This window comes from Hemitrygon akajei, chromosome 26 (genome assembly GCF_048418815.1).
Source record: "Hemitrygon akajei chromosome 26, sHemAka1.3, whole genome shotgun sequence".
Lineage (NCBI taxonomy): Eukaryota > Metazoa > Chordata > Chondrichthyes > Myliobatiformes > Dasyatidae > Hemitrygon > Hemitrygon akajei.
In genome coordinates, this window is record NC_133149.1 from 41,684,107 (window position 1) to 41,828,285 (window position 144,179).

Consider the following 144,179-nt stretch of genomic DNA (forward strand, 5'->3'; position numbering starts at 1 on the left):
TTTATTTTTACACTACTTATTTAATTGAACTATTTAATAGATATATACATACTGTAATTCATGACTTTTTTCTGTTATTATGTTTTGGATTGTACAGCTGCCACAAAGACAACATATTTCAGGACCTATGTAGGTGATATTAAACCCAATTCTGATTCTTATGCATTGCACAGAGATGAAACATGAGTTAAGTACACATTGGATAGGATAAAGACATCATCTATTGGCAGATTACAGCCAATGCACATCATTGGTTGAAGTTTTTGAGAGCTGACAATTTAATTGGAGCTCTGATTGGATAAAAGTTGTTTCTTGTCAGCATGGTGGGAAAACATTCCGGGAAAGATGGAGAAAGAGTATAGTGGAAGAAGGAACATATGAATAAGATTTTCCTTCAAAGATGTTACCAATGAAACAAAACTGAAATGGCAAAAGCTGTAATCACTAAATTTACTTACAACATAAATTGTGTTTTATTAAGATATTTAAAGTTGCTTACAGAATCTTTATGCTATACAATAATTGTGCTTTTAAGGGAAGCTAGGTAAGTACGTAATGACAAATGTAAGTGAGATATGTTGATAGGTTAGATTGAACCACTTTCAGCAGCACTGTGGTACTATAACCTAGTTAAAGCCTTTAAGGCTAGATTGCAAATATTATATCAGTCAGGAATGAAAATGACATTTTGATGTGCGCATTGTGCAATGTTTTTGCATTTTTACTCTCTACCCTATTGTTGAGTCTGTCACTTACAACTTGCAAACCTCAAACAATTGAAATGTATTTAATATCCATCTCTGGAAACAAGCTGCATTTTGACCAAATGAAAATGGGAGTCATAGTGTTAAATGCTTTTCAGTCTTTGAGTGAATTGATATCAAATATAATTACTACAGAGCCGAAAGATGTCTAATTTAATATGGTACTTTGCAATAGAACCACAGGTTTTTGAAAATGCAATCCACAATATATGTAGTCAGAATTACTCCAATAATCAGTTCTCCCCTGGAAGGAACGCATTCAAATACTGTATTTGTTTTAAAACTTCAAAATGTAGTATGAACAAGAATGTAATTGGATAAAAAGTTGCAGGCATTGCTGTTGATGCTTAGATGGGTGCTGTGTTCATTTTTCTCCCAGTTCTTGTTTCCTGTTCAGCTGACACTTGGCGATAGCATTCAACATTCAAAGATTCAAGCTACATCTATTATCAATGTATGTAGTACACAACCCTGAGATTTGTGTTCTCCACAGACAGTCACGAAACAAAGAAAACCATGGAACCTGCCTAAAGAAAGACATCAAACCAACACCAGCTTTGGAAAAAAAACAAATTGTGCAAATGACAACAAAAAAAGAATGTAAAGCACCACAGAATATAAAACACAAAACCAAAGGAGTCCAGGCATATTCAGTTCAGCTCAGTTTGTTATCTGCAGGCCGTGCTGAGCAAAATCTCCCAAAGTAGCAACAAAAAAAAAGCAGTAACCAGAAACACATCATAACGTGAAGTACAGAGGCCAATCCACAACCTGCATTGATTAAATTTTGCCCAAGACCCAAGATTCTGGCACCATTCTCTGACAGCATCAAGGGGGGGGGGGGGGGGGGGAGAGAGAGAGAGAGATGATTCAAATGCTGGGACCTTCCTTCAGGAGCAGCCAGCAAGAGGGAGAGAGAGACCATCATATGCAGACTCGACTGCTCACCTTGATGTTTTTAATCTTCCTCGACACTTTAATTGGTGAGAAATGGTGTTGATCACGGATTCGCGCCCTGTCTCCAGGCTTCTTGGCCTCGAGGCCGCACACTTCACTCAAAACCTCACCAAACACCTTTGGAGCCAGAAAAGCACCAGATTTCTCAAGCAGTCTGATAACACACCACCAACCACCAGCTACTGGAGGCAGACCGCAAGTGTCACCACACATTCCAGCACCAACACAGCATGCCCACAATGCTCGGCAGAATGACACAGATAACAAGCAACAAAATAAGAGCAAAGCAAGCCCCATTCCTCCCTCCCACCCATGCTCATGCAGTCCTTTAACCCTAGGACAGTCCTCTCACCCCCAGCCTCCAGTAGGCAATGACTTCCCCAGCAGACTTGCAGAGATTCGCAGACTCAGATCCGGTCAATGCGCCTCAACTTCTGGACAACCAATTTGACACCAAGCATCAATCTCGAGGTCACAGCTCAGCACTATCTTGAATCCCCCTTGTGAAAGGTCTTGCAGGACTATTTGAAAAAGAACAGTATTCTTTCTGCTCTCCTGAATCTCAACCAATATCCAAGGTAAATTGATTACGCAGGACAACAAATTGTTTCAAAAATGTTGCTTCCTCAGAACTTCCCCATAAATATAATTTCAGACTATTGGTATCACGTAGCAATTTGGAGATTTAAGAAGTTAACTTTTATTGAATATAATGTGTTTAATTGCATAACAGTGCTGATGTTTTGTAATGGAGTTCAACAAACCAAAAAATGTTTTGTTGATGATTTTCATTTGTACTCAGTGTCTGAGGCCTCTCACTTAAGTCTCCAATAATAATCAGCCAGCATTGATGGGTTCCAGTTGCCCTGATACTGCTTCTCCACGACCCCAATGACCTGGTGAAGCATTTCACTGTGCTTGTTACTGACACCAAGATTTGCAGGGAAGAGGTCTAAATGGGAATGGAGACGATGAATCTTTACTGACATGTTGCACTTCATGGTTTTGTATGCTTGAAGAATGTTGTCAACCAGCTGCACGTAGTTTGATGCTCTGTAGTTGCCAAGAAAATTTCCAACAACATCCTTGAAAGGCTTCCATGTGGTTTTCTCCAGTCCCACTAGAAGTTCTTCAAATTGTCTGTCATTGATGACCCATCATGACAAAATCCGTGTGATCTGTGGACCAACAAAAATATCTTCCTTGATCTTGGCATCAGTTATTCTGACTTAAATTATGAATTGAAATAACAAATGCAGGTGATTTTTACAAAAAGGTGCATGATAGGGAAATTTCATGGTGACTTTCATGATCAGTAGCCCAAAATCCATAAGATGTATCCAGAAGTATTCAGGAAGCAAAATCTTTATCCAGTGTTACCTCATTTTTTACTTCATGGTGTTTGTGGGAAATTGTTATATATAAATTAGCTGTCATACTTCCCACATTAAAGCAATATTACACAAACTATACTGCACAAACTGAACTATGTTTTGAAAAGGACTATATAAATGTAAGCTTTTGTTATTATTGTGTCCAGAAAGATGATAAAATGTCTGACTTTTTATTTTTGTGAATAAATACATCACATTCCCTGGTATCAAATTGGAGAGACCAAAAGATTATAAGATGGCTTATCAAAATAATTTATTTACTGTAAGACAGAAGAATGGGAAAATTTTATGAATTGGCAAAGTGTGATTTTAAAAAATGTAGAGTGAGAAAATATACAATGGGAGTAAACTAGCAGGTAGTGTAAAAAGACTTGGTAAGAGTTTCTATAAATGTATAAAAAGAACATTGGACTCAGCTTGAGTGAGTACACTACTACGACATAAAATGGGAGTAACTAAGGAAAAGTTGTTCCACTAGAGAATGAGAGTGAAGAAGTAATGAGAAGTAAGAAAATAATAGAAATTAGAAAAATATATTTTGCATTGATCTTAACAATAGAACAGGCAATACCTTTAATAGAAAAACAGGAACAAGAGGGGCAGATACTCTTTACACAAGCATTAGCACAAGACAATAAGTCTCAGGCAAGGTGCTGGGCATAAAAGCTGAAGGACACCATAACTGATGGCCTGGGTTGTTGCATATTAAATAGTGGCAGCGATGTTTTAACTGTGATTACCCACAATTCTGTAGCTTTTAGATAGGTCACAGCAGATTTAAAAACCACAAAAGGTTACTGTTACCTTTTCCCACTTCCAGATTTACTTAGTTGATTAAATTTAATTCCTTGGCACCATGCTGGGCAGCTGCTGAATGCATTATAGACACATTATGTGAAGAAAACTCAAGAGTTTGTAAAGGGATTTAATGGATTATGTGAAAGCAAAATTTGACAGTTAGACTATAATGTGGTGGTGAGGGCTGGGAAGTAAATTAATCCATTCCAGTAAGAAGAATTTCACATCAGAATATTCTTTAATTGGAAAGTGATTAAAGATGCCTACTGTGCAGAGCCATCTGGATGTTCTCTTAGATGAAGCCATAGACAAGTATCATGCAGGTACAGCAAATAATTCTGGAAGCAAGTAGGTTAGAGTAGGGGTTAATTTCAATACTGCGAGATTGAATGCAACTGTATGAATGTCTTACTGTTGTGCAATGGTGAGGCCACCTCTAAAGTACTACAGGTTTTTCCTCAGTTATGGAGAGGTATAGTTCCACTGGAGGTAGGTCAATAAATGTTTGCTAAGTTGATTTTTGGAATGAAGGATTTGTCATTCATTCATTTCTGGAATGATTTGAGCAAGTTGGAGACATACTGTATACATCGGATTTTAAATATACGAGGTGATATTTCTTGGAACATAGGATTTCTGATGCATATTGGCATTGTGGATGTTAAGGAGCCGTTTCCTCTCACCGTGAGTCCTAGATCTAGGGGCCTAGTTTCAGAAGAAAGAGCTGCCACTTCAGAAAATGATAATGAATAATTTCTCCTCTCAAAGCCTAGTGAATCTTGAAATTCTCTTCCTCATTAATTGTAATTGAATTATTGAATGTCATTAAGGCTGAAATTTGCAGATTTTTGGAAAGGGGATTAACTAAATGGGAGTTGATCAGAAGATCAGGTCAGCCATGATCTTTCTGAATGATGGAGCAGGCCCAAGGAATAGAACGACACACCGTTGTTCTGATCAGTTATATTCTTGTTCATTTGTGATTACATCAGTGACTACTTCTTTAAAATACTCAACTGAAGAAGTATTTTAGGATTTCCTTTGATGCAAAGATCATTATACCAATGGAATATTTCAGGACTGCATTAAAAGTGGCCCATGTTCTGAGAGGCGTATTGAAGAAAGAGTGAGGGAACTTGGTTTTGCACCCTGATAATGATAGTTCAGAAAGACTGCAGAGAGCGAGAGGTATGACTGCATTATCTTGTGAGATATCAGCTGGAATCATTAGTACTGACTTTCTCCCTCATTACATGTTCTCTCCTTTAATCTGTTGGCAAAGATAGTTGGTAATGGTGAAGGCAAACGAAAGTTACCTTGAAGCGAGGACATTAAACTGAAGTAATTCATCGGCTCTGTTGAATTACCAGGTGTAGAAGGAAATGAATACCACAATACTAATAGATGTACAGGAAACCTTTTGCCTCAGTGACAAGCACTTCTGTTTTTAAAATAAATCAATCAGTATTATGAGGCCTTAGGCATGCCAATACATCAACAGAAGGGCTTAACATGCCTCATTGGGCATCTACCCTGTCGGCATATTAGCTTTCCAGCATTGCTGAACCCTAGTTCCAACGGTCATTTGATGGAACCAGCCTTTCAGATCAGTTAACAATACTACTTCATCATTTAGCTACAGGCACTCTTGAGAATCACAGAAAAGCAGTGCATGGTCCATCCTTGAAAAAGATATTTAGAAAGGACATGGCTGAATCACTGGTACTGTACTTAACTCTTTTCCAGCAAAACTAAAGTGAGCTATTTTTAGATCTGTACATCAAGTTATTCTGAAGCTAAACAAAGCAACCAGAGATTGAGATTAATGAAATAATTGTAGCAAAATGTCAATATATTTAATTTAGAGATACAGCACGGCAACAAGCCCACCCGGCCCGATGATCCCGCGCTGCCCAATTGTATCCATGTGACCATTTAACCTACTAAACCGTACATCTTTGGAATGTGGGAGGAACCGGAGCGCCACGTGGCCACAGGGAGAGCATACAAACTTACAGACAGCCGTGAGATTTGAGCCTGGGCCGCTGGCACTATACTAGCATTACATGAACTACCACATTACCATGCGACCTGCTGAAGCATTTTAACATGGAAACCATGCCACCAGTTTCAGATAGCAGCACAGTTTTCATGTTAAAATTCATCAAATATGTGAATTACACATGGAAGACTCTATGAAGAATGTAAAGATAAGTGAAACCTTTTCAATTTACCTTTCAGGAATAAATTTTTCAGAATGACTACCAAAATGGATAAGCTTCTCAGCACTTCCCCACATGAAACCCCAGAACTGATCATAGGATCTGCATTCAATGAAAGCTCCAGAAACTTGGCAAAAATATTTACAAAGGACCGGGATCTGTCACATCCATGCAGCTATTGCTTATAAAATCCAATGCATGTGCAGATTTCAGCAACATTGATGGCTGTGATTAAAAATAACTCTGGGAAGAAGCAGGGTCCTGGAGAGTGCTGGAGAACAGAGAGACCTAGGGGCACAGGTAGATAGTGGTGACAGGGATAGGCAAGATGGTAAAGAAAGCATGTGGCATTCTCACCTTCATTGGTTGGGGCATTGAATGCAAGAGTTAGAACATCATGTTAGAACTGCACAAGTCAAATCAAGTTTATTGTCACTTAACTACAATCGTGTTTGTATATACAGGTACCTTATGAGCCTGATTGAATTCTTGAAGAAGTAACAAAACACAGTGATGAAGGTAGAGCAGTGGATGTAGTGTATATGGATTTCAATAAGGCATTTGATAAGGTTCCCCATGTAAGACTTATTAAGAAAGTAAAGAGGCATGGGATCCAAGGAGAAATTGCTTTGTGGATCCAGAATTGGCTTGCCCACAGAAGGCAAAGGGTGGCTGTAGATGGGTCATATTCTTCTGTGCAGGTTGATAGTATTGTTAAGAAAGCGTATGGTGTGTTGGCATTCATCAGCCATGGGAATGAGTTCAGGAGTCATGAGGTAATGTTATAACTATATAAGACCTTGTACAGATCCCACGGAGTACTGTCACCTTACTACAGGAAGGATGTGGATACTATAGAGAGAGTGCAGAGGAGATTTACAAGGATGTTGCCTGGATTGGAGGGCGTACCTTATGAGAATAGGTTGAGTGATCTCAGCCTTTTCTCCTTGGAGCGACAGAGGATGAGAGGTGACCTGATAGAGGTGTACAAGATGATGAGAGGCATTGATCATGTGGATAGCCAGCATAGCTAACGCAAGGGGCATAGTTTTAAGGTGCTTGGAAATAGGTACTGAGGGGATGTCGGGTAAGTTTTCCACACAGAGAGTGGTGGGTGCGTGGAATGCACTGCCGGCAGCAGTGGTGGAAGTGAATACAATAGAGTCTTTAAACAGCCTCTTAGATAGGTACATGGAGCTTAGAAAAATAGAGGGCTACGGGAAATTCTAGGCAGTCTCTACAGTAGGTTACATGGTCAGCACAACATTGTGGGCCGAAGGGCCTGTAATATGCTGTAGATTTCTATGTTCTCTGCAGACCTGGGTGTAAAGCATTGTAGTACACATAACACAGATATTGTATAGCATACAATAACTTGGGAAAGTAAGAATAAAATCTACAAATGAATTACACATAAATAAAGTGCATAGATTAAATATTGTAGGTTAACCAGTGACACTTCAAATGTAATTCGGCAGGGATTTCAGAAACCTAATGGCCTGAGGGAAGAAACTGTTTCTAATCCTGACCATTCTTATTTTTTATGCATCACAGTCTCCTGCCTGATGGTAGAAAGTCAAAGAGGATGCTGGATGGATGGGTGGGATCCTTGATAATACTAAGGGCCCTGTGTACACAACGTTCCTGATAAATGTCCCTGATGGATGGTAGGGAGACATCTATGGTCTTCTCAGCCGTGCTCACAGTCCTTTGTACGGACTTTAATGAGACTTGGAATATTGTGTGCAGTTCTGATTACCTTACTATCAGAATAACTGGTTTGTTATCACTGATGTATGTCATGGAATGTATTGTTTTGTGGCAGTATTGTAGTGTAATACATAAAATGGACTCTTGGAAGGATGTCAGTAAGCTAGAAAGCGTTCAAAAATTGCAAGGATTTTCTCCAATTCTTCTAGCTCCTATCAGTCTGGTTATAAAAGCATGACTGAATGGAACCAAGTCCAAACACAAATGATTACATATTTCAGTGCACCAATCAACTATGACATTAGACTTCACTTGCTTCAATTTATTACAGATAATTCAGTTTCAATGGTCAGTGTATATTTCAAGGGAATGACTACTTTGAACTAAAAATATCCAAGTGCTTTTAGCCATCTTCCTATTGATATACTGAAAACCTGCTGCAGCAAGTCCTAAAACAACTCAATAAATTTGCATTAACTTGTTACATTTAACAGGAAATACTGCCAGAGATTTATTGATGTTCATTTTCCATTTATTGAGGAGTTTTCTGAGCAATCACACACTGTTAGTATTGTCAAAATTCAGGATGGTTTCTAATGATAGTTTTGAAAAAAACTGGAGACATAAATCACAAGACGAATAACAAATATGGCAATTAAAAAAACCTCCTCTAACAGGGCTAAACATACCCGGATTGTAGAACTATTTTTAATGTCATCAATCTATCTGTGGGTGAAAATTTTATCATTCAGAGGAAATATTCAAGTTTATTCCTCTCTTGTCAGATCCAATGTGAATTTGTCAGAAAGCTTAAAGTAAAAGTAAATTTATTATCAAAGGACAGAGATAATTTCTCAAAAGAATTGCCTTCCACCCTTCAAATTGATTCCATTTTCCCTTCTGTAAAGACAGTGCCTTTGACAACTCATTGGGTAGGACTTCATGCTTTGCATCACTTGTTTGTCTTTATCAAGAAGTATCTATTTCTAATGTGGCACAATAACCATTTTCAGCACTATGATTGTCCCCACAAGTAGATATGGATGCCTGCACGGAAGTCCCAACTTGGAAAACATTTTGCATACAAAACTTCGTGTTGAAAGTTGAACCAGGATTGGAACAGGGTCAAATTACATCATGTGAAAATATTGAATAAATGGCCTCCAAATCTTTTCAAATTTAATAGAAGGGTCATATACAACACTTCTAATTTTCTCCAAATTTAGACATAACATAGTTTGAGAAAACCAATGAAATATGGTAGGGGGATTAATTTCTTTCCAATTCAACAAAATAGATCTTCTAGCCATTAATGTAAGAAATGCAATCATCCGACAAGCAGAAGAAGATAAATGGATTGATATTTGTTTTTATATTTGTTTTTCCGGTTGTGATTATATATATGTTGAGAGGATCGGAGTTGGGGACACTGATGATTTTGTATTTTTTTAATAGATACTATAAACAGCCCATTTTTTTTCTTTATTAGTTAGTGGTTAGTTTGTTAGATTAGTTTTTCTTAGGGTAATAATATATATTTTTTCTTTTTCTCTTTTCTGTTTTTTTTCAACATGATTTACCTAGTTTTTTTTGTTTCGTTTATATGACATTTGTATCATTCATGATTTGGGAAGACTTAACTATATTGTACTTATTGCTTGTGTATCCTTTTATGTTCATTTTAATTTTGTAAGTTTGTAATCCCATTATCTATGTACTAATCTTATCATGTTTATATTAATAAAAAGATTGAAAAAGAAAGAAAGTTGAACCAGTTTTCTGCAACCTGGTAATTAACTTAAAGTGAATCTGGAACTAAACATCAAGCAGAAAATTGCACCATTTGAGGTGAGTAAGACTGAAGTGTAGTATTTTGTCAAGAATTTACAGTAGTGAGGGAGGCAGGAAAACTCAGAATGGTCTTCAAACACTTGCTTTTCAAGGGAAGAGGTGTTACAGCAAAAGTGACTGGAGATAAAAACCCAATCTCTGACTATGATATAATAGTCAATCTCTTGGTTGCCTGAGCAGAGAATAGCTATTATTAAAATTCATAAAAAAGCATGTATGCATTCTGCATGCCCGAAACTGTATTTGATTGAGCATCTCGAGCCGATTGTACCATTTTCAAAAACAGTGAATGCTGGCCTATTCAGAGTCAAAAGAGCTAGAACCACTTCAGTAAAAACACAGTTGGCTCAAAGAGAAGGCAAGTGAACTCACAAACCCTATTGGCTTTCTTACACACATGTCCAAGTAAAAAGGCTGTTATCAGTCCTAAGATCTACACCCACTAATCTGTGAAGAAGTAACAGAGGTGGTGCCAATTTCCCAGTGATCACCAGCAATCCAGAAAATGTGAAATGGTTAAACTTGCCATTTCTCTTTATTACCAACAAAATGTGAACATCGGTAATTACAGTAGCTTTAAGACCTTCCAAGAGTCTAAGTTTTTGGACCTCTTAATATCACTAAACATTCAGTTGAAGAGTCATATGGGAGACTATCAATTAATGGCAATTGATTCTACAGAAACTGATCCCAAAGGACTGGAGTATTTGTGTTACCTTCCAGTACAGGACTTGATGGTTAATGGCATTAGTTAATAGAAAAAATTGTGTCTGGGAAAAGGGAGAAGTGGAGGATAACAAACTATTCTTAATGTTAATATACTCTTTGCAGAACTTTGCATAATAATAATGTTGAGAAAGGGTATTAATGTGGTTTTATAGATCTTGACTCAGAAATTGAGCTAAGTTCTATATATGTTCATACTGTCTGTGTAGCCTCTGCTCTCAATCCAAGCAACAGTATTGTTATTTAGTCCTTGTCATTTTGCTGTCTGGAAGAATCAAAAACTGTCTGTTGCACCTTCAGAAAGTGAGTTATGGTCAGATGAAGCACTGGATTATTAAAACACAAGAGATTCTGCAGATGTGGGAAATGCAGAGGAACTTGCACAAAATACTGGAGGAACTCAGCACCTCAGTGCATGTTTTGGGCCAATACCCTGAATGAAGGGTTTCGGCCTGAAACGCCAACTCTTTATTCCTTTCCACAGATGCTGCCTGATCTGCTGAGTTCCTCCAGCATTTTGAGTCTGCTACTCTGGCTTATCAAAAAGTACTTCTCCTTTTTGTTGCTATAGTAAGTGACCACACTACTTTACAATTCCACAGAGTTACTGTGCCACCGTAGAAATTTAGAAAGCCATTTTTATTATAAAGTCATGCTACAGAGTCCATTTCTGGTTTTACTTAGTATTTGCAAATATCTTTCAGAAGGAAAATGTGGGTAAGGAAAAGCAGGAATTGGTGGGCTTAGCTCAATAATGCCTCATTAACTCCTGGACACTAACAGTAATTATTAAGTCCATCCTCTCATTGGTCAAAATCAGCTTGTTGATTGAAGTTCTACCAGTGTATTGCTTAGTTGGGCAGCTAACTTCTAATTTAGGGTTACAAGAAGCTGCAAAAAAAAAAACCAGATGGAGAATCAAGCAGCATCTATGGAGGCAAAATGAAGATCCCTTTTACTTCCACAGATGTTGCCTGACATGCCGAGTGTCTCAAGCAGCTTCTTTTTTGCTCTCCATAAACACAAAAGATTGTGCAAATGCTGGAAATCTTGAGTAATGCACAAAATGCTGGAGGAGCTCAGCAGTCAGGCAGCGTCTGTGGAGAGTGATACACAGTGAGTGTTTTAGGCTGCGATCCTCCGTCAGGCTGAGTTGCTCCAGAATGTTGTGTGTGTGTTTTTTTTGCTCTGATTTCTAAGTTTGCTTTCTTCATTGCAGGCAGCGTCTGTGGAGAGTGATACACAGTGAGTGTTTTAGGCTGCGATCCTCCGTCAGGCTGAGTTGCTCCAGAATGTTGTGTGTGTGTTTTTTTTGCTCTGATTTCTAAGTTTGCTTTCTTCATTGCAGGCAGCGTCTGTGGAGAGTGATACACAGTGAGTGTTTTAGGCTGCGATCCTCCGTCAGGCTGAGTTGCTCCAGAATGTTGTGTGTGTGTTTTTTTTGCTCTGATTTCTAAGTTTGCTTTCTTCATTGCAGGCCATTAATCATTTGCAACTGTTCAACATTTGCATTCACACAAAGCATAAGTGATATCACGTTGCTTGTTTTCTTCTCTTTGACATTTTAAATATCTATTAATTTATATAATTGGTTATTCAGTGGCTCTGGCTTAAAAATGTAAACCATATCTGTTCTGCATTCAATTATGAAATTGTGACTGGACTGGATGGACTGCATGTGGGGTGGGGGAGGCGGACAGGAATGTTTGCCTTAGCTGGGTGTCTAGAATGAAGGCTCACAAACTGAGATTACCATCAGAATGCGGATTGCAGTGTTACAGAGGAAGTATAGAGCAGGCAGACAAATATGTTGCAAGGGCTACGATGAGGTGGACTGAGACATTACGACTCCACCTTTATCATATCTAAATCATGGCTGTTTTTTTTATATAGGGCAACAGATTTAGGTGTCAGGTGAGGAAGCATTGAATGTGCCTTTTAACCAACAGATGGCAATGCACAACCTCTTTTTTTAATTATCTGCTCCACAGGTCTCCATCAAGGTTGCATTCCTCCAGTACCCATATTATCTTACCAAATCACTTAAGTAAAGCAAACTGAATTTCTTTTCCACAAGATCTTTATCTTTTCTTCTATCTTAAGCTCCTCTTTAAAACTAACCTCTTTATTCAACCCTTGAGTTACTATTTTAATGTTTCCTCAGGTGGCTGAGTGGCAAATTTTGTACAATAAGGAAACATTGAAGTGACATTGTACCTGCGGCAATGTTTTACTTCCTTTTCAGAATATCCCAATGTTATAAGACTCTTGAATGGACCTCTTATATGATCTGCTCTGCATTTCCTCTGTAATTGTAGCACTATAATCAGGAAAAAGGTAATTGGTAAAAGATGCAGAGATAAAATGAGGAGAAATTTGTACATAATGGCTTTTTGTGATATGGACTGCACTATCTTAAAGCTTGATGGGTCTTATTCTTAGGAGACGGGGTGGCAATACAACTCTACCAAAGGAGAGTTGGACAAGGTGTAGCACCTGCTTAGCCCCTCCCCCCAATCAGAGTTTGTGGAAGGATGAGGTGGGGTGGAGGGAGTGAGGGAGAGGGGGACGGAGGGGGACGGGGGATATATCTATGTCTCTCTATCTATCTGGGGGGAGGGAGAAGAGAGAGATATTCAGTTGTGAACTGCACATACTGAAAATTTGGAATGCTGATCCTCCAGTCTTCTAGTGTTTGCACCTAACTATTGCCATTAACATGACAAGATTCAAGTTTATTTCTCATATGTACATTGAAACATACAGTGAAATGCATCACTTGTGTTATCAACCAACACACCCGGTCTATGGCAGCCTATAGTGCTTGTATTTGCATTCCGTTCTTCCAAGGTTTGATCTCTGAAGATTGCCACGATGCTTAAGGAATTCTTGCTTGCTGCTAACCTTTTATCAAACATCAATCTGTATTTCACAAGCCTGTGGTAAACAATTACTGTCATGCATAGCATTATGCTTTTAATTGCACTTTGCTTTCACAAAATACCTAAATAAGGAAATACTTCCTAAGAAGCTTCACAGAAGCATGGTGCAGATCTATTATAAGGAGATATTAAATCATGTAACCAAATGTTCGATCAAAGAAGTACTTTTAAAAGTCAAATTAAAGAAGGAAAGGGGGAATTTCCGAGTTTAGGATCAAGCAGCTGAATGTTCACCAGCAGAACAGTGACATAAGCTGGTGATGCTTGCTAAAGTTTAAACTGCAGTAATCATATGCTCACTTCACACTGCCAGTACGTCTACTAGAAACATATCCAGGCTCACCCAGACAGAAATTAATGTGGAGTCTCTCTCCATATTAATCGTTCTGATTATGTCAGAAATGAAATATATATTAATTGTCACCAACAACGGGTGACACGCTGGCATAATGGATAGCGTAGCGCCTTACTGCACTAGTCGTAAGATCAGGGTTCAATTCTTGCCGTTGTCTGTAGAGATTGAATGCTCTCCCTCGGCCACGCGGGTTTACTCCAGGTGCCCTGCTTTCCTCCCACGTTCCAAAGGTGTACAGTTCGGGTTCGTGAGTTGTGGGCATGCTACATTGGCGCCAGAAGCGTGGCGACACTTGCAAGCTGCCCCCAGCACATCTCGGACTGTGCTGATCATTGATGCAAAAAATGCATTTTGCTGTTTCAATGTACAAGTGTTAAATAAAGCTAATTTTCAATCGCTGGCTTGAATGGCTTCATTGGAAAAGATTTACAAATGATTAGGTGATGTGCAGACTAGCTTATATTAAGGAATACAGCATTCTTTACCCCTGCAACTTCTTGCATCTTTCTACATCCTCACCCATCCAGCCCATCAATCCATCTTTGGATTCACAGAGCAATGATTCTAATCACTGGAATTCCACTAACTCCAGTCAATGGAATCCCCTTCCAACCTCTGCTCATCTCAAATCAAGTTGAGTTTAATAACATTTGCACAAGTACAGTGAAGTACAGGTAAACTTAAAAACTTGCAGCAGCATCACACGCACATAGATTCAGACAACTCTCAGCATATAACTTATTCATAAATTGTATATGAATTATATGAGACAGTGAACAGAAATAAAGGACTGCAAAACTCGATATGAGTTCAAAATAACACCATCAGGGTCAAGTCTATAGCAGTGCAAGAGGTGGTCTGTAGTGTTCCATTGCTGAGATAGGATTAGACTTGTGCAGGTCAGCTGTAGAGGAACAGTTGTCCCTGAACCTATTGGTGTGGGGTTTCTGTACCACCTGCCTGAAGTAGCAGCAAGTAGTGTGCATGACCTGGATGGTGGAGATCTTTGATGAATGATGCCACCTTTTTGAGGCAGAACTACTCTTTGCTACTTTGGTGATCTTCTCAATAACACGTATTTTCAACCAGGCCTTTAGTTACCCTCTCTGTGGCGTATTGCAGTTTATATGCTGAAGATGGAATACAAGTGAAAGTTTATACTGAAGTGTTAATGCTCTGGAATTAGCAATGCACGTCTGGCTAAAACTGTATCTGGTGTGTCAGACTGTGTTTTTGGCATTGCCCTCAAGACAGATGTACAGTCTTGGCATGGGTGCAGCAGAGTTCCCCAGAAAAGAGTTGTAGTCCAAACACAGTTTCCATACCAACAGGCTGTCAAATCATGAGGGAATGTTACAGCAGCAAGTCTGCAAGGGAATTACAGAACTGTACAGTGACATTGGGAAATGTCTGAGGCATAATTCCTAAGGGAACCAAACCAGCCTGAATGTGATAAGTTGTGAGAGAATTGAAACAGAACTCAAAAACAATTACTTTCCACAAGCAGTAAGGCTGATCAACACCTTCACCCACTAACTCCACCACTACTTTATCATTTCCTGACAGTCACCTTATGTACAGCTTCACAGCACTTTATGGATAATGAATCTATGTATATAAGCTATCTTATGTATTTATATTTATTGTGTTCTTCTTATTATTGTGTTCTTTATCTTCTGCATCTTTTAAGCTGTATCCAATTCAGAGTAACAATTATTTCATTCTCCTTTACACTTGTGTTCAGAAAATGACATTAAACAATCTTAAATCTTGAACCTTGAATATTGAATGGCAAGCAACGAGAGAGGAGAGAAGAATGTCAGGAAACATGAATAAGATGTATTGCAATGGATATAGTAAATAAAAAGAACACTTGAAGTCAATTAGGGAGATGATCTGTGGATAGAGAGAGGAAGCACAGCTTGAAGGGTAAATGAGAACGTTGTATTGACCTTTATCTTGGAAAAGAATGCTGCCTAAATCTCAATGGAAGGGAAAATGGATGAGGTGAATGTTGAAAAGGGCTATTTCTAGAAAGCATGACTATGCCTAAGGTAAAAGGTTGCCAGATTTAAATGATAGATTGCTGAGGGAGGTTGGTGTGGAGCTTGCCTCGAGATACCAGTCCTCTCTGGATATAAGGGCATGATGTCCATAAAGCGATGCAAGGACATGGTAGGCGACAGCAACCCATATTAACCTCAGTTGTGGAGATTTTATAAAATATCCATAGGTGCTTGATGAAGTAACTAAGAGAAAACCAGCACATCATTTTTTAAATGCTGTTGACTAACCAATTCAGTCTTTCGCTGAGATAATCGAGAAAGTTGATGAGGGGAATGTAATGGATGTTGTCTCCATAGTGTTTTGGAAAGCATTTTATAATGCTTTTCCAAATTTCCATTCAATTTCAACATTCGTGAGAGGTATAGAGGGCTGTGGTCTGGATGCAGGGTGATGAGACAAGGCAGATTAATAGTTCAGTATGGACTAGATGGACTGAAAGGTCTGGTTTTTTTTTGCTGCAGTGTTCTATTACTGCATACAGAGAGTACTCTGAGTAATGCATACTGCATTACTACCATACAGAGAGCTGGTTAACAAGATTGAGACTCCTGGAAGCAAACAGTCAATACCAACATGGAGAGGAAACTCAAAGATAGAAAGCAGAAGGTAGTTTTTTTTTAGATTGGCCTGTGGAGGACAGTGATGTTCCCCACCACTGAGAGTCAGTGCTAAGACCATGAGTTTTTTTTTTTAGCACATATTAGTGCTTAAGAAATAGGTAAAAAGGGTAAATTTACCAACTTTGCAGATGACACAAAGCTTGGAAACTTGTTAAACAGTGAGGTAGTTAGTGAGGAAATACTTAGTAACCAACTTGTGGCGGTACTTAGCAGATCAGGCAACATCCGTGGAGCAATATGGTTAAATTGAGGACCCTGCTTGGACCAAATGGTCTCCAGTCTAACCATATAAAAAGAGATTTAATTGAGGTTTACAAGGTGTTAACTAGTTTAGTTGGTTTATAAAAAGGGAAGCTGTTTCCATTAGTTGATGATTGAGGGACCTGGATACATAAATGTAAAAATTTGTGCAAAAGAAATAATGTGAATGTGAGGCCAAACTTTTTTACTTTGTAGATAGTCATATTCCAGAAATCATAGCCTGTGTGATTTATGGAAAGAGAATCAATCAGTGACATTGAAAGGAGATCGGAGATGCACGCAAGCGAGAATAATCACAAGGGTCAAGAGAAAAGGGCACTGAGAAGGACTGGTTAGCATGCCTAAAGAAATTGATAATATAGGCAAGTCTAAACTATTTCCTCTGAAAATCCAGTCCAAGGCAGATTAAATTAGAGATTAAAACAATGCATGCTGGAAACACTCAGAAGATCAAACTTAAATTAACATTTGACTTTTCAGTGTGATACTAGGAATCAAATCTTCACACAAAGAGTGGAAAAATCAGAAAATCTGACACCCACCAAATAAAAATAGTCAAGGCAGGAGGCAAGTTAAAATTTATATGGCAAAATTAATTTTTGTTAGGCAAGGAAATTAGTGCCACTAGAAGCAAGGAAAGTTAATGGAATTTTAGATAAAGTCAATCCTAATCTAATTTAATGGAGGAAAGGACACAGAAAACTGAGTGTGGAAGCTGTAACTGTTATTACTGAGCAGCATTGATCTGGTGATGGCCCAGGAATGAAATTCCCAGATACTGAGCCCAACAGAAGAAAGTCTGCGGATGGTGTACTTTCCCTCTGAGTAGGGCAGAAGCAATTAAACGTAAAAGGCAGAGTACTTTGTCATTCCCTTCCCCAGCCCAATAATACACAATTTTAAAAAAAAATCACTCTACACTATGATGCAGGGGATGATTAGTAGTAGTGTGATCATTAAGTATGATGTTCTCCTTAAAGAGTTGTCTATCGGTGCGTGATTGAATCCAGGATGTTAGGATGGAGAACACCTGTGAGTGACTTGTTTGATGTGAGGAGGCTGATGCACGATCTGCCACCACACGGGCTGTGGTCAGGGTCCAGTGGTATGGAGGGCAAGACAACTGGGGACCTTTCACTGTTGCAGCCTTCACTGCCACTGTGATGCATCATCATCTTCTGCCAGCTCCACCACGGAGGTCTTGGTTGGATGGCTTTTTGGCTGGAACCTCCCCCGTGGGTGACCCAAGCAGGGGCTAAGCTCCAGATGGCACCACTCTAGGGATCTCAGGAATTCACAAGCTTCTCCATCGCGACAAGCCGACGAATAAAGGGAGAATGAAATAGTGAAATACAGCTCTCAAAGAAGTGATAGTCATCAAGCAGAAATCCAACACTGCTTCTGAGAAAAAATAATAAGGTATTCCAACATCGAGATGTAAGTGCATGTTCTATGTGGGCAGTAACATCAATGACAGGATCAGCACATGGAGGATGAGACTCAGCAGTACACAGTGAATTAAACTGCTCTGTTATGACCTGCCACAGCTTGATGACATGTGAATCCTGCAGAGGCAGATTTATTCTGCTTTGAAGTTACCTGAAAAAGGACATTATTTTCAAAAAGGACTGCTGACTTGAGTTAGTGAGCAGGAGGTCAGGCAGAAATAAAGTGCAAGTTTACCCATTAGCTAAAGCAAAGTTATGTGGTGATAACTGTGGACTGCTCCCAGCACAACCTTAGTTGTGTTGACTGTTAAAACAAACCATAAGACAACAAGACCAAAGTGCACAATCAGGCCATTCGGCCCATTGAGTCTCCTCCACCATTTCATCGTGGCTGATTTATTTTCCCTCTCAACCCCATTTCCTGCTTTCTCCCTGTAACCTTTACCACCCCTTACTAATCGAGATCCTATCAGCCTCCGCTTTAAATATACCCAATGACTTGGCCTCCATAGCATCTGTGGCAATGAGTTCCACAGATTTACTATCCACTGGCCAAACAATCCCTGTTCTAAAGGGACGTCCTTCTATTCAGAGGCTGTGCTTTCTGGTCCTAGACATACCCACTACAGGAAAAATCCACGCCCACTCTATCTAGAACTTTCTTTTTTTTAATTAATTTTTTATGAGTTTCTACAATACAACTACAAAAAAAAAACCATCATCTAGAACTTTCAACATTTGATTGGGTTCAATGACATATCCTCTCATTCTTCTAACCTCCAGTGAGTACAGTTCTAGAGCCATTAAATGCTCCTCATGCATTAACATTGAACATAGAAGAGCACAGAGCAGGAGCAGGCCATTCAGCCCACAATGTTGTACCGTCAGCTAAAAAGCAAATTTAAAACACCCAAATACTAATCCTTCCTACCTACACAATGTCCATATCCCTTCATCTTCCTTACATCCATGTGCCTATCCAATTGTCTCTTAAAAGCCCCTAATGTATTTGCCACCTCCGCCATACCAGCCAGTGCCTTCCACACCACTCTCTGAGTAAAAGACTTACCTCTCACATCCCCCTTGAACTCATCCCCCTCACCTTTAATGTATGCCCTCTGGTATTAGACATTTCTACCCTGGGAAACAGATATTCCCTGTCTACTCTCTCTATGCCTCTCATAATCTTATAAACCTCCCCTCAGCCTCCAGTGCTATAGAGAAAATGACCCAAGTTTATTGAGCCTCTCATGATAACACATGCCCTCTAAACCAGGCAGCGTCCTGGTAAACTTCTTCTGCACCCTCTCCAAAGCCTCAACATCCTTCCTACAGTGGGGCAACCAGAACTGTATGCAATACTCCAGATGTGGCCTGACCAGACTTATATGAATTTGCAACATAACCTCCTGACTTTTGAATTCAGTGCCTTGACTAATAAAAGCAAATATTCTATATGCCTTCTTAATCACCTTACCAATCTGTGCAGCCACTTTCAAAGAGTTATGAACTTGGATCTCAAGATCTCTCTGCTCAGTAATACTGTTAAAGATCTTTGCCCTACCGAGGGGCAACACCTCACACTTATCTGGGTTAAACTCTATCTGCCATTTCTCAGCCCATATCTGCAACTGATCCATATTGTGCTGTATTCTTTGCCAGTCTTCAACACTGTTCCACAACTCCACCAATCTTGGTATCATCCGCAAATTTACCAACCCACCCATCTACATTTTCATCCAGGTCACTTATATACATCACAAACAGCAGAAGTCCCAGCACAGACTAATTACAGATCTCCCGCTCAATAAAGTCCCTTCAACTACTACCCTCTGTCTACTATGTGCAAGCCAGTTCCGAATCCAAACAACCATTTTGCTGCAGACCCCTTGCATCTCAGTCTCCTGGATTAGCCTCCCATGAGGGACTTTGTCAAACGCCTTACTGAAATCCATGTAGACAACATTCACTGTCCTACCCTCATCAATCTCTCTCATTACCTTGTCATAAAACTCAATCAAGTTGGTAAGGCACATCTGTCTTGCACAAAGACATGCTGGCTCTGCCTAATTAGGCCAAGGGTTTCCAAATGTCCTACCCCTTAGAATTTTCTCCAGCAATTTCCCTACAATTGACATGAGACTCACCGGTATATAATTCCCAAGGTTTTGCCTTGTTCCCTTCTTAAAGCCTTTCATTCCTGGGAGGTTTTCACTGTATGTTTCAATGTACATGTGATAAATAAATTAATTTGAATCTGAGTTGGCAGCAAATGCTTTAAAATATAGAGAAATTAGTTGACAATATATTTGAGTGAGTGAGTTGGTTATTGAGTCGATTAGCATTGTGGTCCTTAGGCAAGATTCGTTGGGGAAATAATCCAGTCGTTTCCCTTCAGCCTGGATATAGATGAATCAGTATTCAGCTTTTTCTTAACAGATGGCAGTACAGAGAAGCCAAGGTACACGTCAGAGGAAAGACTGGAGAATCTTGTCTTCAGACTAAAGAAATTGAAAACAGAGATAAGACAAATTTGCAACATGATAGAATCCCACAGAATCACCAATCATCTCAATGTTCTTACTCTGACACTTTGTGAAAAGTAAATCACATTGACAACATGAAAACTAGATCTTTTCTATTTTACTTTCCCGCATCCTACCTCAATGTATTGTTGTAGTGAAATGATCTGTATAGATGACTGAGAGCAACCTAGGAATCTTCTATGATGCAGATTAGCCAGACAGTCTGTTTAGGATTGGGTAGAGCTCTGACCTTTCCAATATTTTCCTAGTCATCGACCTACAATGCAGTGGTGTCCAATCATCCTTCAGAGAACTGAGGCCAACTCTTGTTTCCATCCATTGTCAACTCACTGGAAGGTTCTCTGATTTGTCCCTGTGATTTGAAGTAAAAATTTCTATTAAGGATTTTGTCCTTAGGAAATCTTGACAAGTCGCAAGGGTGTACTTGCTTATGTGCCTTCTTGCATGACATTTGAAACTGCATGCAGTTACTGCAGACCAATAAAGGTCTGGCAATGCATCTGCTTAAATGCACAGTCCTTTCCATGTCAGACATGTAAGAATATCCTTTCCCTACTGCCCTAGAGAAAAGCTAGCTCAAGTCCATTACATTATATCACTTTAACATTTATTTCTAGCCACAATAGGATTACTAAATGCAGGGGGAGCCTCTAAGTCCATGTTGAATTTCATTGGACAGGTATAAGAGGCTGAAGATAGGATAATCAAATTCAAAGTTCAAAGTAAGTTTATTATCAAATTTATTATACGTATATGTCACCATATACTACCCCAGATTCATTTTTTGCAGGCATTCACAGTAGAACAAAGAAATGCAATAGAATCTATGAAAAACTACAACCAGTTGTTAAATACCGTTGATAATAATTGCTTGCTCAGAGGATTGCACTGCATATCTCCCTCTGTGCTACTCTCACTTGTCAAACCAAACAACAAAACAATAGTGAATTTTAATCAACAAAGTGACACGTATATGAAGGAAATGTTTGTATTCAAAGTTTGAAGTAAATTTTATTATCAAAGTACATATACGTCACCTTATACAATCCTGAGATTTATTGTCATGCGGGCATACTCAGCAAATCTATAGAATAGTAACTTTAACAGGATCAATGACAGATCATCCAGAGAGCAGAAGACAACTAACGGTGCAAATGAAAAGATAAATAAATAGCAATAAATAAGAACATGAGATAATGAGATAAAGAGTCCTTAAAGTGAGATCATAATAATAAATAAATAAGCAATAAATATTGAAAACATGACATGATGAGTCCTTGGAAGTGAGGTCACTGGTTGTAGGAACTTTTCAATGATGAGGCAAGTGAGTGTAGTTACCCTCTTTTGTTGAAGAGCCTGATGGTTGAGGAGTGGTAACTGTTCTTGAACCTGGCGATGTAAGTCCTGAGGCTCTTATACCTTCAACCTGATGGTATCAGCAAAAAGAGAGCATGACTTGGGTGCTGGGGATCGCTGATGATGGATCCTATGATCCTATGGCAGTGTTTCATGTAGACGTGCTCAATGATGGGGAGGGCTTTACCCATGATGTACTGAGTCAAATCCACTAATTTGTGTAGGATTTTCTGTTCAGAGGCATTGGTGTTTCCATTCCAGGCTGTGATGCAGCCAGTCAATATACTCTCCACTACACATCTATAGAAGTTTGTCAAAGTATTAGACAAACCTAATTTGCCGAACCTCTGCAAAATCCTAAGGAAGTAGAAATGCTGCTGTGCTTTCTTTGCAATTGAATTTATGTGCTGGGCCCAGGACAGATCCTCTGAAATAGTAACACCCAAGAATTTAAAGTTTCTGACCCTCTCCACCTCTGATCCTCTGATGAGGACTGGCTCATGGACCTCTGGTTTCCCTCACCCGAAGTTTATAATCAGTTCCTTTGTCTTCCTGACATTGAGTAAGAGGTTGTTGTTATGACACCACTCAGCTAGATTTTCAATATTTCTCTATATGCTGATTCATCACCACCCTTGATTTGGCCAACGACAGTAGTGTCATTAGCAAACTTGAATATGACATCAGAGCTGTTCTTAGCCAGAACAGTCATAAGTGTAAAATGAGTAGAGCAGGAGGTTAAACACATGGCCTTGTGGTTTACCTGTGCTGAGGGACGTTGTGGAGGAGATGCCATTGCCAATCTGAACTGACTGGGGTCTGCAAGTGAGGAAATCGAGGATCCAGTTGCACAAGGAGGTATTGAGACCAAGGTTTTGGAGCTCATTGATTAGTTTTAGTAAAAGGCATCTTGTTTTTATATTATATAAATTGCAGATCTTCAATTATCAAAATGGGAAGATACAGGTATCTTGTAGTAATATGGAACTAATGGAAAGATCTGCTAAAAGAGGAACCATCATCTATACGCCACTAAAATTGTCAAACGTACCTTTTGGAGTTGAGCATGATGTTTACAAGTTAGACTTCATTATGTTACAAAACTCAGTAATGTCTTGAACTTTCATTCTAGAGACAGTCTGAAATTCCAAGTATTCCAAGTATTGATGGAATATCGCATAGTTAGGATTGCACGGGAAGTTAAATGAGTTCTCCCGCTCCAATATACCAAAAGTATATTGTTACCTGTGTGGTGGGCTGAGCAAACTTCATCTATAGTACAATGAGTATAGGATTCTGACAATTTTCAAATTGAAGGAATGGTAAGTTGGCTGACATCCTCATAAACATCATCAGATCAGATCACCTGCTTAGTATCATGTTGTTCTTTTGTTAGAGGCTGTCGTGTGTAAATTATTTGCTGTGATTTCTGATTCAAAAGAGCCTCACTGACTTCAAATTGCTTCTGAGGTTATGATAGGTGATATATACATTTTATGATAAAGCATCTATCTGATACTGTTAATGGTTCCTGACCTGAGGGTGTCCAAAACTTCCTGTTTTTGTTTCAGATTTGTAGCATCTGCATTTTTAATATTTTTCATTTCCTGAATGAATGTATATTTGGCTTTCTACCAATGGTCTAGTTTGTAGACATTTGCTGTATCCTGCTTTGTTGGGCCTTGCTTTTGTTGGGTCACCCCTCTACGAACACAGAGTGATGTCTCTAAAAAGAAAATCCAATCTTAGGAATATTTCAGCACTCTATATATCTTGAAAGTCCTGATACCTATCCAGACTCACAACCTGTTGTCAAAACTTGCCCAAATGTCTCTAAGTCATAATATTGGCAGCCCTCCTCATCATTCCTCACAGAAAACAACCTATTTCCTGTAGCCTAGTAGTTTTTCATATGATTTCTCCAGACATATTTATTCATTCAACCCATGCCTTTGAGATGCATTATATTACTTTATATTGAAATATTATTATTACATTGAAAATGATTTGTGATGGAGATGATTGAATATTTGACCTTATCGTCATTGTTTACGTTTGAACAAAAGTACAATATCTGAATCAACATTAAAAAACGCAGGAGAAATTCAGTCTGCAGTCTCTCGCGTGTCTAAGAAATCTGCAATTTGCCCAGCAATCCTTCCACCATAACACCTTCCCCACAACTAACCACAGGAGAGATTTCATACCGAATCTGAGAGTAATTGTTTGCCTCAGCGTAAACCTCTTATATAGATCCTCAGCAGACATTTCACTCTACTTATTTCAAAGTTTATCCTCCTTTCTGGAGGGGGTGGTGGTGGAAGGGAATATTGTTATCCCAGTGCCTGTCAGGGAAATACACAGAATATGTATGGACTAAAATGTTAGGGCATAAATTCAATAGGAAATTAATAATTAAAAAATATTACAAGGAAGGTTGGAGAAGCAACACTACTGGATAGTCTCCACCTGTCAGCAGGAACATTGATTTCTGTAACTTCCGGTAATTTCTCCGCCTTCTCTCTTCTCTCTTTTTTCCATTCCTCATTCTGGCAACCCACTTACCTCTTCTCTTCTCCTCACATACCTATCACCTCCCTCTGGTGCCCCTCCTCCTTCCCTTTCTCCCATGGTGCACTCTCCCCTCCTATTAGATTCCTTCTTCTTCAGCCCTTTAGCTCTTGTACCCCCCCCACCCTTCACCCACATACCTTCCCCCTGGCCTCACCTATCACCTGCCAGCCTTTACTCCTTCCCCTCCACCCCTGTTCTTATTCTGGCTTCATCCCCCCTTCCTTTCCAGCCCGGATGAAGGACCTCAGCCTGAAATGGTGACTGCTTATTTAGTTAATGTTTTGATATACTAGCCATCTAAAAGAACGACCTTCAACATTACAGAATGCTCCAAGTACTGTGGGCCTGATATCTGCACAGGTTCCCAATAGCATTCTTTCTTCCAGCCCTTGATTTATGTACATCAAATGCAGTAGGTTATGATAAGGATGGATTTTTTAAAACTAGTTTTATGTTATAGACTTTAAAGACACTTATTTAAATTGTTCAAAGCAAAAATCAATCTAGGTTTTAGTGATGAGAAATAACTTAAAAAGTGCGGCAAAATAATTTGCCATTTCACAGCAGAGATTTGGGGACCTTTTGGGATTAAAGCAACAGGCCTAAACTGAGGCAAATACAAGAGCCCTTGCATGGTAGCAGAAGTGTATTAATGAGATCCATTGGGGCATAATTTAGGAAGCAGAAACTGATGAAGATGTCCATGTGCAGCATGTTTCAGTGTAAAACTAGCGTGAATCAGACATCCTGAAAATTCTTTGGGAAAAATATGTCTTACGTTTACACCCAGGCCATATTTGCACTGAGACTCTTCTTCAAGAGTACTAAAGAAGGGTCTCAGCCTGAAGTGTCAACTGTTTATTCCTCTCCATAGATGCTGTTTGACATACTCAGTTCCTCCAGCATTTTCTGTGTATTGCTCTGGATTTCCAGCATCTGCAGAATTTCTTGTGTTGATAAATGCACCGATCACTTCCAAGAAGTTCAAACTGATATTGCAAACTAAAAGCCTGCAGATGCAGGAAACCTTAATTAAAATTGGATAATTCTGGAAATGATCAACAATTCGGGCAGGATGTGGAGTGAGAAACAGTGTTAATGTTTCAGGTTCATCGCCAATCGTCAGAGCACACTGATGAAAAATTACCAACCTAAACCTCTATTCCTTTTTCCAAAGATGCTAACTGGCCTGTTAAGTATTTCTAATTTTCTTGATTTTAAGTTAAGACAAAAGATCAATCATTAATTTAAAACATTTTATTTTCCAGAAATCATTGTGGTCACCAAAACATTGTGGGGCTTTTACAATTTTCAGATATTCAAGATAATGATACGTCCAAGATGGCGGCGCGACGCAGCTTGCAGCGGCCACTCCAGAGCTGATATCTGTTATTTGTTAAGCGGGGTGCCGTGCACAATCCTAATCTGATGAAAAACGGATGTGGGAGCACGGAGGAACATCTGGAAATCTCCAGGAAGGCCTTCTTCGTTGCTGCTGCTGCTGTGAGGTCCGGGTCTCTGCTGAGAAGAACAGGCCCCCAGTCCTCGGGGTCGCGTTGCCGGTGGCCAGTGGCGGGGGCGTCGTAGTGCGCTCGGCAGAGGATGGTGCTCGGAGAAGCTGTGCCGGAGGGGATGGTTGGAGGCTCAGAGGTTCAACAGACTCGGAGTCCACTGTGGTCAGGGCGCTTTCACTGTGTGCTGTGTCTGCGAGGCTGGGTTGGGCGGCGCCGTGGAAGTCCATAGCGGGGGTATTCCCTTCTGCCGCTGGCGTGGGATGATGAGTCTATCGGGACCCTGAGGACTTGTGGAAACTGTGTGGTGGTTTCTTTTGAACTTATAGTCTTTTAACATCTTTGGACTATTTTTACTGTGCCCATGGTCTGTTTTTTTTAATCAATTATGGTATTGTTTGCACTGTTGTAACTATGTGGTTTTGTGCAGGTCTTGTAGCTTTAGTTTTTGGTCTTGTTGGGTGCTAGAGTTGGTCTCCTGACTTGGTGTGTCTGGGTAGTCTGTTTTGTCTGGTGGGTTTGGAGCTCCTTTCCGGGGAACGCGCTAAGATGGTAGCGCAATATTAATACGCAGCAGCCTCTCTGGACTCTGGTTTGGGGATTGCCAAACATTATGTGGATTTTCTGGTGTAGTCTGTTTTGTCATGTGCTTTTGAGATATCATTCTGGAGGAACGTTGTCTCATATTTTAACTGCATTGCATTTGTGTTTTCTAAATGACAATAAGCTGAAACTGAACTGAACTGAACTGAGATGTCAAGGATAGTTCTTCAGTCACTATGTCCTACCTTTCACATGTGCAGATCTTCATTGGTGTTATTTATCTTCATAAGAGCTTCTTTTTTAAAAATTTGTGTTGAACTAAGAAAGATTAATATTAATAGAACTCTTTTCACAGCACAGATTAAATAACAAAGCTTCACAGTAAATGAAATAATTTTGAAGTATAGTTTCTGTAAGAACAAATAAAATTGGGCAGTTAATTTATACATTATATGGTCCTGCAAATATAATTGTGACAATTGTTTTTTTTATTGAAATGTATTTGGGATGTGTTGAGGCTCAAGTGTGTGGACTATGATGGAATCCGCAATTCCTACAGGACTGCTTTGAATCGGTGGACTGGACTGTATTCAGGGATTCATCTTCCAACCTGGATGAGTACGCTGCAGTTGTTACTGACTTCATTAAAATCTGTGTGGATGAGTGTGCGCCTACAAAGACTTACTGTACATTCCCAAACCAAAAGCCGTGGATGAACTAGGAGGTACGTCATCTGCTGAAGGCTAGATCTGTGGCATTCAAGTCTGGCGACCCAGGCCTGTACCAGAAAACCAGGTATGATTTGTGGAGGGCCAAGGGCCAATAGACAATTTTGAATGAGGTTGGAGGCGATATCAGATGCATGGCAACTCTGGCAGGGTCTGCAAGACATTACTTCCTACAAAGCGAAATCCAATAGTATGAATGGCAGCGATGCTTCACTACCAGATGAACTCAACACCTTCTATACCCGCTTTGAAAGGGAGAACACAACTACAGCTGTGAAGATCCATGCTGCACCTGATGACCCTGTGATCTCTGTCTCAGAGGCCGATGTTAGACTGTCTTTAAAGAGAGTGAACCTTCACAAGGCAGAAGGTCCCGAAGGAATACCTGGTAAGACTCTGAAAACCTGTGCCAACCAACCGGCGGGAGTATTCAAAGACATTTTCAACCTCTCACTGCTATGGGCGGAGGTTCCCACTTGCTTCAAAAAGGCAATAATCATACCAGTGCCTAAGAAGAATAATGTGAAGTTCCTTAATGACTATCGCCCGGTAGCACTCACATCGACAGTGATGAAATGCTTTGAGAGGTTGGTCATGACTAGACTGAACTCCTGCCTCAGCAAGGACCTGGACCCATTGCAATTTGCCTATCGCCACAATAGGTCAACAGCAGACACAATCTCAATGGCTCTTCACACGGCTTTAGACCACCTAGACAACACAAACACCTACGTCAGAATGCTGTTCATCGACTATAGCTCAGCATTTAATACCACCATTCCCACAATCCTGATTGACAAGTTACAGAACCTGGGCCTCTGTACCTCCCTCTGCAATTGGATCCTCAACTTGCTAACCGGAAGACCTCAATCTGTACAGATTGGTGATAACATATCCTCCTTGCTGACGATCAACACTGGTGCACCTCAGGGGTGTGTGCTTAGTCCACTGCTCTACTCTCTGTATACACATGACTGTGTGGCTAGGCATAGCTCAAATACCATCTACAAATTTGCTGACGATATAACCATTGTTGGTAGAATCTCAGATGGAGACGAGAAGGTGTACAGGAGTGAGATATGCCAACTAGTGGAATGGTGCCACAGCAACAACCTGGCACTCAACGTCAGTAAGATGAAAGAGCTGATTGTGGACTTCAGGAAGGGTAAGACAAAGGAACACATACCAATCCTCATAGAGGGATCAGAAGTGGAGAGAGTGAGCAGCTTCAAGCTCCTAGGTAACAAGATCTCTGAGGATCTAACCTGGTCCCAATACATCGATGCAATTATAAAGAAGACAAGACAGTGACTATACTTTATTAGGAGTTTGAAGAGGTTTGGCATGTCAGCAAATACACTCAAAAACTTCTATAGTTGTACCGTGGAGAGCATTCTGACAGGCTGCATCACTGTCTGGTATGGAGGGGTTACTGCACAGGACCAAAAGAAGCTGCAGAAGGTTGTAAATCTAGTCAGCTCCATCTTGGGTACTAGCCTACAAAGTACCCAGGACATCTTCACGGAGCGGTGTCTCAGAAAGGCAGTGTCCATTATTAAGGACCTCCAGCACCCAGGGCATGCCCTTTTCTCACTGTTACCATCAGGTAGGAGGTACAGAAGCCTGAATGCACACACTCAGTGATTCAGGAACAGCTTCTTCCCCTTTGCCATCCGACATTGGACATTGAATCTTTGAACACTACCTCACTTTTTTTAATATACAGTATTCCTGTTTTTGCACATTTAAAAAAAATCTATTCAATATATGTAATTGATTTACTTGTTTATTTATTATTATGTTTTATTTTTTTTGTCTCTCTCTGTTAGTTTAGGCATTGTGTTGAACTGCTGCTGCTAAGTTAAATTTCACGTCACATGCTGGTGATAATAAACCTGATTCTGATTCTGATTATAAGACTCTGAAGCTAGAGTGCCAGCCACTATGTCACAGCTGGAACATGGATTGAATATTTTTGTATCGATAGGTTCGGGTATGCTGACAGTGAGATAAAACAAAATGAGCAAGCATAGCTCATTTATTTATTATTTGTTAGAATATGTGTGCTGCTTGAAAGGCAATTCAGTTGGCAAACACTCAGCCCTTCAAGATGATACATGATCTTGAGAAAATAAAATGAATTAATATGTAGAAATTCCTAGCAGTCAATCAACGTTCCTTTTCTCCCTTCCTCAGAACCAAATAATATTTGCAGAGACTGAAAATTATGAATTGCAGAAGCTGAGTTTGTTGTCAGAGATGGATAGCAATGATGAGTATGTATTTGTTCTCTAGAAACAGAGTAGTTGTCACATGACACAAAGGTCCATGGCCGGGTGCATAGAAACATATGGTTTGCACCAACCTATCTTTTGAGGTCCAAGGTTTTGGATCACAAAGGAATATTGTAATTAACTCTACCTCATGGCAGTGTTGAATTAAGTGTGGCCATGCTTAGGTGGAGTAAAGATGCTAAACACGAGAGAGAAAAATATTAACCCAAAAAAAGTTGGAGAACAGTAAAAACATTAAAAAAAGAAATTAAAATCACATATTAGGGAAATAAAGGAAAATAGTTAGGAAGAAACGGGATCACCATAAAGTAGCTGTCTTGAGTGATAATTTACAATTGATAGTTGGTTTTGATCATTCCTGGGAGATGATGCTGAAAAACATGGTTAAACACGATCAAACCTGTTAGGTTTAGAATCTAACAGGTAGAATGATCTTGCAGAATTTTTCTGCTCTGAATGAGGGTAGTGCTGGTAGGTCAGTTGTCCGTTAGTGGTATTGCTCAAGCTTCTACAGGTAAATGCAGTGTGTTGAGTAATTTGAAGGACAAGAAGAGCCAACTTCTTGTGGGCTATACTTGAGTATGGGGCAGCAGGATCTTTAGTCTAAATGATATTAGGGATGGCTTTATTTAGTAACATATATCTGATGGTTTAATGATAGGGTTTGAGTTGGCATTACTTGAAATGTTAGTCCATTATTGTAACTACTGAACAGCCATACCTCTTTAAATGGAACCTAAGAATGAAACCTCTTCACTCAGAGAGTGGTGAGAGTGTGGAACGAGCTGCCAGTGTTAACGCTGGTGAGTATGGCCTGTGTGCAAAGAGAGAGAAATGTGAGTTTTTCAAGAATGAAATCTCATACTGTGGACATGTCATTGACAAGCAGGGCCTACGTAAGTCCCAAGAGAAGATTGAAGCAGTGCTACAGGCAACCAAACTGGAAAATGTGTCACAACTCGGGTCATACTTGGGCCTTGTAAGCTACTACTACATCGATTTCTCCCAAGCATTGTTACAGTGCTGCATCCATTGACAGACAGGAGCAAAGTGGGAAGGGTCAGAAAGATGTGAAAGAGCATTCAAGGAAAGAAAGAGACTGATAATATCTGATGAACTGCCTGCCCATTATGACCCATCCCTGCCCATCAGTCTGGTGTGCGATGTATCCCCTTATTTCATTGGAGCTCTTTTGTCATACACTATGAAAGATGGATCTGAACATCCGATTGCACTTGCTTCAAGATCACTCATGAGTGCAGAATGAAACCACACACTGATCAACAAAGAGGCCCTTCATCTAGTACGGGGAATAAAGAAATTCCATCACTACTTCTATAGACAAAAGTTTACACTAGTGACAGATTACCAACCCTTTGTGTCTATTGTCAATCCTAGGAAGGGACCCGGTTACAATGTTGGGCATTATTCCTAGGAGCCCACTCTTACGATATGGAGTTCAAGGGTACCAAAAACACAGCAACACTGATGGCTTGTCATATCTTCCATTTTTTGGCAACTGAATAAGAAAAGTCATCATACTGTGACCCAGCAGAAGTGTTCCACACCGCATTGGTGGACCAGTTGCCAGTAACAATTTCCAAAATACAAAGGGAAACAAGAAATGACCCGACATTGTCAAAAGTCTATGACATCACCATGCAAGGATGGCCAGCTCATGGTAATCCTATGTTTCCAAAGATCTCAGTGAGATGAGACCAACTGTCTGTATGTCAAAGAATTTGATGTGTTGCGGTTCCCTCTAAACTGGGCACCAGAGTGTTCAAGAATCTGCATGAAGGACACCTGGGTATGGTCAAGATGAAGAGTCTCGCACGGAGCTACGTGTGGTGGCCAGGAATAGATAGACATATTGAAGACTTGACCAAAAGCTCTCCGGGATGCCAAGAAGTTCAAAATGCACCCCCACAAGCACTGCTACACTCATGGGGTTGGCATTCGTCACCATGGTAAAGAGTACATATTGGCTTCGCTGGGCAATTCATGGACTCTATATTCCTGATTGCTCATTCAAAGTGGTCAGAGTTTATACAAATGAAGTCAACCACCTCAGCAAAGACTGTCTCCACCCTGAGGACTATCTTCACCAGAAATGGCTTTCCAGAACAAATTGTGAGTGACAATGGACCACATTACGCATCAGAAGAATTCCAACTGTTCATGAAGTTAAATGGAATCAGACTTTTCAAGTCAGCTCCTTGCCACCCAGCAATGAATAGGTTAGCTGAAAGGTTTATCCAAAACTTCAAGGTGTCCATTAAAGATGTGGACAAGGAGGACATTTTTCTACAGCAGAAGGTGGACAACTTCCTTTTTGTGTATTGAACTCCGTTCATGCAATGACAAATCAAACACCTGCAATGGCTTTCATGAACAGGAATCTGAGATCTCGCACAGACCTCCTGAAACTGGATCTACGGAGAGAAGTGCAGTATAAACAGTTCAGCCTGTTGCCAAGGGAAGCAGCAAGGAGCTTCAAGATTGGACAGGAAGTCCTAGTGCATGACTACCGAGAAGACATAGTGGATGTTGGAGATCAGACATGGAGACATGAGGTGGACCAGATACTGGATGCTCAAATGAAGAACACACCTGAGTCGACTGCATCCATCAAGATGGACACATTACAGCTACTGGACTTACCTCTCAGTGATGATGTCACTCACAGCAATCTTACACCAGAAACTGAGAATGTTGTCTTGGACAGGACACCTACCAAACCTGATGCCACTCCACATGCCCAGAGGTGCTATCCTGAAAGAAACAAAGCGTTACGCAAAAGACTGAATCTTTAGAACTGTGAAGTTAGTTATGGACTGTTATTGAGCAAGCATGTTTACTTGGAATATATGGGTTTATGAAAGGGAATTTAAATGGTTTGTACATATACAGTTTGATGCACCATCAATAACTCTCGGAGACGGGAGGTGAACGATAGGCTTTTATTAGCTGCAAGAGACCACGATTAGTAGCAAGAGACCACCACACAACATCCTGGAGACTGAGGAGGGAGCAGTGCCTCCAATCGCCTTTATACAGGGGTCTGTGGGAGGAGCCACAGGAGCAGTCAGCAGAGGGGCGTGTCCAGACAGGTATATGTAGTTCACCACACAGTTTATGTCGCATTAATCCAAAGCCGGAGAAAGTGTAATGTATGGTTCTATTTCTTTTAGAGCAATGATCCCCCCAGCACTATGTACTGATCTGTTGCCTGTGCATGCACTGTTCTCTGTGTGTGCTTATTTCTCTCCCTTGCTCTCTCTTGCTACAATGTGAATACACCAGTTCAAGTCTTCTCCCACGTGTGCGGTTTTGTTTAATTGATATGTAGTTGTGCACAGATACAACAAACACGATAATATTAACAAATAATAAAAACAGAAAAAATATTCTGTCGATGTACAAGTTGACATAGAGTGCATTTATGAGATATAGTTCAATATACAACAGTATAATGCTACTGGTGCTGTGTACCTGGTGGTAGCAGGGTGTTCTGAAGTCTCACAGCCTGGGGGATGAAACTGATACCCAGCCTAACTGTCCTCATTCTTATACTGTGGTACCTTTGCCTGATGGTAGGAGGTCAAAGAAATTATTGGATGGATGTGATGGGTCCTTGACAATGCTGAGGGCTCTATGAACCTCTGGTATGCGTCCTGGCTGGTGGGGGGGTGGGGGGTTGCAGAAGAGACCCCAGTGATAATGCTTAATGTTCTAGACTTTACTCTCCTAGGTGTTTTTTTATTACTCTAAACTAATTTTTATCTTCATAGTGCCCGAATTGAAACCTTTAAGCTGTATCTGCTTGCAAAGACTGTCAATTACCTAGACTCAGCCTCGATTTAAGTGTTAAATTACGCTATTTGAGAAGGAGCAGATGTTAAACTGGAAGTTGACGAAATCCCAGGCCAATTTTTAATTCTGTCTTTCAAGAGCTGGATAGATTATAAGTTGTCACAGTCTACGGCATCCCTTCTCACATTTAAAATCACAAACAATGCAATTTATCAAACAAAACTCCTGTTCTTTCTCTGTGAGGCAAATTGATGAAAATTAAACCTTTATGAAATAGTCTCATTTTGTCTTTATCCAGCATGAGTATAAAACTGGTTTCCCCATGGCTCAGATTGGTTTAAGATTGCAGTCAGATTCAATGGCTTCATAACCCCTGATATACAGACTGGGTTATAATCAGGATTGATGTGAAGTTGGTGAGAAATTAAGGGGGACGTAATGATTAAGTTACAAGTGCACTTTAGCAACCCTCTTGCTGGTTTCTAACTAACAATTGGATTAAAATTGTCTTCTATGTTTAAGAGTTTACGATAAATTATTATGTTCCTATGGTTTTATAAGGTAGCGTTTAGAAACTGGGCCTAAAAATGAACCATCACAGAATGCAGTCTGCAAGTCAATGGCTTAATGACAATTTATCCTATCCCTTGGCTGACAGAAATAGTGAATGGTGGAAGATGAAATACAACAGAAAGTACTGTCAATACACAACAGCTCAGGCAGCACCTGTGCTCTGATAGAAGACAGTGACCGGAAATGTTAACTGCTTTCCCTCTATAGATGCTGCTTGGCCTGATCATTACATCAAGCATTTCCTATTTCTAATTACATGACACATATGCATAATTTAACCTCAATTTAAATGAGTTTATTGGATGGATATGGGAAAACTATTCCTTCTGCTGCATGGGAAGGACTGAGGCTTAAATATAAAGCTGCAGTCTTAAATGTTTGGTCTGGGAAGTAGAAGTCAAATGGCCCTCCTTCACACCATTGAAGTTCCTCTTCAAACCATTGAAGCTTGAAGCCAGAGTTTAATTTAAAACTGTGATTGATGCATTTTTGTTCGGTAAAGATTCCAAGAGCTTCAGGACCGAGACAATTTAATGGTACTAAGATGCAAATAAACCATGTTCCAGTTGAATGGTCTTACTATATTGACATCCGTCCTTGTATTTCACTGTTCTACTGGGAATGCCAGAAAGAAAGTGAATTTCAAGTTAGTAGATGGTGACATATATGTACTATCATAATAAATTGACTTTGAATTTTGAACTTTGAATTTGGGAGTATAGTCAGTGTGGTGACAAGGAGTCAAATTCCATTCTCAAAATGCAGATGTCAAAATGCTTTCTCCAAACCTGCATGGGTAAAATCTTAGGCCACGATCTTCCTACAGTTCTTTGTTTTTTAACAGCTTCCTGGACCCATCCAATGAAACTCATTCCTTCTTCTCTGTGCTTCACTTGTAATTTCTGATAATCTGACAAACATAGAACATGCTTTGGATTTATGTACTAATAATCAGGTAAATGACTGTTCTCATAAGACCATAAGTCATAGGAACAGAATTAGTCCATTATGGCTGATTTATTATCTCTCTCAACCCCATTCTCCTGCATTCTTCTCCCCGTAACCTTTACCACCCTTACTAATCAAGAACCTGTCAACCTTCACTCATGAAACGTTGATCTCATTTCCCTCTCCACAGATGCTGCCTAACTAGCTGACTACCCCCAGCTTTTTCTGCTTTCCTTATGGATCATATTAAATGTCAAAGTGGCCTCAGGGTATTGCATTGATCTATCCCTGCATCTGTTCCTTACATTCTTATTTTTTTTTATCGTAGGATGTAGGTGAGACCCCATTGATTCTAGAAAGGAACTGTTGCAGTCTCTAGTGGAAAGAGACATCAGTAATTTGAAGAGAATATTCAGAAAAATGCATGTTGCACTGAACTATGTGGAAGACCACACTTTGACTGGAGATCTGGAGTTTGTGTAGCTTGTAATGAAGTGCAGAAGGCTTTGTAAATGCTCAAATATCCAGAGGGGCCACACCACCGATACTGACCGCACAAAATAGCTTTGTGGAGCGGGTGCATACTCTTAATCTAGGAGGGAATGGACGAAGAGTGGGAATGGGACCTGCTGTCAGAGCCTCATGACAGGCTGCTTTTTGATATCCCAAAGACGCGGCTTGGAAGACTAGCGTGCCTTCAGGGTGCCGGATTTTCGTGGCTCTGGAGACGGGCTGATTCAAGGCAGGTGCCCCTGACTGAGGCGTCGCGGGAGAACACGGAACATCGAGAGCTGTGTGTCCAGAGACCTGAGCCTTTCCGGGGCCGATTCTCCGGGCACAGAGCTCGGAAAAAGCAACTCAATAGACTTTTGACATCATAAATCAGTGAGTTGTTTGTTATTTTTCCCCTCTTGCTGTGAAACGGGGACACCTCTTTTTCCCTTATTAGGGAGAGAGAGCCTGTGGTATGTTGAATACTGGGTGAATGAGTAATCTTTGGGGTACTGCAAGTCTGTGTCTTTGCTGATGCTTGAGTGCTCGGTGGGGGGTGCTGTTGTTTTTTCTGGTGGGGGAGAGGGTCAATGCCTTGCTGATGCTTGTGTGTGAGAGGGGGAACCGAGGGGTTCTAACATATGACGGTCATTCATTCTTTGGGGCACTCCTCTGTTTTCGTAGATGTTTGTGAAGAAAAAGAATTTCAGGATGTATATTGTGCATTTCTCTGACATTAAATGTACCTTTGAAACCTATAAATGGACATCTTTGCACTTGGCCTCTCAAAATGGCGACAACGACATTGCCTGATTGCTTTTGGACAAAGATGCCCACATCAATGTAAAAGAGGGTGATGGGTGAATGCCTCTTCAAGTGGCATCTCAGAAGGGCCATGAGAACGTAATCTTCATGCTCTTCATTTGGTTCGCCAACGTCAATTTACAGGAGATGAACTGCCTCGCGCTCCTCCACCGCGCCACGTATTACGGTCACTGCGACATCATGAAGCTGCTGATTGGTCAAGGAGCTGATCTAAGTGAAGCACAGATTAGCCTCAAGACACCACTGCATCTAGTATGTGTTGGGGGGGTGTTTCTGAGTGGCGAGGTTGCTGGTGAGCAGTGGATCTGATATCAATTGTGTAGACCACTCTCATTACACTCCTCTGCACTTGTCAGCACTGAATGGCCATACAGGTATCTGCAGGCATCTCCTGATGCATGGGGCGAATGTCAATCAAATGTCCTGCTCCACCATTCCATTATGGCTGATTTATTATCTCTCTTAACCCCCTTCTCCTGACAACAAGTCCAGTAAATCTTTTCGGTCAAGATGGCGGCTGCGTACAACACTCCTTTGGTCGACATCTCCTGGATAGATCAAGAAACCATCTTTTTCACTTCTTTTATGTCCTTTACGTTTTTTTCTCTTCTTGGATGTGATTCTGGAACTGCTGGAGACCGTGTTTTGCCGTTTGTAGATCAGTTGGGTGCTTCAGTGCTCCGCCTTCTCCGAGTGGATTCTGTGAGGCAGAGGAAGTGTGAGCGAACCTCGTGGTGAGAAGGTCGCAGGACGGGACGCGAGCCAATGTTCAACCCCATTTTACCGATTAAAGCTCCCATTGTTTATTGATTAAAGCAACGAGGGTGATTGAAGCATCGAAGAGAGTGCAGAGGGCGAGCACCAGTTGCCTGAGAGGGAGGGCCTGCTGCTGCAGAGAGTGTTGCTCAGGTTTTTTCTGCATTTTGAATGCGGATTTAAACTACAAAATCGTTTTTTCAGTCTTATAGTTTTTATATTTTGTGTTTTTTGGCTTGGTTTTTTTTGTGCAGGGAGGGGGATTCGGGGGGTCGTTGTGCCTGATCTGTTCTGTTCATTTTTTTTATGCGGGGGAGGGACTTGGGGGTCATTGAGCCTGATCCATTTTGCTGGGTTTTTGTGCGGGAGGAAGGATTTGGTGGTTGAAATGCCTGATCCGTTTTGCTTGGTTTTTGTGTGGGAGGGGGGACTTGGGGGTCGATGATTGCTCCGCCTTTCTTTTCTTTCTTGGTTTCATGGCAACCTGAAGAATTGAAGCATCTCAGAGTTGTATACTTTGATAATAAATTGATCCTTTGAACCTTTGAAGTCCTTACACAACTGGATGCCACTACTTTGCTGCTTTGAAAGGTCAAATGACAGCTGTATGACTCCTGATTGATAGCTTATCTGACCTGAATTTCAGTGGGGCACTGAGTGGACTCCTTTGCGCCTGGCATCCTGCCACAACCGAGAGGGAGGTGTCACTGAGCTCCTGGAAAGACGTGCTGACCCTAATGCCACTGAAGAATCTAGATGGACACTTGCTGTCCATAATGGCAAACTCCGCTGTCTTGTGAATTTGCTTGACCACAAAGCTAATGTTAATGCTGTCAGTCGAATTGGGTAGACATCACTGCAACTGGCAGCTGTGAGTGGCTGTGTAAACACTGACTGGATGCTGATTGGTCATGGCACTGACTTGAAGACTAGGGATGAGAATCAGAACACTCCCCTTCAGTTGGCTGCGAAGTGTCAGAAACACAGGGTGTTCAGTGTGCTCATAACTGAACAATTGACAATCGCTAATTTATAACTTACCTTGTTATGTGGCTGTTCTCAAACTCAAAAGACTTTGAGGTTAATAACCAACATGTTGGGGATATTAACTTTATTAGAGGACAGATCTTCCATATCAAGAATCTCGGCTTGAATCCAGAGTGCTAAATTAATCTTCCTCATGATGCCAGGGTTCCTAATGTTCGGACCTTACCGACATTCCCGATGCACTTTGCAATCTAATGCTGAGTTCATTATTTAAATTTTAAAAATTTTACACAGAGTGATTGTGAAATCATTCCTGTTCCAGATTTCAGGGCAATCCCGCTAAAGCAGGGGTTTCCAACCTTTTTAATGCCATGGATCCTTACCATTAACCCAGGGGTCTGTTGACCCAAATTGGAAAGCCCTGCATTAATACCATTCCCCCACTTATTATCCAATTTCCTCCTCACACAGTCATTAAATCCACCCCCTGAATCTTCCGTTAGTCATCCATACTGAGGATAGTTTACAGTTGCCAGTTAACCTATAAAACATTACACCTTTGGGATGTATGAGTAAACTGGAACACTGGGGTGGGTGCAGAGTTGATGCAAGTTTCATATAGAGTGCGTCTGAGGTCAGAATCAAACCTATGTCACTAGAGCTGTCCCACATTCTGTTACAGACAAACCAGTAACGGTCGGAGCAACTTTGTTCACAGGCCTTTGAAAATTCACCCTTTCTTTATCTTCAGACTCTCTGTGCTGCTGCACTCTATTCTCTCTCTGAACATCCTCTCTGGGCAGCATAGTGGCAAAGTTGGATGAACCATTGTATCTCAGCACCAGAGAGCTAGGTTCAGTCCTGACCTTGGCCGCTGTCTGAGTGGAGTTTGCATGTTTTCCCTGTGTTTCCTCTGAGAGCTCCAGTTTCTTCCAATATTCCAAAGGCATGCAGGCAGGTAGGTAGGTAAGTTGCCCCTGCTGTGTGGGTGAGGGGTGGGATTTAGAGTGAATTGATGGCAATGTGAGGAGATGGAAGTATGGGATTGATGATCTGTGAGGTCTCATGGACTGAAGGGCCTGTTTCTGTACTGGACCTCTCTCTCCCCTGATGACCAACACACAGTGTAAAGAACAGTCTTATCATTAAAAAAGTTTCAATTATTGGGTTGAGTTGTTCTCCGATCTTGGCAATTTACTTGCAGATGTTTTGTCCCCATACAAGGAGACATCCAAGATCCATGTAAATTGCCAAGATTGGAGAACAACTCAACCAAATCCTTGACCACTCGAGCTACACATTTTCTGAATTATTTCCAACAACTTCAATTATCTAGACACCTTTTGGGGCTGGGGCGGTGAGGGGGGAGGATGAATTTCATAAAATCAGATCTCCTCCTAAAATTGTACCTGCATTGATTATGTCATCATGCCTATTGTAACACATCTACTCTTTTCTGGCAGAATCAGCATTGACAAACTTAACTCACATATTCTTACATTCACAAAGAACTCAACTAATTTCATTAGTATTTAGTAATTTATTTTGCCTTTCTGATAACGACCCTCTTCTTCTTGTTCTGCTTAGAGTAACATCTGGTGCCTTTTTGGGTAGTGTAGCATCCACAGGCGTTCACAGGGGTGTTATCAAACAAGGCTTGATACTGAGTCTCATGTTGTAGCTTTTGGGGATTTGTTAGTGAGGGAAGAGGTAATGTAAGTGAGTTCCGTGGTTGAGAGCCTCAGCAGCTGAATTTACAGCCATCACTCATAGAACAATACAAGTTAGTGAGTGCACTGGACTGGAACCAAAGTAATAACACAAGATTAATTTTTCACCTACATATTCTTAGAATGTATGATTCAACCAAGGGTTTCCTTGTACAGTACTGTGCAAAAGTCTTAGGCACATGCATATAGTTAGGATGCCTAAACATTTGCATAGTATTATATTTGTCAATGTGGAGCGGAGAGCAAGTTTGTAAACCTGGTGGGAAGGAAGGATGTTGGGAATGGTGAGAATGGAGTGCCACGGGAGGGGTATGGGACAGGTAGCAAAGAGGAAGTGCCAGGGCAGGGGGTAGGGGCTGGCGCAGGTGTAGACACACTCAGCCCCAAGACACCAGGCAAGGTAATCTGATTCCAAACAATTAGTTTATTGATCATTACAGAATGTCTTTTTGGTGCCTCCCGCTCTCTCCCCTCTCTCTTCCCCTTTTCCCAACCATGATTCCCCTCTCCTTGCCCCCCTCCCATTCCACAATAGAGACCCATATCAGAATCAGGTTTATCATCACTTACATATATCATGAAATTTGTTTTTTTTGTGTGGCAGCGGTACATAAAATTACTACAGTATTGTGCAAACTACATGTGCTCAACTGTAGTTAATGGCCTAGGCAGCAGCTGTCTTTCAAGAACATGGCAATTTGAAAGACAGCACTTAGTTTGCAAGCTCTTGTATCTTTGCAGCAAGATCTATCACTGCAGCAATCCAAATTGAAGTGAAATGTAAACTAAAAAAGATCATTTTTATTTTATCTTCAATACTGCTTTGAACAATTCTAGGCAAACCGGTTTGAGAACCACTCATAAACAAGAGAAAATCTGCATATGCTGGAGGAACTCAGCAGGCCAGGCAGCATCGATGGAGAAGAGTAAACTGTCGACATTTTGAGCTGAAACCCTTCATCTGGACAGGAAAAATAGAAGAGAAGGTGGGGGTAGGGGGAGGAAGAAGCGCAAGGTTATAGGTGATAGGTGAAACTGAGAGAGGGGGAGGGTTGAAGTAAAGAGCTGGGAAGTTGATTGGAGAAAGAGATACAGGGCTGGAGAAGGGGGAATCTGATAGGAGAGGGCAGAAGATCATGGAAGAAAGAAAAGGGGAGAAGCCCCAGAAGGAGGTGATGTGCAGGTGAGGAGATAAGGTGAGAGAGAGAAACAGGAATGGGGAATGGTGAAGGAGAGGGGGGACAATTACCGGAAGTTCAAGTTTGAGAACCGTTCATCTTATTTTACAAATTTGACTCAAAACAGGGGCAGGTTGTCAAACAATGGATTGAGTCTCAAAGTCAGACTGTTATAGAGCATGGAAACAGGCTCATCTGCCAGCTTATCATGCCAACCAGAAATTAATCAGGATTAAAGAAATTTGTAAAACGATGCTACCCAGATTGGTACACTTAGACCAAAATAGCTGTAAATATCTGATTTAATGAGGAGAAACCTCTTTTTACAACAGTTACTGACACAACGTTCACACAGGCTGTAAAAAGTCCTCTGACGTTCCATCTGGGAAAAACATTTTCTGGAGAAAAAACAATTGATGGTCCACACTCGGTGAGTCTGATGCAACAATTATCATTAACCTTCCTTGCACAGGGTATAATTTCACATAGGGTCGTAAAGTCTGATATCCAGAGACAGTGAAGATATAAAACCATCAGGTCTGCTGCTTTCTGCTTCTAGGCAAAACATGCTTCTTGTTGTTTCAGAAGATTGCAGAATGTTTTCTAAGAGATAGAGTTGTCCTATCCATAAGAAAGAGAAAAAGTTACAGGATCAAACTGATAATCATTTAGGCACAAAGGAACAAGTATAACTCTTAGCTACACGAGTGAATCTGCAGATGCTGGAAATAAATAAAAACACAAAATGCTGGCAGAACTCAGCAGGCCAGACAGCATCTATGGGAGGAGGTAGTAACTCTTAGCTACATCTTATAGGAAATAGGATCAGGAATGGGTTTTCTTCCTATTCAGATATTAAACAATATTATTGCGTTTTTAAACTGTCCATTCCACTTTCCTGCATGTTTCCATAGCCATTGATAATCCTACAGTCTAAAAATCTATGCCCTGAGGATATTTCAGGGCAACTTCTGAGGGTGGAGAAACTGGGGAATTATTGTCACAGAATGTGGTGGCGGCCAATTCAATATGTGTATTTAAGGCAGAAGTTGACAGGCGCTTGATTGGCAAGTGGATTAGTGGTGAAAGGAAGAATGGGTTTGAAAAAATATCAGTCTTGATTAAATAGTGGAGCAGACTTGATGGGCCAAATTGCCTAATTCTACCTGTATATCTATGGAGGAATACTGGCCAAACAGGGGATAGTGTATGTTAAGCAGGTATGAATGGACCTATCATGGTGTGCTACAAAGAAGGCCACCATTCAGCGTCTCTTCCTAAAAGGTTGTTCTACCTGAATTTGGACAAAGTACCCACGTTTCTCTGAACAACATTTAACGATCTCATACCGGGCAAATAATATGCTTTTCTATGAAAGTGGATAATGCGCTTTACCTGGTTATACCACATTCGCCAGCTTTGTGCCTATTCAGTTATCCCTTTGCAAACCTGCCTCTTTCCCTTAACTTACTTTTTCATCATTTTTGTACTATTGGTAAGTTTGGGGATGTAGAATTCTGCGTACAATATCATTGATACATTGATGGTTAAGTTATGGTTTAATTAGTAGTGGCATAATTGCTCAGTTTGAGGTATACACTGCATGAACATATTAATTATGTAATATAATAACACTGTTATCATTTATGCAAATTTGATGCTCATTCAGTAAGCAGTGTTTAGTATAATGTGGTAGTGTTAATATAATAATCAACAAAGTTGTTGTGGATTCCAATTAAATATAAACCAAACAAGGCTTGACTGAAATGCAACCTGTTTTTATTTAAAGCACACTAGAGAGGCTATGATGGGTTTAGTTATACAAAAAAAGAACAAACTCTAAACTCTGGGATTTATTCCCTGTTGTGCTTGTGTCTCTTTCACCATTTGACTCTCCTTCATCATCAGTGCTTTTGACAATCTGCCTTAATAGTCCAAGGTCTGTTCAACACACACAAAATGCTGGAGGAACTCAGCAGACCAGGCAGCATCTATGGAAAAGTGTACAGTTGACGTTTTGGGCCAAAACCCTTCAGCAGGACTGGAGGAAAAAGCTGAGGAGGAGATTTTAAAAGGTGGAGGGGGGAGGGGAGAGAGAAACACAAGGTGATAGGTGAAACCTGGGGAAGATGAAGTAAAGAGCTGGGAAGTTGATTGGTGAAAGAGACAGAAGGCCATGGAAGAAAGAAAAATGGGGGGAGGAGCACCAGAGGAAGGTGATGGGCAGGCAAGGAGATAAAGTGAGAGAGGGAAAAGGGGATGGGAAATGGTGAAGGACAGGTGGGTAGTGTTTAAGAAATTGAAAGTTGGCACTACATGATGAGTGCCAACAAAATTTGCATGTGCCATCTTGGGCACCCATGCCATAGGTTCACCACCCTGTTTTAAGCTGACAAGTTACAGTTATACCAGGTTTTGTCAAGTCCAATGAGTATTACTGTAATGCCCTGGTTCATATTTTTACTGTTATGCTGTATGTATTTCACTTAGAAGTTCTGTAAGAGCAGTCTGTTCTGTTTTCAGCCTGTTTGGGTTATTGTTGAAAAGAGATGAGGAGAAATGTCTGACATCCAATTAGGATGGTCGAATCAAGAGGAGCTTTCTCTGGTGAGGGACACTAAGGCTGGGCTTGGGGCTTTTGTTTATGAGGAGATGAAAGGGAAGACGCAGGAGAGAAGAGGCCATAGGATTTGACCCAGAGTGGGACCGTGATTCAATGAGGCCAGGGGTGAGATTGATTGAGGATCGGTGACTATGGAGGAACCGTGAAAATAAAACATCAAATCAAAAGAGCCCAGGCATGTTCAGCTTAGCTCAGTTCTAGTTCAATCTAGTGTTGCATTGTTCATTATCTGCAGGCTACCCTGATCAAAATCGCACAAAATAGCAACAATAAAAAGGAGCAACTAGAAGCACATCATAACGTGAAAAACTACAGATTCCAACCCACAACTTGAGCACATTTGACTGTTTTCAATAAAAAGGGCCCTTTTCTTTTCTTTGTTCTTTTCTTTACTAACCCTTTAGTCAAATTAAAGTTCATAATGCGGTGTACTGTCTGTTATTTCGAGGCACTAATTTGTAACAGGGTTGCAAATTACACAGCATCCACACAAACAGGGGTTTGGGGTGGGAGAGCTGTCTCGATCTTACGAGATTAGCGGGGTCAGAGGTTGTCTTCCCTAGACTTACGTAGCCAAGGAAACCAGGGGTATCACTACCTTGTAAGTGTGGATGTGTTAACTAATGGGGATTGCATGAGAAAACTGATGTTGCTCACGTGGCTAGACAGAGAATAAGATTAGATATAACTGAATTTATCTTTCGGTTAATGGAGGATACAATTTAATATACTGTCCATTTATTCTGTAGGAATGTGTTCCTTACCTCAATAACGCTGTATATCCATTCTCGGAGCTCTGAAATCTTTGTATAAACTCCTGGGTGATTGGCTTTGGCGCATCCGATCCCCCAGCTCACCATGCCGGTCAAATGCCAGGCACTAATTCCCTCACATACCAAAGGGCCACCACTGTCACCCTGCAATGCATATCCACGTTTGTCATACAGTATCTTATGCATCGGGATAACCGCATCAAACTGTCCACAGCTTAAGTATTGGACCCAACATCGCTGACCTCACCTGGCATGCGTCAGCTTTGCCCTCCCTGTATCCAGCGCACAGCATTCTGGGAGTAATGGCACCATTGTACATGCAGCTGCTGTTACATCTCTCGGTGCTGATGAGAGGGACAGAAGCCTCCTTTAAAACATTTTCTGTAACGTCTGAAAGATGAAAAGTCTGAATAAAACACATCCACGCATCCCCCTGTTGCATAAACTCCCTCAAACCCACTGTGCCTAATACTCACCGGCATCTGCACTTGTTTGTCCCCAGCCTGTTATCCAGCACTTTTTACCTGGCATGATCTGCTGGTTGTACTTTGGCAGACAGATTGCCTCCACAGTATCTGTAACAAAAGCAATGACATGACGATCCTCACAAGTGATGAAGATGTGAAATAACGCGAAGGAAGGAGCAGACTGCAATGTGATATTATCAGTGAATTAAAAGGCAGCTCAGTGTCTGCGGACCTGCAGCCTGGACAATGATCTGTCTTGTTTTAATAGATGCAGACAGCTCTTCTACACTCAATGCACTGATTGTTTGTTCGATGTCTTCTGCTGCTGTAACCCATCCAATTCAAGGCACAACATGTTGTGCATTCAGAGATGTTCTTCTGCACACCACTGTTGTAACATGTGGTTACTTGAGTTACTGTCACCTTCCTGTCAGCTTGAACCAGTCTGGCCATTCTCCTCTGACCTCTCTCATTAACAAGGTATTTTTCCCACAGAACTGTCACTCACTGGGTGTTATTTTTGTTTTTTGCACCGTTCTCTGTAAACTCTAGAGACGGTTGTGTGTGAAAATACCAGGCGATCAGCAGTTTCTGAGATACTCAAACTACCCCATCTGACACCAACAATCATTCCACAGTCAAAGTCGCTTAGATCATATTTCTCCCCCATTCTGATATTTAGTCTGAACAACAACTGAACCTCTTCACCATGTCTGCATGCTTTTATGCACTGATTAGATATCTGTATTAACGAGAAAGTTTGCAGGTATAGTGGCTACTGAATGTATGTACTCGTATCATTTTCTGTTCTTTTTTATGAAAGAAGTTTGTACTGAAGTTGTTTCAGTGACTTTACATTTGATCCACGTTTATGAAATTGGTTGAAAAAGGCATCACACAGAAAATGCTGGAGGAACTCAATAGGTTAGGCAGCATCTATGGAGAGGAACAAAGTATCAATGTTCATGGTGAGGGCCTTCATCAGTCCTGATGAAGGCTCAGTTCTGATAACGAGTCTTGGCCTGAAATTTCCAACTCTTTATTCCCCTCTATAGATGTTGCCTGACTTGCTGAATTCCTCTAGAATTTTGTGCCTGTGACTCAAGAATTCCACCGTCTGCAGAAACTCTCGTGTTTGAGAAAGGCATGTTGTCCAGGTCCTGCTACTGTTGGCGCCTGTGACCTACGTTTTGGTGGTGTGTTTTTAGGCTGATTGAGCGATCTGGTGCTTGGCTGTCTCTGAAAGAGTTTGTTGAGTCTTTTGAGTGAAGTATGTGGCCTAGAGGCCAAGAAGTTTGGAGATGGGGCGCAAGTCCATGATCGACTTTATTTCTCACCAATCTCACTGATTAAAGCATCAGGGAAGACTGAAATCATCGAGGCAAGAATGGAAAATGAACGGGTGAAAGGTGTCTGCATGTGACATGTTTCACATTATGATGTGCTTCTAGTTGCTCCTTTTTATTGTTGCTATTTTGTGCTATTTTGATCAGGGTAGCCTGCAGATAATGAACAATGCAACACTAGATTGAACTAGAACTGAGCTAAGCTGAACATGCCTGGGCTCTTTTGATTTGATGTTTTATTTTCTGTGTTTTTCGCTCATTCTTTTGCCATTTGCGCAATTTGTTGTTTTTATTTGCGCGTTGGGGGTTTGATGTTTTTCTTTGAACAGATTCCATGGTGTTTCTATCTACGTGAAGACAAATCTCAGGGGTTGTATACTGCATAAATACTTTGATCATAAATGTACTTTGAATCTTCGATATGTTGCTCCTGTGAAAGACAGGATGGATATGTTTCAAAGGAAAACAGCAAAGAGCATCTGAGGCCATTTACTTTGAAAATGGCCATTTAGCGCCTCAGATTTAAGATCCTCGACATAAAGCATTAGCTCTATTGCACCCTGACCTCGATGAGTGCTCCCAGCACTTCCTATTTTTGTTGCAGGGTTCTAGCATCTGCAATGTTTTGCTCTATGCATCCCAACTCTGTTGTTTCAACCCTTCCTCCACCACCCCACCACCCAAACTCTTCATACAACAACTTCAGTTAGTAAAATTTTAATAAATTCCCATTGTCATTACCTCCCTTGTGGAGGTGGGGGGAGGGAGAGGGAAAGAAATTTGTCAAATAGGCGTTCATAAAATAATCTTGGAAGTACAAGTATGGGTCCTTTACTTCTGGTGTGATTGAGGAAGTCAGCATTGGAAAGGCCATCGTTTGACCTCCTGTCTGTGCTGAGATGGACAACACAAGACAACAGAATTGGTTCATGCATCTGATGGAAAAGTAATAATCAAGCATCAGAAAATTCATTCTAGAAGCCAGGCATCTATGTTTTCCAAGAATGAACCGGCTCAAACATTTCTGTGGTGTGTTCTATTGTTAAACAACTTGTCGATGATAACGACGCAGTTGAATATTTGATGCATGTGCACAGCCCGCACATACGAACGAGTGTTTGGGAGATTCGCAGGTGGCTTTGCTGGCCACTGTGGGGCTGCAGGCACCTTCTGTTGTGTGGGAACCCAGTTTGTGGCAATGTCGTGGCATCTCGAAGAGAAATCTGAACAGTTGAGTTAAATGCCCTGGTTTAACTCTACATTGCCATTGCTTAACCAATATTTTCATTTAAATATATTGCTGAAGGAGCTTATTTCCAGCTTGCAAACTGTTTGGGTTATGAACTACTGTCAGGAATGGAATCTTGTGGTAACCTGGGGAGGATGTTTACACTTCAGGCACACGCTCAAACTAAAGTTCATACCAGTAAATGTAATTGGTTTCCTCAGCTTCATGAGTGCAATGTCATAGTCGTGAGTGTCATCATTATAGTCATTGTGGTAGATAATTTTGTCGACCACGTAGGTGGGAATGCTGGTGAATAGAATGATCTGTCTGTCCACAATCCCAGCATACACGCGCCAGTTGTGAGCAATTGATAACCTACAATGGAGAGAGGCCATTAGCAATGTAACAAATAATATCAGAAATAGGATCACTGAGCTCAGAGGTACACTGTACAATAATAAGGCCTTAAAATATAGGAGCAGAATTAGGCCATGTGGCCCATCGAGTCTGCTCCATCATTTCATCATGCCTGATCCAATTTTCCTCTCAGCCCCAGTCTCCTGCCTTCTTCCCATATCCCTTCCTGCCCTGACCAATCAAGAATCTATCAACCTCTGCCTTAAATATACACAAAGACTTGGCCTCCACAGCTGCCTGTGGCAAAAAATTCCACAGATTCACCACTCTCTGGCTCAAGAAATTCCTCCTCATCTCTGTTTTAAAAGGACGCCCCTCTATTTTGAGGCTGCGTCCTCTGGTCTTAGACCCTCCCACCATAGGAAACATCCTCTCCACATCCACTCTACCAAAACCTTTCACTATTCAATAGGTTTCAATGAGGTCACCCCTCATTCTTCTGAATTCCAATGAATAATGTATCCTGTACCTCTCGATCCTACAACTCCCCACTCCCAAGTATCCACTGATTCTTAAATCTTTCGGTATCAGCCTTGAATCTTAAATGGCATGGTAGTGTAATGCTTCTACAGACCAGTGACCATGTTTGAATTCTGCCACTGCCTGCAAGGGTCTAACTATGAAGATTTAGTCTTCTTCATTTTTTCCTTAGTCACCTTGACTGAGATTTCGCTTTCCATTACTCTGTGGAAAATGAAGTGCTGATCTTCAAAAAACACAGCCCTTAAAGTGGCGGGGTAGCTTAACGCTGTTCCAGAATCAGTAACTTGGATTCAATTCTCTGCTGGTTGTAGGGAGTTCCTATGTTCTCTCAGGTGATTGTGTGAGTTTCCTCTGGGTTCCCTGGTTTCCTCCCACATTCCTCATGTGTACAGGTTAGTAGGTTAATTGGTCATATGGGTGTATTTAGGTGTTGCAGGCTTGTTGGCCCAGGATGGCTTGTTACTATACTGCATCTCTGAATTAAAATATATGCAGTATTTGTACCATCATTGGTAGAGAATTCTGAAAATTTGTAACTCTCTTCATAAAAATATTTGTACTATATAATTGATCTCTTTTCTTGAGGCCCTGCAGTTGGAAGACCACCTAGTCTGTTAATCACTTTCAGAATCTTATGAAACTCTAATTTTTCTAAGCTTCAAAGTGGAAGAGTTAAGAACTTTGTGAATCTAAAAGTCTGTCGTGTTGCCTGTGAACAGATTCTTATTCTAGTGGTATGTAATTCTAGGAACTTAATCAGTAATTGTGAACTGCTGAAATATGTATTTGTTTTTTTCTTCCACTCTCCAAGTATTCTGCATCTATTTGTCACATCTCCTCACTCATTTATCCTCTAATGGGTGGGAGCAAAAATGTTTCTAAACCATATCTCTTAATGAGGTTAAATAATAATAAAATTAATGATAATTCTCTCAGATCAGGAAGTGTCTTTGGAATAAATTTCTTTCTGGCTTCGTGACTCTCATTTAGGACAATTAGGATGCCCGAGTGTATAATATGGAAATGTGAATTTGTGCACTAAAGTTAAGGTACATTGTTGAAGTAACCAAGTATTAGGCTGCTAAAGCGAAAGATTTGGCACTGAAACTGAGTGACTAAGATACTTTTTTCTCAGTACTCAGGTATCTTTCATTGAAGAGGAAAATAATGTTAAAGTAAATAAATAATATCTGCCAACATCTGTCAGATAGATAATTGACTCTGATTGCTTTTTCTAGCAGGGCTCCATGGTTTAGGCTTCACATTCACCATCCCTCACTGCTTCTCCTCAATAGCTGGTTCCACTAAAGCCATTGGAACTGAATAATGGAAAACCAATGAAGTGCACAACCTGGTTACCACCAAAGACCAAAGACAAATATTTACAATGTGCTGCAGGAACTCAGACAGCATCTATGGATTGGAATAAACAGCCGACATTTCAGACCAAGACCTTTCACCGGGATTCATCGGGTCCTGGTGAAGAGGTTTGGGCCGAAATTTTGACTGTTTATTCCCATTCGTAGATATTGTCTCTCCAGCATGTTGTGTGTATTGTTCCAGATTTCCAGCATCTGCAGAATCTCTTGTGTCTAGGCAAATACTGACATTGTAGTCTATTGATACTACAGTATCAACTGATGTTCTCATAGTGAGAAATGAATTCACAGCAAGCAATCTATACAGCAGGATCAGATTCAGAATCAGCTTTATAATCACTGAACGTCATGACATTTGTTTTGCGGCAGCAGTACAGTGCAATGCGTAAAATACGATAGGTTACAATAAGAAATATAAAATAAATAGTGTAAAAGGAGCACAAAATAGTGAGGTAGTCTTCTGATGGCAGAGGAGAAGTAGTTGGTCCTAAAATGGGCAAATGATGCCTGCTAACTCACTAAACAGGACACTACAGCTAACAGTCTACAGAGCCTCACTAAGATGCAAAACCATAACATATTGGAGTCCTGATGTACATCAGGTAAAAGTAAAATGATTTTATCAGAAAAATGCAGATTATAGAATAGCTACAGGTGCATAAAGTCAATCCTCAGTCACCAACAGTGCTGTGACCTCCAGACGTGAACGATGAAGCCAGGAATTCTTTCTGTCATCGGCTCATCCGGGGATCAATACCAAAGGTTGATCAGAAGTCTGGAAGTCAAAGACCAGTGGCTGAAGCCTGGATGCTGGAGACTGGAGGCTCAGCGGCCTGTCCTTGTTCTGCTGAACATTGTGGACATACTATGTTGGCGCCAGAATGTGTGACGACACCTGCAAGCTGCCCCCAGCATATCCTTAGGTGTGTTGGTTGTTAATGCAAGTAACACACTTCATTATGTTTTCATGTACCCGTGATAGATAAATCTGAAATTGATGTGAAAACCTATTGAAATTTCATGGAGTTACTTGTTTGTTGGATTTTGATGTTTGAATCAAAGTTTCTTTCAGAAGTCAGGAAAGAGGCACAAAATTGTTGCTTCATGATGGTTTTAAGTGTTGATAGAACAAAGGAAAGTTGGACAGACAGCGATGGAGATCTACTAAGCAAAGAGAGAGACAAAGGGACTAAGAAGATATTGAGATTAAGATGGCATTGCTTTGTGTTTAGCTATTTTATACCCACAGATAAAGAAATTTCCATTCAAATCTATAGGTTAGAATTAACCAATGAGAAAGACATTATTCATCTTATGTGTCCAATGACATTACCTAATGATTTTCCATCTCTTTATGCATTTCTAATGATGGTCTATGTGCTTCTTTATTCCATGCATATTAGAATAGATTTGATTTTTTTTGTCCGATTTTGGCACCTTACCCAAAAGGTCAGGTTTTTCTGAGCTGTGCTGGATTTTAATGTTTTAATCCAATGTTCTTTCAGAAGTCAGGAAAGAGACACAAAACTTGTTGCTTCATGATGGGTTTATTAAATGTTGATAGAACATGTTAAAGGAAAATTGAACAGACAACAATAGATGTCTACAAAGTAAAGAGAGAGACAAAGGGACTAAAATTTTGCCTAGCCTAGAAGAGTTATTTTTATATCACAAAAGAAAATTCAGTTCAAATTTATAGATTGGAATTAACCAATTACAAAGCTACTATTCAATACTGCAGTACCAAGCTAACCAATGAGAAAGCACTTATTCAAATAACGCAGAACAAAGACTTCCAGAATTATATTTAGCATAGCTACTAGAGGCACATTAAACTGTTACATACTGTATATATAAGAACTATTTAAAATACAAGCAGATAATTAATTGTTAAACTGCAAAGAAAATTAACAATTAAACAGTCTAATCTAAGAACTAAACTGTTGGATCCAATGTGTCAAAACATTAAACTAACAGACATGCTCTGGAATTTGTAAGAAGAGTGATGCTCATGCAGAGAACATCAGTCTCATGGATCAAGGGTTGACTTACCTGTGCACACAGTGAGCTGCAGTAATGAGCCAGTATTCATCGAGGATGGACCCCCCACACGTGTGCTGGTAGTTATAGTACAGTGTGACCTGCCAGGGCCAACTCCCCAGTGTGGCATCCTGTCCTCCAACAATCATGGAAAAGTCATGCCTCTCCCCGCATGCTTCATAATGAGGAAGACAGTAGAGGTACAAGTTAGAGACTGAGTAAACATACTGTATGTTTGACTTAAACTGCAGGTGGACGCGATGAGAGACAAGTGCTCTGGGTGTTGGTTGTCTACGGTGGAGATCATGGGAACATTGCTCATTACTCTTGCTTCACAAAGAAACCAATATCGCCCCAGTACCTTAATGAACACAACATTACTGCTTCTACGTCCTTTCTTAATGGGGGAATGAGATTTTCTGCAGTTGTGATACCAAGTCATGATGCATCTGAATATGATGCTTTCTATGGTGTATCAATAAAAATTGTGATGGTCAAAGAGGACATGTCAGATATCTGTGGCTTCCTGAGGAAGTAGAGGCACTGGTGAGCTGTCTTGACCATGGTATTCATATGATTGGATCAGGACAGGCCATTGGTGATGCTCCCTCCTAAGAACTTGAAGCTCTCTGCCCTCTCGACCTTAGCACCATCGCCCTGCCCCCCCACCTCCTTCATGAAGTCAATAACCAGCTCTTTTGTTTTGCTGGTATTGAAGGAAAGTTCATTGTCATGACACCATGTCACTAGGCTCTCTGTCTCCTTCTTGTACTCTGACTCATCATTATTTGAGACACAGTCCACTATGATCACCTGCAAACTTGTAGATGGAGATAGATCAGAATTTGGCCCCACAGTTGTGAGTGTACTGGAAGTGGAGTATGGAGCTGAGGACACTGTGTTGAGGATAGTCATGGTGAAGGTGTTCCTGCCTATCCTTACAGATTGCAGTGTGCTTATTGTCGTGGGATGGTAGAGGCAGGTTTGTATTTGTGAGTCTTCAGTAAAAATGTGAAATGTGGAGCTTAAACAATGAATGTGTTTATGCCGGCATATCTGCAATGTGTAACAAGGAGACAAGCTTGAGCAAGTACAGACACCAAATTCTAAACCATCCCTGATAATTTTTTTCACTGGTTCTAAAATGGAGGTGACACAAGTTGAAAGTTTCTCATTTGTGCTGACCAAACTTATTTCAGTAAAGACGGAACATTATGTGATGGAAAATTTAGAAAATTATCGGGGCAATGAATGCAGCCCTTCCCAGTAGAGCCAGTCTGCACTGAGATTAGGTATGTCGTGGGTCCGTTGGTTCAGATGCTGGTCTGCATGACATCATGTAGAGTTTAAAATGGAGACATTACAAGATTTTGCGGCAGCCAGTTTTTAAGAAGATCCATAATTATTTTAGTTTTGTCTCTGATCAATTTTAAATTTGTTTGCTGATCCTATCAAAGTATTAAGAAGTCTGTCTGCCTGTATTAGATCTCCTATTTATCTGTTCAATGTTAACAACAATCCCAGATGTGTTCCAGCTTCATATAGGTAGGGGTGAATCGTTTGAAAGATCAGGACAGTAATAAACATGATTTTAGTTCTGAATCCTTTTTTAAAATATATAGGAAGCTGCTGTCACTATGGAACACACACAAAATGCTGGAGGAACTCAGCTGGCCAGGTAGCATCTGTGGAAAAGAGTACAGCTGACGTTTCAGGTCGAGACCCTTCATCAGGACTGGAGAAAAAAGATGAGGAGTAGAGTTAAAAGGCGAGGGGCGATGGGCAGGCAAGGAGACTAGGTGAGAGCGGGAAAAGAGGATGGGGAATGGTGAAGGGGTCGGGGTGGGGTCATTACCAGAAGTTCGAGAAACCGATGATCATGCCATCAGGTTGGAGGCTACCCAGATGGAATGTAAGGTGTTGTTCCTTCAACCTGAGTGTGGCCTCATTGCAACAGTAGAGGAGGTCATGGATAGACATGTCGGAATGGGACTAGGAAATGGAATTAAAATATGTGGCCACTGGGAGATCCCGCTTTTTCTATGCTCCATCCACCAGGTGCTTGGTGAAGCTTTCGCGATGTGGCCACACTCAGGTTGGAGGAAGAACACCTTATATTCCGTCTGGGTAGCCTCCAACCTAATGGCATGAACATTGATTTCTCAAACTTCCAGTAATGGCCCCCCACTCTCCTTCACTATTCCCCATCCTCTTTGCCCTCTCTCACCCTCTCACCTTCTATCTTTGCTTGCCCATTGCCTCCTTCTGGTGCTCCTCTCCCCTTTTCTTTCTTCCATCGTCTTCTATTCTCTCCTATCAGATCCCTCCTTCTCCATCCCTGTATCTCTTTCACCAATCAACTTCCCAGCTCTTTACTTCATCCCCCCTCTCCTGGTTTCAGCTATCACCTTGTGTTTCTCCCTCCCTTTCCCCGCCTTTTAACTCTACTCTTCATCTTCTTTTCTCCAGTCCTATTGAAGGGTCTCGACCCAAAACGTTGACTGTACACTTTTCCATAGATGCTGCCTGGCCTGCTGAGTTCCTTCAGCATTTTATGTGTATTGCTCGGATTTCCAGCATCTGGAGATTTTCTCTTCTTCGTTTGCAGACTCACTCTGCCACCAAGTGGGGAGAGTCAGTATAACACTTAAGGCTTCGCAATTGGAACCAATTGGAATCTTCAACAACTTTCTGGAATGTTCAAATAGTTAAATATGCAGGGTAGAGTGAAGAAAGGAGGAATGTTGATTATGTGGGGTATTAACAATGGCACTGAACAGTTATCTCTGCTGTAAATTCTGCCTTATTCCATCCATGTATCTATTTTCTAAAAGCCCATTTCCTATGTGAGGAACATTTCACAATAGATCTAGGATGTGCAGAAATCAACCAGTGGTGTAATGTAACTTGGAAGCACTTTTCTTCAAAATCTAATTTCTTAGTGATCAGCATTATTCTTCTGTATCTGAAAGTACTTGTACCAGTTCATGCTGATATGGGGTTCCTAATGAGTCTCTAAAGCTAACCTCTTCCTCTTGTGAGTGATACTGAGATACATCCTAGTTTGCAGTGGCACACATCATCAGTGATGTAATCAGGGCTCATCGGGTGTTTTGGGTCTTTAAACGTCAGACGCTCTTGCTGAGGCGACCCAGCCAGGGTTGATCAGGCCCTGGTTTCTGTCCCAGCAGCACTGGTCCATGGGTCACACCTCTTGATCTACAGCTATCTGGAGACTCCCTCAGCAGCCTCTGTGATGGTCCTGAGGGCTCTTTTCTTTGCAGCCTCCGTAATGCCAAGGAGTGAGTAGGTTCTGCAGAGTGAGCAGCCAGCAAAACCTCTACACCCCACCTCTATAGGCTCGCATTGTACCCTCCACCCCTCTCTCTGACACTGCTCTACCTGCTCCTGGAACCTGTCTTTCTTACACTCAAATGCCTCCTTGATCCTATTTTCCTAAGGTACTGTCAGTTAGACCATGACCACCTGCTTTGAGGTTTCTGAGAGAATGACCATGTCAGGCCTCAGGGATGATGATGCAATGAATAGACAATAGACAATAGGTGCAGAAGTAGACCATTCGGCCCTTTGAGCCTGTACCGCCATTTTGAGATCATGGCTGATCAACTACTATCAATACCCGGTTCCTGCCTTGTCCCCATATCCCTTGATTCCCCTATCCATAAGATACCTATCTAGCTCCTTCTTGAAAGCATCCAGAGAATTGGCCTCCACTACCTTCCGAGGCAGTGCATTCCAGACCCCCACAACTCTGGGAGAAGAAGTTTTTCCTTAACTCTGTCCTAAATGACCTACCCCTTATTCTCAAACCATGCCCTCTGGTACTGGACTCTCCCAGCATCTGGAACATATTTCCTGCCTCTATCTTGTCCAATCCCTTAATAATCTTATATGTTTCAATCAGATCCCCTCTCAATCTCCTTAATTCCAGCGTGTACAAGCCCAGTCTCTCTAACCTCTCTGCGTAAGACAGTCCAGACATCCCAGGAATTAACCTCGTGAATCTATGCTGCACTTCCTCTACAGCCAGGATGTCCTTCCTTAACCCTGGAGACCAAAACTGTACACAATACTCCAGGTGTGGTCTCACCAGGGCTCTGTACAAATGCAAGAGGATTTCCTTGCTCTTGTACTCAATTCCCTTTGTAATAAAGGCCAACATTCCATTAGCCTTCTTCACTGCCTGCTGCACTTGCTCATTCACCTTCAGTGACTGATGAACAAGGACTCCTAGAACTCTTTGTATTTCTCCCTTACCCAACTCTACACAGTTCAGATAATAATCTGCCTTCCTGTTCTTACTCCCAAAGTGGATAACCTCACACTTATTCACATTAAACGCCATCTGCCAAGTATCTGCCCACTCACCCAGCCTATCCAAGTCACCCTGAATTCTCCTAACATCCTCATCACATGTCACACTGCCACCCAGCTTAGTATCATCAGCAAATTTGCTGATGTTATTTTCTATGCCTTCATCCAAATCGTTAACATAAATGGTAAACAGCTGTGGTCCCAATACCGAGCCCTGTGGCACCCCACTAGTCACCACCTGCCATTCCGAGAAACAGCCATTCACCGCTACCCTTTGCTTTCTATCTGCCAACCAGTTTTCTATCCATGTCAATGCCTTCCCCCCGATGCCCTGACCTTTGATTTTACCCACCAATCTTCTATGTGGGACCTTATCAAATGCCTTCTGAAAATCGAGATACACTACATCCACTGGATCTCTCCCATCTAACTTCCTGGTTACATCCTCGAAAAACTCCAACAGATTAGTCAAGCATGATTTACCCTTGGTAAATCCATGCTGGCTTGGCCCAATCCTATCACTGCTATCTAGATATGCCACTATTTCATCCTTAATAATGGACTCTAGCATCTTCCCCACCACCGATGTCAGGCTGACAGGTCGATAGTTCTCTGTTTTCTCCCTCCCTCCTTTCTTAAAAAGTGGGATAACATTAGCCATTCTCCAATCCTCAGGAACTGATCCTGAATCTAAGGAACACTGGAAAATGATTACCAATGCATCTGCAATTTCCAGGGCCACCTCCTTTAGTACCCTAGGGTGCAGACCATCTGGACCTGGGGATTTGTCAGCCTTCAGTCCCATCAGTCTTCTCATCACCGTTTCCTTCCTAATGTCAATCTGTTTCATTTCCTCTGTTACCCTATGTCCTTGGCCCATCCATACATCTGGGAGATTGCTTGTGTCTTCCTTAGTGAAAACAGATCTAAAGTACTCATTAAATTCTTCTGCCATTTCTCTGTTTCCCATAACAATTTCACCCAATTCATTCTTCAAGGGCCCAACATTGTTCTTAACTATCTTCTTTCTCTTCACATACCTAAAAAAGCTTTTGCTATCTTCCTTTATATTCCTGGCTAGCTTGCGTTCGTACCTCATTTTTTCTCCCCGTATTGTCTTTTTAGTTAAGTTCTGTTGTTCCTTAAAAACTTCCCAATCATCTGTCCTCCCACTCACCTTAGCTCTGTCATACTTCCTTTTTTTTTAATGCTATGCAATCTCTGACTTCCTTTGTCAACCACTGTGGCCCCTTTCCCCCCTTTGAATCCTTCCTTCTCTGGGGGATGAACTGATTTTGCACCTTGTGCATTATTCCCAAGAATACCTGCCATTGCTGTTCCACTGTCTTTTCTGCTAGGCTATCCGTCCAGTCAACTTTAGCTAGCTCCTCCCTCATGGCTCCATAGTTTCCCCTGTTCATCTGCAACACTGACACCTCCGAGCTGCCCTTATCCTTCTCAAATTGCAGATAAAAACTTATCATATTATGATCACTACCTCCTAATGGCTCCTTTACTGCGAGATCGCTTATCAAATCCTGTTCATTACATAACACTAAATCCAGAATAGTCTTGTCCCTGGTCGGCTCTCGTACAAGTTGTTCCAAGAATGCATCCTGTAGGCACTCTACAAACTCCCTATCCTGTGGTCCAGCACCAACCTGATTCTCCCAGTTCACCTGCATGTTGAAATCCCCCATAACTACTGCGACATTACCTTTGCCACATGCCAATGTTAACTCCCTATTCAACTTGCACCCAATATCCATGCTACTGTTTGGTGGCCTGTAGACAACACCCATTTGGGTCCTTTTGCCCTTACTGTTCCTCAGTTCTATCCACACAGACTCTACTTCTCCTGACCCTATGTCCCCCCTTGCAAAGGACTGAATCTCTTTCCTCACCAACAGGAAACTTTAATTGCTTGCTAAGATCAACTTTCAGTTGCCACTCAGATGCTGTAGTGAGTAAGCCTGCTAGTGATCTGGGCTAAGGCTGTGGTTAGTCTCCAGCTTTGACAGAGGCTATGGGTTTTTTGGGTTGACGAGGTGATTAATGGCCGAGGAGATACTTTCTGCCACTACCTTCAGCACCTAGTCATAATGCCAGTGGTAGCGGCCTTCTCCCAGAGCTTTTGGGCAGCTGCTGAGGATTTGTTCCAGAGTCCCTCTGCCAGTGCAGGGAGGACATGATGGTGCCTCACTTTTGCCCCAAGCACAAAGTTTCACTGGACCAGGCAGTGCAATTAATAGATGCAGAGTTGTGAGGGAGTTAGAATATAGGGTCACTTTAGTGTATTGGGAGAATACAATGGTACAGTATACGTAGCTCTGTAGATGATAGTTGAACAAGTGAAACAGTACCTGTCTTACAGCTGCTCTATGTTCCTTAGTTTAAGTTTACCGATTGGAAAACAGTGATTTTAAAATGTTCTATTTTAAGCAGATGTACTTACCAGAGCACTTCAGTTTTACTACTTTTCCAGATGTACAGTTAGTCCTGGCAAGAAAGAGAAGAAGAAACTATATTCACTGAGATGCCAGGAGGATCGGAAATACCTTGCACCAAAAGAAAACTATTGACTAAGTTGATGGTAGGTGGATTTTCTAATTGTTTTGGTGATTTGCAAGAAAGACAGTTTCTTAAGAAGGACAATCAGTTCTAAAGTGCTTCCGCAGATCTGTGCCTTCCCAAGCTGCTTGACAATTAGACAATTTTGATGGATAGTCTCTATTGTAATGAAGCAGCACAGACACAGTGCTGTGTTAATAACCTGATAAATCTATTTTAGTGAAGATGTTTAGGGAATAAGGATATAGGAGAGAACTCTATTGCTCCTCTCACATTCAATTGCGTAGGATATTTTATCTTTGTCTGAGAAAGCAGATGAGCCTCAGTCTAGCATCTTATTCAAATAACAACACTGTGCCCCTCACGAGAGCACTGATTAACTCCATGGGAAGTGACGAATTGGCTGATGAGTATAGCTGACAGGCGTTTCTACAGGGACAGGTTTGCTTCAGGCGTGCAAGAAGAGCTTTTGTAGGTAACTGTTCCAGACTCCATGTTGAAAGCTCTTATTTATGCTGTTGGTTGAAGGAGTCAAAGAAGTTGGTGGATACAGCCCAGCCCATCACAGGCAAAGCCCTCCCCACCATTGAGCACATCTACAAGGAGCGCTGCCACATGAGGGCAGGATCCATCGTTAAGGACCCCCACCATCCAGGCCATCTCTCTTCTCACTACTACCATCGGGCAGGAACTACAGGAACCTTAGGTCCCTTACCACCAGGTTCAGGGTCAGTAATGACCCTTCAACCATCAGGCTCTTGAACCAGTGTAGATAACCTCATTCACATTAATGCTGAACTGATTCCACAACCTACAGGCTCACTTTCAAGGACTCCACAATTGAGTATTATTTATTTGCTGTTTTTTAATTATTTGCACTATTTGTCTGACATTGGTCGTTTGTCAGTCTTTATTTATAGTTTTTCATAAATTCTATTTTATTTCTTTATTTTCCTGTAAATGCCAGCAACAAATTACCAGATAGTATATGGTGACAAATACATAGTTTGATAATAAATTTACTTTGAACTTTTTAAACCTTGAATATATAGTACTTACTTAATATGCAAATGACTAATATGAGTGTCAGTCATTAGCAAACTTTATTCTGATTTCACTTGAGAATTCTGGTAAGTAGACATGTATTTATTAAAGGACTTCATCACAACCTCTATCTACAGTGACATGTATCACTGTGTTTAAAGCACATGTGATTATGTTGAACCTTTGTGCTGTCAGTTAAAAGGAGGAACTAGAATTTTTAGGAACAACAAGACAGCCTGTTTTAAAAGGTTGAGTCCAATATTTTGGCATTCTAACCCTGCCATGTGATTATACATTGTATAAGTCAAAGGAAATGTGGCAAACCTGTAGCCCCAGATGTTTTCCAAATTACTGTCCTGCCCATTAGTAATCTCAGCGAATCCCTGTGCATAATTGCGTTCAATCTCACTCACACTAACTACATTGGAACTCAGGTATCTGTGGGATAAAACACATGATAAGATTCACATTTCACTGTCTGCACTTTGACAGTCTATAATCACTTGCAGACATAACTACTACTTCTCCTGTTTGTTTAATGTGCATCGCTGCCACAAAATAAGCCTTCCTTTCCAATTCAATGCATTTGATTCTTAGAAAGTGACGTTGTTAGAAGATCCTCTAGTGAACATTTGAGATTGGGAGATTGATGTAGCTGGCTGAATAATGTCACAAACATAAGAGATTCTGCAGATGCTGGAAATCCAGAGAAACACTCATAAAATGCTGGAGGAACTCAGCAGTTCAGGCAGCAGCTATGGAGAAGAATAAGCAGTTGACATTTCAGGCCAAGCCAAAACCTTTCTTCAGGACTGGAAAGGAAGGGAGAAGAAGCTTCTTCCTTTCTGCATAGTGCCCCTTATTCTTCCCTTTCTTCCATGGCCCACTCTCCTCTCGTATTCGATTTTTCTTCTTCAGCATCTTACTTCATTTCCCCCTCCCTCACCTACTGATCTTCTCCCTCACCTGACTTCACCTATCACCTGCCAGCTTGTATTCCCTCCCCTCCTCCACCTCCTTATTCTGGCTTCTTAGCCCCCTCCTTTCCCATCCTGGTGAAAGGTCTCAGTCCAAAATGTCAACTGTTTATTCCTCTCCATAGATGCTCGCTGACCTGCTGAGTTCCTCCACCATTTTGTGTGTGTTAATCTGAGTAACTTCATTCATTAATTTCATTATTTATACATCACGGGCAAGTATAGCATTTAACTGTCCTCAGGAAGGTAATGGTGGCAACTGCTACAATTATTAGAGTGAAGGACGTTTCATAGTGTTGCTGGGTAGGATGTTTCAGGATGATGAATTTTTAAAAAAACATTGTTTCTCTCCATGCCATGTAGCGCATTAGGCAGCAATTGCCATTTCTTAAGCATATTTATCATTTTTTAAACGAGGCTGAGTTTCTACCTCGATGCTTCACCCAGCATGGATGGAAAGCGTGCAAGGAGTCGGCTGGATTCGAACCTGGCACCACTTGCTTCAAGGACCAGTGCGGCATAATGGATGATGAATGGATGTTGATATATTTCCAGGACTGATGGGGATTTTATTTGGAAGGGAAACTGTTGATAATGACATCTTCATGCAACTTTTAGGTGCCTGTAGGGAGTTTGTATGTTCTCCCTGTGACCGCGTGGGTTTCCTCTGGGTGCTGTGGTTTCCTGCCACAGTCCAAAGATGTACTGGCTGGTAGGTGAATTGGTCATTGTAAATTGTCCTGTGATTTGGCTAGGGTTAAATCGAGAGATTGCTGGGTGGTATGGCTCGAAGGGTTGAAAGGGCCTGTTCTGTGCTGTATCCCAATCAATAAAAAATTAAATGCTCCTGAATATGATACCCTATGATGGATACTGCTCTCTGTGTAACATACATAATTTCCCTTTTATCATACTCTGTTACTGAATGTTGTCCTACAAGTTGCAGATTTATGTAGTTTTCTTTATGCTACAGCAATTGGCATCAACAAGGCTGCTGAGGTGTAGATGGATTGAATTCTGTCTGGAGGCAGCTTTGTTTAGCCTCTCCTTGATCTTTATAAGATCACTGCCATGTGCCAGTGTAAGGTGAGGGATCACTGGAGGTCAGTTCGGGGTCCAAACACACCACTGTGATAGAGGGGCCAGCTGTAAATGGACAGACTGCAGGACTGGGAATGTGAACAGCTCCAAGGAAAAACGCAACAGTATTTATAAAAAAAAAGCTTGCAAACTGTTCTTACAAGCAGGTGGAGGAGATACTAGTTTAGTTATTTCAGTAATGGTGGTGGATTCTATGTGGGCAAGAACATAAGTCTGAGCCATATACTCCCTCTCTTTTACCCCTCAGGTGCCACTTTTCCGAGCATTAATGCTCATAGGTCCAATGATGTCTTTGGAGCCACATCTACAGTTCATGTGCACTCTGCGAAAGAGGATGCACAAGATGATAAGAGGCAAAAATGAAGTGGACAACCAGAGACTTTCTCAGGGCGGAAAGGGACAGTTTTAAAGTGATTAGAGAGAAGTATCGGGGAGATGTCAGAGGTAGGTGTTCTACGCAGAGTGATAGGTGCACTGCTGGGGGTGCCGGTAAAGGAAGAAACATTAGGGACATTTAAGAAGTGCTTTGATAGGCACATTGATGATAGAAAAATATGGGCTATGTGGGAGGGAAGGGTTAGTTTGATCTTAGAGTAGGTTAAAAGGTCAGCACAACACCGTGAGCCTAAGGACCTGTACTGTGATGTTCTATGTTAACTGAGGAGCCTTCCCCAAATCCCGTGAATGGGGAAAGCGGGAGTGGAATTGCAGGTGGGTAGACCACAGCAGTATAACAGTGCTTAGCTGTTTGGATTTTGAGGGCCTTTTACAGCATTTTAATATTAACAATCTAAATATAGAGGATGAGAGGGATCTAGGGAAGCAGATTCAGAAACCATGCAAAGATGATCAAATTTGACAAGATAAATGAATAGGGATTTAATTAATATCAGAGCTTTAAGTAATAAGATCACAGTTCATACTAAAATATCCACCCTACCTTAACTAATATAACAGCAACTCAAGTTAGAAAACCAACATGTCCAAAACAAACCCTGGGGTTCATTTCTAAAGAGACAGGACTGAAAAGCTAAACAGTTATGTTAACAATTGGTTAGACCTCCTAGGATAATTGTGAATTACACAGTTGATAGAACAGAGAATATATAATCAATAGAAAGACGGAGAGGCCTAGGACATTTGGGGGTCTTTAAAATTATGCAAGGTTTTAATAGATGATCTTAACTGGCTTCTGACATGGCCTAGCAAACCAGTTAGCTTAAAGGTGATTTAGCATTATATCCTTGAATAAACAAGAAAGGATACAGGTAAGCAGGTCTGAAAAGAGGATAATATAGCAGATATAAACACTAACAGAGAATGGTTGGACAAAAAGGCTAGCTTCTGTGCTGCATTTTTCCTGTTTTTTTCCAATGAATTGGTACCAAGACATTGTGAAAAAAGGTTTAACTCCCAGATGATTCAATAAAAAAATTCTCAGTGATAATTGAGTCTGGAAACACAGCATACTTGATATGTCCCATGTATCTGCACATCAGTTCACCCAGAGAGGAATTCCACTTGGTGCCACATACAGGAAGCCAGCCTTGCCATGAATGGTTATGTATCTCCAATAGCAAGTTCTCAGAATTAACTCTGAAAGAAACTAAATACAAAGTACAGGTCATTACAAATCAATCAGACATCACATTCTCAGCTAGGATGCGAGTTTCTCTGTTTCATCCCCTCCCTCAAATGGGGCATTGAAGAACATTCTCAGAACACATCATCTCCAGGCGCAGACTACCACAGATCAATACCAGATATATTATCTCTTGGGCAAACTGACTACAGGAAAGATTAACTCTGGGACAAGCTAGAATTGAAAACCAGTTCCAGAAGAAGATTAACACAAGTAATGTAACTGCAGGAACAGACAAATATCTGGAGTTTTACTTCTAGGACCACTCTATTGTGGTGTGAAGATCAAACTAATACTAAGTGTAAATTTGGCAGTAGAACGGTGTGACAACAGGAATTGACCAAAGATAGAAATAGTACTGATGAAGAATTGCAGCCTGAAATGTCGACTGTTTACTCTTTTCCATAGATGCTGCCTGGCTGTTGAGTTTCTCCAGCACCTTCTGTGTGTTGCTCTCATGTTAATGATAGAAATATGCTTCGTGTGGAAACACCAGTGCCCAAGAACGGAAAAACATATTTATGTATGTATGTTTGTATGCATGTATTTGCACATTCATTGCTTGTCAGTCTTTGTGTGTAGTTTTTCATGGATTCTATTGTACTCTTTTGTTCTACTGTGAATGGCTGCAAGAATATGAATCTCAGGGTAGTACATGGTAACATGTATGCTCTTTGATAATAAATTTACTTTGAACTTTAAACTTTGACGTTAGCTGCAGAAGTTGATTAAGTTTAGTATGTGATTAACGCCAGGAGTTATCCAACTGCAGAAGCAAACTAACCTCTACCTTCTTGAGATCACAGTAGCTCAAGCTTTGTTCAAGCAATGGCGCTTTGCAAATTGGCCTAGTACTTCCAAAGAGCTGTACAATATATCACCAACCTGTGATTGGAGCTGTGCTGCTGAACTCTCGGTCAGTTGCATTGCAGTTGGTTGTGGGAGGATTGCCTCCCGTTGGAATCAGGTTTTTCTTTTCAATGGGCCTCTCCAAGTGCCTCACTAATGCAAAACATAAAATTGAAGTGAAAAAGGCTTTTATTAACGGCTCATCAGGTGAGGATCTCCAGCTCTCTCATCATGCACATGGGCATTGTTGGAAAATGGAGAGTACAACATGTACACGATGACATTCCAAAATCATCAATACGACACTTAGTATTCCTATCTGCAGTCACTCTCAGAAAAGCTACCATTAGCTGAAAACTAGAGCCTTCTGATCTACCACTGGAACTACAATGAAGAAATTACAACCTTCATGGAAGTTTAGGAGTGATATACATATAATAGTTTGTGTGTAATACATACATATTATGTATTTCTTGTAATATTTCACACATTAAGAATTGCATTGAGGTATGTTGGGTTGCCCACAACCCAGCCTGTACAGTAATTTAAACTAGCCCAAGCTCTGAATTGGATTCAACCAAAACCCCAAAGCATAAACGGAACACAAAATTATCCCGAGCCAAACATTCCCAAACATAATTATCTCAGACCCAATCTTAACACTGACAATACTTCTTTTTTCCCAGATCCCAACTCCTAATCCAGTTCCTCATTCTAAAGCCAAGTTAATTAAACAGGGCAAAATACTGTATAATCATAATGATGGCCGGTTCTTCACTTGTGAAGATCAGGAGGGAAGAAGAGTCCTCAGGAGCAATGGCACGATTGTTGGTGACTGTAGAGGCCAATTCTGGATCTGCAGTAACAGCTGGGATAGTAGGATCTTTCCTTGTGTTTCCTCTTCTCTTCAGCAGTCGCTCTTCTAGACTCCCAAAATACTTGGCTGCTCCATGGATCAGCGTTGTCCAGTGGTTTCTGTCACAAGCCTGCTGCTGCCATTCATTGACCTTGACATTTGCCTGTGAGAGCTGCTGCTTAAGTTGGTCTTTGTACCTCTTGCACAGGGCACCACAATCTCTCTTTCACCGAGAGAGTTCTCCGTAGAGTACTGCTTTTGGTAGCCTGGAGTTGTCCGTGTGAGACACGTGGCCTGGCCAGTGGAGCTGCCTGAGCTTCAATGCTTGGAGGCTGAGCCCTCTCCAGGACCTTACGGTACAAGTCTCAGGCTTCAGAGCCGTATGGCAGTGTTGTGATCCAGTGTACGCCTGGATTTTGTGGACAGATGCAGCTGGTGGTTCTTCCACACATGTTTCTGGTGGTAACCAAAGGCACTGCTGGCTTTGGCGAGTTGATTGTCAACATCTCTTACTACCGTGGCTTCTTTGGAGATGAGGCTGCCCAGGTAGGTGAACTGCTCAGCTGTGGTGAGAGGGTGGTCATCAAATGATGACCACTGTATATGCATAATTCAGAATGATATAACATTGTGGATCTGGACCAATCCCATGATACTATGTCCAAATGTTTACAGAGTAACGGGACAAGATCTAATGAGAGGAGTGTAGTCTAGCTGTGGTTGGCTCCAGATATAGGAAAATCTATCAGTGCAAGGGAATATGACCATTGCACTTACATCTACATGTCCAAGAATTGAATCCATGTATCCTGTGTGTTTAATACAAACTTTGTTGCTTGACGCTAGAGGTGTACTACTATCTGTTGATATAAATCCCATAAATACAGAGTCAATTAGATTAATAAGCAAGTATGCATTTATGCAGCATTATTCAAAACATCAGGAAGTTCTAAAGAGTTAAATAAAGAACTTGTCCTCAGCAGTGACTGTAACAAATACAAAATCCATTAACCATTTGAATTGAATGGATTGCCACAAATAAGAATGTCAAACCAGTTAACTGGCTAGAAAATTCAGCCCCATTAGTTGTACTAAATGTAATATTAAATAGCATTGATACGTTCACATAATGAAAAGGATTTCAGAAGTGAAGTACAATAAACTATTGATAGCAGAAATTATGGGTGACGAGCTTCCAGCTAAATCTACATTGATGATGTTTGCTGAGATGTAATTAATCAGAATCAGGTTTAATATCACTGGCATATGTTGTGAAATTTGTAATCTTAGCAGCAGCAGTACAATGCAATACATGATAAATGTAGGAAAAAACTGTGAAATGCATTAAGTATATAATATACAAAATAGTTAAATAAATGGTGCAAAAATCGAAATAAAAAAAGTGGTGAGGTAGTGTTAATGGGTTGAATGTTCATTTATAATGGCAAGATACTAAGGACTTTGTTACTTTTTAAGTAGGGCTAGAGGATTCTGGAAATCCAGCTGGGGCCTTGGTCAGAGATTAAGGCCACTTTCCAGCTCCACCCTGGCAGTTTATGATTCAGGATGATTGCTCTTAATGCTCAGGGTGAATATATAAGGATAAAATATCAGGGTAGTATATGTCTTTGATAACCTCCTGCTGGAAAGTATACATTTAACTGTTGGGTAAGAATGATTGATTCAAAAGTGTTAATTCTTGAATTGTACCCACTGAGAAATTCTGGATAAAAGAACTTTTTTGATTGGAATCCCTTCCATGTTCAGTGCCATCACTACATAGTGGCTCGGTATTCCATCTGAAAAATTCGCTGTAGGAACTTGACAACCCTTGCTCAATAATACCTCCCCAACTAATATATCATCCATATCAGGAGCAGCAGGCACTTGGGAAGACCACTATCTCCAAGTTCCCTTTGAGGTCACACAACGTCTTAAGTTATGAATGTAAAGCCATTACTGTATAGTCATTGGCTTACAAGTCTTGGTGAGTTGGTAAATTGGTTTATTGTCACATGTACCGAGGTATAGTGAAAAACTTGTCTTGCATGTTGTCAACAGTTCATTGAAGTAGTACAAGGGAAAACAATAATAGAGAGCTGAATAAAGTGTTACAGAGAAAGTGCAGTGCAGACAGACAATAAGATGAAGACCATATGAGGTAGATTGCAAGGTCAAGAGTTCTTCTTATCTTTGATGGCTCTGGAGCATTTGGGGGGGGGGGGAACCTCATTGAAACCTATCGAATATTGAAATGCCTAGATAGAGTGGAGGTGGAGAGGATTTTCCTGTAGTGAAGGAGTCTGCAACCAGAGGCCACTGAAAAGAAGGACGTCCATTTAGAACAGAGATGAGGAAGAATTTCTTTTTCCAGAGGGTGGTGAATCTATGGAATTCATTGCCATGGATGACTGTGCAGGCCATATCATTGGGTACGTTTAAAGCGGAAATTGATAGGTTCTTGTTTAATCAGGTGTCAAAGGTTATGAGAAGAAGGCAGGAGAGTGGGGTTGAGGGGGATAATAAATCAGCCATGATGGAATGGCGGAGCAGACTCGATAGGTTGAATGGCCCAATTCTGCTCCTATGTCTTATGATCTTATGGACTTATTGTACAAAAAGACCAATCAATAGTCTTATAATGCCAGAATAGAAGCTTCCTTTGAGCCTATGGTATTTTCTTTCAGGCTTTTGTATCTTCTGCCAAACGGAAGAGAGGAGAAGAGCGAATATCTGAAGTGAGTAGGATCTTTGATTATGTTAGTTGCTCTCAACCCTCTAAAAATGAGAACTCTTGATGTAAGCAGGAGTGTCTGCACCCCCTTCCTGAAGTCAATGACCAACTCTTTTGTTGTGCTGACATTGAGGGACAGGTTTCTACCATGGCACCATATCTCGAGGCTCTCTATCTCCCTGAACTCTACTCAGGTCTTGACCTCTACTCAACAGTGTTGCCCACGATAATAGAAAATGGCTTCTCTCTAATTTGCTAGGAGCAGTTGAAGACAGACAATAATTGCTGTCCTTTTCAATGATACTAAAGACTAAAGTGCATGCTAAATATTAAGTAAACCAACATGACCACATATCTGAGTTTAAGATAGACTGTTACACAATGACTATTTTTACCTATTCTCCTCCCTGACATTACTCATCTAATGAAAAGAGACATGATAAATAGAATTTCACTGAGTTGGCATTTTGGTTACGTTACTAAAGGGTGGAATATGTGATTGCTTTGTCAGTCACTTGTGAAATATTGAACTTGGGCGTTCTTGAATTAGATAACTGAAGGCTTTTGCTGAATGATATTTTTTAATTGAATGGATATTACTTGAACTCAGTGTGATCTAAGACTACACTTGAAACAATTTAATTCTGATGTGAGTAATTCTAAAAACGACATTCTGGGAATCATATTCCTTTTGGAAGTAAAGACATTCTTTTGCCAGTAGCACTTACAATGGATTTCCATCTATTTACTTTTCACCTCAAACCCAGACTTCACTTTGCCGAGTGTCACTACTTTCAAGTCAAAAGTTATGGATTCCTGTCCTTGTCCATTATTCAGAGTGACTGACGGTGCCCTGTCTTTTAGAGTTCCAGTGTGCTGGGTGAGATGTTAAACTGATGCCTTAGCTGACCTGCTTCCCTGTCTCTAATTCAAGAGGCCAAGTAATTTCTCAAGTTCAAACCTCTCTAAATTATACAGATTTTGCCCCAATGTGGCACAGTAAAAATGGGCACAGGAAGCAGACAGTGTTTGCGAATGAGCCACAGAACGTTTTCTTTTAATACAAGAATGATTTCTTGTATTAGGGGAATATCATTCACCTCATGATTTGTACAATTATCCTTCTGTGCTTATCTGGACAATAATGGTCATTGAACTTCAGGCTAATTGTAAATGGAGTGCTTTGAGCTAGTTGAGGGCTATCTTAAGTAGATTAAGAATTTTTTTCAGTTGTCTTTTCATTCCAAATTTCTTTCAGTGCTTTAAATCCCCAAAGCAATCAATCAATGATAATCATTTGTGCCTTATTTGAGACCTGGAACATGTTTTCTCTCCTATAAAAAAGACTGTAAAGATACTGTACAGCTTAATATCTGAAAACTGGTTTAACCAGTTTACTAAAATTATGTATAATAAATTTCATATATGGTTGCAACCCATTTGTGTAAGTTAAGTAAATTCCTTTCCTCTCTGCCCATATATCAGTAGTCACTTTATTAGGTACACCTGTACTCTTGCTTGTTAATGCAAATATCTAATCAGCCAATCACGTGGCAGCAACTCAATGGATAAACACGTGTAGACATGATCAAAAGGTTCAGTTGTTGTTCAGACCAAACATCAGAATGGGGAAGTATTGTGATGTAAGTGACTTTGAATGCAGAATGATTTTTGGTACCAGATGGGGTGGTTTGATTATCTCAGAAACTAAGGATCTCCTGAGATTTTCACACACAGCAGTCTCTAGAGTTTACAAAGAATGGTGTGAAATTAATAAAATAAAACATCCAGTGAGCAACAGTTCTGTGGGTGAAAACACTTTGTTAATGAGAGAGGTCAGAGGAGAATGGCCAGATTGGTTGAAGCTGACAGGAAGGTGACAGTAACTCAAATAACCACACGGTACAACAGTGGTGTGCAGAAGACCATCTCTGAATGCACAGCATGTTGAACTTTGAAGAAGATGGGCTACAGCAGCAGAAGAACACAAACGTACACTCAGTGGCCATTTTGTTCGGTACAGGAAGTGTCGAATAAAATGGCCACTGAGTTTATATTAACAATTCCCTTTTTATAAAAGTCCTAACTTGTACACCTAGACTGAGATTTTAACTTCCTTTCCGAACTTTGCTTGTAATGAGCAATAACTCAACCACAGGCAGTATGTGGAGTAGTATCAAACATCAAGGTGTGGTATGGTTAATAAATAACTTGTGAGTTATCCATGCTTTGTTACCGTGGAAACAAAGGGAGGAAGAAATTAATGTACCAGCTACCTTTTTAAATGGCTTAAAATGAACAAGTTTAGAGGTTGGGTCATCTAGACTTGATATTTAAAGGTTTGGAGCTTGTTCTGAATTTGTGGTGCCTTTTTTGTGACCATGCTTCAGAAAGAACCTGGGAATGAGACTGAAGGGATTGCTCCACCAACAGCCAGCCTAAAATCAATGGGCTGAATGGTCTCTTGGCAGTGCCTAAATAAATACATCAAATTATTTTGTTGATTTAAAGTTCCTTGGGATATCTTGAGGTTGTGAATAATACTCAAAATATTTTTTCATGCTCCCGCTTATAGAATTTAAATTGATTTTATTAGTTCTCTTGTGGGAACTAAGGAGTGGTTCCTATCAGCAGGTTTATCTTCTAGTCCTCATCCAGCATGAGATAGTTCTCTCCCAAATGAGTCAGTACAATTATTGGTAGTTTTTGGGAGGACTGATAAGAGGTCAGATTAAATTGAATCACCCTTCCCAACCTGAATCTTCACACTAGTAAATCAACAATTGTAAAGCTGTTTTTCATGATTTGTTCATTGGGTATGGGTTTTGGATCTCACTGAATTAGAGAACAGGCTTAAGTATCACAAGAGATTCTGCAGATGTTTGAAATCAAGAACAACACACACACAATGCTGGAGAAACTCAGCAGGTCAGGCTGCATTTATGGAGTGGAATAAACAGTTGACATTTTGGGCCGAGACCCTTCATCAGGACTGGAAAGGAAGGGGGAAGAAGCCAGAATAAGAAGGAAATAGGGGAAAGAGTACAAGCGGACAGGTGATCGGTGAAGTCAGGTGTGGCATAATATTGTGGGCAGGGGAGGTGGGTGTGATGAAGTGAGAAGCTGGGAGGTGATAGGTGGACAAGTGAAGAAGGAATCTGATAGGAGTGGAGAGTGGACCATGGGAGAAAGGGAAGGAGGAGGGGACCCAGAGGGAGTTGATGGGCAGGTGAGGAGAAGGGAAGGGGTAAGAGCAGAGCCAGAATGGCAATGGAAAAATAAAGAAGGGGGAAGGGGGATACATCATGGAAATTAGAAAAATCAATGTTTATGCTGTCAGGTTGGAGGCTACCCAGAGAGAATATGAGGTGTTGTGCCTTCAATCTGAGAGTGGCCTCACCGTGGCAGTAGAGGAGCCCCTGGACTGACATGTCGCAATGGGAATGGGAAGTAGAATTAAAATGTGTGACCACTGGGAAATCGTGCCTGTTGTGGTGGATGGAGTGAAAGTGCTCAGCGAAGTGGTCCCCCAGTCTATATTGGGTTTTATTGATGTAGAGAGGGCTGCATCAAAGGCACCGGATACAGTAGATCACTCTGACAGACTTGCAGGTTGCCTGACCTGGAAGGACAGTTTGTGACCCTGAGTGGTGGTGACAGAGGAGGTGAAGGGGCAGGTGTAACATTTGTCCCACTTTCAGGGATAAATGCCAGAAGGGATATTGGTGAGGAGGGACATGTGGACAGGTAGAACAGCCTTAAGCACCTCTACATACTTCTGTTTACAGGAGGACCTCTTCCCATATTCTTATGCATAATTAATTTCTGACCATTAAAGGCAAAGCTAGACACAAATGTAAAGGGCATATCTTGTCCTGCTTTATCTGTTGCTTTGTGATTCCAGACAAGAATCCAAAGGTTTGGACTACTGATCTGGAGACGAGCCTGAATCCTAACACAGCGGCTTAAAACCAAAATTAGTTGATAAAAAGGATCACCCATTCCTAGCTACCACCTTGTGGGGCAATCCTGTCAAATCTTGTCAATTGTTCCTCTTATGTGCTTACCCAGTTCCGTTTTGAAGTCACTGATTGACTCTGTTTCCATTTTGCCTCATGGAAATGCATAAAATATTTACAGAGCTGGAGTGCATTAGTGAAGGGGGGTGAGGTTGGGGTGATATTTCATCAAAATGGGTGTCCGAAACCATTCTCAAAACTAGGGATTGGCTCTTCTGAACTTAGATGAGAGGAAATTGCTTCACACGGAGAGAACTGAATTTTTACAACTGTCTTCCCATGAGAATATGAAGGTGCAGCCAGAGTATGTTCAATACTGACATCAATTGATACTTGGATATTGGGAAAATCAGGGGTTAGAGGATAAGAGGGCAATAGCACTGAGATAAAAGACAGGCACGGTATTGATAGATAGAACAAGTGTAATTAGCCAAATGCCCTACTCTTGCTTTCATTTCTCATGCATTTTAATGACAATTAGCCTTAATAGTATCGAAATCCAGATCCTAACTACATGGTGAACCCCAAACTAAACATGATCATGGGAGTGATTTCACTCTATCTAGCATACGTAGAACAGCTGCAATAACTTTCCTATCAATCTCCTTTGGCAAAAAGCAAACAGTCTAGTTTCTCCTTTCTAATGCACATAAATAATATATAAATAAAATGATGTCATTAAATCCACCTGATTCACTGATGTTTGAAAGGAAAAGTTATCTACTCACCTTACAGCATCTAGCCTAAAAATCTCTAACACTGCCACAAACTTTATTTCCCTTTCTCACTCTCAACTTGAACTAATGTTATCACGCTTATTTTGTCTTGTTAGTTGCTGGAGTTCTGGGTCTTGGGGAAGGTTTAATGGAAGTGGTTTGTGGATGGGACTCTGTAGGTTACGTTGTGATGTGCTTCTGCTTTCTGGCCACTCCTTTTCTTGTTGCTATTTTGTGCGGTTTCGATTGGGCCAAACTGGCTCTGCAGCCTGCAGTCAATGAACAACACAACGCTAGAATGAACTAAATTGAGCTGAATTAAATAGGCCTGGACTTTTTTGATGGATTTGTGGTTTGATGTTTTATATTCTGTGGTTTTTGTGCTTTTTTCCCATTTGCATGATTTTTTTTGTGTGTGTGTTGAGGGTTTGATGTTTTTCTCTGAACAGGTTCCTTGGTATTCTTTGTTTCATGGCTTTCTCTGGGGAAGACAAATCTCGGGGTAGAATACCACATACATAGTTCACAGCGAGACATACATCAGCCTCGCTGTCCTCTTTTGGAAGAGGACAGCGAGGCTGAGAAGAAGTGCGGCGGCGGCCATTTTCAAATTGCTTCTCAGATCGGAGTTCTGAGAGGCGGGACTGCGCAGGCGCGTGAAGGAGGCCTGGGAAGGAGGGAAGATATAAAAAGAACGCAGCCTTAAGCAGCGGGCAGCTTCGTTTGCGGGCAGCGGAGTGAGTCGGGAGCAGAGTGTAGGGCTTGGGCTCAGAGGGCTTAGGTGGAAGAGGGCACAGTAGGCTTATCTTTTAGTTCTTGTTATTTTTCAGTTATTCGGGAGGTATGAGTGTGAGGGCAGCTTGTTGTTCTCGGTGTCGGATGTGGGAGATCCTGGAGTCTCCGAGCCTCCCGGACGTCCACATCTGCGCCAGGTGCGCCGAACTGCAGCTCCTGAGGGACCGAATTAGGGAACTGGAGCTGCAGCTCGATGACCTTCGCCTGGTCAGGGAGAGTGAGGAGGTGATAGAGAGGAGTTACAGGCAGGTGGTCACTCCGGGGCCACGGGAGGCAGATAGGTGGGTCACGATCAGGAAGGGGAAGGGGCAGGTACTAGAGAGTACCCCAGTGGCTGTACCCCTTGACAATAAGTACTCATGTTTGAGTACTGTTGGGGGGGACAGCCTACCTGGAGGAAGTGACAGTGGCCGGGCCTCCGGCACAGAGGACGGCCCTGTAGCTCAGAAGGGTAGGGATAGAAGAAAGAGGACCATAGTAATAGGGGACTCGATAGTCAGGGGTTCAGACAGGCGGTTCTGTGGAGGTGATCGGGAGTCCCGGATGGTTGTTTGCCTCCCTGGTGCCAGGGTCCGGGACGTTTCTGATCGCGTCCAAGATATCCTGAAGTGGGAGGGTGAGGAGCCAGAGGTCGTGGTACATGTAGGTACCAATGACATAGGTAGGAAAGGGGAAGAGGTCCTGAAACGAGAGTATAGGGAGTTAGGAAGGCAGTTAAGAAGAAGGACCGCAAAGGTAGTAATCTCGGGATTACTGCCTGTACCACGCGACAGTGAGAGTAGGAATGAAATTAGGTGGAGGATGAATGCGTGGTTGAGGGATTGGAGCAGGGGGCAGGGATTCAAGTTTCTGGATCATTGGGACCTCTTCTGGGGCAGGCGTGACCTGTTCAAGAAGGACGGGTTACACTTGAATCCTGGGGGGACCAATATCCTAGCGGGGAGGTTTGCTAGGGCTACGGGGCAGACTTTAAACTAGTAAGATGGGGGGGCGGAAATCAATTTGAGGAAACTATGGGAGAGGAGGTTAGTTCACCAGTAGAGCAAGTAAGTAGACCGTGTGTGAGGGAGGACAGGCAGGTGATGGAGCAGGTATGCGCTCAGCCCGAAGTTGTAGGGGAGAAGAAAGAAAAGGATAATAAATTTGAATGCATTGCTAGGGATGAAAAGAGAGGAGGAGGTGGAGAGTATCTTAAATGTATCTATTTTAATGCTAGGAGCATTGTAAGAAAGGTGGATGAGCTTAAAGTGTGGATTGATACATGGAATTATGATGTTGTAGCTATTAGTGAAACATGGTTGCAGGAAGGGTGTGATTGGCAACTAAATATTCCTGGATTTAGTTGCTTCAGGTGTGATAGAGTAGGAGGGGCCAGAGGAGGAGGTGTTGCATTGCTTGTCCGAGAAAATCTTATGGCGGTGCTTTGGAAGGATAGATTACAGAGCTCCTCTAGGGAGGCTATTTGGGTGGAATTGAGGAATGGGAAAGGTGTAGTAACACTGATAGGAGTGTATTATAGGCCACCTAATGGGGAGCGTGAGTTGGAAGAGCAAATGTGTAAGGAGATAGCAGATATTTGTAGTAAACACAAGGTGGTGATTGTGGGAGATTTTAATTTTCCACACATAGATTGGGAAGCTCATTCTGTAAAAGGGCTGGATGGTTTAGAGTTTGTGAAATGTGTGCAGGATAGCTTTTTGCAACAATACATAGAAGTACCGACTAGAGATGGGGCAGTGTTGGATCTCCTGTTAGGGAATGCGATAGGTCAGCTGACAGATGTATGTGTTGGGGAGCACTTCGGGTCCAGTGATCACAATAGCATTAGCTTCAATATAATTATGGAGAAGGACAGGACTGGACCTAGAGTTGAGATTTTTGATTGGAGAAAGGCTAACTTTGAGGAGATGCGCAGGGATTTAGAGAGAGTGGAATGGGTCAAGTTGTTTTATGGGAAGGATGTAATAGAGAAATGGAGGTCATTTAAGGGTGAAATTATGAGGGTACAGAATCTTTATGTTCCTGTTCGGTTGAAAGGAAAGATTAAAGGTTTGAAAGCGCCATGGTTTTCAAGGGATATTAGAAACTTGGTTCGAAAAAAGAGGGATGTCTACAATAGATATAGGCAGCATGGAGTAAAGGAATTGCTCGAGGAATATAAAGAATGTAAAAGGAAACTTAAGAAAGAGATTAGAAAAGCTAAAAGAAGTTACGAGTTTGGTTTGGCAAATAAGGTGGAAGTAAATCCGAAAGGCTTCTACAGTTATATTAAAAGCAAGAGGATAGTGAGGGATAAAATTGGTCCCTTAGAGAATCAGGGTGGTCAGCTATGTGTGGAGCCGAGGGAGATGGGAGAGATTTTGAACAATTTCTTCTCTTCGGTATTCACTAAGGAGAAGGATATCGAATGGTGTAAGGTGTGGGAAACAAGTAAGGAAGTTATGGAACCTATGACAATTAAAGAGGTGGAAGTACTGGCGCTTTTAAGAAATTTAAAAGTGGATAAATCTCCGGGTCCTGACCGGATATTCCCCAGGACCTTGAGGGAAGTTTGTGTAGAGATAGCAGGAGCTCTGACGGAGATCTTTCAGATGTCATTAGAAACGGGGATTGTGCCGGAGGATTGGCGTATTGCTCATGTGGTTCCATTGTTTAAAAAGGGTTCTAGAAGTAAGCCTGGCAATTATAGACCTGTCAGTTTGACATCAGTGGTGGGTAAATTAATGGAAAGTATTCTTAGAGATAGTATTTATAATTATCTGGATAGACAGGATCTGATTAGGAGTAGCCAGCATGGATTTGTGCGTGGAAGGTCATGTTTGACAAACCTTATTGAATTTTTTGAAGTAGTTACGAGGAATGTTGACGAGGGTAAGGCAGTGGATGTAGTCTATATGGACTTCAGCAAGGCCTTTGACAAAGTTCCACATGGAAGGTTAGTTAAGAAGGTTCAGTCGTTAGGTATTAGTGCTGGAGTAATAAAATGGATTCAACAGTGGCTAGATGGGAGATGCCAGAGAGTAGTGGTGGATAATTGTTTATCGGGATGGAGGCCGGTGACTAGCGGGGTGCCTCAGGGATCTGTTTTGGGCCCAATGTTGTTTGTAATATACATAAATGATCTGGATGATGGGGTGGTAAATTGGATTAGTAAGTATGCTGATGATACTAAGGTAGGAGGTGTTGTGGATAATGAGGTGGGTTTTCAAAGCTTGCAGGGAGATTTATGCCGGTTAGAAGAATGGGCTGAACGTTGGCAGATGGAGTTTAATGCTGAGAAGTGTGAGGTTCTACATTTTGGCAGGAATAATCCAAATAGAACATACAGGGTAAATGGTAGGGCATTGAGGAATGCAGTGGAACAGAGAGATCTAGGAATAACAGTGCATAGTTCCCTGAAGGTGGAGTCTCATGTAGATAGGGTGGTGAAGAAGGCTTTTGGAACGCTGGCCTTTATAAATCAGAGCATTGAGTACAGAAGTTGGGATGTAATGTTAAAATTGTACAAGGCATTGGTAAGGCCAAATTTGGAATATTGTGTACAGTTCTGGTCACCGAATTATAGGAAAGATATCAATAAATTAGAGAGAGTGCAGAGACGATTTACTAGGATGTTACCAGGGTTTCAGCACTTAAGTTACAGAGAAAGGTTGAACAAGTTAGGTCTCTATTCATTGGAGCGTAGAAGGTTGAGGGGGGATTTGATCGAGGTATTTAAAATGTTGAGAGGGATAGATAGAGTTGACGTGAATAGGCTGTTTCCATTGAGAGTAGGGGAGATTCAAACGAGAGGACATGATTTGAGAGTTAGGGGGCAAAAGTTTAAGGGAAACACGAGGGGGTATTTCTTTACTCAGAGAGTGATAGCTGTGTGGAATGAGCTTCCTGTAGAAGTAGTAGAGGCCAGATCAGTTGTGTCATTTAAGGTAAAATTGGATAGGTATATGGATAGGAAAGGAGTGGAGGGTTATGGGCTGAGTGCGGGTAGGTGGGACTAGGTGAGATTAAGAGTTCGGCACGGACTAGGAGGGCCGGAATGGCCTGTTTCCGTGCTGTGATTGTTATATGGTTATATGGTTATAGTTAGATAATTAGAAACTTGAATCAATGTTATTTTAAGTTCATGTTAACTTAAGCATGTCATGTTTGTAATTACTGTGTTGCTGTATATACAAAAAGCTAACATTTATACCCTGTGTACGTATGCTTCACTGAACTTGACTTTGAGTCACAGGAAGATGCAGCAGAGAAACAGGCCCTTCAGCCCATCAAGTCCATGCCAACCACCAACTACCCTTTTTTATTCTCTCCCTCCCCCATTCTCCCCTGATTCTACACAGTAGGGACAAGTTATAGTGACAAATTAACCCACAAATCTTTTTGTATTGTGTGAGGAAGCTGGAGCACTCAGTCATAGGGAGAACTTGCAAACTCCACACCTGCAGCAGCAGAGGTCAGGTTTGAACATGGGACAGCACTTCCACTAACAGTGGCCATAGAAGGCACCAAATTTACACCAATATGGCCAGGCAGCATCAATGGAAAAAAGTACAGTCGATATCTCGGGCTGAAACTCTTCGGCTGGACTGGAGGAAAAAAAGCTGAGAAGTAAACTTGAAAGATGGCGGGAGGGCAGAGAGAAATACCAGGTGATAGGTGAAACTTGGAGGGCGAGGGATGAAGCAAAGTGCTAGTGAGTTGATTGGTGAAAGAGACAAACAGCCGTGGAAGAAAGAAGAAAAATTGCTTCGCCGAGCATCTACGCTCTTTCCACCTGAACAAGCAGGATCTCCCAGTGGCCACCCATTTTAATTCCACTTCCCATTCCCATTCTGATATGTCCATCCATGGCCTCCCCCACTGCCGGGATAAGGTTGGAGGAACAACACCTTATATTCCGTTTGAGTAGTCTCCAATCTGATGTCATGAACATCGATTTCTCAAACTTCCAGTAATGTCTCTACACCCCCCTTCACCATTTCCCATTTTCTTGTCTCACTCTCATGTTATCTCCTTGCCCACCCATTGCCTCCCTCTGGTGTTCCCACCCCTCTTTCTTCTTTCTTCCATGGCCTTCTGTCTCTTTCCTCAATCAACTAGCTCTTTGCTTCATCCCTCCCCCTCCGAGTTTCACCTATTGCCTGGCATTTCTCCCTCCCCTCCCCCCACATTTTAAATCTACTCCTCAGATTTTTTTTCTCCAGTCCTGCTGAAGGGTTTCAGCCCGAAACGTTGACTGAACTTTTTTCCATAGATGCTGCCTGGCCTGTTGAGCTCCTCCAGCATTTTGTGTGTGTTGCTCGTATTTCCAGCATCTGCAGATTTTCTCTTGTTAGTGATTTGATTACATCAATAAGGTTACCTCTGAATGGGGCAATATTGGATGCAGGATAAATACTGGCTGAGATCATGTTATCTGCATTCCATGAATGAACAGGCAAAAACAAATAAGCTAGGCCCTTACTTATAGTGATGCCATGCTCATATGCCAGCTCTTGTGGCGGTACTTTTTCCAAGCTGGGTTCTAGCACAAGCTCACATAGAGTCATAGAGCACTACACAAGCCCTTTGGCCCATCTGGTCCATGCCAGCCAGGTTTTCTCCCCAAATCCATCTACCTGCACCCAGTCTATAGCCTTCCATACCTCTCATCTCTCCCAACCTGAGGGGAAAAAGCCTACATGCATTTGCCCTTTCTATACCCCTCATAATTTTGTATACCTCTACCAAATCTCCCCTCATTCCCCTTCTCTCCAGTGAATAGAATCTTAACCTATTCAACCTATCACTCTAACTCCGGTCCTCAAGTCACAACAACATCTGTGTAAACTTTCTCTGCACTCTTTCAAACTTATTCAGGTCTTTACTGTAGGCCAGTGACCAGAAATGCATCAAATACTCACCTATAATAGTACATTTTGGCATTGACTTAACTCCGAATGTCATGCTTAATGTAAGTGTTCTGCCAAAGAGAGATCTTTGAAAGTTAGGGCATGAGAAGAAGCTTTGCTCATGTGGCTGACTCCAAACATGAGATTATAAAAACAAGAAGTCAGCAGCACATTGAATAACAATTCAGGAGGGTCCTCTCTACCAGGTTATGACTGGAATGTGCAATTCACTACTAGGGGCAGTTGAGCAATAAGGATTTGATGCAGTTAAGAGGATGCTGGATACGGAAATGCAGGATGTGCTGAAGGGGTTAAATGAATGAGGGAACAATCAGGTTCCTTGGGGACCTGCGTGAGGAGTAGATCTGTTGGGGTGGAAGAATTGTTCTTGCGCTCAGCTGCAATTATAGAGCTAACACACGCCCGTGTGTGGATGCACTTAGCCAGTAAGGCAGGTGTTTGTGACCAAAGGCTGCAACCGCATTTAGGGTGTGTAAACATCACCTGATATGTTAATCCCTGCCCTTGGGTGGTTTCTGGGAGGACTGAATGCTATGAAAAGATTTAAGTGTATGCTTCACATCCAACGTTCTCAAGCTAAATCCAGGGAATAATTTCATAATTTAGGTGGGAAGGAAGACAAGATTAGAACCCAACCCTAATAAGATCAAGATTCCAGCATCCACGGTTTCTTGTGTCTCCAAACGGAATTAATATACAGTATTTGATATTGAACTCACTGAAATCAGACTCAGGCTTGTCACCACCGACATAAGTCATGGAATTTGTTGTTTTGTGGCAGCAGTGAATATTTTAAAAAGATAGTGCAAACAGTGAGAATGTAGTGGCGTAGTGTTCATGGGTTCATGCACCATTCAGAAATCTAATGGTGGAGGGGAAGAAGCTGAGTGTGCGTCTTCAGGCGCCTGAACCTCCTCACTGATAGTAGTAACGAGAGGAGGCGTGTCCTTGATGGTAAGGGTCCTTAATGATGGATGGCACCTTCTTGAGGCCATTCCTTTGGAAGGTGTCCTCGACGTTGGGGAGGTATGTGAGGACACGAGGAACCCTATCCTTGGTGTGGCAGGAGGATGCCGTGAGCATAGATATGTGCAAATCAGTCAAAGTTCCTGTTTCTGTCAAACTGAGCCACTGCTGAAAATGCTTTCTACTGAATAGTAAATTCCCAAATTGGTCCCCGGATGCCACAGAGGTAAGCGACCCCAATTATGTAGGCAACAGTGGTGGGGAGGACAGGTTGAAGGCACACCGCAACCAACTTTCATCCTGGTCTGGCTTAGGGAGGGGAAATAAATTCAGCAACAGTCTACAGTACTGTTTAGCTATACCTACTCCTATCTGGAGGAACGACATTCAAGAACACAGGCCATTTATGGGAGCTGTAATCCATCACTTCAAGAGAGCAGGAAAATGCTATTCATCTGTTCATTTATTGCTTTATACTGAGGATCAATGACTAACCCTTTAATATGTTTTTGACCAACACGAGTAAAGTGCTGGAGGAACTCGGCAAGTCAGACAGCATCTATGAAGGGGAGTAAATAGTCAATGGTCTGGGCTGAGACCCTTCATCAGGACTGGAAAGGAAATGGGCAGAAGCCCATTTAAGAAAATGGAAGGGGGTGAAGTAAGAAGATGGGAGGTGATAGGCCGAAGAGGTAAAGGGCTGAAGGAGAAGAAATATGATAGGAGAGGAGAGTGGACCATGGGATGAGGGGAAGGAGGAGGGGCACCTGAGGGAGGTGAGGAAAAGAGAAGGGTGAGAGGGGAAGTAGAATGGAGAATGGAAAAAGAGAGAAGGAGGAGAGGAAACAAGTTACCAGAAGTTAGAGAAATCCATGTTCATGCCAACAGGTTGACGGCTACTCAGATGGATTATGAGGTGTTGCTTTTGGCATGAATATTCTGGTTTCTGGCCCTTTCCTTTGTAGGCCCAAAATAGATGCTGCCTGACTTGCTGATTTCCTCCAACATTTTGTGTACGTTGCTTATAGATTTCCAGCATCTGCAGAATCTCTTGTGAGTCTGTTTTTGACAAATGTTTTGGGAACCATATTGATGGTTGACATAGGAGATGAGTGCATTAGTGACTCAGCTTATTCTGCAACATTTCACAGAACTGCATCCTTTGCTGCACCTGCATTTCCTACTGCTGTGTGAAAACATGTAATGCTGTTGTGGTGTGTGTGATGCACGAGATGGACAGTCACTTGGAGGAAGGAATGCCTATTGTGGAATAAGTGTAAGAATTCACAACTGATTAGTTGTTGAATCAAAATTCGAGATGAACCCTTCAAAACTTTCCACAGTTATTTTATGTTCTTCAGAGCAGTATTTTAGGAGTCTTACCAATGAAGTAAATTCCAACTGCAATCATAGCAAGGATGGTCACTAAACACAGGATTGCTAGGATTTTCTTGGTTGCACGTGGTGGCCTTCTACGGGGTCCTGTAGGGCAGGAGCACAAATGGATTTACCGTTACCTTCAGCCGATCAATAATTCTTGGTATGTACAACAAAAAGCTGCCTTTATATAGCACCTTCTCGTCATAAAGCAGCACGAAGTGTACTCTGTGAGCGTTATCAGACTAAATTAGGCATCCATCCACTAAGGAGATATTAGGTTGTGACCAAATGCTTAGTCAAAGAGGCAGGCTTTAGGGAGAGTGTTAAAACAAGAGGGTGAAATAGAGAGGCCAAGAGGTTTTGAGTGAAATTGAGGAGCTCACGGTCTTTGGATAAAGACATGGCCACCAACACTTGAGCAGTTAAGAAGTTATGATAGATGGTAGGTGTAGTGGTTTGAGAAAGCACTGTTAATTTGGACTTAGTTCCAAAGACATTCTACTCTTTGATATTTCTTTATCTTCTGTCTGAAACTGTGTAGATTCCATTATGAATAAACTCTTCTCGGGCCTCCAGCTGAGTACAGGTATCGATTTTAAATGACATTTTGATGACAAACTCTGCCATCTTCATCAGGGATAATACCTAGGGATGTCTAGTGTGGTGGTATTTATACCCCCGATGTCCTTCCCTCCTGATTGGTTAGTCCTCATCCAACCAGTTTTCCACCTATCCCACCTTATTTACAATCAAATTTCAATTCTTACTTAGATCGAGACCTCTGTCTCTGTTAAAGTTCTTTAGATTTCATTTCAATGGCCTCCTTCACCAGGCAGTCCCAAAACCCATTGGCATGGCACAATAGTTTTGTGCCATCAAAGTCAATCCTATGACCATTGTGAATGCAATGTTCTGCTACCACCGATTTCTCCAAGTAACCCAAACGGATTACACCTCCTGTGCTCCTTTATAATGGTTTCCACTGTGCATCCCATCTGGCTGATATACACTGCTCCGTGTTCACAGGGAATTCTGTAAATGCCAGCCATCTCGAGTCCAAGGTCATCTTTGACCCGCATAAGCTGTGATTTGAGCTTTGGAAACTACCACTGGATACCACAGAGGAGATAAGATTGAGGTTTGCATGGCCCTCAAAAGGGCTGTTTTGCTGAAACCAAACATTACAAAAGGAGAGTGACTGGCCTTCCAGGCACTATGGTGAAACCCAGACATCATTATTTTACCAGCGGACAAAGGAAATGTGACTGTCCTGATGTCCTCGGAGGAATAGCACAGGAAAGTCCAACAGATTCTGGAGAATCCCGTTTATAGAGTTGTATAGCAGGATCCCATGGATTCAATTGTGAGGATGACCTTCGCTTACTGAAGAAATCTGAACTGCCAGCAGATATATGCAAGACACTTCTACCTCAGGCGCCACTATCACCAAGACTTTACGGGCTCCCTAAGATACACAAGGAGGGTTCTCCCTGAGGCCTGTCATCAGTGCGATTGATTCTCTGAGTTATTACCTCGCTAAGCATTTAATGACCATACTGTCTTCCTTTGTTGGGGGCTGTAAGGATCACGTCACAAATTTGACCGATTTTGTAAAAATGATAACCAACATCCAGCTGAATGCGGTTGACATAATGGTCAGTTTTGATGCGGTATCCCTTGTTGTGAGTGTTCCCATTAAGGACAGCTTGGTCCTCCTGCAGTCAAGGTTTGATGACGGTACCATTGACCTTTTTGAACACACCCTTACATCGACGTACTTCCTCTATGAAGGAAACTACAATGGACAACGGATGGAGTGGCTGTGGGATTGCCCTTGTCATCAGCTATTGTTAATTTCTACATGGAGTACTTTGAGGAGCAGGTGCTGAGTTCATCGCCTTTATGCCCAAATACTTCTTCATGATTAATGATTAACCATGTGAAAACTATTTTGGACCTGGAGAATCTCCCAGAAGAAATAAGATGATTACACACAATGTTCCTACAGAATGGCTACAAGATGAAGGAAATCAATCGGGCCCTTGGAAGGGACAAGGGAAAAGCCAGGAAACCTGACAACGAGGAGGAACATGTCAGCGGCGGTTATTTAAAAAGGGAGTTTTGAAAGCATTTGTCCACTGTACGTGGCCTATCAGTGGCTATAACGAGAGCACCAATCGTGAGTTAAGTAGCAGGGAAGGTTCAGCCATAAGAGCAGTCATCGACGGAGTGATCTGAGGCAGAGGGGTAGGGCTTTGGCTCAGTTGGGCTTCAGCAATAACGGGTCGAGGCAAGGTAAGTTACCCGTGAGGAATAGAAACAGGAAGTATGCGTGTGAGGCCGGTGTTCTGTACTGGGCGTCAGATGCGGGATGTCCGGGAGACTCCCAGCCTCCCGGACGGCCATATCTGCGCCAGGTGCGTTGAGCTGTAACTCCTTAGAGACAGTGTTAGGGAACTGGAGATGCAGCTCGATGACCTTCATCTGGTCAGGGAAAGAGAGGAGGTGATAGAGAGGAGCTATAGGCAGGTAGTCACACCAAGGCCTCGGGAGACAGATCAGTGGGTCACAGTCAGGAGAGGGAAGGGCAAGAGTCAGAGGCTAGAGAGTACCCCTGTGGCTGTACCCCTTTACAATAAGTACTCCTATTTGAGTACTATAGTGGGGGGCGGCTGACCTGGGGGAAGTAACAGTGGCCGTGCCTCTGGCACAGAGTCCGGCCCTGTGGCTCAGAAGGATAAGGAAGAGAAGAGGATGGCAGCAGTAATAAGGGACTCTATAGTTAGGGGGTCAGACAGGCGATTCTGTGGATGCAGGAAAGAAGCACAGATGGTAGTTGCCAGTTGCCAGATCCCAGTTGCCAGGGTCTGGGATGTTTCTGATTGCGTCCATGATATCCTGAAGTGGGAAGGAGAACAGCCAGAGGTCATGGTACATATTGGTACCAACGACATAGGGAAGAGGTCCTGAAAACAGACTACAGGGAGCTAGGAAGGAAGTTGAGAAGCAGGACCTCAAAGGCAGTAATCTCGAGATTACTGCCTGTGCCACACGACAGTGAGCATAAGAATAGAGTGAAGTGGAGGATAAATATGTGGCTGAGGTATTGGAGCAGAGGGCAGGGATTCAGATTTCTGGATCATTGGGACCACTTTTGGGGCAGGTGCGACCTGTACAAAAAGGACAGTATCCTGGCTGGGAGGTTTGCTAAGGCTATTGGGGAGAGTTAAAACTAGCAAACACGAGGAAATCTGCAGATGCTGGAAATTCAAGCAACACACACAAAATGCTGGTGGAACACAGCAGGCCAGGCAGTATCTATAGGGAGAAGCACTGTTGACATTTCGGGCCAAAACTAGAATTGCTGGGGGGTGGAACTGAATTGAAGAGACGGAGGAAGGAGCTGTTGGCTCACAAATAGAGAAAGCTTATAGACAGTGCGAGAGGGAGGATAGGCAGGTGATAGGGAAGAGATGCGCTCAGACCGATGGTTTGAGATGTGTCTATTTTAATGCAAGAAGCATCACGAACAAAGCGGATGAGCTTAGAGCGTGGATCAGTACTTGGAGCTACAATGTTGTGGCCATTACAGAGACTTGGATGGTGCAGGGGCAGGAATGGTTACTTCAAGTGTCAGGCTTTAGATGTTACGGAATTGACAGGGAGGGAGGCAAAAGAGGTGGGGGCATGGCACTGCTGATCAGAGATCATGTCACGGCTGCAGAAAAGGAGGAAGTCGTGGAGGGATTGTCTGCGGAGTCTCTTTGGGTGGAAGTTAGAAACAGGAAGGGGTCAATAACTCTACTGGGTGTTTTTTATAGACCACCCAATAGTAACAGGGACATCGAGGAGCAGATAGGGAGACAGATTCTGGGAAGATGTAATAATAACAGGGTTGTCATGGTGGGAGATTTTAATTTCCCCAATATTGATTGGCATCTCCCTGAAGCAAGGGGTTTAGATGGGGTGGAGTTGTTAGATGTGTTCAGGAAGGTTTCTTGACACAATATGCAGATAAGCCTACAAGAGAAGAGACTGTACTGGATCTGGTATTGGGAAATGAACCTGGTCAGGTGTCAGATCTCTCAGTGAGAGAGCATTTTGGAGATAATGATCACAATCCTATCTCCTTTACCATAGTATTGGAGAGGGATAGGAGCAGACAAGTTAGGAAAGTGTTTAATTGGAGTAAGGGGAAATATGAAATTATCAGGCTGGAACTTGGAAACATAAATTAGGAGCGGATGTTCTCAGGGAAATGTATGGCAGAAATTTGGCAAATGTTCAGGGAATATTTGCATGGCGTTCTGCATAGGTACGTTCCAATGAGACAGGGAAGTTATGATAGGGTACAGGAACCGTGGAGTACAAAGGCTGTTGTAAATCTAGTCCAGAAAAAAAGAAAAGCTTATGAAATGTTCAAAAACTAGGTAATGATGTGGCTCATCTTGGTAGGTCAAATATGATGGCAGAATATAGTATTAATGGTAAGACTCTTGGCAGTGTGGAGGATCAGAGGGATCTTGGGGTCAGAGTCCATCGGACACTCAAAGCTGCTGCGCAGGTTGACTCTGGTTAAGAAGGCATATGGTGCATTTGGCCTTCATCACCCGTGGGATTGAGTTTAAGAGTCGAGAGTAATGTTGCAGCTATATAGGACCGTGGTCAGACCCTACTTGGAGTACTGTACTCAGTTCTGGTTGCCTCACTACAGGAAGGATGTGGAAACCATAGAAAGGGTGCAGAGGAGATTTACAAGGATGTTGCCTGGATTGGGGAGCATGCCTTATGAGAATAGGTTGAGTGAACTTGTCCTTTTCTCCTTGGAGTGGAGCGACGGAGGATGAGAGGTGACCTTTTAGAGGTGTATAAGAAGATGAGAGGCATTGATCATGTGGATAGTCAGAGGCTTTTTCCCAGGACTGAAATGGCTAGCACAAGAGGGCACAGTGTTAAGGTGCTAAGGAGTAGGTACCGAGGAAATGTCAGGGGTAAGATTTTTACGCAGAGGGTGGTGAGTGCGTGGAATGGGCTGCTGGCGATGGTGGTGGAGGCGGAAACGATAGAGTCTTTTAAGAGTCTCCTGGATAGGTGCATGGAGCTTAGAAAAATAGAGGGCTATGGGTAATCCTAGGTAATTTCTAAGTACATGTTCAGCATGGCATTGTGGGCCGAAGGGCCTGTATTGTGCTGTAGGTTTTCTATGTTTTGTGTTTCTACGTTGCTTCTGCCTGTTTTCTCCATATTTCCATGGTTTCTGAAAGGATCACCAGGGTCCTGAAGAAATACTGGATTAATACCATCCATAAACCTGTAAAGAAGCTCAGATCACAGCCTATGCAGGTCAAAGATGGCCTGTGTCTCAGGACAGCTGGCGTGTACAGGATATCTTGTGAATGAAGAACAGTGTATATCCTCCAGGTGAGACGCACAGTGGAAACCCGCATCAAAGAGCACAGGAGGTGTATCCGTTTGGGTTACCTGGAGAAACTAATGGTCACTTAACGTTGCATTTGCAATGGCCATAGGATTGATTTCGACGGCACAAAACTACAGTGCTGTGCCAATGGGACTGCCTCGTAAAGGAAACCATTGAAATAAAACTAAAGAAAAGAATTTTCACAAAGACGAAGGTCTTGCTCTGAGTAAGAACTGGAATATGAAAGTAAACAAGGTGGGACAGCAGAAACGTGATTGGATAAGGTCTAACCAATCAGGACGGAAAGACGACAGGAGTGTATATACTGCTGGACTGGACTTGCCTGGGCATCATCCTTGATGAAGATGGCAGAGTTTATCATTGAACCGTTGGTTAAGATTGATACCTGCACCTGGCTGGAATGCTCAGAAGAGTATATTTTTCACATAACGCCGGGAAAGCACTAGATCCTTTTTCAGATTCTATTATCATTATGCCAGAAATTGGCTAGGAAGGGTGATATATTCAATGGGGTTGTCCAATACTTTGCATCCATTCCATAGAGTATGGAAACATTTTGTTTTGTTTTAGTTTAATTTAGTTTAGATAAATAGCAGAGTAATAGGTCTTCTGGCCCAACAAGGCTGCACCGCCCAATTACACCCATGTGACCAATTAATCAACTGACCTGGATGTCTTGGGAATGTGGGAGAATACTGGAGCATCCAGACGAAACCCACATGGTCATGGGGAGAATATACAAATTCCTTCCAGACAGCAGTGGGAATTGAACCCCGATGTCTGGTGGTTTAAAGCATTACACTAACCTCAACACTACCATGCTCTCTTGGTTGTTAATCTTAATCAAGAGAGTAGACATAAGTACTGTATAACGGGGAGAGGATGCTCTTCAGGTTTGTAACCTGTGGCAGAATTATCAACCCATTAGAATAAAGGACTCCAGGAACCCTGTGGCCCATCAGCTGGTGTGTGCAATACAAACACAAGATTGGTTTTTCTATACTTACTGTATCGATGGCGCCAGCGTCTACGGCGGACTGATTCTGAAGGACCTATGGATGTTGCTACTGGTAGCACTTCAGAAACTGTTGTCTCTAACAACGGCACTTCCACCTCCTTGGGCTCGTTGGGTTTGATGGTACAAACAACATCATTCTTTGAATCTGATAAGTTTGGTTCAGAATCCTGGGTGCTGTTTTCAGAGCAAGTTTTGGGTGGTGCTTCTAAACTTGTCCCTTCTAACGTGGGCAGTCCCAGCTCTTGTATCTCAGTGGGATTGGCAACTTGGGGAGATTCATCTTTTGAATGCACCGGTACTGATTCAGAACTGTAGCTGGGATCTGCGGAAGACTGTGCAGATGGTGCATCAGTTTTCATTAGCTCTATTAAAGGTACATCCTCTTGCTGTTTTTCCACAGGTCTTGATGTTCCAGAGGACTCTAGGTTCAAATCCTGCAGTGGTAATTCAAAATTTTAGAAATTCAGAGATCAAAGTAAATTAATTATCAAAGTACATATATGTCACCATATACAATGCTGAGATTCATCTTATTATTTAGTTATTTTGCTTATTGAGGTATAGGGTGGAATAGATCTTTCTGGCCCTTTGAGCTGTACATGCCCTGATGTATCCCTATATTTAATACGGGAAATTTACAATGATCAATTAACCTGTCTCTTTGGACTGTGGGAGGAGAGAAAACCAACGTGGAGAATCACGGGGAGAACGTACAAACTCTGTACAGGCAGCTGTGGGAATTGACTCCAAGTCATTGGTACTTTAAAGCATTGTGCTAACCACTACTCTACTGTGCCACCCCAGTTTTCTTGTGGGCATACTCAGTAAGTCCAAGAAACTTACTGAGTGTGTGTTATATGTACTATAGTGCTTTACACCCTGGTTCAAAGAAACATTTTTGACGGTATACATGTATATAGTTAAAATGACAATAAACTTGACTTGACTTGAAATAAACAAATAAGCAATAATTATCGAGAACATGAGACAAAAAGTCCTTGAAAAAGAGTCCATAGGTTGTGGGAACATTTCAAAAATGGAGCGAGTGTGTCACGGTCCCGACCGTTAATTCCCCACATTCTCTTAATTTCCTTTGATTGCAGCACGCCTGACTCTCATCTAGACCTGCAGCGTAAATACCCCGGCTTTGCACCCACTCATCACCAGCTTGTTCTTTCAGCCAGTGTGGTAATTCATGTTCCCAGCCGCTTAGGATTGTGTATTCTAAGTTTTACTTCAGTACTGAGGTTTACCCGTGTAACTCCGAGTCAAGATAAGTATTGCCTGCCGTTTGTCTTTCCATTTGCCGCTCCGTGTCAAGATAAGTTTTGCCTGCCGCTTGTCTCCTGTTTGCCGTTCAGCTCCAGCAACGCCCTGTGTCAAGAAAAGTTTTGCCTGCCTCCTGCTTTTCTGTTCACCCTCCTGTTTGTCGTTCAGCTCCCGCCACGCTCGCGTCCTCGGCTGCACCCTAACTCTATCTCCGTGCCGGTGTCCTGCGTTTGGGTTCGCCCGTTCTTTGCAACAGAGTGAAGTTGTCCCCTCTGGTTTAAGAGCCTGATGGTTGAGGGGTAATAACTGTTCCTGAACCTGGTGGTGTGGGTCCTGAGGCTCCTGTACCTCCTTCCCAATGACAGCGGTGAGAAGAGAGCATATCCTGCGTGATGGGGGTCCCTGATGATGGATGCTGCTTTCCCGGAACAGTGCTCCATGGTGGGGGAGGGCTTACCCATGATGGACTGGGCCATAATCACTACTTCTTGTAGGATTTTCCGTTTGAGGACATTGGTGTTTCCATGCTAGGCTGTGATGCAGCCAGTCAATATACTCTCCACCACACATCCATAGTAGTTCGACAAAGTTTTAGATGTCATGTTGAATCATCGCAAACACCTCTGGAAGTAGAGGTGCTGCTGCGATTTCTTCGTAATTGCACTTGTATGCTGGGCCCACGATAGATCCTCTGAAATAATAACATCAAGGAATTTAAAGTTGCTGATCCTTTCCTCCTTTGACCCTCTGATGAGGATGATATGGTGATAGACCACCAGTTTCCTTCTCCTGCAGTCAATAATCAGCTCCTTGGTCTTGTTGACGTTGAGTAAGAGGTTGTTGTAGCACCATTCAGCCAGATTTTCAATCTCCCTTCTATATGCTGATCTGTCATTATCTTTAATTCAGCCACGGGAGAGTTTCTTTCTCTGACTTCTTATATTTTTTCCAGTCCTTTTGAGGGGTCTCGGTCCGAAACGTTGACTGTTTACTCTTTTCCACAGATGCTGCCCGACCTACTTGGACTTTATTGATTAGTTTTGAGGGGATGATAGTGTTGAATGCTGAGCTGTAGTTGATGAAGTGCATCCTGATGTATGCATGCATCTTCCCTGTCCAGATGTCTAAATTAGTAAGTACTTTCAACTTTGCCAAATCTTTGGACAACAAGGATTTTGTTTCCTGAATATTTTTGGGTGTATCTTTTGGACTTTGGGCAGCTGATCATGAAAATCCCCATGAGATTTCCCTGTCATGCACCACTTATTTCAATTCATAGTTCAAGTCAGAATAACTGATGCCAAGATTAAGGAAGGCATTTTTGTTGGTCCACAAATCAAACAGGTTATCAATGACAGGTAATTCGAAGAACTTCTAGTGGGACTGGAAAAAAGTCACATCGAAGCCATTCAAAGATGCTGTTGAAGTTTTTTGGGGGAACTACAGAGCACCAGACTACATACAGCAGGTTGACAATATGCTTCTAGCATACAAAACCATGAAGTGCAACATGTCACTAAAGATTCATTTTCTATATTCACATTTAGATTTCTTCCCTGCAAATCTTGGCGCTGTCAGTGCCGAGCATGGGAAAAGGTTTCACCAGGATATTGCGGTCATGGAGAAACAGTATCAGGGCAACTGGAATCCATCAATGCTGGCTGATTATTGTTGGAAACTTAAGCAAGACCCTTCAAACACTGAGTAGAAATAAAAATAAACAAAGCATTTTTAGCTTAGCTGAATTGTTGCAAAGCATCAGCACAATTATGCAATTAAATGCATTATATTCAATAGAAGTTAATTTCTTGTTTCTCCAAATTCCTACATAATACAAATAGCCTGAAATTATATTTGTGTTCAGCTTCAAGTGGTCTTTTTCGACGAAGAATTTTTGACAAAGCAGTACTTTCGAAAAATTTGTTGTCCAGCGATATATATTGTATTTCAACACCAATTTGCAATCAATAGTTTGTAAAACGGTAAAGTGTTCCAAGATATTTAAAAACAGGCAAACAGTCACAGAGTTAGACAACACTTTTGGGGCCCAAGTCCATGCTGGTGATCAAGTCAGCCTATTTATCAGCACTTCCTTTGTTGAATGTGTCCAGATACTTCTGAAATACTTGTTTCCATCTCTTCATGCAGTACATTCCAAATTCCATCTGTCCTCTGGGTGAAAAATGTTTCCTCAGATCCCCTCGAAACCAATTAACCCTTGTCCTCTTGCTTACAAACAAGAGAATATCTGCAGATGCTGGAAATCTGAGCAACATGCACAGAATTGCTGAAGGAACTCAGCAAGCCTTGTAGCATCTATGGAAAAGAGAACAGTTGAGATTTCAGATGTCTTGCCAAAGGGTTTCGGCCCGAAACATCGACTGTACTCTTTTCCATAGATGCTGGCTGGCCTGCTGACTTTCTCCAGCAGTTTGTGTGTGTTCCTGTAGTTTAGTTATCTTTGCTATTGATAGATGTTTTTTATTCTCCACTTATCTATAGTATGTCCAATATGAGGTTCCCACTCAATTTTCTCCACCCCAAAGGAAGCAAATAGTGTTTCTACAGTCTCTCCTCATTTCATTCCAGGCATCATCCTGATGAACCTCCTCAACACTCTCTCCACTGTAATCACTTCCTTTCCATAGTTTGGTGACACAGTTCTCCAGCTATGCCCTGATCAAATGTACCATTACCTCCTTGCTCTTATGTTCCATGACCTGCCTAATGAAAACAAGTATCTCATAAGCATTCATCACCTATGCTACTAATCTTCAGGGATCCTTAGACTTGCACACCAAGGTCCCTTTAAAACATAGAAACATAGAAAACCAAGAGCTCAATACAGGCCCTTCGGCCCAAAATGCTGTGCCAAACATGTACTTTAGAAATTACCTAGGCTTACCCATAGCCCTCTATTTTTCTAAGCTCTATGTACCTATCCAGGAGTCTCTTAAAAGATCTTATCGTATCTGCCTCCACCACTGTCACTGGACCTCACCACTCTCTGCGTAAAAAAAACTTACCCCTGACATCTCCTCTGTACCTACTTCAAAACTGTGCCCTCTTGTGGTAGCTATTTCAGCCCTGGGAAAAATCTTATCCACACGATTAGTGCCTCTCTTATACACCTTAATCAGGTTACCTCTCATCCTCCATCGCTCCACTCCAAGGGGAAAAGGCCAAGTTCACTCAACCTATTCTCATAAGGCATGCTTCCCAATATCCAGGCAACATCCTTGTAAATCTCCTCTGCACCTTTTCTATGGTTTCCACGTCCTTCCTGTAGTGAGGTGACCAGAATCGAGCACAGTACTCCAAGTGGGGTCTGACCAGGGTCCTATATAGCTGTAACATTACCTCTCGGCTCTTAAACTCAATCCCATGGTTGATGAAGGCCAATACACTGTATGCCTTCTTAACCACAGAGTCAACCTGCGCAGCAGCTTTAAGTGTCCTATGGACTCAGACCCCAAGATCCCTCTGATCCTCCACACTGCCAAGAGTCTTACCATTAATCCTATATTCTGTCATCATATTTGACCTACCAAAATGCACCACCTCACACTTATATAGGTTGAACTCTATCTGCCACTTCTCAGCCCAGTTTTGCATCCTATTGATGTCCCGCTGTAACCTCTGACAACCCTCCACACTATCCACAACACCCCCAACCTTTGTGTCATCAGCAAACTTACTAACCCATCCCTCCACTTCCTCATCCAGATCATTTATAAAAATCACGAAGAGAAAGGGTCCCAGAACAGATCCCTGAGGCACACCACTGGTCACCGACTTCCATGCAGAATATCACCCATCTACAACCACTCTTTGCCTTCTGTGAGCAAGCCAATTCTGGATTCACAAAGCAAGGTCCCCTTGGATCTCATGCCTCCTTACTTTCTCAATAAGCCTTGCATGGGGTACCTTAACAAATGCCTTGCTGAAATCCATATACAACACATCTACTGCTCTACCTTCATCAATGTGTTTAGTCACATCCTCAAAAAATTCAATCAGACTCGTAAGGCACGACCTGCCTTTGACAAAGCCATGCTGACTATTCCTAATCATATTATGCCTCTCCAAATGTTCATAAATCCTGCCTCTCAAGATCTTTTCCATCAACATACTAACCACTGAAGTAAGACTCACTGGTCTTGGACTATCTCTACTCCCTTTCTTAAATAAGGGAACAACATCTGCAACCCTCCAATCCTCCGGAACCTCTCCCGTTCCCATTGATGATGCAAAGATCATCACCAGAGGCTCAGCAATCTCCTCCCTCGCCTCCCACAGTAGCCTGGGGTACATCTCATCCGGTCCCAGAGACTTATCCAACTTCATGCTTTCCAAAAGCTCCAGCACATCCTTTTTCTTAATGTATATATGCTCAAGCTTTTCAATCTGCTGTAAATCGTCCCTACAATCACCAAGATCCTTTTCCGTAGTGAATACTGAAGCAAAGTATTCATTAAAAGTATTCATCTGTCATCTCCTCCAGTTCCATACACACTTTTCATTGTCTCACTTGATTGGTCCTATTCTCTCACGTCTTATCCTCTTGCTCCTCACATACTTGTAGAATGCCTTGGGGTTTCCCTTAATCCTGTTTGCCAAGGCCTTCTCATGGCCCCTTCTGGGTCTCCTAATTTCATTCTTAAACTCCTGCCTGCTAGCCTTATAATCTTCTAGATCTCTATCATTACTTAGTTTTTTTGAACATTACGTACGCTTTTCTTTTCTTCTTGACGAGATTTTCAACAGCTTTTGTACACCATGGTTCCTGTACCCTACCATCCTTTCCCTGTCTCATTGAAACGTACTTATGCAGAACACCATGCAAATATCCCCTGAACATTTGCCACATTTCAGCTGTACATTTCCCCGAGAATATCTGTTCCCAATTAATGCTTCCAAGTTCCTGCCTGTAGGCTTCATATTTCCCCTTACTCCAATTAAACACTTTCCTAACTTGTCTGTTCCTATCGCTCTCCAATGCTATGGTAAAGGAGATAGAATTGTGATCACTATCTCCAAAATGCTCTTCCACTGAGAGACCTGACACCTGACCATGTTCATTTCCCAATACCAGATCAAGTACAGCCTCCTCTCTTGCTGGCTTATCTACATATAGATAAAGGGTGGAGGCGAGGTAAGTTACCTGTGTAGAATAGAAACAGGAAGTATATGTGTGAGGCTGTTTTTCTGCGCTCGGTGTCAGATGTGGGAGGTCCGGGAGACTCCCAGCCTCCCAAAAGGCCACATCTGCACCAGATGTGTTGAGCTTCAGTTCCTTAGGGACCATGTTAGGGAACTGGAGATGCAATTCAATGAGGTGATAGATAGGAGCTATAGGCAAGTAGTCACACTGGGGCCTCAGAAGACAGTTAAGTGGGTCACAGTCAGGAGAGGGAAGGGCAAGAGTCAGATATTAGAGAGTACCCCTGTGGCTGTCCCCCTTAAAAATAAATACTCCTGTTTGAGTACTGTTAGGGGACGACAGCCTACCTGTGGGAAGCAACAGTGGTCGTGCCTCTGGCACAGAGTCTGGCCCTGTGGCTCAGAAGGGTAGGGAAAGGAAGAGGATGACAGCTGTGATAGAGATATAATTAGGGGGTCAGACAGGCGATTCTGTGGATGCAGGAAAGAAACACAGATGGTAGTTTGCCTCTCAGGTGCCAGGGTCTGAGATGCTTCTGATCATGTCCACGATATCCTGAAGTGGGAGGGTGAACAGCCAGAGGTTGTGGTACAAATTGGTACCAACGACATAGGTAGGAAAAGGGAGGAGGTCCTGAAAACAGACTACAGTGAGTTAGGAAGGAAGTTGAGATGCAGGACCTCAAAGGCCGTAATCTCAGGATTACTGCCTGTGCCATGTGACAGTGAGTATAGAAATGGAGTGAGGTGGAGGATAAATGACTTCACTGGGTAGTTTTTATAGACTGCCCAATAGTAACAGGGACATCGAGGAGCAGATAGGGAGACAGATTCTGGAAAGGTGTAATAATAACGGGGTTGTCGTGGTTGGAGATTTTAATTTCCCCAATTTTGATTGGCATCTCCCTAAAGCAAGGGGTTTAGATGGGGTGGAGTTTGTTAGGTGTGTTCAGGAAGGTTTCCTGACACAAAATCTCTTTGTTCCTCATTACTCCACAGGACCTTCCATTTATTATGAATGCCCTACCTTTATTCATCTTCCCAAAGTACATCGTCTCACCAACATTCACACCTGGCCTCAGAAGCTATGTTAAGATTGGTGCCGAAAAGCTAAACATTAACCTCAGTCTGCATTGAAAATAGGGATTTTAAATATTGACTCAGATAGATTATAAATCAAATCTTAAAATGCACATGACAATGTGAGCTACATAAGCCTCCCAGGTTGTGGCTTTGAAGGCTTAATATTTTAGATGATTCCAGTCCTTGTTTCAGAGATAAACTCTGCACCCTGAGGAAGTGCTGTTTTACTGCATCATAGAGGCCAAATTTAGGCCAGCATGTCGGTTTGAGCTGAGCTTCGGCATTGGCTATGTACACTGCTGCCTACTCAAGGCAGCTTTATCTACTGTAAACTGCAATGTCAATCTTAAATTAAAATAGAAAATGCTTGAAATCCTCAGCAGCTCAGGTGGCCTTTGAGAGAGAAATTGAATTAACACTTGAGATTCTGCATATGCTGGAAATCCAAAGCAACACACATAAAATGCTGGAGGAACTCAACAGGTCAGGCAGCATCTATGCTTTCCCACCACCAGGCATATCTTTACCACCCTCCCACTTCCGCTTTCTGCAGGGAATGCTCCCTCTGTCCATTTTGTAATCCCCATTAATCTCCCTCCCGACACTTATCCCTTCAAGCAGCCAAAGTGCCACACCTGCCCACTCACCTCCTCCATCACCTCCACTCAGGGCCCCAAACAGTCCTTCCAGGTGAGGCAACACCTCACCTGCAAATCTGCTGGGGTCGTCTATTGTTTCCGGTGACCCCCGACGCGGCCTCCTCTACACTGGTGAGACCCAACATAAATTGGGGGACTGCTTTGTCAAGCATATCCGCTCCATCTGCCAAAAGAGGTACTTCCCGGTGGCCAAACATTTTAATTCTGATTCCCATTCCAGTTCTGACATGTCAGTCCATGATGAGACCACCCTCAGAGTGGAGATTATATTCTATCCAGGTAGCCTCCAACCTAATGGCATGAATACTGATTTCTCCTTCCAGTAAAACCAATTTCTTCCCCCCCCCCGGTTCTTTTCCCCACTCTAGCCTCTTACCTCTTCTCAGTTGCCTACTCCCAGCTTAAAGAAGGCAAACGTAAAAGTGGCGGGCAACAGAAGAGATTCAAAGACGTCTTAAAAGCCGACATGAAGAAATGTAACATCGACATCAACAATTGGGAACCCAATGCCAAGGACAGGAAACTCTGGCAAACTATCATCTGAGAAGCAACAGCAACTTTTGAAGACAACAGTTGTGCAGAATTAGAAGAAAAGAGAAGAAAATGGAAAGAGAGGCAGCAACAACCAAAGCCCGATCTGCCGTCTGGAACTACCTGTCCTGAATGCGGAAGAACTTTCAAAGCCAAGATTGAACTCATAAGCCACTTGAGAGCCTATAAATAGATCAATGGAATAAAGGCCATCATCCTCGACCTGGAGGGATAGCCACAATGACAACGACCTGCCTATCACCTCTGCCTGGGTCCCCTCCTTCCCTTTCTCCTATGGTTCACTCTCCTCTCCTATCAGAATCCTTCCTCTCCAGCTCTTAACCTATCCCACCCATCTGGCTTCACCTATCACCTTCTTGCGACCCTCCTTCCCTTCCCCCAACCTTTTTATCCTGGCATCTTCCCCTTCTGTTCTAATCCTGATGAAGGGTCTCGGCCCAAAACATCAACTGTTTATTAATTTCCAGAAATACTGCCTGACCTGCTGAATTCATCCAGCATTTTGTGTGTGTTGAATTGAACTAACATTTCATTAGAACCAAGATGATAAATCATAAATTTAAAATGATATACTGTCTCTCTTCCCACAGATAGTGCCCGATGTCTGAGTTACACTCAGCCGTCCCTATCCTGATCTCAGTTTTCAGTTTTGCTTTTCAGTGATGATCTTATTTGTTTACCTCTATTCCATACCATCGAGGTCAACTATTAACACTGTTAACTATTGCCTGAATACATCTTAATGCAAATATATACAAATAATTCATTATTTATGGAAATATACCTGCTTTTGGACTTTAATTAATAATAATAACTTACTGAGAGCACATTTCTTGCAGACAATATAGTTCGAAGTGTTTTAGAATGGGATAAAGTGTAAACATAAAAATAAAAGACAAAATGACGTTAGTTAAAAGCAACATTAAATAAATAGGTTTTGATTCGGCATTTAAAAGGGTCAACTGTATCTGCTTCCCTTATTGTTTTAGGTATTGAACTCCGTAGTTTAGGACTTAGGATTTAGGATCTGGACAGCATGATGCTACTTCATGAAATCCACTCAGCGCCCACTTTATTAGGTGCACCTGCTCGTTAATGCAAATATCAAATCAGCCAATCACGTGGCAGCAACTCAATGCATAAAAGTATGCAGGCATGGTCAAGAGGTTCAGTTGTTGTTCAGACCAGACATCAGAATGGGGAAGAAATGTGATCTACGTGACCTTGACTACGGAAAGATTGTTGGTACCAGAAGGGGGTATCTTGAGTATCTCTGAAACTGCTGATCTCCTGGGATTTTCACTCAGAACAGTCTTTAGTGTTAATAGAGAACTATGTGCAAAACAAAAGAAAAACATCCAGTGGCAGCTCTGTGGGTGAAAACACTGTGTTAATGAGAGAGGTCAGACTGGTTCAAGCGGACAGGAAGGTGACAGTAACTCAAATAATCACACGTTACAACAGTGGTGTGCAGAAGAGCATCTCTGAATGCACAACATGTCGAACCGTGAAGTGGATGGGCTACAGCAGCAAAAGACCACGAGCATACAGAAGTACACACAGTGGCCATTTTATTAGGTACAGATCTGTTTCTGTTAAACAAGCTTGATACACATTAATGCGTTGAATTATTTTAGCTCTCACAATTACTTCTCTAAAACTTTACAACCCACAAATTCAAATAGGGTAAATCAACTAAATATGTTCAAGTCTTGAATATATTTCAAGATTCAAGTACATTTATTGCCAAAGAATGTATAAATTATACAACCTTGAGATTTGTTTGCTCACGGGTAGCCACAAAGCAAGAAACCCGAAAGAAGCAAATTAAAGAAAAAGAAGAATAAAATTTAAAATAAAAGACCAACACTCGATGCGCAAAAGAAAGAAAAAATATAAATCATGCAAACTATTGAAGCAAACACCAACTTCATAAAATATATAAGACTATAAAATATGCAGTCTTATGTAGGGAAGATGTCTGAATCAGTGAGGTGACAGAGGTGGAAGACGAAGCAGGGTGTGGGAGAATGGGTTTGGAGCGAGAAAAGGGCTGTTGGAAAGGAGGGATTGAGAGTGTTTGCATAGGGAATAGAAGGACAAAATGATGGGTGGATGGGAGAGAATGAAATGGGAAACAGAAGTAAGGTTGGGAGAGGTGAACAAGTGGAAAAACATGGCTGAGAAGGGATGGACCAGAGAGATGGAGGAACCAAGGAGTGTTAGAGAAATAGTGGTGAATTGAGAAGGATGGAGAGCACTCTGGACATTCCTACTGTAAAGTCATAGAGCCATATAGGAAGGGATTAGATCTGTCCAACCTATCCATGCTGAACAAGGTGAACCATCTCATATGCCAGTGTTTAGCCCATATGCCTCTAACCAATTCTTATACATGTGCCTGTAGAAATGTCTCTTAAATGTTATATTTGTTTCTAATTCTACCTCTTCATCTGGAAGCTCGTTCCACATCCCTACTATTTTCTGTGTTAAGAACCTGCCCCTCACTTGCCCCTTTCACTTGAAGTGTATGACTACTGTTTTTATACTCTCCTAGCCTGGTACAAAGACTGTGACCATTCACTTTATCTATACCCTCATGATTTTATAGATCTCCATAACATCACCCCTCATCTGTGTTTGACAGAAAACAGGCCCAGCCTATGCAGCCTCTCTTCATATTTCAATCACTCCAGTCCCAGCAACATCAATATGACTCCTTAAAGCAGCCGTTCCAACTTAATGACATTTAGTCATAAAATTTCACAACATATGCTGGTGATATTAAACCTGATTCTGATTAATGAAGGCTTTCGTATAGCTGGGTGAGCAGAACTGCATACATGTTCCAATTTTGAGCGAAGCTATTTATCATAGTGTGTGCTGAATATTCACCAGTCATTTTATTAATTTCTGCTCTGAATCTCTGTTCACAGATCTCTGCTCATTCATCATCCCTCATCCTGGTGGGCCACACGTCCCAATTATTTCCAGCCTCACCCATTCATTCATACTCCCACTTGCTGCACGCCTTCTCCAGTTTCATTCATTCTCTGGTTTCTGCAGCTGGCTGCAGCACTAAATGGCATATTGAAGTGAGATGGATTGGCTCCTTTGCTTCAAGCAAGTGATATTTGCAAATAGGGAGTGCCTGTTAGTTAAGTTAAATTTTTCCCTGTTGCTCTACAATATACAGTACAAGATTAGAAATCCTGAACATCAGAAATCAAGACATTCTAAATACCTTTAACTCGTGCTCAACAAGGACCTTTATTTATTTAACATCTTTAACGTAGTGGGACATCCCAAGTTATTTTTTGCACTTTCTACAATGTTCAAATCACACAGGCTTTTGTATGATTGCTTATACTAGGACATTCTATCTTGTTGAACGATGTTGGAGTTAAAACTTTACGTAATCCTTCTGCCACACCTTCCCTCATTACACTCTACCAACTCACCCTCTCATGTGCCTTGTCTAGCTTCCCATTAAATGCATTGATACTGTTCCCTAAGTTTACCCTGTGCATTTACCCACAAGTCCTACAGGGTTACCATTAGCTGACAGTTGCAGTAGCTTATAGCAGAAGTAAAAGTCATATTAGAAAATATTGTATTAGACTGAATGTCTCCACATTTTAAATTACAAACTATTTAACCATATTTGGACTGTATGCAAATAAATCCATTAGATGTTGCTGCTTTGGGAGTGCATGGAAATTGCCAACAAAATTCAACAGGGCTGATTCTTCTGCTCAAAAAGTGTCAGAATTCTATAATATCATGTATAGTAAAACCCACGTGCTCACGGGGAGAAAATACAAACTCCTTAGATGCAGTGGTAGGAGTTGAACCCAGGTCACTGACACTGTAAAGTGTTGTGCTAACCACTGCGCTACCATGCTGCCCCAAATTGATGTGTGTTATAGAAGCAAATTCCATTTATAGAGCACCATTCATGATCTCAGTACTAACAGAAACATAGAAACATAGAAAACCTACAGCACAATACAGGCCCATCGGCCCTCAAAGTTGTGCTGAACATTACCTTAGAAGTTATTAGGCTTACCCATAGCCCTCTATTTTTCTAAGCTCCATGTACCTATCTAGCAGTCTCTTAAAATGCCCTATCGTATCTGCCTCCACCACCGTTGCTGCCAGCCCATTCCACACACTCACTACTCTGAGTAAAAAACTTACCCCTGACATCTCTTCTGTACCTACTCCCCAGCACCTTAAACCTATATCCTCCTGTGGCAACCATTTCAGCCCTGGGAAAAAGCCTCTGACTATCCACACAATCAATGCCTCTCATCATCTTATACACCTCTATCAGGTCACCTCTGTATGCATCAAATTGATTTAATGACAATGAAGTACTTTTATACTTATTGTTGCACTGTTGGACACAGAGAAATCCAGATAATCTAATTCAGTAACAGAGGTTGTGGAAGAAATGTTGGCCGAGGTACTTTTTCAAATGAGGTAATTTAAGGACACTCACATTTACAGAACAAAAGGAAGCTTGGTTTAAAATTTTATCGGTATGATTCACACAATATTGCATGAAAGCCGTTTAGTTTAGATTTTGTCCTTAACTTTGGGGGGGGGGCTAAAGGCTTGAGCCCACAACTTCTGACAGATAAGGGAAAGATTATTCACTGTAACCAAAATGTTTTGACTTGAAGCAAGATCACTCTACAATATTGGAAGTACAAAATAGATTGAGAGGCACTCAACAGGGCAGCTTAACACTATGAAACACCATTCAAAACGGGGGATAGCACCTGATTGAAGAGATGGCTTGTCCAGACTCTTTCAAGAATTATTCTGCAAATCCAGCATTTCATATTTAAGCCATTGCAAAGGAAAGTACTTTTGTAAAGTATTGTAATTAACCGCGGAGTAACACGCCAGTTAGTATTCTTATTTTAAATGCTTACCATTATAGGTTTCAGTACACGCAATTCATGGCTGTCAGCTGTTCTTGTGTGGAAGTTCTGAACGTATTTTGGTTTGCGATTACAAAGCAAGCGTCTATTCCTGTGTCATTCTGAGAGATAATAATATTATCATTACAATACAGGATGGGTTTTGTTTTCAAAGAGAAACTCAAGAGTTACTCAGCTGGTAAAACTAGTTTTCAAATATCAAGCTGCAGACGCAAGCATAGCTCAGCTTCTGCTCGGCAACCACTTCATTTAACTTCAAGTTTTCTAAATGATTCAAAATATTAATTTAAAAGAAGAGTTGACCTAGTTATAAAGACCAAAGAGACTGGTAGAAAACCCAGAATATTCCAATTTTTATATCTTAGTCGCTGATCTCTCCCACAGACATTTGCAGGATGACAGAACACTCTGAAGCACTTGACTCCTAAGGATATGCAGCACATATGAAATGTAAGGTGAAATGATTGGCCTTTGACTATGGCAACAAGATTTGGGTGCTGGTTGCAATCTACAGTTCAGGATCAGAATCAGAATCAGGTTTATTATCACCAGCATGTGACGTGAAATTTGTTAACTTAGCAGCAGCAGTTCACAGATATATTCATGTAATCTGCCTGAAGTCACAGTGAATAGTCTATACAACAGACCAGATTCAACATCGTTAAGAGAAGGATCCGTTGCAATATGCAGGAAAAACATATCCATTGAGTTGCCAACTAGAATTTGCTACACAATGTTGTGTTTTGGAAATAAATTGTATATTCTTTTCTGGAGGGAATAGGCCAATGCTCAGAATCAGAATCAGAAATCTATATATGTTAAATTAGACCAAAAATAATGAGGTGGTGTTCATGGGTTGGATCATTGTCCGTTCAGAAATCTGATGGCAGAGGGGAAGAAACTGTTCATAAAACATTGAGTGTGTGTACTTAGGTTCCTGCACCTCTGCTCTGCTCTGATGGTACTAATAAGAAGAGAGCATGTCCTGCATGCTGGGGGTCCTTACTGACATATGCTACCTTTTTGAGGTATTACCCTTTGAAGATGTCCTCAATGCTGAGGAGACTAGTGCCCATGATGGAGCTGGTGGTGTTTGTAACTTTCTGCAGCTTTTTCTGACACTGGATGAAATGGTAGAGATGTAGGGGAATAGTAATAGATGATGAGGTGGAGGAGAGGGTATTAGCTGTTTCAGGAAACCAGCCTGACAGAATCAATGGCCTACTTCCACGGTGTATCATTAACAGACCACCGTAGGAGCCCAGCTACTCTAATATCACAACAGGGGAGGAAGTAATTGCCAAGAAAATGATTGAAGAAGTTAGAACTGCTGCTTGGTTATGAGAAACGCTAATAAGTGTGAACACTGTGAGGGTGAAGTGACTGGATGTTTGAACAGTGCTCTGTGTAGCCCAGCTGCTGAAGGCAAGAACATGGTGTTCCTGATCACCAAGAGTCGTGGTATCAATGACTTTGGCAGTGTTTCAAAATCAAAGACATAATAAATTTATTATCAAAGTATGTATATGTTTTGATATTCTATTTTGAGATTCATTTTCTTGTAGGATTCACAAGGGAAATAAAGAAATACAAAGAAATTTATGAAAAACTATATATAAACAAAGACTAACAATGTGCAAAAGAAGAAGAATTGTGCAAATAAAAAATAAATGAATAAATAAAAAAAATACTGAGAACATGAGTTGTAGAGACCTTGAAAGTGAGTCCATAGGGTGTGGAATCAGTTATGCGTTGAGGTGAGTGAAGTTATCCACGCTGGTTCAGGAGCCTGATGGCTGAAGGGTAATAACTGTCCCTGAAGCTGGTGGTGTGGGACCTGAGGCTCCTGTAGCTCCTGCCCGATGGCAGTAGTGAGAAGAGAACATGGCCTGGATGGTGGGGGGGGGGGGGGGGTGTCCCTGATGATAGATGCTGCTTTTCTTGTGGCAGTACCCCATGTAAATGTGCCCAATGGTGGGAGGGCTATTCCCACCCACCCCCGCCTTTAGTAAACATGCTAACAGACATTTCTCAGAAAAGAAACTTTATTTCAAGGAATTACATATTAGGAATAAACAATAGGGCATTTGACAATAGTTCAGCAGTGAATGTATATATTGTACTATAGATATACTACGTTGTATGGCATCAGCTTTTAAAAAAACTATTAATGGGATAGTACTATTAATAGCAAGGGGAGTACTCATTATGAACAATCCCTCATTACTTGTGAAATGGCACTGATGAATTACCACACTGAACACGCAGTCTGTATGGTGTATTTACTCCAACTCTGCGTTCCTGAATTCAGCCTAGCGGTAGGTCAACTGCTTTGTGAGTTCTGTTTCCATTTGTGTTAGCACTTCGCAGTAAAAAGCAGCTTTAAAGTGGACCTTATACAATAAATCTCTGGAGGAAAAAAGCATTTAGGAAGAATTTGACATGCACTATCCTCCTTCACTCAGTGTTACTAGCAGCCAATCCCAAATCAAGTGGAACAGAATGAGGTAAATTCCAAAAAGTAATTTCACTCTGCCCCAGCTTTAGCGTTGAGATTATTGTCTAGTTATCTTTTCTTTCTCACACAGGGCTCTCTAACTGAAATTGGCAACTTAATGGCAGTTACAAGAGAGGAGTAAATATGGACTTTGAACAAAAATTTAGGAAGTGAAGTTATTTCCATAGCTCTAAGAGCTAACGCTCGTGTTTAACCCTTGCAATCAATGGAACTCTCAGCCAATTTATTGCACTGAAGTTACCTTGTCAGGAGTAAGTTCATTATCAATGGGTAATCGATAATGTACTCCAAATACTGATAATTGCTTCAAAACCATGAGAGATCCTGCAGATAGTGGAGATCTTCAACAACACACACAGAATGTGAGAGAAACGCAGCAAGTCAGGCAGCATCTATGAAGAGGAATAAACAGTCGACGTTTTGGGCTGCGACTCTTCATCAGGACTGGAAAAAAAGGGGAAAGAAGCCAGAATATGAAGGTAGGGATAGGGAGAGGAGCTGGGAGGTGATAGGTGAGACCAAGTAAGGGGGAAGGTGGGTGGGCGGGAATGAAGTAAGAAGCTTTGAATGACAGTTGGAAGAGGTAAAAGGCTGAAGAAGCAGGAATCTAATAGAAGAGGACAGTAAACTATGGAATAAAGGGAAGGAGGTGGGAAACCAGAGAGAGGTGATGGACAGGTGAGAAGAGAAAGGGTGAGAGGGTAACCAAAATGGGGAATGGAAAAAGAAGGCTGGAGGGAGTCGTTACCAGAAGTTAGAGAAATCAATGTTCATGCTTTAGGTTGAAGGCGACCCAGACAGAATTTGAGGTGTTGTTCCTCCAACCTGAGTTTGGCCCAATCGTGTGCTCGTCCATTATACCTACAAAATAATATCTGAAAGTCTGTTTGTATTCTAGTTCTGTTCTCATCTGTTTGTCTGAAGTAAGCTGCAAGGAATAAAAAAATTGTCTTCATGTATTCAGTGAAAGCCGGATCCATAGCTTGAAGCCCCTGCTAATAATATTTAATTGTGACCATAAGGATGTATAGCACATTTATATAATAAGTATTATATTCCAAATTAAATCATTTTTGGAAACATTTAACAAAATACAATTCTCAATGGATACTTTCTAATCTATTATTTAAACCAGCAGGATATTGACTAGATATCGATTGAAGAATTAATGTAAATAGGGAAACACAATTAAAATTCTAATTGAAGGGATTAAATCTCTCTCTTTCCTCTGGATATTTCTTCAGTCTGTGTGTATACTCTCTCTCCACTGGGTATTTTTGCGGTTTGAGATCCACCCTCTCCACTGGACCTCTCTGCAGTCTGACATTCCACATCCTTTATCCCTGCTTAGAATTAAACAGTTAGCCTCTAGTAGGGATTGATTCTGAAATCTTCCATCTTCAACTCATCCTGTGTGCGTGGGGTAAGCTTGAAGCCTTTGTCTTTATTGGAGGCACTAGGCAAATGCCAACTTTCCAAGATTATCCCAGATTTAAGAAACATAAAGTTTCATGGAAATTGTTCTTGCCTAGTCCTGAAAAGAAAATTATTTAATAAGTGCCTTTTTCTTTTTTTCTTCTTTATTTAGAACTATATTGCAGATAGCTGGGGAGAAAAGGTCCCTGGACTCAATTTATGAATTATCCAATCATGTAAAATTGAATCTATTTTGTAATTGTTGGAAGAAGTAAAGCATTGTTAGAGGGTCATTTGATGAACCCTTTGAGTAAGTTTACCCTACAGACCCTTTTAAAATTGTCATCTTACTTTGGTCAGAGAGGACTCTTGGGATCTTTCCAGGTGAATTGATATGTGGAAAGATTGGATAAGTTAGAGTTTCTCTGGGATGGTAGCAACTGAGTGGTGACTAACTTGAGATGTATAAGATTGGGAGAAGAAGAGATACAGAAAAAAACGTAAAGCCTGTTTCTTTCAACAATGGATCAAAAACTAAAAGGCAGAAGTAATGTAATTGATAGGCAGATGAGTCAAGAAAAAAGTAAATGTCTTTTCATCCACAGGGTGGTCAGGGTCTTGAAGTCACTTCCCGAAAGAGTGATACTGACAGAACTTGTCAAGCTTAAACCAACTGTGATCTTCAGGCTAGAACCAAATGCAGGGAGGTGGCATTGAGTTGGGAAAGCTTTCTTGCACCAACACAGACACAATAGACCAATTTCCTTACAGTCTTGCCTGTTTTGAGGTGACCCCTCCATATTTGCTGAACATAGTATGATGGATTCTGCAATGCCACATACTATTATTTGCAATCAATAGTGTTTTAGTTATTTCTGTCTAATTTCCTCTTAAAAGAATAATTCTACAGATGGGTTGCTAAAATTGTAATAGATTGAGATAAGCATTGAAAACCATTGGGAAAATGCCCTGTGGTATTTTCTATACATAATTTGATGGGTTTTTTTTTGCTTTCACTAAGAAGGCTGCCATTTATTACCCATCAAATGATCTGATCCCTGTAGATCTGCATTTACTTGTCCAAGTCTCATTGGAAAGGCAGTTCTAGGATTTTGATCGAGGCTTGAAGTGGTTGATGTATGCCTGAATTGGGATGACATAATTTGAAAGGGATTTGGAGGTGGTGTTTCCTTGCTACTCTTGTCACTTGCGGCAGGCGTTGTCACAGATACTGCCACGTCATTGCCATCAACGTTCGATTTATGCATGAATATTTCTTTCTATCAGTGTCAAACTTATTTTTTCCATTTATTATTGATGCACCATCAATAACTCACTCTGAGACGTAAGAAACGAGGTATCGGCTTTTATTGACTGGAAGAATGAACAACACTACATCCTGGAGAATGAGGCCGGGCTCAGGCCTCAATCGCCTTTATACAGGGGTCTGTGGGAGGAGCCACAGGAGCAGTCAGCAGGGGTCTGTGGGAGGAGCCACAGGAGCAGTCAGCAGGGGTCTGTGGGAGGAGCCACAGAAGCAGTGGGTCTGTGGGAGGAGCCACAGGAGCAGTCAGCAGGGGTCTGTGGGAGGAGCCACAGGAGCAGTCAGCAGGGGTCTGTGGGAGGAGCCACAGGAGCAGTCAGCAGGGGTCTGTGGGAGGAGCCACAGGAGCAGTCAGCAGGGGTCTGTGGGAGGAGCCACAGGAGCAGTCCAGACAGGTAGATGTAGTTCACCACAATTGTTGTGATGGATATTCACTTCCCAGGGCACAAAAGGCTTATTGGCACCACAGTATGATCTTTTCAAAATTCTTTTGCTACCCTTCTTGTTGTAAACAAGTAAACAGTGAGGTCTTGTAGGCCCATTTTTAATGAATGTAAGATAGTGGGGTTAAGTTAATTGGCCTGCATCAAACCAGACAACATTAGCTAAACTATTTGTGCTATTGTGACTGAATTCAAGTAAGCTTGCAGTCCAGGCTGATTCTGTCACTTAGTATATCAAAAATGGTCACAGGTATACTAGATCAATCAATAATTGTGATATTTATGTACTCATATATTCAGCATTAACTTTGTGTGTTTGGGATTTCTGTCCCATGAAGCTTTTAGACCATCTGTGTGAATTATTTTGTCCCAGCAATGGTATCTGGAAAACATCACATGCAGATGGTGTCAACTATTAGTAGGGCAGTATAAATGTTAGAAAGCTTTGGGGATTGTTAGGAATGCCAAGGAGAATGACAGAAAGAATGAGGTGACAGAAAGAAGAACTGAAATTCATTCCTCAGCCTTCGGTTTCTGTGACGGATAACTCGTCTGTCTGCAATTCGTTGGTATGTTCTTTTAATTCATAAGAATTGTGTCTGTGTTAGGAAATCCTTTGTAGTTTATAAATCTTCTGTAATTTGGAAATCTTTTATAGATCAGAGATCCTCTGTGAGATTTAAATATGTATAAAACACTATTTGTCTAAATTTAAACATGTATCATTAATAAACTGTGTTTAACCTATTTCATTAGCTGGAAGTATCTCCTCCTTGGTGAGGAGGGGAAACACATCACTCAAATAGAGGGTATAGCACTAGACCTTGCCACTGATTCTAGACCGGGAAATAAGCTAGTCTCTGAAGAGTAAGTTAATACAGTATAATCTCCCTATAGTGAAAATACCTGTAGATACCTATATTGGATAAGGCTTAAAATCTCCTTTTGAGTTAGGGATTTGCGGATAGGAAACTCAATCCCATCTTTGGAGATTTTAAGCTCTATCTGATATAGTTATCTACAGATATCCTCGCTATGGGCAGGTTTTACCTGCTGAATTTCTCCAGCATTTCTGTGTGTTACTATTACATTGTGACAGTATTGTTAGCAAGTGTGGGAGTACTGAGCAATGATTGAAGAGAGACCCCTCTAGTCTTCCTATGAAGAATGCTTGCCCTGGATTTTGGAAAAATGCAGTTCTTAAGCAAGATTGACAATTGACTATACAATTTGCAAAGGGAATGAAGTGAGAGCAAAGCTATCAATAGTCCAGTGGGATAAGTTGATTTTTTCCCTCAGGAATGATTGAAGCATCTATTTTCATCTTTGGTACAAATACTTAGTTTTGATGGATTATAATGATGATAAATGTGATGGTGTGTTGACTCTGCAGCTGCAGAAGTTGTTTCTATGGAAGGAAGCCAGAGATCCCTTTGTCAGGAGATTGCTTTAAGTGTAAGCAGAGGGGATTAGTTTAGATGACCATTTGATTACTAGTTTATTTTGTTCAGCACAACGTTGTGGGCTGAATGGCTTGTTCCTGTGCTGTACTGTTCTAAGATACTCTCTATCCCATCTTCAAGGTTTGGCAACCATTCCATCAATACTGCGTCAAAGCACTGGAATGACATAGCAAACTATAGGAGAGCCTTTAGTATTGTGATCCTGTGATTCTAGGCTACCTTTAATATTCCAAAAATTATGGCGAATAGAGTTTCCTAGTGTATCTGATTTCTATCATTTTAATTTTAATTCCTATCATTTTAATTTTAATTCTGTATTACAGTTATACTGTGATCTTTCTATCCTAAGCCTTCCACACAATCTCACCTATTGTAAGGTCCATTTGTCTTCTGATATAAAAATTAAATTCAACATTGGCAATTAATTCTTTTCTAGAACCATTACTTATTTTTCCCTTCACAAAACTGTTAGTATTTTATCTGCCAGTATTGCCATTTACTACCTCCTCTCCTTAAAACTTTACTTTTAACTAGAAGATGATAGTTTGTTGACTTGAAGCATTACCTCATTTTCTTTCTCCATCAATGCCACCTGAGATATTGAGTATTTCCACCAATTTTAGTCTTTTATTTATTTTGCAGTTTAATAACTGAATGTGGCAGTGTTCGGAGGAGATCAGAAAGAAAATTTTCAGTTACCTTTCACAGATACACTGATATGCATAAGTGGTACAGAAACTGGAGCCTAAAAACCTTTGTTAATTGCCCAAAGCTTATAATTAATTGAAAATAACTGTGATACTGACATATTTAAACTTTAGACCTGGATATGAAACTTAGATCTTTAGAAATTTCATATAGACAGCACAATAAACCAAACTATTTACATTGAAAGCCTTAGCAACATCCAGACAATGCTTACTTTGTTATGTAGGTAACAAGAGACACAATGTTTGCATATCTAAATTCCATTTTCTTCAAGTTGTTACCTTTTCATGTTGGAGGGTTCAGATCTTGTAGGGCATTGTTTGTAGAAATTAGTATTGCTCTCCAGACACCCAAATATATGTTTGAAAAGTTAATTAAATTTAAAATCTTGAAGTGATTCTCAGTTAAACAGAATTCTACCCTGTGCGGACTCCCTGGACTATAATCTGTTTCTTTGGTCAAGTGTCTAGTGTCATAAGTCATGACAGATAATTCATTGACATGAAAACATCAGAAAAGAACAGTTGATTGTGGTTATGCTCATCCAATCATCAGGCACAATACAGAGTTAATTGCATTAGCTCAACGAATGGCCAATGTCCCCTAGGCAGGCTGCAGCTTCCCTCCTTTGAACTATGAATTAATTAACTTTGTGCTTTTTCAATGCTAACTCAAAATATTAATATGTCTACATCATTTTTCATGAAGGCTCTGGCTAATAAGCTTAAAATTCTATAGTTAGAGTAAACAACAACTTCTCTGCAGCACGGAGATGCCTTCTGACCAATTCAGTCCACCTGGTGTTTACGTCACGTAGAAGTCTCCTTACCATTAAGGTCCATCAGTAATCCTATTCATCTCTCTACTTTGATTTAAAGACATCCACCCACTTCGGCTATTATTTCACACAATGCAAATTCCAATTTCTACCTGCTTTCTGGGAAATGAAGCTTCCTATTATAGAGTGTCTTCGATCTAGATGTGTAGTGGAGAGTATCCTGACTGACTGCATCGAGCCTGGTGTGGAAACACCACTGCCTAAGAATCAAAAAGCCTACAAAAGTGGACACAGCCCAGTTCATCACAAGCATGCCCCTTCTACCACTGGGCTCCTGAACCAGTGTGAATAACTTCACTCACCTCAACTTGAACTGATTCCACAGCCTATCGACTCATTTTAAAGAACTCTGCAGCTCATGTTTTCAGTATTATTTATTTATTAGTAGTATCTTTTCTGTATTTGCATTTTGTCTGCTTTTGCACATTGATTGCTTGTCAGTCTTGCTTGTGTGTAGTTTTTCTTTGATTCTGTCATAGTTCTCTGCTCTACTGTGACTGCCTGCAAGAAATGAATCTCGGGGTTGAAAATGGTGACATATACATACTTCGATAATAAATTTACTTTGAACTTTTAACTTTTTGAGTGAAAACTTCCTCACAGGAATTTCTCTTCATCCTTGCTTACAGTTGCACGATGTTAAAAATGGTTTTATATCTATTTTTATACTTTTTTATATTTTCTGGAGAAGAAAGCCTTGGTCTTCTCAGGCAGTTACAACCTCCCATTCCTGTTAACAACATTCACTTGTATATATTTTCTTTTTCTACTGTGAATACTGGAACTGGGAAAAGGGAAAGTGCAAGTAGAGAGGCCACAGTGGTGAAGTTGGCTATTTTTTTCCAACATCAGAGACCCTAAAACCAATTACTGCATTGTTTTAAAGACCTAATAATAATTTGTGGATCTTTCCTTATTTTCAATAAATTAGCAGACACATAACAATGCATAGATAAATGGAAAATAATGGAAACACTCAGCAGGTTAGACAGTATCTGTGGAAGGAGAAATAGAATTAATATCTTGTCTGAACCCTCTGTCAGACATTCTAATGAAGAGTTTTCCTACTGAAATATTAGCTCTATTTCTCTTTCTGCACATACTGCCTGACCTGCTGAGTGTTTCAGTTTTAATTTTAGATTTCCAGCATTAGCAATTTGCTTTTTCATTTAGTAAGGATGCACATGTTTTCCTTGACATGTGCAAAAGCTCAAAATAGTTTTGAGAAAGCTGGTCTATTACTACATGCTAGCAATTCACAACATAACATTGAAATCAGATAATTCGAACTGCTGACTCGGCTAAGGCAAATCAAGGAGGCATGTGCTTTATAGTCAAATCTTGCTGCTGCTCCAACGTGGTGGTATCTTGAACTACACTCACTTATCTTTCAATTCAGATGTTTCGGCAACCAATGATCGCACTTTAAGGACTCTTTATCTTGTTATTTCATGTTTTCGTTACTTATTGCTATTTATTTATGTTTGCGTTTGCACCATTTGTTGTCTTCTGCACTCTGGTTGATCTTTCATTGATCCTGTTATAGTTACAATTCTATAGATTTGCTGAGTATGCCCACAGGAAAATGAATCTCAAGGTTGTATATGGTGACATAAATGTACTTTGATAATAAAATTTACTTTGAACTTTACGGCAGATAATAGATAAATATTTGGAAGATCAAGTCATTGAGAGGTATGGGGAACTGGCACAGAAGAGCTGAGGCCAGCACAAATCTGCAAGTGGCACGCATATTTTGGCATCAACTTACATGTCCACCATGTTCACAAAACACACAAGCAACAACATTTATAATGCTTCATTCACTGTCTAACTTTTTGATGCTGCTGTAATTTAGAAGCAATAGCTGTTTCTAGTCAAAGCAATGTTAAAGAAGACAATAGTTACTCTATCATAAAGAAAGATGGGATGACTTACAATGTTGACCTGATCTGGTCTCTCCCCCCAAAGATCTCATCCACTCTGGCATGCAGACGGCTGATGGCACAAAGACGAAGTAGATTGTGATTGAAGCCTTGCATCTGGGACTCACATCATCATTTGGCAGTGGAGTCACCATCTGCATGCATGTATACTTTTGATTTGGATTGACCTACATGTAATTGGACTGCTAAAGATTGTGAAGGGCATTTACAAAATCCGCAAGTTCTTTGCTGGTGATATAAACCTGATTTCATGCAGGTTTAATATTTAACCTTGGAGGTATTTATTTTTGCTAGACTCCTTGTGGCTAAACTTCAGTATTACTTCTAATTAATCAGAAAGTAATCTGTAAAATGCTACACTTTAGCAACACCTTTGTTTACACTGCACTGTTTGTCTCAGATCCCCTGGTAACAACACATTCCATACATTCAGCCACTCAGCAGCTCATAACATGTCACAGTTTTATACCGGCAAGTCTCCAGTTGTCAAGAAGACCCTCAGTTCGGCGATCATCTCTTTTCAAATGCATTTTAATTTGTCCCTTTCAGTGTGTTTAGATAGAACTTGAATCAGCAGCTGATTACAAGCATGCATTGGCAAAACTGCATGGTACTGTCTGTTACCAAGGAACAGCCTATCCCAATGCATTTCAGATTATAGTCGGTGACTTTAACCAGGCCTGTTTGAAAAAAACCTTGCCCAATAATCACCAGCACATAACCTATTGCACCAGAGGTCCCAACACACTAGGCCACTGCTACACTACAATAAGGAATGCATATCATTCCTTCCCAAGACCGCATTTTGGCAAGTTGGGTCATTTGGCTGTACTCCTACTACCTGCATCCAGACGGAGCCTAAAGAGCAAGGCTCCAGAGATCAAGACAACTAAGAGGTGGTCATGGGAGGCTGAGGAACAGTTACAGAATTGCCTTGAGTCAGTGGACTGGACCGTGTTCAAGACTCACCTGAGGTCCTGTATGACTCCACCAGGGTTGTTACAGACTTTATTAAAACAGCTGTGGATGAGTAGAGACAAAATTGTTCAGGGTTTTCCCCAATCAGAAGCCCTGAATGAATAGTGAAATCCAGAATTTGTTGAGAGCCAGATCAGAGGCTTCCAAGTCCAGAGATCAAGAATACTACAAGAGGTGCAGGTATGATCTCTGGAAGGCCATCTCTTGGACAACGTGGAGATTCTGGGCTAGACTGGAATCAATGAAGGATGCTCAACAGCTGTGGCAGGGTTTGAACACCATAACCTCCTACAAAGCTAAAACCTGCGATTATGGGGGACAGCAGAGCTTAGCTTCCAGATGAATTCAATGCCTCCTATGCTCGCTTTGACACAAGAACAGGGAGGAACCATTGCGCACCCCCATGTCTCCCAATGATCCTTTGGTCTCAGTATCTGAAGATGATGTGCAGGCTGCCTTCAAGAGAGTGAATCAAAGGAAAGCATCTGGTCCAGACGAGTACCTGGCCGAGTGCTGAAGACCTGTGCCAGCCAGCTGCCTGGTGTATTCACCAATATCTTCAAACTCTCGCTCTGGCAGTGTGTGGCACCCAATCGTACCGGTGCCCCAGAAGAGCATGGTAACCAGTCTCAATGACTATCGCCCAATGGCATTTACATCATCAGTGATGAAGTGTTTTGAGAGGCTGGTGTTGAAGCATATCAGCTCCTGTCTGAGTGGTGACTAGGATCCACTCCAGTTCACCTACCGAAGCAAAAGGTCCACAGCAGATGCTATCTTGTTGGCTTTTCACACAACCCTGGAACATCTGGACAGCAAAGATGCATTCATCAGGATGCTCTTTGCCGATTACAGCTTGGCATTTAACATCATCAACCCATCAAACCAGTAAACTCCCAAGACCTGGGCCTCAATATCCCCTTGTGCAAATGGATCCTGGATTTCTTCACTTGTAGACCCCAAGTCTGTTCAGATGGGCAAAAACATCTCCTCCACAACCTCCATCAGCACAGGAGCACCGCTGGGATGTGTGCTTAGCCCCCATGTTTACTCGCTTTACACCTAGGACTGGGTGGCTAAGTACAGATCCATCACCAGCCTCCATGTCCAGCACATAATTCTCTCAAACTTCCACCATCTCCAATGGGATCCCACCACCAAGCACATCTTCCCTGCCCCCCCACTTTCTGCTTTCAGCAGGGATCGCTCCCTATGTGACTCCCTTGTCCATTCGTCCGTCCCCACTGATCTCCCTCCTGGCACTTATCCTCACAAGCGGAACAAGTGCTACACCTGCCCTTACACCTCCCTCCTCGCTACTGTTCAGGGCCTTAAACAGTCCTTCCAGGTGAGGTGACACTACACCTGTGAGTCTGTTGGAGTCGTATACTGTGTTTGATGCACTCGGTGTGGCCTCCTGTAGACATGACGTAGATTGGGAGATCACTTTGCCAAGCATCTACACTCCGTCTGCCAGAAAAAGCAGGATCTCCCAGTGGCCACTCATTTTAATTCCACTCCCCATTCCCATTCCGATATGTCTATTCATGGCCTTTTCCACCAAGGCCACACTTAGGTTGGAGGAACAACATCTTATATTCCATTTGGGTAGCCTCTAACCTGATGGCATGAACATCGATTTCTGGAACATCCAATAATGCCCCCCCCACCCTCCTCTCCTTCACCATTCCCCATCCCCTTTTCCCTCTCTCACCTCATCTCCTTGCCTACCCATCGACTCCTTCTAGTGCTCCTCCCCCTTTTCTTTCTTGCATTGCCATCTGTCTCTTTCACCAATCAGCTTCCCAGCTCTTTACTTCATCCCTCCCCTTCCAGGTTTCACCTATCACCCTGTGTTTCTCTTTCCCCTCCCCCCACCCTTTAAATCTACTCCTCAGCTTTTTTCTGCAGTTCTGCCGAAGGGCTTCAACCCAAAACATTGACTGTACTCTTTTCCTAGATGCTGCCTGGCCTGCTGAGTTCCTCCAGCATTTTGTGCACGTTGCTCAGATTTCCAGCATCTGCGGATTTTCTCTTGCTTGTGAGTGGATTCAGCCCAGTACATCACGGGTAAAACCCTACCAACCATTGAGCACATCTACATGAAACGTTGCCGTAGAAAAGCATCGTCCATCATCAAAGATCCTCACCACCCAGGCCATGCTCTCTTCTCATTGCTGCCATCAGGTAGAAGGTGCAGGAGCCTCAGGACTCACACCACCAGGTTCAGGAAAAGTTACTACCCCTCAACCATCAGGCCCTTGATAAAAAGGGGATAACTACACTCATTTACTGTGAAGACTGTTACCTTATTATTTTATGCTCAGTATTTATTGTTATGTATTTATTATCTGCATATGCAGTTTGTTTACAGTTTACAGATCCTGTTTACAGTTACTATTCTATAGATTTGGTTTGTATGCAGTGACATGTATGTACTCTGATAATAAATTTTACTTTGAATTTTGAACCCAGACTCTGAATTACTGTTGGATTTTGAAAGCAAGATGCAGAAGGAAATCGATGGCAGAATCTGTGGAGGGAAATGGACATTCAACATTTTAAGTTTGGACCCTTCATCTGGATTGAAGGACAGAGGGGATAAAGTCAGTATAAAAAGGTGAACTAGCAAGAGCTAGCAAGTGATAGTTATATTCAGGTAAGGAGGGATGGTAGGCAGATGGAGGAGGGGAGAGAGAAAGCAGTGACACAGGTTAGGAAGTAATAATTGGAGGTGACAAATAACTCCCTCTATCTTTCAGCCCACACAAAGAGGCTTGTCCCATTTCCCTCCACAGTTGCTACTTGGTGAATTCCTCCACATCTCGTGTGTTGCATCTGAGTTCTCTCGTCTCTCCATTTGAAAATGAGTTGACCACTCTGAACAATTGTGAGCATGTGTTGCCAGCTTAATGGAAGGTTAGATAGATAGATAGATAGATAGATAGATAGATAGATAGATAGATAGATACTTTATTCATCCCCATGGGGAAATTCAACTTTTTTTTTTCCAATGTCCCATACACTTGTTGTAGCAAAACTAATTACATACAATACTTAACTCAGTAAAAAAATATGATATGCATCTAAATCACCGTCTCAAAAAGCATTAATAATAGCTTTTAAAAAGTTCTTAAGTCCTGGCGGTAGAATTGTAAAGCCTAATGGCATTGGGGAGTATTGACCTCTTCATCCTGTCTGAGGAGCATTGCATCGATAGTAACCTGTCACTGAAACTGCTTCTCTGTCTCTGGATGGTGCTATGTAGAGGATGTTCAGAGTTATCCATAATTGACCGTAGCCTACTCAGCGCCCTTCGCTCAGCTACCGATGTTAAACTCTCCAGTACTTTGCCCACGACAGAGCCCGCCTTCCTTACCAGCTTATTAAGACGTGAGGCGTCCCTCTTCTTAATGCTTCCTCCCCAACACGCCACCACAAAGAAGAGGGCGCTCTCCACAACTGACCTATAGAACATCTTCAGCATCTCACTACAGACATTGAATGACGCCAACCTTCTTAGGAAGTACATTCGACTCTGTGCCTTCCTGCACAAGGCATCTGTGTTGGCAGTCCAGTCAAGCTTCTCGTCTAACTGTACTCCCAGATACTTGTAGGTCTTAACCTGCTCCACACGTTCTCCATTAATGATCACTGGCTCCATATGGGGCCTAGATCTCCTAAAGTCCACCACCATCTCCTTGGTCTTGGTGATATTGAGACGCAGGTAGTTTGAGTTGCACCATATCGCAAAGTCCTGTATCAGTTTCCTATACTCCTCCTCCTGTCCATTCCTGACACACCCCACTATGGCCGTGTCATCAGCGAACTTCTGCACATGGCAGGACTCTGAGTTATATTGGAAGTCTGATGTGTACAGGGTGAACAGGACCGGAGAGAGTACGGTTCCCTGCGGCGCCCCTGTGCTGCTGACCACCGTGTCAGACCTACAGTCTCCCAACCGCACATACTGAGGTCTATCTGTCAAGTAGTCCACTATCCAATCCACCATGTGAGAGTCTACTCCCATCTCCGTTAGTTTGTGCCTTAAGATCTTGGGCTGGATGGTGTTAAAGGCACTAGAGAAGTCAAGGAATGTAATCCTCACAGCACAACTGACCCCCTCTAGGTGAGAGAGTGATTTGTGTAGCAAATATGTGATAGCATCCTCCACTCCCACCTTCTCCTTATAGGTTGTACTGCTAATACATTTCTCCCTGGAAAGGTGAATGTTGATTGCCCACCTTCAGCTTCCCCTGAGAAGACAGCAATGAGCTTATTTGTTGAACTGATTACCTAGTGGTACTCTGGGAGAACCACGACTATTTTGATTCCATCTACCTGGTAATTGCAGTTCAATAACACTGCTCAGTAATGAATTCCAGAATTTTGACCTCATGCTGTAATGTCTAAGAGGAAGACAGCAGATCCAAGACTGCAGTATCCAAGACAGCAGATCCAAGACTGCATGTCTGTTGTTGGTTTTGCTAATGATTTTGTCTGATTGTGCACCTGTGAAATATGGTGAAGTTTCACTAAATTTAAGCTGCTTTATGAGCACAAGTTGTTGACTATTTGTTCCTGAAGGTTGTTATAGCCAGGGTAGTCATGGGAATAAGCTCTCACTACCGAGTAAATGCTCCCAATGGCGTGCACCTCAAATAGCCTGACAACCACATCCAGCTTCTGGCGTTCATGCGTGGCTTAGCTACAAAGTCTGGTGGAACCGTTTCTACTGACAGGAGCCTTAAAACCAGTCACTTTGGGCAGATGGGGCTCATCAGCCGTGGTTGGCAGCTCATTTAGGAGAAGGAAAACTCTGATCTCAAAGCTCCTCCGCCTTGCTACTGTACCCACTCATGGGGAAGGCTTCGGGAGTGAACCCTGAGGGGAAATTCCAGAGCCGGAGTCCTTAAGGCAGTCCTACATTGAGTTCAAAGCTGATTGATAACCCCTGCGACGCTGCTGGTACCGAACAACATCAGTCTCTGACGTTCCTTTGGGTTCATCAGATGTGTGGAGAGGGGGAGCTTGTTACAAGGGCAACATTTGCTCTCCAAATCGTACAGCCCAGGCTTCTGCACCTAGACAGCTAGAACACAACATCCACGGTCGACCCTGACCGACGAAGGCCTCATCTCATCTGTTAACTAAATGCCGTCAGGTCATTTCCTATTTTTTAGGCATATTGAAGGAAAACTACAATGAAGTTTCTTTGCTGTGCTGGTTCTGTCACCTTTGCTCGAGTTATATTCAATAGAGTTTATTGAGTACTTATATATCACTGCTGGCAAAGCATAAACTGGCAACACACAGCAGCAGTGTTATTAATGTTGGAAGTGGACTGATCGTTTTACATTCAGTATGGTTCAATGTTATAGTGCGTGTGTCCACTGATAGAATGACAATAAAGGAGAGGAACTAGGATCATAAGGAACCAGTAAAGCCCTTGATTATGTTCAATGGCATAATTACGATCCCTGCAAGTCAACATTTCTTTTTTCCAACCATTTAACAAAGATAACTTTTTATTTACTTAATGGTGTGTTACAGTCTAGAATATACAGTCTGAAATAGTTGTGGAAGCAGGTGTAATAGCACCTTCCGAGTGAGAAATGAGTAAATATTTGAAGGAAGAAATGTTACAAATTGCAGGGCTGCTTGGGAAAAAGCAAGATCTAATTGGCTCCTTTAATAAGCCAGTACAGGCACCAAAGTTCGAATGGTCTCCTTTGTGTATGTACTTCTGTGCTTCAGTTCCTGGAGCACAGCAGCGCAGAAAACACATCAAAAAGCTTGCTGCTTGTTAGCTTCCTTAACAATGTATTAAATAACTTGAGCTAATCATTGCTTCATTTTAGCAGCCCTGTGAGGCTGCAATCATCAATTATTTCAGTGTGACCTCTGAACACTTCACTGAAATGTGGTGTCCTAATAAATCAGTGACTTGCCCCATACCCACAGAATGTTCATTATGTATCTGCTTGTTCCTGCAGTTAGATGTCCAGGCAGTTTTTCACAAGCCCTGCCGGTGAAACAGTGTGTGTAATGATCTCTACCTGACATTTAATTTGTCTTCTTCTAGCAGTTGTATGGCTAATTCAGTGTTTGGTGGTTAAAATTAGCTTAGCCTCCTGAGAAGGCATGGCCCTACAGTCACGTTCATTGCATCAGAATCGTCACACTTGCAGCCTGTCATGCTGAGGCAGCATGCAGGATATGTCAGGCAGAAAACTGAATGCAAACAGACATGCACTTACATTGTACCATACATTTGCAATCCTGCAAATTGCAAAGTACTTTACAATTCAGGAAGTACTTCTGATGTGTAATCATGTTTGTGGTGTAAGAATTTAGAGTCATAACACAGAAACAGGTCTTTGACCCAATTGGTCCATACTAACCAAGATGCCCATCCAAGAAAGTCCCATTTGCCCATGTTGTGCCCAGACCTTTCCTATCCATGTACCTATCCAACTGCCTTTAAAAAGTTATTTTAGTAGCTGCCTCATTCCCTTCCTTTGGCAGCTTATTCCATATACATGTGAAATACCCTGCTTTCCTTGGCTGCGTAAGTCTAGGGAGGACAATCTCCGGCCCCGCCACTCATGAGATTGAGGCGCGCTCGATCCCACCCCTAACCTCGGTTTGTGTGGATGCTGTGTCATTGCTACCCTGTTAGAAATTAATGCCACAAAGTAACAGACAGTACACTGCATACAATTAAAGGAATTATATGTATGAATCTTAACTAAAGGGTTGGTGAAGAATAACAAAGAGAAAAGGGCCCATTCTAATGAAACTGTCCAATGGGCCCAAGTTGGAGCTCATCTTGAACTCTGTCACTCACGCACTGGGCCCTCGGTCAACGTGAAAGAACACCACCTTCCGAATATTGCTCACAATCCATCTCTAACAAACGGGTCTCCCACCAGGTTATATGCTATGACTGGTTCCAAAGGTATACAGGTTGGCATTATTAAGTTGTGGGCATGTTAAGCTGGCACTGGAGGAATGGCGAAACTTGTGAAATTGTGTTGGTCATCGACACAGAGTGATGCATCTCACTGTATATTTCGATGTGCATGTGGTCTATATAAGCTCTCCCTCTCCTTCCCACCCTCCTTCTCCCCTTCCCCCTCCCTGTGCCCCTCCCTTTCCTTCTCCCAATCCCCCTCTCCGTTTCCCTCTCTTCCTCGCCATCTCCCACATCTTTTCTATAGGGTAAACAAAAGTGTACACAGTACTCCAAATGCAGCCTCGTGCAACTGCAATATCTCAGTTGTTATACTCAGTGCCATGAGTGATGGCCAGCACACTAAATGCCTTTTACCCTGTCTATCTGTGATATCGCTGTTACAACGTGTATACTTGGACTCCCAAGTCCCTTTGTTCTTTAACACTCCCTAGTGCCTTACCATTCATAGAATAAGTCCTTTGCTGGTTTGATTTCCCAAAATGCTCCTCCTCACACTTATCTCTAATCTATAATAGCCTTCTGTATTATCAACAATGCCTCGCAATTTCCCGTCATCCACAAACTTTTATTGAGCAATGTGCATTCACATCCAAATCGTTTATATGAATATTGAATAACAAGGATCCTAATACTGACTCCTGTGGCACATCACCAGTCACTGGCCTCTGTTCCAGGGGAACAAAAGCAATCAGTCACCACACTTTGCTTCCTACATCAGAGCCAGTTTTGAATCCACCTAAAAACTCTTCCTGCATTCAATGGGCCTTCAAGATCAGTCTACCATGCAGGACTTTGTTGAGGGCCTTGCCAAAGTCCACATAGACACCATCTACTACCCTACCGTCATCTGCCTTTTTAGTTTCTTCAAAGAACTCTTAAATGAATTATAAAAGGCTTTCATCCTTCTTGCATGTGGATTTTCTTTGAATGTAATTAATATAAATTATATTAATAATGAATGAAATTAACCTCCGCATATAAACCCTTGTTGTACATGAGTGTTGACAACTTGGCAGCACTGTATGCTTCCCATATGCCATCTCTGGGTCTGTTGTGGAATCATTCAGAGAGATTGATGGTTTATAATTAACAACATTTCATTATCAATGCCTCAAGCAATTACAGGATGAGAGGACATAAACCAAATGAGCATGTTTCATTGTCTTGAGGTTTTAATGATGTTAACACACCTACATCACTGAACGGGCAGCAATTTGAGTTTTGATTTAGTTTCAGTTTTACCATTACTTGCGCATGGAGATAACTCTTGAAATATTTTCTGTATGCTCTGACAAGTGAGATATTTTCCACATTTTGCCAAATGTTATGAATTTATCTTCTTGCCCGTTCTCCACTCCTCAGTTTATTTCTTACCCCATGGCACAGATTGTACACTGTACTGGAAGATGATTTGTTTAATGTGTCCACTCCATACTATGCTGTAAAATTCCTTTTATTCTCTCTGGTGGGAGAGGGCGGGGGACGGAGAGAGATGTATTTTAGCCAGCATGGACATCATTGACTGAATCTATTCTTCTGTGCCATGAAACAAAGTCTGTTGAATTTTCCATTAATACTGTATATGTGACTCAAAAATGCTGTGTCCTTCATGCTACAGTGTACCTCACTCTGCAATCTAAAATTCACACCTCAGTGCACCAATAGAAAACTCACATGCTCTGCCCCTATCATTCTTTTAATTTACTGCATTACTGTGTTACACTTCTCCAGGCCTGGCTTGATAAGAACGTCCTGTCTAAGAAGAACTGCCTGAATGGAGGAGTAATTGGCTGGAGAGATCGGAGGTCTGTGTAGGCAGGAGACAAGAAAGCCAATGACTCATAGGTCAGCAAGTTAGCAAGTCTGAAGTTCGAGGCCTAGAATTCAGGGTCCTGTCATCAGTGAGCCTGGTGTTCAAGGCCTAGAGTTTAGGGTCACGTCATCGGTGAGTCCTGGGGTTGAAGACTGAGGACAAAGGCAAGTCTGGAAGTCAAGGAACAATGGCTGAAGCCTTGAGTCTGCAAGTGTGCAATTAAATTAGTAGTGCAAAAGAGAGCAAAAATAGTGGGGTAGTGTTCATGGGTTCATTGTCCATTCAGAAATCCGATGGTGGAGGGGAAGAAGCTGTTTCTGAATCACTGAGTGTGTGTCTTCAGGTTCCTGTACCTCCTCTCTGATGGTATCAATAAGAACAGGGCTTGTTCTAGGTGATGGGAGTCCTTAATGATAAAAGCTGCCTTTTTGAGGTGTTGCCTATAGAAGATGTCCTCAATGCTTGCTAGCTAGTGTCCATGATGGAGGTGGCTGAGTTTGCAAACTTCCACAGCTTTGTTTGATCTTGTGCAGAGGCCCCTCCATACTAGATACTAGTGGAACCAGTTAGAATGCTCTCCAGTGCATTGTAGAAATTGGCCAGGATCTCCTTGAACTCTGAATGAAATATGGCCACAGGCGTGCTTTTTTGTAAATGCATCAATTTGTTGGACTTCAGAAATGTTGACATCCAAGAACTTGAAACTGCCCAGCCTTTCCACTGCTGACACTTAGATGAGGACCGGTCATTCTGGCCATTATTTTTTCATACTTCTTATATACTTTATGCAGATCTGTCAAATCTCTACCCTGTTCACTGGTTCTAAGATTCCAATAGAATACATTTCATGATTGTTGAATGGTTAACTGGATAACTAAATTTTGGAAGGCTCCCCAATGTTTGCAGTGTGATATTTACACACCGAGAGTAATGTCAGGCAACTCTATAAATGTGACATGAAGCCCATTGAAGCACTTATCAGCTATTGAGAATAAAGGTTCAACAGTTTGGTTGTTTTCTGTTCTCTTTCTAAATGTGCTAATGTGTAATGTACCAGAACACAGATGGGAATTTATAGCATCTTTTTGTGGAGAACTATTGCAGTGAGATCCTGCAGCCTGGACTGAAATAAACACGCCCTGCTCACATTCCAAAAGTACTGTGTGTTCTGAAGGGGTTCAGAATCAGAATCAGGCTATTATCACTGACATATGTCGTGAAGTGTGTACAATATACAAAAGTACTACAAATTAAAAACATATATATACACATATGCACACACAGTGGATTCCAGTTAATTGGGCCATTCATTAATTAGGAAAGTTGCTTATTTGGGCCAACTCTTAAAGAACAAATACGAATTGAGTAAGTAGCCAGGATTCCCTTCATTTATTGTCTCTCTGTGCCACTTAATTGGGGCTGCAGACTGTTGCAGACAGTTTCTCGCTAGTGTCAGTCACGTGCACTTGTGTGGCTGTTAGACACTATACCATGCCTCGAGCTAAGATTTAAATAGAATCACTTGCGTATGTTTGTGTTCAAAGAGCGGTGAGTTTTTTCACTGGTAGTTGGTGTGAAATAAGCAGCAAGACAAATCAGAACGGTTTTGCTCACTGCAGTTTCAAGCATTTAGACTTGGAGATACCATAACGGTCATGAGTGAAAATGAAACTATTTCACCAAGGGGCTACAAAGAATTTGAAGGTATTGACAGTCACCTCGAATGTTACAATGAAAATGAAGATTTGAAGGATGCAATAATCAAATATTGCTTGAAGGCAGTCCATTATCTACACTAGGTTAATATTAATATTGTTAAATAAGTAGTGCAAAAAGAGAGGAAAAATAGTGAGGTCATGTACAGAAATCGGATGGTGGAGGGGAAGAAGCCATTCCTAAAGCACTGAGTGTGTGTCTTCAGGCTCCTGTACCTCCCCCCCACGAAGGTAGCAATAAGAAGGGAGTGTGTCCTGGGTGGTGGGGGTCCTTAATGATAAATTCTGCCTTTTGAGGTATTGCTTGTTGGAGAAGTCCTCGATGGTGGGGAAGCTAATGCCCATGATGAAGCTGGTTGTGGGTCATTCCCTAGATGTGGGTGCAATTGAAAAGGCAGCATTTATTTGCCATCCCACGCCATTGTTAGATAACGTTGGGGGAGGCAGGGTGATGCAACAGCTTGTTACCATGATTTGGAGATTAAATATCAACTACATTTGTGTGGGCTTAGAGTCACATGGGCAGGATGATGGGTTCTTTCCATACAGGTCATTGGTAAATCTATTGGTTTTGACTTCGTTTTTCATGGAGCCTTTCCTGATGCCAACATTCTATTTAATATATTTTTTAAAGTATTCAAGTTCGAAAGTAATTAGATTGCAACTCACACTCTTGAAGTTATTTGGACTGACCACAGCAGATCGCTCAACCTTAGGCAGTCCAGCCTTTAGCTGTTGGAGATAGCAACACAGGGACAGAGTCTCCACTGGACTTTCAACATCATGACTTCAGTGATACTCAGGTCAAATGTAGATTTTATTGATATTTTACATTGTGGGAGGCAAAGGGTTGAAACATTGCTTAATGAAGTGTTGTTGCTAATGTACAATAAGGTTCTTCCAAGAAACCAATGATAATGTCAAAGTTTTCATCTTTTCCAGCCTGTGTTAGGATCGGAGATGCTTCAATTGCCCGGGCTTATTTAATTCAAAGATATTATGGCTGATATGTACATAATGCCCTAATGACTATGGCCTGGTAGCACTCACATCTACAGTGATGAAATGCTTTGAGAGGTTGGTCATGATTAGACTGAACTCCTCAAGATGCTGTTCATCGACTATAGCTCAGTATTTAATACCATCATTCCCACAATCCTGATTGAGAAGTTACCTAACTGGAAGACCACAATTTGTGCAGATTGGTGATAATATCTCCTCCATGCTGGCATTCAATTTTGTATACCTCTTTAAGATCTCCCCTCATTCTCCTGTGCTCCAGGGAGTAAAGTCCTAATGTATCCAGCCTTTCCATATAACTCAGGTCCTCAAGTTCTGGCAACAACCTTCTCTGCACTCTTTCAAGCTTATTAATATATTTCCTGTAGGTAGGTGACCAGAACTGCAAAAACAATGCTCTAGATTCGTCCTTATCAGTGTCTTGTACAATTTCAACATTACACCTCAACCCTTTGTACACAAAGCCTTGATTTATGAAGGTCAAGGTGTTAAAAGCTCTTTTTACGACACTACCTACCTGTGATGCAGCTTTGAAGTAATTATGGATCTGTATCCTTTGTTCTACCTCACTCCTCAGAGCCCTACCATTCACTGTGTAGGTCTTACCCTAATTTGTCCTCTCAAAATACAATGTGTCACACTTGTATACATTAAATTCCATTTGCCATTTTTCAGCTCATTTTTCCAGCTGATCCTGATCCTGCTGCAGGTTTTGATAGTCACTGTTCACTATGCCCCCTATCTTGATGTCATCTGCAAATTTGCTGAAGTGGTTTACCACATTATCATTTAAATTATTAACGTAGATAATAAACAATGACAGACACAGCACCGATCCCCACAGAACACCCCGAGTCACCAGATTATAAGTTGCAAGATATTAAATATCTGCACATTTTAGAAAACAGCAAGCACAGGGGAGGTGATATTTTTGTTTAATTTCCCTGTTGTACTTGGGTTCTGAGTGTATGTTATCTGGAGTTGTAAAAATGATTCTCTGGAGTTTAGACATTTATTAATATGAATTACACAAACCAAGAGCAATCATAATTTTTTTCCAAAAAGATATCTTCTAATTAAATTCTAATGCAAATGTAGATTTTTGTGTCATCTCTAGTAACCCAAAACTTATTGGATCTCCACATTAAATAAACATTTATTTAAATTTCATTTCTTTTTACCATTGCCTTCTTTTCTTCGCTCAAACCCACTCACACCCCCTTCATAAGGCAGACCAAAATTCCAAAGAAATATGTTTAAAGGCAAGAGTTAGGATTGTTTTCATTCTTCCCATTTTAAGTGCTGCCTGAAATTAGGGATTACTCTTCCTAATTGCTGAAAATTACAATAATTCAATAGGCTGGTTCCATATGAAAACAGTGGAAGCACAGGGAATATCGTGTGTGGCTGGAAGGGGGGCAAGGGGCTTGTTATTGTTTTGTTGCTTGTTGTGTTTTGTGTTGCTCAGCTGAGTATTGTGGCACCGGGATGTTTGGCTGCCTACAGCACAGCATGTTGGTTGTGAACACAAACAGTGTACTTCACTGCACACGGGACAAATAAGCTTGCATCTTGAGTGTTGAATATTTTAACCTGGAGATAGTGGTGGGTCTGGAGCATGGTGATTGAAGAGTGGAAGGGGGGAAAAAGGCCTTTTTAAAAATACCCCAGTGTGGTGTCAGAACTAGTATGTACAAGCATTGAATCTAGAAGTGACAAATGGGATACAGTAACATAGTGGCTGAGTTACCAGAGAAGCATTCAGAAGCTTAGGTGTCAAAATGGAAACACAACTCTAAATCTCATCACAGTGTTGGCAATGGTGTCCATGAAACAGTGAATTATTAAAAATCCATCTAGTTAAATAATGCTGAAAAATGGACATTAAACTAATAATATGCTTTATTAGAGAATGTACTGACAGAACAAGCATAAGAGTGAAAGAATTTATTTTCCTATGTACCTACTACTAGACAGTTCTGGTCCAATCAACACTAACAATGCAACAACATGTCCACAGAGAATAGTTCGTCACAAGGATCAATCCTTAAAGTGAACACATTACACTATAATCTCCAAGCATTTAAAAAATATATCAACTCCATTATATTCTTCACTTGTCTCCACATTCAAGCCTCCAAAATTTATGAGGAGGAATTCTGTAAATCTGGTTTAAGTAACTTACTTAATCCCCATCACCCCCACTTCACCTAAATGCTAAAAAGACAGAGAACATGGCGTTCAACTGTGACAAAGGTACTCTCAAAACAGTAAAGAATGATACCATTAAGAAAGTCTTAGACTTCAAGTACCTCGGGTCAAGAATGATGAGTTCAGAGAAGGACATAAAGATATGGAAGGTGCTGGCGTGGAGGGCTATGAATGACATGAAGGAAACCTGGAGGTTGAACCTGACCAGAGGGCTCAAAAAGAGGATCTTCATAGCAGTCATAGAGTCCATTCTCACATATGGATGCGAGGCGTGGACACTCACCAAGACCATGAGAAAGTCACTGGATGGTTGCTATACACGAATGCTCCGGATGGCTCTTGACGTGAGCTGGCAACAGCACATGATGAACGTCGAGCTCTATGATGACCTACCGACACTCACTACTAAAATCGAAGTGAGAAGACTGCAACTAGCGGGGCACTGTCTACACCACCCTGAGCTACCTGCCAGCCTAGTCATCACATGGGAGCCCAAGCATGGGAGGATGAACTCTGGGTGCCCTCCCAAGACTATGGTCAACACGCTCCTAGAAGATAGTGGTGCAGCTAATGTAGATGAACTGAACACATTGATGAGGGAGAGGGAGGAGTGGCGAGTCTGTCATCCTGCCTGACGCTGGCCCCCTAGGCCTGAGTCGATGTAGTAGTAGTACCCCTACTGGGGCATAGGCTGCTCTCCAGGGTCCTCTGCCTTTCATTGTGTCTCCAGGTGTAGCTCATCTTCTTGGTGTATCCTTCCTCTCCCTGGGATGAGGTCTTTAGAACGTCTGTTAATCATTTCTGCAGCATGGGTTTGCTAGCCCCATGTCTAACCCTCCTCCTTTTGCAGCCGTGCTTGGATTTGGCCATGGCAGAGTTGACCCACTAACTAGTTAGCTCTTAATCACTCTGGACGTGGCCCAGCATCTTTTTCAGTCCAAGAAACATTCAGAGATGGACAATGAATACTAGTCCTGCCAACAATATCCATATCTTGGAAACAAGATGACAGATAGCGCTTCTATATTACAGTAGTTTCCATTGGTACCAGTAGTTTCCCACACTAATGCATAATCTAATGAGTTAAATGACTAACACAAAATACATGGATTTTTTTTTTAAACAAGAGAAGCAGTCAATAGAAAGGACCTGTATAAGTGGAGCAGATTGGCAGGTATGATGTTGTAGGCATCACTGAATCATGGCTGAAAAAAGATTATAGCTGGGAGCTTAATGTCCAAGGATGCACATTGTATCAAAAAGACAGGCAGGAAGGCAGAGGGGGCAGCATTGCTCAGCTGGTAAAAAATGAAATCAAATCATTAGAAAAAGGTGACATATGGCCCAATGGTGTTGAATCATTGTGAGTAGGGCTAAGGAACTGCAAGGGTAAAAAGACCCTGATGGGAGTTGTATACAGACCCCCAGAGAGTAGTAAGGATGTGGCCCACAAATTACAATGGGAGATAGATAATGTATGCAAAAGGGCAATGTTACAACAGTTACGGGGATTTCAATATGTAGGTAGATTGTGAAAATCAGGTTGGTGCTGGATTACAGGAGGGGGAGGTGGCCAGAAATGATTGGAAAAGAACACTGGCGGGGTGACGGCAGAGCAGCAATGGCTGGAATTTCTGGAAGCAATTCGGAAGGCACAGGATATATACATCCTAACAAGGAGGAAATATTCTAAAGGCAGGATGACACAACTGTTTCTGGCTAACAATTTGTTAGTAACAAGGGAAGTCAAAGCCAACATAAAAGCCAAAGAGAGGGCATGTAATAGAGCAAAAATTGGTGGAAAGTTAGAGGAATAGGAAGCATTTAAAAACCAACAGCAGGCAACTGAAAAAGGTGAAGATGGAATACGAAAGTAAGGTAGCCAATAATATTAAAGAGGATACCAAAAGTTTCTTCAGATACATAAAGTGTAAAAGAGAGGTGAGAGGGGATATCAGACCACTAGAAAATGGTGCTGGAGAGATAGTAATGGGGGACAATGAAACAGCAGACAAACTGAATAAGTATTTTGCATCAGTGTTCACTGTGGAAGACACTAGCAGTATGCTGGAAGCTCCAGGTTTCAGGGGGTGTGAAGTGTGTGAAGTTACCATAACTAGAGAGAAGGTTCTTGAGAAACTGAAGGTTCTGAAGGTAAATAAGTCACCTGGACCAGATAGTGTACCCACCAGAGTTCTGAAGGTACCAAAGAAAACTAGAAAAAGGAGAGTCTTAACTCTCTAGTCCCAGCCCAAAACTTGGTTAGATATGTTTTACTCCAAGGGGAAAGAGTATCTGAAGGTAGTGGATTGATGCTTTTTGTATCACAGACTTCTTAAAAAAAAGAAAAGCTTCAACTCATCACTCATTCACTAGCATTTTGTCAAATATGGCTCCTCTGAGGGGTTGATCATGGGGAAAAGGGGGCCACGGTGCACAGCAGGCAACTCTGAGGTTCTTTAGTTTTATTTTTTTTTGTTTTATTTTGAGATATAGTACAATGACAGACCCTTCCAGCCCAATATGCCAATTACACCCATGTTACCTATTAACATACTAAATTGAACGTCTTTCGAATGTGGGAGGAAACCAGAGCACCCGGAGGAAACTCATGTGGTCATGGGGTGAACATACCAACTTCTTTACAGTTGGTGGCGAGAATTGAATCTGGGTTGCTCACGCTGTAATCGTGTTACGCTCACCTCTACACTACTGTGCCACTTTAAGGACTGTGTATATGAACATCAGCATCTCATTTCCCACAGAGTAATGGAAAAAGAGATCTCTGTCAAAGTGACTAAGGATCAATTGAAGAAGACTAAATCTTCACAGTCAGCCCCCTACTCGGATTTCTGTAATATCTATCTCAAGGAATGAAGAGAGACTAATGAGTTGATGTATTAGGATCCTTCTGCTGAGAGCAGAAGTGAGAAAAATCTGTGGAATGGTAACTGCAGTCAGTTAAAGGCACAGTCCTTCACAAGGGTGTTACTGGAACTGGAGTGTTTGTGTTATCAGGAGAGACTGGATAGGTTGGGAATTTTTTTCCCTGGAGTGCAAGAGGCTGAGAGATGACCATATAGAGTTAAATAGAGTCATGAGGGGCAAAGGTAAGGTGAATAGTCGCTGTTATTTTCCCAGAGTAGTGGGGTCTAAAAATAATGGGCATAAGGGGCAGAGAAGGGAAAGACACTGGAGCTCAGGAATCTGTGAGGACTGACCCGGAAGGATAACACGTTGTTCCTGGTATCTAGCAGGGCTTGTGACATGGAGACCGAGCACTTATTCTGGATGCCCTCAGTTTTCTTTAGTACTTCATATTTATTGTCTATTCCTTGAAGAATATACCACGTGACCAAATACTCCACGTGTACATTGTTTGTATTAAATTTGCTGGAACAGATGTGCTGTCTTGTAGTGGGCACTCAGGTAAAGAATTTGCTTGTTTACAAAGGGACAATTGAGGGCTCAGTGGCCTAATTTATCTATTTTTGGAAATGCCAGTGATGTATAATGTGAGTGGAAGCTTATTAATGTTCATTTCAAGTCTGCACCTGAGATCACTCTGTGCCCCAACATCCTGTTCCTATGAATTTACTCTGTAAGATAGCAGTTTAAAATAAACCTTGCCTTGCAAAAAGCATGGAATTGATGAGATTGTGTCCTGCAGAGAGTTATATTACAATCTTTGGCCTATTTATGGTTCAGAGGCTTTCAGGGAAATTTCTACAGATGTACCGTGCAGAGCATTCTAACTGGTTGTATCACCGTCTGGTATGGAGCGGCCACTGCACAGGATCGGAAAAAGCTGAAGAAAGTTGTAAGCATGGCCAGTTCCATCATGGGCACTAGCCTCCCCAGCATCGAGGACACCTTCAAAAGGTGGCATCCGTCATTAAGGACCACATCACATAACTTTGATTTGCAGATGACACAACTTTGTTCGGCTTCATTTCTAGTGGTAATGAGACAGGCTACAGAGGAGAGGTTGACATCTTGACACAGTGGTGTCAGGATAACAACCCCTCCCTCAATGTCCAAAAAACAAAAGAGCAGATCATGGATTACAGGAGGAACGGAGACAGGCTCACCCCGATCAACATCAATGGGTCTGCAGATGAGAGGGTCAGTAGTTGCAAGTTTCTCAGTATACACATCACGGATGATCTCACCTGGACTGTACACACCTGTTTTGTGGTAAAAAAAAGCACAACGGCATCTCTTCCACCTCAGGCGATTGAAGAAGATCTTCTACAGGGGCGCCATTGAGAGCATACTGACTGGCTGTATCACGGCCTGGTACGGGAACTGTACCTCCCTTAATCGCTGGGCACTTCAGAGAGTGGAACGGACAGTCCAGCACATCTGTGGATGTGAACTTCCCTCCACTGAGGACATTTACAGCAGCAGGTACATAAAGAAGGCCTGGAAGATCATTGGGGACACCAGTCACCCCAACCAGAAACTGTTTCAGCTGCTTCTGTCTGGCAAACAGTACCAGAGCGTTAAAGCCAGGACCAACAGGCTACAGGACAGCTTCCTTCTACAAGTCATTGGACTTAAATTCACGTGTCTGTACATTGCAACGGAGTCATAACGCAAATATTTTTACTCCCTCATGTTATGGGATGTAAGATTTAAATAAATTCTAATTTCTAAATTAGAATACAAAGGAGATTTACTAGAATGTTACCTGGGTTTCAGCACCTAAGTTACAGAGAAAGGATGAACAAATTAGGTCTTTATTCTTTGGAGCGTAGAAGGTTGAGGGGGGACTTGATAGAGGTATTTAAAATTATGAGGGGGATAGATAGAGTTGACGTGAATAGGCTGTTTCCATTGAGAGTAGGGGAGATTCAAACAAGAGGACATGATTTGAGAGTTAAGGGGCAAAAGTTTAGGGGTAACACGAGGGGGAACTTCTTTACTCAGAGAGTGGTAGCTGTGTGGAACGAGCTTCCAGCAGAAGTGGTAAAGGCAGGTTCAATATTGTCATTTAAAAAAAAAATTGGATAGGTATATGGACAGGAAAGGAATGGAGGGTTATGGGCTGAGTGCAGGTTGGTGGGACTAGGTGTGAGTAAGCATTTGGCACGGACTAGAAGGACCGAGATGGCCTGTTTCCGTGCTGTAATTGTTATATGGTTAAATTCTTCTCATTGCTACCATCAAGGAGGCGGCACAGGAGCCATAAGATGCACACTCAATGTTTCAGGAACAGCTTCTTCCCCTCCACCATCAGATTTCTAAATAGATAATGAACCCATGAACACTACCTCATTATTTTTCCTCTCTTTTTGCACTAATTTAATTATATATACTTTTACTGTAATTTATAGTATTATTATATATTGCATTTTACTGCTGCCGCAAAACAACAAATTTCATGACATATGCCAGCGATGTTAAAGCTGATTCTGATTCAATGAACAAAATATCTCAAATGGGTAATTCTTGAAATTGTTGTCCTTCAGCTTTTTAAAATAACTATTTTCTCTCTCAGGAGGTGTACAATTATAAACATCATAACACAGCATTCTGTGGAAGCACATGCTATTATTTCTGAACTTCCATATGTGCTCCAAGATTAATGATGAACTTTAATTGTCTCAGCACATTGTTTATCTCCTGTTATTAAAGTGAATTAAAGATAATGAGTCAAATAGATGCACAGACCAAAATACAAAAGCATTTCATATAATGGAAGGAAGAATTTGCATTAGGGAATCTTTTAAGACATTAATATATCTGCCTCTACCACCACCCCTCTTAGGCACACGGAACATAGAAAAACGGAGGGCTATGTAGGAGGGATGCGTTAGATTGACCTTAGAGTAGGTTATAAGGTTGGCCAAAGAGCTTGTACTATGCTGTATATTCTATGTTCTGAATTTTTTGTGAAGCAATGGGTCCCTTCTGCCATTTATGTAAAGTTTCTGTGTGCTCCCCATTCATGGACTCCAGCTTCCCAAAACCATTCCAAATGCTCCTTTTGTACTTTGAGCAGTCATCTGTCAGGGATTCCCAAGTAATAGTGAGGATGTTGCCATTTTTTTTCAAGGAAATTTCAATGATGTCTTTCAATCACTTCCTCTGACAAGTTTATTGTCGTATGTACAACTGTGGCAAAGTAAAGATTCAATGAAAAACTTGTTTGTAGCAGCATCACAGGTACATAGCTGGAGGTAACAACCACAAAACATAATTTATAGTGAATAAAAAACTTCAAAACAAGACAATAATGCGAAAAAAAAGAAATTCAATTAGAGACAAATCCATTGTAGTGCAAAATGTTCCTTGGCTGAGGTAGGTTTAGGGTTGTGCAGGTTGTGTGGGACTTTAGGTTCCTCCACTTTCTACCCGATGGTGGCAGGGAGAAGATGGTGTGACCCAGATGGCAGGGATCCTTAATAGTAGATGCCACCTTCCTGAGGCAATGTTGCCGGTGGTAGGTTCCTGTATGCCCATGACAGAGATTGGGGACTGATATAGCCTGCTCAGCAGAGCCATTTGAATAGAACTGCAGTGTCACATTGTGCGCTCACAGGACTGGACACAAGTGTGGAGGAACGGCAGACTCTTCCTGTCACAGTGGTCACTCAACCCAAGTGCAAAGGATGGCAGACTGTCATGGCGAGCTCCAACAACAACTCAGCCCAGGAGCGGAGGAATAGCGGAATCCCTATGTAGAGACGGAAACAAAAGGTTCAACGTAGGAATGCCAACAGAGCATCGGAGCACCGAGCAACACCACAAGGCAAGTCGTTCTCCACAAGCACATGTGGGTTTTTGCAAATAAAATGAAGTGAGGTGTTTTATGTTTAATGAACCCTGTAACACATTTTATTGAACTCAAAAACCTAAACACAAAAGTGTGCTAAAAGTCTTTACATAACAATGCCATCACATCAGACCAACCTCTTAGACACTCCACACAGGTGGCAGTCCAACCACATATGTCCTTTCTGAGGCTGTGCCAAGCAAACTTTAGTGCGATCAGTTTCCGTGAGGCCTTCTGACCCAGATGTGAGAGGCCATGTGTAGAGTTGAAAACAGTCCATGTCCAGTTTGCGGGCATGATGGGGCGAGGTTGATCAGTTGAGATCCCTGAACGATGGTTTGACCATGTCAATGATGTATCAACCACAGTCCAATGGCTTATGTGGGTGATTTTACCGTTCCTTAAAGGCCCATGACTACTGTTCAGTAAGCCTGGACCTCTGGGTCAGTAATTGGGTCAGCTGCCATGCCAGCATAGTCAACCCCTATGTGTACGGCCTAGATGACTGGCCATGAAAGGCCATCAGCCACAGCATTACTTTTCCCCTTGATATGTTGTATATCCGTTGTGAACTCGATATGGCCATCGCGTGCATGAGGGTTTGTGGTCAATGAATGCTGTGAAATGGTGACCCACTAGAAGAAAATGAAAATGGCAGACAGCCAGATAGAAACTAAGAAGCTCACGGTCAAACGTGCTGTGCTTCCTAGCGTTCATACCAAGTGAGTGTGGTAAAAGCACAGACCTGGTGTTGTCTTTTTTGCAGCCGTGTCAGGGCGCTGGAGCAGGGATCCAATCACAGACCCAGTACTGTGCACACAGTGATATTAATTGAGTAACAAATCCCAGGGCGTGAGTAAAGTCGGCGTCAAAGTTCAGGCAGAGATCAAAACATCCAGAGAAATCCACAAACCAGAATCAGGAAACAGGCAGAGTCAATATTCAGACAGCCAGAGTACAGATACGAATGCTGGAAAGGCTCAGGAAAACTCACTGGCACAATCTGGCAACAAACAGATGAAAACTCAGGACTGAAATACACTGAGCAATAAACAGAGAGGCCGATGATAGGTGGAGCACAATGAGACAAAGGTGGCAGCAAAACCGGTAATAATGAGAAACAGACGAGAGACGGAATACTTAGTGATATAGGGGCCGGAGTAGAGCAGGACCGGGGACAGGAGCACATGGGGCATGAAAACAAACAAGAGCACCCGGTAATACAAAACTATTGACTGACGGCTAGGGGGATAACACTCAAAAAAACAAAGTTCAACTGGAGGTACTGACAAGTCGTGAGTGTCCTTATGTTGGGAACCTTGTTGACTGGGCTTATTGAGGTAGAGAAAGGAGGTGGGATGATGCACCGCTGACCGGAGATGATCAGCCATTTTAGCAAGCTCCCTATAGTCCTTCATGGGTGCATTAACAAGGGCTCTGCAAACTTGCTAAGGCATTTGCTGCATGATGAGTTCTTTAAAAATAAAACAAGGATGGTGATTTCCCAGGAGAGACAGCATGTAGTCCATTAGCTCCAAAGGCCTAGTGTGACTAAGACTGGCCATGGAGAGCAACTGTTTGGTGTGCTTAGACTCCGATAGTCCAAAAGTCTGTAAAAGGTGAGTTTTCAGCGATTGGTATTAATCATGGTGGCTGTTCAAGCAGACTCACCACTCTCAGAGCTGTGGAGTTTCTGAGCAATGCTATGACATATTAGAGTTTGTTAAAGTTTGGGATCGTTGGTGGAGATTTCTTGCAGAGTGAACTGGGCCTCAGCTTGAACGAACTTAGCGATAGAATCTTGCCCCTAAAACTCTGGCAGTTTCAAAGCGACTGGGCTGGCTGATGTTCAATAACTCTGGAATTGTCCTAGAGCATTGGGGTCACCAACGTAGGTTTGCACAAATAAAATGATGTGAGGTGTTTTATGTTTAATGAAACCCATAACACATTTTATTAAACTCCAAAACTTAAACACAAAAGTGCACTAAAAATCTTTATGTGTAACAATGTCATCACGTCAGACCAGCCTCTTAAAGCAAAAGCCCAACTCAATGTTGGTGGTTGTGAATTACTGTATGGGCATTTCTCCCTATTACATTACCTTATACACAGAGCACAACAAGAGTCCCCTTTAAATAATCATAGATAGAGGGAAAGCTGTGCTGGTCACAATTCACTTGACACCATAAGACTGAAAGCACCTGGGCTTAACAGCTCTAACAATTAGTAAATAGAGGTGATTGAGAAAACTAGTAGCTCAACGCTCTATGGCATGCCGCAGGGGCCCACAGTGGCCTTACTTTGGGGTATGATGGTCAGGGAGAGGCCATCAGAGAGCCTGCCAGGGAAGCTGGAGGAGTTTGGGGAGATGACTTTGGTCGTATCTTTCCAAAGCTTCGAGTTGCCTGTTATAGACAATCGATATAGGAAGTCAGGCATTACTGCTGCATGGTATACCATATGTTTTATGCCAGATCCGAGACTGATTTCCAAGTACCCATTGTCTCCATCTCCAAAGGTTTCATTAAAAAGTGAAGGGTGAATTTTATCATTGATGACCATCTTTGCTGAGAATTGGTTCCTAAGTTAGTGGTTAGTGTAACTGGGTTCAATTCCCGCCACTGTCTGTAAGGGGTTTCTACATTCTCCCTGTGACCGTGTGAGTCTTCTCTGGGTGCTCCGGTTTCCCTCGGGATCAATAAAGTATGTCTGTCTGTCTGTTTCCTGTCACATTACAAAGACATACAAGTCAATTGGTTATTTATTTATTGAGATTCAGCCCGGAATAGGCCCTTCCAGCCCTTTGAGCTGCACCACCTCGCAACCTCCAATTTAACCTTAGCCTAATCATGGACAATTTACAATAACCAATAAACGTATGAACTGGCATGTCTTTGGAATGTGGGAGGAAACCCATGAGGTCACGGGGAGAACATACAAGCTCCTTACAGACAGTGGCGGAAGTAGAACCCAGGTCATTGATACTGTAAAGCGTTGTGCTAACAACGATACTACCATGTTACCCCCTATGGTTAGTTGATCACATGGATGTATTTGGGCAGTGTGGGCTCGTTAGTCTGTAAGGGCCTGTTAATGCGCTGAATCAAGAAATAAACAAATAAAGTTGCTTTCTAGGGACCTGCAATCAACCTTTATTGTCAGAGTAATGTTGTACAGTGGGTGGCAGTATCTTTGAGGACCCATGTCTCGTGAATGTTGAATGCAAAGCCCATCCTTTCACTGAATGTGTCAACGATGGCTTGTGGTTTGACATCTGAACATGGGCAGTTGTAAATGGTGTCTGCATCCTGAAACTCAGCCTCTGAGGTTTGAGTGATCTGGGTTCTGGAGTGGAGTGTCTGTAGACTGAACATCTCCCATTAGGTTTAGAGTTTGTTCAGTCCAAAGCTCAGGCTTGGTGTGCCAATGGGATCTGAGGTTGCAAGCTGCAGTGTAGCTGCGAGCAAGGGCAATGAAATGCTTTGTAACTCTAAAACATAAAATTAATTGGAAGGAAAAGATAAGAGACTGAAATGTGCATCTAACTTTGTGGTTTACTTTCAGTGAGGTATGCACGTATCATGTGTTGGTGTGATGATGTAAGCCATTTACGTACTTTTATATTTAACTTGCTATGCATTATTTAAATGAATTAGAACGCTTAATCAAATGATATATTTACAATATTACTCAATTATTACTGAAATGCTAAATACACAATAGGCAGAGGGTGTGTTGGTGCACTGAGAAAAGAAGCAGGAGGTACTGAGGCAAAGGTGTGTGTGTGTGTGTGTGTGTGTGTGTGTGTGTGTGTGTGTGTGTGTGTGTGTGTGTGTGTGTGTGTGTGTGTGTGTGTGTGTGTGTGTGTGTGTGTGTGTGTGTGTGTGTGTGTGTGTGTGTGCGCACGCGCCCGCCTGCCCACCCAAGCACAATACCAGAGAATATCAAAAAAGTTATTCTAATTGCATAATGGGTTTACTTTGACTGAGCAAATTAATCCTATTTTTGTATGCTGTTGAGATTGCCGGAGGTTTTGATGCAGCCAGCACAACAAATTAGTCTATAATTAGGATAAATAGTTGTAAAATAAAATTCCATTGCCATTATTTTTAAGAAGTGAAGATGAATTGCCAAGATAATGCTTTGAAAATACACACATTCAATGCTCTTTATTTTCTCAATTACACAGGGCTGTGAGGAAGTTCCTCATGTTATTTGCTTTTGGGATTCAGGCACTATTGGCAAGCATTGCCCTTGAGAAGGTGCGATAATCTGCTGTATTCTGAAATACTGTACTCTCACACTGCAGATGAAGAGAAATCTAGAATTTGAATACAGTGGGATGATATATTTCCAAATTATGATCTGGAGTGAAACCTGCAAATTGTAACATTGCTACATAGAACCAATCGTTAAGCTTTCATTTTGTATTTTCCTCTCTGGTGCTATAGATCACAGGCTTGGGAATTGCTGTCAGAATAGATCTAGAGATGAATTTTGTTGAAAGTGTACATTGTTATGGTTCTGATCGAAAAGCTCCAGAACCTGGGTCTCTGTACCTCCCTGGGTACTCTCACCCTATCGGGGTCCCTGAGAAGGCACAATGCTTGGTTCCCAGGGCCTCCCTTTGGGAGCCCAGCCTGACAATGCGGGGGAGGCATATCGCTTAATTCCTTGGGTCTTAAGGTACTCCATCCGATGTTGTAGCTCTTCAATCTTGCCGTCAATTTCTAATCCCACTAGTGACACCAATGTGGCAAACACTCTGTCCGTGATGACAGACGAGAAAAGCTCATTTATCTCAACTGACGTCCTTATTGTGACAAGCACAAAAACAGACATCAAGTCCTGATGAAAGGTCTTGGTCTGAAATTTTGACTTTTTATTCCTCTCCATTGATGCAGCCTGACCTCTATTATAACCTGCCATCCATTTTGTGTGTTACTCTGGATTTCCAGCATCTAAAGAATCACTTGTGTTAATGGAGAGTATTCCATTATGCTCCTGATTTGTGCCTTGTAGATGGTCGAAGGCCTCTCAAAGTCCAATTCTACATCCACGTCGTGAGAGGTGGAAATGGGTAAGGCCGGCCAACAGGGCTCTGGTGAAGCTGTATAGGCCAATCCCCTACACAGTGGATACAATGGATTACAGAAACATTGATGAACTCCAACCATACCATCGACTTCAGAAGACAATGGAGATGAGAGGTCATCAATGGCCTATGCGCCACTGGGAGCTAAGGGCCCAAGAAGAGAAGAAGATGGTAGAAGGAGTATGTTGTAACAGGTGGTGAACCATTCACTACAAGATACCCAGCTTTTGATCTGCACTTACAGCCACTTTATTTATGTGGCTGATCCAGCTGTTTCTAAGAAGGGATGCCTGCAAGGATTTTGATGATGAGAGGGTTGTCTCTTGCCATTTCAATATAATATCCTTCACCTGGTGACAATTTCTCAACTGGAAATTCCAGAGTGTATATAGGTAATAATTATTACCATATTTTAACTTTTGTCTTTGCTCCACACCCTTAGATGGTGTGGGAGAATATGCCAGGGGAAACCTTACAAAGAGTGTTGGAGAAGAAAGGAGGGACTCCTTTTTGGTCATTTACCCACAGAAAAGATGTAAATAAGGTTGAAAGTGTACAGAGAAAGTTTAGAAGGATCTTGCCAAGTCCGGAGGACCTGAGTTACAAGGAAAGCTTGAATAGGTGAGGACTCTATTCCTTGGAATGTAGAAGATTGAGAGGAGATTTGTTACAGGCATACAGAATTATGAGTGGTATAGAGAGGATAAATGCAAGCAGGGTTTTTCCACTGGGATTGGGTGGGTCATGGCTTAAGGGTGAAAGGCGAAAAGTTTAAGGGAAACATGAGGAGAAACATCTTCATTCAGAGGGTGGTCAGAGTGTGGAATGAGCTGACAGCACAAGTAGTGCATGTGAGCTCGATTTCGATGTTTAAGAGAAGTTGGGATAGGTACATGGATGGTAGGGGTATGGAAGGCTACGGTCCTGGTGCAGGCCGATGAGAGTAGGAACTTTAAATGGTTCAGCACAGACTAGGTGGGCTGAATGGCCCATTCCTGCGCTATAGTTTTCTATAACTCTATGGCTGCAAAAGGAGCAAAGTACATGGAGGTACAATGGGCTGCTACGTTATGATCATTTGTGGACTCTCGGTTTGTTTTGTTTTCTTATTATTGTTACACATATGGAAATACATTCAGAATTCTTTTGTTTGGGTGCATTTCTGTCAGACCATGCCATATATAATTACATTGAGGTAGCAAAAGGAAAACAGAATATAGAATTATAGGTATGCAACTACCAAGAAAGAGTGCAGGTAAACAGGTAAAGTACAAGGACCACAATGGGATAGATTGGGAGATATGATATTCAGTGTACGAGTTCATCTTTAGCGAATGTGTTCAAGATGAGGCTTTTAGCAAGCTGTTTGAAACAGATCCACTCATATTGGTGTTTAAGCCTCAAAACTTTAACATCAGGATTCCAATGTTGTACAGATGAATGTCTGAGGTTCTTTTCTGATACTCTTAATTTATATATTGAATTCAATTGGCAGATGATTAGTTCCTGTACGGTATCTTTACTATGGGCAGCATGGAAGTGTAGTGGTTAGCACAATGCTTTACAGTACTGGCAACCTGGGTTCAATTCCCGCTGCTGCCTGTGAGGAGTTTGTACGTTCTCCCTGTGATCTTTGGCTGCTCCGGTTTCCTCCCACATTCCAAAAGTGTACCAGTTGGTAGGTTAATCAGTCATTATCATTTAGACTAGGGTTAAATTGGGGGTTGCTGGGCAGTACGGCTCAAAGGGCCAGAAAGTCTGATTCTGCCTTGATCTCAATAAGTCAATAAAATAGATATATGACCATCTTCTACTGCATAGATCCTTGTAATTCTTCCAAATATGGCTGCCAGAACTCAACAACAGAGATCAAATCAAACGATAATAGAACTGATCGCTCGCCTAAATTGCCTTATGGTTGTTTACTTGAAGCAATTGCAGATTCTTGTTACTTGTAGACTCTGGCAGAGCTTAGTTTCATTTCAATCATATCCTTTCAGAGGAATGTCAAGAGCACATTTGATAGAAGTGTTCAAATTTACAAAAGGATAGAGGCGATGGAAACAAACTTGTCCCAATCACAAATAGGTCTGGGTGAGAGAAAAACAGAGAGAAGCTTTAAAGAAAGTGATATCCAGGCAAGGGAAGGTGAAATGTTGTTGCTTGGTGATGTTAAATTGTAAAATTCTGGCATGGATTGAAATGCTGTAAATGTTTTAAAGATGGATTAGTTCTTTATGGGCTGGGATAACCGCGAGAATTAAGGCCTTTTATTATTTGGAAGAAAAACACTGTTTAAGTTAAGTGCAACTACCTCCAAATGAGGATGAAAAGAGAAAATTGAAAATAAAATGCTTCAGGATAAAAATTGAATTGGTCAAACATTATAGGTACTGTATTGAAAATCTCCCAGGATACTCTGTTGTCTCTTACCAATTTTAAAGAGTGGTAATTTTGTGTGCTTTATCAAATTGAACATGACTTAAACTGATTGACCAATTTGGGTCTATTTTGTGGAGAGAATAGAAATCAGTTTAAAAATTCCAGCTGCAGGCAGCTTGGACATTACAATTGAATGTGTTAGTGAAGGATGTTATTAAATTCCAACTGATCTCCAAAAACAGAGGCAGAAAGTTTTGTCCTTTCACCATTAGCTGAGGGTTGAGAATGGCTTGCTTCCAATCTAATTCTGGGACTCAAAATTCAAAGTAGATTTATTATCAAAGTGTGTATAGGTCACCGTGTGGTCACCCTGAGATTCATTTTCTTGCAGGCATTCACAGTAGAACAGCACAATACAATGGAGTCAATGAAAAGTCTGTAAACAAAGACTGACAAACAACTAATGTGCAAAAGAAGATAAACGATGCAAATTAAAAATGAATGAATGAATAAATAAATAAATACTGAGCGTATGAATTGTGGAGTCCTTGAGTCCATAGGTTGTGGAATCAATTCAGAGTTGAGGGAGCTTGATTGTTGGAAGGTAATAACTGTTCCTGAGTCTGCTGTGTGGGTCTTCAGGTTCCTGTACCTCCTTCCCAATGGCAGCAGTGAGAAGAGAGCATGGCCTGGATGGTGGAATGCCCGAGTGGTCCTATGAGGGATCTACAGAACATACAACTGGCTGGGAAAATTGTGCTTGCTGAAGGGCGGGGGTGGTTTGAGGTTTGGGGTGGCGAGTGGGTGTAGTAATGCTGAACATTAGTTTACAACATTTTATGCTGTTGTGTTTGGCTTCCATATTAGAGTCTTGAAGCGTTCAGTGCCTCTCTCAATAATCCTTCTCCATTCTGAGGTTGTGCTATTTTTACAAAGAAACTTCGAGCAAGTCCATCAATTTTTTTCTCTGCCCTCTTGAAATTGTCATACTGTGACAGGGCTCAGAATATGAAGTTTATTCAAGAGTCTGGTAGCAGGCACATAGATAATGTGGAGCAGGTTGAGGGTAATCAGTTCCCCATTGTTGGTCTAGGAAAGGATGTTGAAATTATTCACTGTCTCTGCCTGTAGATTTGGAAGATTTAGTGGATACTGCAATGGTAATTCTTCTCCACTGTTCTATAGTGCCTGCAGTAGATGGTCTAGCTCTCCAAAGCAAGGAGAACAGCAGAGATAGACCATGAGTTTGACGCTGATTTCAAGTAATTGGTTTTTTAGTTCTGTCTGCTGGCAGACTGGAAGCAAAGTTATTGTTATTGATGCTCAACCTTTACTGAGCAATGAAAAGTGATCCATGTTTTCTAATCTCTTGCCGTGAGTCTTGGTTACAAGGGTCAGTGTTGTGTGGGAGCAGAAGGTATTTTTCAAAATTCGGCCCAGCCCATCACGGGTAAAGCCCTCCCAACCACTGAGCACATCTACATGAAATGCTGTCGTAGAAAAGCAGCATCCGTCACCAGAGATCCCCAGCGCCCAGGTCACTCTTTTCCTGCCACTGCCATCAGGTAGAAGGTACAAGAGCCTCAAGACTTGCACCACCAGGTTCAAGAACAGTTACAGCCCCTCAACCATCAAGCTCTTGAACAAAAGGGGATAATTACACTCATTTGCCAATGATCTCACTTTAAGGATTCCTTGTTTCATTATTTCATGCTCTCATTATTTATCGCTGTTTATTTATATTTGTATTTGCACAGTTTGCTGGGAGCCACACTCTACATCAGTTCATTTACATCAACGGAGCTGTAGTGGAGCATGTATCAAGCTTCAAATTCCTTGGTGCCCACATTTCCAATGATCTCACCTGGTCCCTGAACTCCTCCATCCTGATCAAAAAGACGCAATAGTGCCTTTATTTCCTGCGGAGCATCAAGAAAGCTCACCTCTGTCCCAGGATACTGACGGACTTTTACCGCTGTACCATTGAGAGCATACTCACCAACTGCATCTCAGTGTGGTATGGCAATTGTCCCGTATCGGACCGCAAAGCTCTCCAGCGTGTGGTGAAAACTGCCCAGTGGATAATAGGCACCCAATTGCCCACCATTGAGAACATTTATCATAAACTCTGCCTGGGCAAGGCAAAAAGCACTATCAAGGAAGCATTTCACCCTAACCATGGACTTTTTACTCTCCTCCCATCCGGTAGGCGCTACAGGAGCCTCCACTCCCGCACCAGCAGGCACAGGAAGAGCTTCTTCCCTGAGGCTGTGACCCTGCTGAACCTCACGTCACAGCGCTAAGCAGTATTGCACCCATATTGGACTGTCTCAGTACTTCTATATTTGTGCGCTGTAGCACTTACTTTTTATACGCAGTTATTTTGTAAATAACACTATTCTTTGCATTTCTGGTTAGATGCTAACTGCATTTCATTGGCTTTATATCTGTACTCGGCACAATGACAATAAAGTTGAATCTAATCTAATCTAATATTCTGCACTCTGGTTGATCTTTCATTGATCCTGTTATAGTTACAATTCTATAGATTTGCTGAGTATGCCCACAATCTCAGGATTGTATATACACACACTTTAATAATAAAATTTACTTTGAACTTCAACTTTAATTGCCATTCAACCATACACATGTACACAGCTAAATGAAAAATGCTCACATTGTGGCATGGTGTTGTTTCTACTCTCACTGTGAACTATCAAAGAAGGATTCTCATATCATTCCCATTCTCCTCCCTCCCTCATCTGCCTATCAACCTGCAGAGTGC

General features: G+C 41.7%; 1 protein-coding gene and 1 pseudogene across 2 annotated transcripts; one reads left to right on the forward strand and one right to left on the reverse strand.

Moving 5' to 3' along the window:
- The first annotated feature begins 15,758 nt into the window (after window positions 1-15,758).
- On the forward strand, window positions 15,759-38,113 carry LOC140716711 (uncharacterized; annotated as a pseudogene).
- Window positions 38,114-40,258: 2,145 nt separating this feature from the next.
- On the reverse strand, window positions 40,259-112,636 carry LOC140716923 (transmembrane protease serine 5-like). Of its 2 annotated transcripts, XM_073030032.1 has the most exons (14): window positions 112,410-112,636; window positions 101,753-101,862; window positions 88,073-88,517; window positions 81,629-81,727; window positions 64,284-64,400; window positions 63,227-63,362; window positions 60,003-60,116; window positions 58,519-58,562; window positions 51,741-51,903; window positions 47,606-47,784; window positions 44,845-44,943; window positions 44,616-44,758; window positions 44,360-44,512; window positions 40,259-41,593 (listed from the first exon to the last, which is right to left on the reverse strand). In XM_073030032.1, exons 2-14 carry the CDS (start codon window positions 101,753-101,755, stop codon window positions 41,576-41,578), a joined length of 1,713 nt encoding a protein of 570 aa, XP_072886133.1. In that variant the 5' UTR covers window positions 101,756-101,862; window positions 112,410-112,636; the 3' UTR covers window positions 40,259-41,575. The 2 variants fall into 2 exon arrangements, with proteins under 2 accessions (XP_072886133.1, XP_072886134.1); XM_073030033.1 differs by lacking the exon at window positions 60,003-60,116.
- Between the last annotated feature and the right edge of the window lie 31,543 nt (window positions 112,637-144,179).

Coding starts and splice junctions, on each gene's coding strand:
- LOC140716923 (XM_073030032.1), bottom strand. Junction 81,728..88,072: donor ACGCTGGCGCCATCGATACA/GTAAGTATAGAA, acceptor CCTGCCCTACAG/GACCCCGTAGAAGGCCACCA. Junction 51,904..58,518: donor AGTAAAACTGAAGTGCTCTG/GTAAGTACATCT, acceptor CTCATTATGAAG/CATGCGGGGAGAGGCATGAC.